The following is a 123,007-nucleotide window of genomic DNA, read 5'->3' on the forward strand; positions in this document are numbered from 1 at the left end:
CTTGCATTCTGTTTTTGAAATTTTGCGTAAGTTTAATATGAGATTGAACCCAAACAAGTGTGTATTCGGTGTGACCTCGGGCAAGTTCCTAGGATACATCGTTAACCGGCGCGACATTGAGGCCAACTCGGACAAAGTTAAGGCCATCTTAGATATGAGACCACCCCAGAAGTTGAAGGAGGTTCAGAGGGTGAATGGCCGCGTAGCCGCCCTGAGCCGCTTCATGTCCAAATCGGTGAACCGCTGTCTTTCGTTCTTTAAGGCAATCAAGAGCAAAGGGTTCGAATGGACTCAAGACTATCAGCTCGCATTTGACGAGCTCAAGAAATACCTCTCTAGTGTGCCAATCTTAACCCGTCCTGAAGAGGGCGATATTTTAGAGCTGTACCTCTCGGCAAGCGACGAAGTGGTCAGTTCGGTACTAATAAAAGAAGTAGATCGGGTCCAATGACCCATCTATTATGTTAGTAAAGTATTGCATGGAGCATAAATGAGATACCCGCAGATAGAGAAGCTAGCGTACGCACTGGTAATTGCTGCTCGAAAGCTCCACCCATACTTCCAGGCTCACACTGTTATCGTTCTCACCGACAAACCTTTGAGGCAAGTCTTAATTAAGCATGGGGTCTCTGGTCGGTTGACGAAGTGGGCCATTGAGCTCAGCGAGTACGACCTCCAGTACAAGCCGCGAACTGCCATTAAGGCCCAAGCCTTAGCAGATTTCATCGTCGAATGCACATTCAACCCCGAAGTCCCCAAGCCGGTTGAGCACGAGGCCCCCATCTCGGGTGAGCCCAAAGCTCCCAGGCCGATCGAGTCTAAGCACCGTGAGGTAGCAGTCAGTGTGGCATCTCTCCTAGTTCAGCCAAACGCGAGCTGGAATGAAGAGCCCCGGATCCTTCACGTAGATGGCTCCTCAAACCAACAGGGCAGTGGAGCCGGAATAGTTCTGCATGGCCCAAGTGGCACGAAACTGGAGTATGCGCTACGCTTCAAGTTCACGGCATCTAACAATGAAGCGGAGTACGAAGCGTTGATAGCTGGACTAGCTCTAGCTAGAGAAGTAAAAGCCAAACACATCGTTATCTGCAGCGACTCCCAGCTCGTGGTCAACCAGGTCATGGACGAGTACGAAGCTCGCGAGCCAACCATGATTGCCTACTTGACCAAAGTCAGAGAGACCCTGCTCAACTTCTAGTCACACTTCATCAGGCAAATCCCAAGGTCAGAGAACGCTGAGGTCAACTCCCTGTCTAGACTAGCCAGTGCCAGCGACATCACGATGAGAATCGTGTACATAGAGGACTTGCCCCAGCCTAGCATTCTCGGGGGGGCAGAGGAGGTTGCTCCCGTCATTCAAGCAGAGCCGAGCTGGATTGACCCACTCGCGAGCTTCCTGTTACACAGGACCCTCCCTGCAGATCGCAATGTAGCCAGAAGGGTGCAGCGCCAGGTAGCCAAATACGTCATGATGGACGAACGGCTGTACCGGAGATCCTACATGCTCCCCTATCTGCGTTGCTTGTGGCCTACCGAAGCTGAGCTCGTACTCCATGACACTCATGAGGGGTTGTGCGACGGGCACTTGGGGGGCAGGGCCCTTGCCCAGAAAGCACTTCAATAGGGGTATTATTGGCCAACAATGAAGGCAGATGCTATTGAGCTCATTAGAAAATGTGACAAATGCCAGAGACATGCCAATATCTATCACCAACACGCTGTTGACCTCAAGTATCTCACCAGCCCGTGGCCCTTTGCACAGTGGGGCATCAATCTACTCGGGCCATTCCCGCCAGCAACGGGTGGGAGGAAATTTTGAGTAGTAGCAGTGAATTACTTCACCAAGTGGGTAGAAACCGAACCCCTTGTAATGATCACAGCCCGAAATGTCCAAAACTTCTTTTGAAAGAATATCGTGTGCCGCTTCTGATTACCTCGGGAATTGATTTCTGGTAACGGCAAGCAGTTCGAGGATATCAAATTCCAAGATTGGTGCCAGGACATGGGAATCCGACAAAATTTTACTTCAATTGAACACCCTCAAGCAAATGGTCAGGCAGAAGTCACGAATAGAGCCATCCTCTGTGGACTAAAGGCACAACTGGACCGAGCTAAAGAATTGTGGGCAGATGAATTACCCAGTGTTCTATGGGCCTACCGGACCACGGAGAAGACCGCCCCAGGAGAAACACCCTTCAATCTCACCTACGACACCGAAGTAGTGATTCCCGCAGAGATCGAAGTACCTATGCTACGATTAGAAGCATATAGTGATCAGACAAACGAAGATGAGCTACATACCAACCTCGATCTACTCGACGAAGTAAGGGACCTCACGTACATCAGGGCCGCTGCCTACCAGTAGAGAGTAGCTCGGTACTATAACGCCAGGGTCAAGAAGCGGAACCTCCGCATTGGCGACCTGGTCCTTCATAAAGTTATGGTACCTGAGCCCGGCGCTGTCAAGCTCGGGTCCAACTGGGAAGGTCCTTACCGAGTGAAATGAGTGCTCGGGGAAGGAACGTACAAGCTCGAGACCCTCGAAGGGAAACAAGTACCTCGGACATGAAATATTGTCAACTTAAGACAATACTATCTATAAGAACTGAGTAGGCCACGAGCCACTCCCAAAGCCTAAGGGCCAGAATACCGAGCTAACATGACCTTGGCACAACAGGACCCAGTTGCCTCTATGGCATGGGCAGACCCCGAGAGTGGGCCATGAGCCACTCCCCCAGCCTAAGGGCTAAAACGCCGAGCTAATGACGAGACCTCGGCAGCATACAAGACTTAGTCTCCTCATCAGAATGAACAAAGTACTTGCAACGCCCAAGGTGCAGGCGGTTCGGGCGTGAACCTTATAACGAATAGCCCGCCCTAGCAGGCAACAAGTTGAACCCGTTAAGGACAATTGATGTCAACTTAACCCGAGTGCAGATAGGTCGGGCATGTACCCTACTATGTCACTCACCTCGGTGTGCCCTATCGCATCACCGTTGCTAAACATTAAGAGGCGGTTCGGGCTGATGGCAGTTGAGGAACACCCACTTCGAGAATTTAACTCGATAGGATAACAGCTTGGAGTGAGACAACCATTCCGGCAAAAAACAAATTGCACAAGCACTTGGCAAAAATATTCCTTCATTACATTACTTAAATATGTATGGTACAAAAGAGAAGGGGATCGAGCTCGCAGGCCCAAAATACAAGGAGCGCTTGATTATTTGGGAGGCTCGTTAGCCTTACTCTGGCTTTCTTTAGGGGTCTCCTCGGAGGAATCAGTCAGATCGGTGGTGTTAGCCTCCCCGTTGCCGCCATCATCTTCAGAGTCTGGATCATCCGCGGCCTGACGTGCCATGTCATCCGTAATGTTGAAAGAAGTGAAGGCGCTTATATCCAGGTTGGGGTAGGCACGCCTTATCCACCATCGGCCGAGCTTGAACCCCCTACTGTAGGCCTTTGACATTACATTGTCGAACCTCGAAGACTTGACGTAATCGATGATGGACTAAACCTTGGTCTGTTCCAGAGTGTCGTGAAAGATCTTCGTCTTCTCCTCAATATCGGCCTTGAGAGACTCCACCTCGCGCTCTAAGGCCTCCTTGGTTTCCTTGAGGACCTGCATCTCGAACTGCAAAGCCTTCTGGGCCATTTTGAGGCTTTCCACCATGAGCTTTAGGGCTTCTTGATCAACTCGAAGCCCGTTTACCTTAGCCTTCAGTCTGTCTCGTTCATGGGCCAGCGACTCCCTCTCTAGCGCTAAGGCGTCATTCAGGCTCCTCTGAGTGGCGGCAACACCCTCCAACTGATGGACCTTGTCATGTGCTGCCTTCAGCTCGGCATGAGCCACGCGAGACGACTCCTCGGCAGCCAAAGCGCGCCTCAGGTGTCTGTCAGATTGTAGAGTCAAAGCGTGAACAACAGTGTTCGCCTGACAGAAGGAGACTGGTCAGCAGAAAAATAAAATAAAATAAAATAATAAAACGAGAAGAAAGAAAGAGGGGGGGAGATAGAGTGTTGGCCCACAGAATGTGAACTTACCACCATGATGTGGGTTGCAGCGCGGCTCCCGAGCTGACCTAGGGAGAGTTCAGCCCAACTCATGACTTCTGCATTGATGACGCCCCCCTTACTTCGGTTGAGGCTGACCTCGGGATCCAAGATGGACTCCTCTCCGGTCCCCGAATTGGACACCGCCGCATCTGCAGCATGGTGAGCCGACTCTTCAGTGGCCTCAGCAGCCGCTCCGGCAGTGCTCGGAGCCTCAATGGCAGCCCCGACTGGCTCGTTCACCAAACCCTCCGCAGCCTTAGGCTTTTGGGGTGGAAAATCATCCTCTAGATCTATCACTGGAGGGGCATTGTTGAGCTCGGCCTCAGGGGCAGGAGCCCGGGAGTGATCGGGTTCAGGGGAGGGAGCCCTTGGTGACCCCACACGGGCCTTTTTGGCGGCCTTCTTGGCTGTTTGCTTCTTCCTCCTCTTCATTTGGTTGAGGAGCCTGGTGGTTGTGGTTCTCTCTTCCTCATCCATGGAGCCTACAACAAAGTTGGCGTCAGTAAATCCAAAGACAACAAGCGGGTAAAAGCGAAGCACCAAAAGACAAAAATAAACCTACCCAGGCTCAAACCGGCCTGAGCGAGCTTCTCTTCGGTGATGTATTCCCGATGATCGAGCTCAGCTTGAGCCCATGAATGGAAGGTCTCCCATGTCTGCTGGTTGAGGGCGATGCTGGTAGACTGAGTAACCACCCTCCAGCTGGTGAGGAAGGACCACCCTGTGCTGGCCCGAACCACAAACTAGTCTCACTTCCAAGCCGGGACCTTGCTCGGGAACTTATGTAGTAGCTTAAAGCCTGGGCGAGGAGACAAGTAGTAGACTTGCCCGTGCTCGGGGGGAGTGCTAGAGGCGCTCTTTTTTATCAGTAGTATGGAGCAGAGTATGTCCACATCCAAGGAGAACTGCTTTTCGTGGCAGAGGGAAATGGTTCCCACCAAATTCCGAATAGAATTGGGGTGGAGCTGATCAAGCGTGATACTAAAACGCCCCAACACCTCAGGAATAAGGGGGTGAAGAGGGAGGCGAAGCCCACCGACGAGCTGTTCTCTGAAGATCACGATCTCGTTCGGACCGCGCTCCCAGGGGAAATTGACGATGGGAATACTGTAGGAGTATTCAGAAGGGAGGTTGAACTGCTGGACGAGGTCTTGAAGCCTCTCTGGCGTCAGGGTAGAGGGACCGAACTGGTCCGGCACCCGACCTCGATGAGAGGTGGACGCCAACTTACCCGAGGCTGCCCGTGCCACGCAGGAAGGTCGAGCCGGGGAAGGGTCACCATGACCCGAGGTGCCCACCTCGGGCTCATCCGAAAAGCTACTCTCGCTAGACATAAGGGAGAACGGGCTGAGAAAAGAAGTAAGGAAAAAGAAAGAAGGAAAGACTCAGGGACTCACCGGAAATAGGTGAAACCAAGCTGAAAGACCCGAGCTGGAGACCTTAGACGCGAGCTCTAGGCGAAAAATGCTTAATAGCGAAGAGAATGCCTGAACCTCGATGTTTATAGATGCGGGGTCCGGAGACCAATGGTCGAGATTGGATCAATCCAACGGACCTCAAAGGGACCGGCTACGGGACTCTCAAGGCGAATTTAACTTAGCGCATTTTTTTGGCGTCCGCGCAGCATAAAGTGCCTGACGTCCGCGCGTGAGTTGCACGAGACGTGGGTTTTTCCCCTGTAAAAGAATCAAATACCCAGCCGGTTCAGCCGTTAAACCGACTAACGTTTCATTGTGAGTAACCGAGCCAAATCTGCCCGATGAACTGTGAACTCCTCGCACTGCGGCCCCGTCCCCAGCATGGGGAGTGGGGGGCAATTGAAGGAGGACGATTTGGCCCAACCCCATGAACCAAGAACACGTGCGCATGACCTGGCTTGGCGAACGGTCTAGCCTGGCAGCATGATCTCGACCCGACAGGAAGGAAGTGCCAAGTCAAAGACTAACAACTCACTGAGGACTAACACCTCGGTGAGACCGATTCCTGCCTAGCTCAGAGAGCCCGGGCTCCCCCAAAGGAACCCCAAGCTTTCCCCCACCTGAGAGGGAGCACCTCGGTGCTTCGAGGCAGGGACCGACCTACCTCGAAGCAGCCCGGTATGTGGTAGCTCGGCAAGCTGCATGAAGGAGGGCAGAAGGATCTCCTGCCCAACCACCGTACCCGACAACTCTGGTAACAGCAACCATGTCCCCCGTTAGGCAGCACCGTGCCTGCCACCTTTAGAGGGTGTCTTACACCTGACAAGCACGTACCCTACAGTGACGGCCCCGCGCGTGCCACCTCAGCCCTACCAGTAACGGCTGCGGCAGGTTGACAGTGGCGGGTATACCCACCTTGTCAGAGGCCAAGGGGCCAGGGGCAACCGATTTTTGCTATAAGAAGCTGATTTTCAAGGAACAAGGTATCTTCGAACCACCTGCGCAATCTACACTCTTAGCCTTCGTTTTCCCTTTGCTTCCAGCACAGAATTCTGACTTAATCATCGGAGTGTTCCCGCCAGGCAAACCCCCTGGGAGTTCTTCTTCTCCCTTCTCGTCTCAGGTACCTCTTAGGAGCCACATGAGTGCCAGTTAGGAGTGACCGGATCGCGCTACATCATTTGGCGCCGTCTGTGGGAAACGCTTCGAAAAGCCTTTCTCCAAACTTTCACATCTCTTTACTCTCCAGAAACCCAACACTCATGGCTTCCTCTAGTAACATCGGACGAAGCACGAAAATGGATAACTCCAGGGAACAACCCTAGCTTCCTACTGTTTGCATCGGATAGTTCCTCATCCCCCTCTCGGTGGACGGAATCCCTAGCTTGAATGTGCCTCTTGCAGTGGCACCCGTCGTCGCGCCACTCTCTGCTACAGTCAGAGCGACGTTCACCAAACCTTCGGTCGTGCCCCCAGCGGCCATCCCGAACCAACTGGAGGACTTAATGCAGTGCATGCGGGCCATGCAGGCCCAAATGCAACAGTTCCAACAATTTTAGCTCTATCAACATGTGTTGCATCAGGTCTCCCAGTATCAGTATCAGCAGTAGTTTCCCCAGTTACCTCAATCTCAGCTTCAGCAATCACAGCTTCCCCCTCGGCACCCAGTCTCACAGCGAGCTAGGTCTCACCGACAGGAGGAGCACACATCTCGCCAAGGAGAGGCCCCCCAGAACCCTCCAAGGAGCCAGGCCTCCACCCACGGCAGACAAGAAAGACCAACCGCCCCGACCTTGCCACAGGCAATCAGGTCAGGAGGACCTTAGCTCGCCAGGCTCACATCGCATCAGCCCTCAAGGCCTGGTACTCCATTCCTAGAAAACCGATTCAAAATCCTGGCCGTAGGTTCCAAGCGGGAGCCCTCTGTTCAAAGCCATTACCAGCAGCTTGAGCTACTCCTGGCACATACCATTCCTGACAGTACAAAAGTGAGCAGCACGAATGCCGAGCCCACCAGGAAGTAGAGACGCCGCCGTCGAGCTCACCGGTCTGCCACCGACGACCTACCCGAGCTCGGAGGCAAAGAAGAGGTAAGCTCGGGCAAGGTCAAGGCACCCATCCTCTCAGTTCAATCCCCCTATCTCCCGAGCTTCTAGCAGTCCCAATGCCCAAAGATTTCAAGCTCCCCCCTCTTGATAAGTACGACGGGTCGTTCAACCCAAATGAAAAGGAAAACTATCCTAAAGACAAAAGTAATTCCCATTTAACTAATGTTTTTTGATGGAGGATGATTTGGCCCAACCCCAAGGACCAAGAACACGTGCGCATGACCTGGCTTGGCGAACGGTCCAGCCTGGCAGCATGATCTCGACCCGACGGGAAGGAAGCGCCAAGTCAAAGACTGACAACCCACCGAGGACTAACACCTCGGTGAGACCGACTCCCACCTAGCTCGGAGAGCTCGGGCTCCCCCAAAGGAACTCCAAGCTTTCCCCCGCATGAGAGGGAGCACCTCGGTGCTTCGAGGCAGGGACCGACCTACTCCGAAGCAGCCCGGTATGTGGTAGCTCGACAAGCTGCATGAAGGAGGGCAGAAGGATCTCTTGCCCAACCACCGTACCCGACAACTCTGGTAACAGCAGCCATGTCCCCCGTCAGGCAACGTCGTGCCTGCCACCTTTAGAGGGTGCCTTACACCTGACAGGCACGTACCTTGCGGTGACGGCCCCACGCGTGCCACCTCAGCTTTGCCAGTAACGGCTGCGGCAGGTTGACAGTGGCGGTTATACCTGCCCTGACAGAGGCCAAGGGAACAGGGGCAACTGATTTCTATTATAAGAAGCTGATTCTCAAGGAACAAGGTATTTTCGAACCACCTGCGCAATCTGCACTCTTAGCCTTCATTTTCCCTTTGCTTCCCACACAGAATACTGACTTAATCATCGGAGTGTTCTCGCCGGGCAAACCCCCCAAGAGTTCTTCTTCTCCCTTCTCGTCTCAGGTACCTCTCAGGAGCCACGTGAGTGCCAGTTAGGAGTGACCTGATCGCGCTACATCATTCTTATTGTTCTTTAATGTTAAAAATAAGTAACTAACTAGAAAGAAAAAACTAGGATAGGGATTACCTATTTAGGGAAAGACTAGGAAATCAAAAACTAACTAACTTGGTTTGGTTCGGTTCAGTTTTGGTTTTCACACATGAAAACCGAAACCGAACTAACTTATCAATTTATCCCTCTTCACAACCTGAAACCCAATCGGTGGTGATAAAGAAAAACTGACCAAATCAGGTTGGGTCGGGCTACTTTGATCAATTTGGTCGGTTTGACATTGTTTGTGAACAGCCCTATTTTGAATAAGGGTTTATTTTTACACTCCCAAACATGGCCTACGCTCGTTTTATTCGTGGTATTGTGGGAATCAATAGAGGTCTGGAATCGGATCGAATGGAATCCACATTTAATCCAATTAATAACAGACCGAATTCGGATCCCAATGGAGTCGAATTCGAAATCCGTATTTGGACAATCGGATACCGTTGCAGCGCTAATCCGAATCCAAAGTTCCAAAGCGAAAGATTGGGAAGGGCCCACTCTGATCTGAACTAGAAGTCTAGGACTGGCCGAAAGAATAACAGATAATCCCTCCTAAAAATATCCGTTAGGTCCTCCATCCTCCCTGTCTCACTGTCTGAAATCTGAGCTGCATTTCAGCTTCTAGCCTTCTGGTGAAGAAACCCTAACCATGCAAAATCACGAAAACAAGTAAGGCTTTATTGCTTTGGGCATGGCTTATACAGTAGCTCTGGTCCTTGTAGCAACGCCTACGCGTACACATAGTTTAACCTACACGGAGGTACGTAGAGATATTACTTTGTCATCCTTGAATATCTCTTCTTCGTCTGCTACTTCTACTACTGCTGCTGCTGCTGCTTTAGAACCAACTAACACACAGAAATTTAGCTACAGTAGAGCTTCTCCATCTGTGAGATGGCCTCACCTGAAGCTCACGGAGAATGGAAAATCGAGTCAGACCCAATTGATCAACTGTCCTCCTCATTCAATCCAAATCTTCGAAGATGCCGATGGTGCGGATAAGACAGAAACTAATGATTACTTGAAAAAAGAGGAAGAAACCCAAATTGTAGAATCGTTTGATTCGAACGATGAATCTCTAGAAGTACTAGGCAGGCCTAGCAGGACTAGAGTGAAGAAAATGACCAAATTGGCATTGAAGAGGGCCAAAGATTGGCGAGAGAGAGTTCAGTTTCTAACTGATAGGATTCTTCAATTGCAACCGGATGAATTCGTGGCAGATGTTTTGGATGACCGGATTGTCCAGTTGACTCCCACGGATTTCTGTTTCGTCATGAAATGGGTAGGGCGATCGAGTTGGCAGCGAGCGTTGGAGGTGTATGAATGGTTGAATCTTCGGCATTGGTATTCTCCAAATGCACGAATGCTTGCCACAATTTTGGCTGTGCTTGGCAAGGCCAATCAAGAAAGCTTGGCTGTAGAGCTTTTCAACCGGGCAGAGCCTGCGGTAGGGAACACTGTTCAAGTTTACAATGCAATGATGAGTGTATATGCTCGGAATGGTAAGTTTCCTAAGGTCCAAGAACTACTTGACTTAATGAGGAAACGAGGATGTGAGCCTGACCTTGTGAGCTTTAATACTCTAATCAATGCCAGGGCAAAATCGGGTTCTATGTTGGCTGGGTCTGCAATTGAACTACTCAATGAGGTAAGGAGATCAGGTCTACGACCTGATATAATCACTTACAACACTCTCATAAGTGCTTGCTCCCGTGGGTCCAATTTGGAGGAGGCTATGAAGGTCTATGAAGATATGGAATCCCACAATTGCCAGGCAGATATTTGGACTTACAATGCCATGATATCAGTGTATGGTCGATGTGGGATGGCAAAAGATGCAGAGCGGCTTTTTAAGGAACTGGGGTCCAGAGGGTTTTCCCCAGATGCAGTTACATATAATTCTTTGGTATATGCATTTGCAAGAGAAGGGAGTGTTGAGAAGGTGAAAGAGATTTGTGAGGAGATGGTCAAAGCTGGGTTTGGAAGAGATGAAATGACATATAATACCATCATACATATGTATGGAAAGCAGGGCCAGCATGATTTAGCATCGCAGATCTACAAAGACATGAAGTCATCAGGACGCAGCCCCGATGCAGTTACCTTTACCGTTCTGATTGATTCACTTGGGAAAGCCAATATGGTAACTGAGGCTGCAAAGGTGATGTCTGAGATGTTGGATGCAGGGGTAAAACCCACCTTGCGGACTTTTAGTGCTTTGATATGTGGCTATGCAAAGGCAGGGATGAGGGTTGAAGCTGAAGAGACATTTAACTGCATGCTGAGGTCTGGGATCAAACCAGACCATCTGGCATACTCTGTTATGTTGGATATCTTGTTGCGATTCAATGAGACAAAGACAGCAATGACATTATACAGGGAGATGATTTGTGATGGTCTGACACCTGATCAAGGTATTTACCAAGTCATGCTTCATGTTCTTGTGAAGGAGAATAAAGAAGAAGATGTAGAAAGAGTGATTAAGGATATGGAGCTATCTGGTATGAGCCCTGAAATTATTTCTTCTGTTCTTGTCAGGGGGGAATGCTATTGCCATGCTGCTAATATGTTAAAATTGGCTGTTATTCAGGGGTCTGAGCCAGATCGTGATAACTTAATAGCTATTCTAAGTTCATATAAGTCATTAGGAAGGCACAAAGAAGCAGGTGCTTTGGTTGATTTTTTGCGGGAACATGCTCCAAGATCCGACCATTTGATAACAGAAGCACTAACCATCATACTTTGCAAGGATCACCAGTTTGAAGCTGCTATGGAAGAGTATGATAAACTAAGAACATTTGGCTTGTTTAATGGGAGTTCTGCCATGTATGACTCTCTGATAGAGTGCTGCAAAGAGACTGAGTCCTTTGCTAATGCCTCTCAATTATTTTCTGATATGAAATTCTTTGGTATAGAACCTTCTTGTAATATCTACCATAATATGGTTCTTGTATACTGCAAACTGGATTTCCCTGAAACAGCTCATTATTTGGTAGATCTGGCAGAAGAGTCAGGAATCTTCTTTGCTGAGTTTGTTTTTGTTGATTTAATTGTGGCATATGGGAAGTTGAAGCTGTTGCAGAAGGCAGAGAGTTTGGTGGGGAAACTTAGACTGCAGGGGTCTGTGGTTGACCGGAAAGTATGGAATGCTTTAATACATGCTTATGCTGCAAATGGTTGCTATGAGCAAGCAAGGGCTGTATTTGGTACAATGGTAAGAGATGGTCCTTCTCCTAATGTGGATTCCATTAATGGTCTTATGCAAGCTTTGATTGTTGATGGGAGATTAGATGAGCTCTATGTGGTCATTCAGGACGTGCAGGACATGGGTTTTAAAATTAGTAAAAGTTCTATCATTTTAATGCTAGATGCTTTTGTGAGAGCTAGAAACATATTTGAGGTGAAGAAAATTTATAATGGAATGAAGGCTGCTGGGTATTTTCCCACTATGCATCTGTACAGAAGTATGATAGAGTTGTTATCTCGAGGAAAAAGAGTCAGGGATGTTGAATCCATGGTCACAGAGATGGAGGAAGCGGGATTTAAGCCTGACCTTCTAGTTTACAACTCATTACTAAGATTGTACAGTGGAATTGGGGAATTTAGGAAGACAATTGAGGTGTATCAGCGTATTCAAAAGTCAGGATTTAGGCCAGATGAAGATACTTACAACACTTTAATATTGATGTATTGTAGAGATCATAGACCTGAAGAAGGTCTATCTCTGTTGCAAGAAATGGAAAAGATAGGATTGGATCCTAAGTTGGACACCTACAAGAGCCTAATTTCAGCATGTGGTAAGCAGAAATTATGGGAACAGGCTGAGAGTCTTTTTGAAGGTTTGCGGTCAAGAGGATTGAAATTGGATCGCTCTGTGTATCATATAATGATGAAAATGTTTAGGAATTCTGGGAACCATATAAAAGCCAACAATGTTTTTGCTATGATGAAAGAGGCAGGGTTGGAACCTTCTATTGCCACAATGCACATGCTTATAGTTTCATATGGCAGTGCAGGAGAACCAAAGGAAGCTGAAAATGTGCTCAATAATTTAAAGGCCTCTGGCCTAAACCTTACTACACTACCATATAGTTCTGTTATTGATGCATATCTCAAGAATGGGGACTATAACTTGGGAATTGAAAAGCTCTTGGAGATGAAGAAAGATGGTCTGGAGCCAGACCACAGGATATGGACTTGCTTTATCAGGGCTGCAAGTTTGTGCCAGCAAACAAGTGAAGCCATTTTCCTGCTAAATTCACTCCGAGATTCTGGATTTGATCTTCCAATCAGGTATACATTACTTGTTGATTTTATGCCTATGTACAAGAGGAACCATGACAATCCAAAAATTATCACCTATTTCCCTTTTTCTCTTCTTTGAATTTATTTTTAATCAAGTACATACTTCTGCAGGATTCTGACTGAAAAGTCTGAGTCACTTGTTAATGAGGTTGATCATTTACTTGAGCAATTAGAACCTTTGGAGGATAATGCAGCCTTTAACTTTGTCAATGCGTTGGAGGACCTATTGTGGGCATTTGAATGCCGGGCCACTGCTTCATGGGTTTTCCAACTAGCAATTAGGAGACACATTTATTGCCATGATGTGTTCAGGTAGCCACTGAATTGAGTTCCTTATATTTCCACTTATATATATATATATATATATATATATATATATATATATATATATATTCATAAATTGTTATTGTGGGAGTTCCAAGGATTGGATAACTAACTATAACATTGGAATGGAACTTTTGGGGAACTGAACAGATCCTTTCCAATGAGTCATAACTTTTGTTAGTCAACTGAAACTGATTAGTGGTAGGAAAGTTCAGGCATGAGAGTTGAGACACCATATGCATGGACATGCTAAGGAGACTTGATGCAGGCTGAACTGTAAGAAAATGGATTAAGGAACCCTGCATCTTTTGGGCTTGATCTCGGAATGGACCAGCATCTGGGTCTTTACTAGTCCATGTGGATCCAGCCATGCCATTGAGTTTACCCATCTCTCCTGCCACCAAGAGAAGTCCATGGATTACCTAATAGGGTCATTCTATTTATATGGTATTTTCCTACCACTAGTGTAGATTCAGTTTCTCATTTTAATTGAATTCTATATCTTGAAGATATTTATATGGTCATATGTGATTTAGTTATTATTATTTTTGTTTGTGTTTTTATTAGATCTTTATATTAAGATTTTATTTAGCTTGGAGTTCTGTACTTTATATCCACCATGAGTAGTTTTAATTGGCTTTCCTAATACTTTTTTTTTTTTTTTTATATCACTAACCATGAATTAAATTAAAGGAGAAAAAAATGTACAATTACAACAATCTATAAACAGTCAATGAGAGATAAAACCTCTTCTCTCTCCCCTATTTCTTCCCTCTTTTTCTTACAATTGCACCCCAAAGAGTTGATCTGTCCCCACCCCTTGTTTAGCTAGTGTACTGGCCATGTTATCAGCAGTCCTTTTAATCCATTGCAATCTCACTTCCATATTTTTTAGTCAATCATCTGATTTCTTTATCTTAGTCCTGCAATTCTACATCTTTGCCTTCCTGTCTTGTAACCATCGCATCACCAATTTAGAATCTCCTTATGTGATCATATTTTTTATGCTCAGATTCCTTGCCCTTAATAGTTCTTCCATCATCACCAAGACTTCAGCCCTTAAAGAGTCACCAACACCAATCAGGCCTGAGTGTAAAACAATTATATGGCCCTCTTCATCTCTAAAGTCTCCTACTCCTGACATCCTCGGGCTCCCTATGTTGCTACCATCAAAATTCAGCTTAATGAAGACTCTTTCCGGTGGCGACCAACAAGAGTGAATTTATATTTATGGATGTTCCTTTTACTTCCTTCCAAATTCTAATGATGTCATCCATTGACAATGGTGAGAAATTCTCCATTCAGCCAATGAGCCACCCTAATATATTTTTCATTCTAATAGTTACATTTTACTTTTGGGAAATGGGAGGCAATAAGGGACTACTGCTTGGTGCCATGGTAAAATGTGGAGCTGACAAGTGTGAAAATGAGGGTCTGAGTCTTGAGAGCAGCCATTTCAGCCAAAATGCTGGAGATTAGGTCTGTACTCAGTCTACCACTCCCAAGACTTCAGATAGCTGGAACCAACATTAGGTAATAGATAAGGAGAAGGGCATTAAAATAATTCCATGCCCTCTTTGCAAGGTGTTATAATTCGGCCTGCCTTTGAGTTCTGTTAGTCTGATAACAGTCAAGAAGAAAGAGGGAAGAAAGAGAGAGAGAAAGGAGGAGAAAAAAAGAGAGAAGAAAAGTCTGGTTCGAATTAGGGAAAAGTCACTCTTCCATTCGGCTAGACATGTTTTTTATATTATTAATATAATGGAAAAGACACATGTGCCCTTATTTAAGTGAGGGACACTAGTTCTAATATAACATTACAGATCAACAACCTCAACATAAGTATAAAGACAAAAATACCCCTATACTAACACTCCCCCTCAAGCTGGTGAGTATATATTATATAATTCCAGCTTGTTACATATGTAGTCCACTCTTCCCCGACTCAACCCTTTTGCAAATAAGTCTGCCCCTGGTTTCCTATATTAACGTATGCAGTGTCTATCACTCCATTCAACACCTTCTCTCTCACAAAGTGACAGTCAACCTCTATGTGCTTGGTTCTTTCATGAAACACCAGATTAGAAGAAATATGAACTGCAACCTGATTGTCACAATTGAGCTTCATTGGAGTATTAATGTTGTATCCTATCTCCTGTAGAAGGTTCCTCAGCCACACTAATTCACAAGCAGTATGTGCCATAGCTCTATATTCTGCCTCTGCACTGCTTCTTGCCATGACTTCTGCTTCTTACTTTTCCATGTCACCAGGTTACCCCCCAGAAAAGTGCAATAACCTATGGTAGACCGCCTATCAGACATAGAACTAGCCCAGTCAACATCAGTATACCCTTCTATTTCAAGTGTTCCACCACTTTTGTATATCAAACCACGACCAGGGGCCCCTTTTAAATACCTTACAATTCTTAGAACCGCATTCCAATGAGGAACCTGAGGTTTTTGCATGAACTGACTTACCACACTAACCGCAAATGAAATATCTGGCCGAGTAATGGTTAGGTAGTTTAGTTTTCCTACAAGTCGTCGGTATCTGCCAGGGTCTTCAAACACTTCACCCATATCACTGCTCAACTTAGTATTTGTTTCCATAGGTGTTTCACCTGGTTAGCACCTAACAAACCTGTTTCCTCCAGCAAATCAAGCACATATTTCCTCTGACACAAATTAATTCCGTGCTTAGACCTTGCTACTTCTATCCCCAATAAATATTTCAATTTACCAAGGTCCTTTGTTTGAAAATGTTCCTATAGAAAAGTCTTCAACCTGTCAATGCCCATTTTATCATTCCCGGTAATAACAATATCATCTACATACACCACCAATAGTATTTTTCCTGTCGGAGAGTCATGACCGAAGACGGAATGATCAACTTGGCACTGTTTCATACCAAACTTCTTTACCACCTCACTGAACCTACCAAACCATGCTCGAGGAGACTGTTTAAGCCCATATATAGCCTTCTTGAGTCAGCAGACCTTACCATCCTCCCCCTGAGCAACAAACCCTGGTGGTTGCTCCATGTAAACCTCCTCGAGCAAATCACCATGCAAAAAGGCATTCTTGATATCAAGTTGATATAGGGGCCAATCATACATAGCTGCAAGAGAGATCACAACACGAACCGACCCTATCTTAGCAACTGGGGAGAAGGTCTCTGTGTAGTCAATACCATAGGTTTGGGAGTACCCTTTTGCAACCAATCGAGCTTTCAGGCGCTCAACACTACCATCAGGCAAATACTTAACAGTATAAACCCACTTACAACCGACAGCCTGCTTCCTAGGAGGAAGAGCGGTGAGGTCCCAACTCCCAAGTATGATTATGAAGTAGTGATGAGAGCTCTTTTCCATTGCACGACACCACCCTAGAGAGCAAGGGCTTCCTGAACATCCTTAGGAATAACAACTGAGGATAACAAAGAGATAAACTGGCGATGGGAGGTGGAAAGGTGAGTGAGTGAAACATGATTAGAAATATGGTGAAGGGAGCAAGTGCGTTTACCTTTCCGAAAGGCAATGGGAAGATCAAGATCAGATACTGGGTTCGGGGCTGGTGTGGAGACAACTGCCGGATCTGTCGACGGTGTGTATACACTTGATGGATAGGTGGGCGTTCAACAGGTGGTGGCACTGGAGGCAAGACTTGGTCACGGTTGGAACAAGGGGAATAGAATCGGCAACTGGAAGTGGAAGAGGGGGAGGTAATGAGGAGGGAGAAGCATCACTGGACCCCAAGAAAAATTGAGTAGACTCAAAGAAGGTAACATCAACACACACAAAGGAACGCCGATAACTAGGATGGTAACACTTATACCCTTTCTAGATCCGAGAATAGCCAAGGAAGATGCACTTAAGGGATCGTGCATCTAACTTGTCGTTCCCGGGGCCCAGATTATGGATGAAACAGGCACACCCAAATACCCGGGGAGAAAGAGGAAACGGAGACAAGGTGGGAAACAAGGTAGTAAATGGGGAATGACCATCAAGGATAGACGTGGGCAATCCGATTAATCAAGAAGCAAGAAGTAAGCACCGCATCACTCCAAAAGGGTTTGGGAACATTCATGTGATGCATGAGGGATCGTGTTGTTTCCAAGAGATGACGATTCTTTCTCTCAGCCACCCCATTTTGTTGTGGGGTGTAGGTACATGAGGTCTGATGTATAATGCCATGTTGGTCCAAGTATTCTTGAAATGATGAAGATAAATATTCACGGCCATTATCAGAACGAAAAATTTTAATGTGAACACCAAATTGATTGCGAATCTCAGCATAGAATTTCTGGAAGATGGTAAACAATTCACTTCTTTCTTTCATTAAATAGAGCCACATCATCCTTGAAAAATCATCAACAAAAATGACAAAATATCTATATCCATTTTATGACATCACTTTATAAGGACCCCAAACATTCGAGTGAATTAAAGAAAAAAGACTCGACACACGGTTATCAACCCTAGAATTAAAGGAAACACGATGGTGTTTCCCAAACTGACATGACTCACAATCTAAAACAGAAAGTTGACTCAACGAAGGAACCAAAGATTTCAAAACTTTCAGCGAAGGATGACCAAATCGACAGTGCCACTAGAGAGGAGAGAGAGATGACTGGAGAGCTGTTGGTGTTCTTCTACCACCGTCAAGATAATACAATCCACCAGCTTCATGCCCTCCACCAATCTTCATCCCCGTCTTGAGATCCCAAAAAACACACATAGAAGGGTAAAAGGTAATGGAACAATTAAGTGACTTGGTCAGCTTACTAATAGATATAAGGTTAAACGGAAATTTAGGGACATACAAAACTGATGATAGGGATACAGGGTACAGGTCAACATTACCAACACCACAAATGGAGGATGTGGAACCATTAGCAAGGGTAAAAAATTGTGATGTTGAGCAATGAAAGAGGGAAGAAAACACACCTGGAGTTCCAGTCATGTGATCGGAGGCTCCAAAGTCAATAATCCAGGGATAGGGTGTGGATGCCAAACAAGCCATACCTGAGAGTGCAAAAGTAGCCGTGTTCTGCTGAGATGTGGATTGGACAAACCTCTCATACTCATCACGTGGAACACTCACCATCTCCTTCCTAGAACCATCTGTGGATGTAAGAGGCATCTAATCAGCTGAACGATTCTCCTGTCTGAAACTGGAACTGGTGCCACTAGTCATGGCATGATTGGCCCAGGTTGAGGGTGGACCATGCAAGTCATAGCAATAATTAATGGTATGTCCATCCATACCACAATGAGTACACCTCCTCGGACCTGAGCCACGTTCTCTACCACGGGTTCCCCCTGAATCTCTACCTCCAGTACGACCATCACCACAGTTATATGTAGGTCCACCCCCATCACTCCGGCCATATACCGGACCACTGCTACCACCATGGCCAGACTGAGCTCCTCGAGCTCCACCTCTAACACCACGACCCCTTGACACTGCAAAGGCTGATCTATCCGAGACATTAGAGTTCTCAGTAGATCCAATAGAAGTCCTCCGAAGTCGAGCAAACACCTCTTCTAAAGAAGGGAGAGCTGACCCTCCTAGTATTTGAGCCCATACTAGTTCATACTCAGATTTCAGCCCCACCAAAAATCGAGTCATGTCAAGCTGTTCACTCTGTTGTTGCTGAATTTTGACATCAGAAGTGAGGGGGTGATAAACATTCAACTCATTACGGATGTTTCTTATATTAGCATAGTACTCCTCAAGACTGATTGCCCTGTTGCAGATTAAAGTATTCTTGATACATCTGATATACTCTAGTTGTATTGTCTTGACCAGAATACAATTTCTTAGCATGGTCCCACACATCTTTGGCAGTGTCAAGAAACATGAAATTTACACTAATCTTGGGTTCCATACTATTCCATAACCACGTGATAATCTGTGCATCCTCTTGTTCCCAATCTTCATACTCATGAGAATCAGTGGAGGGTTTCTCCTCCCTTATGTGTTTCACCTTCTTCTTTGCCTTCAGAAAAACTTCTACAGGTTTAGCCCAAGGTACATAATTCTCTCCATTTAGTTTAATGGAGTTCATTTGAACATTCAGGTAGTCAGTAGGTATCATCACATTAGATTTGCTATCACTGTTATCTCTCATTACTGAATTCTGGTATCACTGGATTCAGCACACTGCACACTGTTTGATCATATTAATCACACTGGTTTCAACACTTGTTATTGCTGAAGATTGCACTCTTTACACCACAAACCCTACCCTACGACTACCTGAAATCTTACCACTATATGAGCACCACTCCTCCTTCGAATCACACAAAAAAACAGCATAAACCCTAGCACACTACAGTCTGAAATTTCATCATACGATCTGAAACATAATTCCTATTTGATTCATAACAGAAAATATGCACAGAAATCTCTTACCTCATCACTTGAAAGACAAATCACACGAGAAAAAAATCAGTCCACACAAGACACCCACTGCACCACACGAATCAGCCCTCTTCTCTTCATCGATTAGGGGAGGGCTTCTTAGAAACCACAGCAACCGACCACACAAGACACAACTGGAGGCATGGAAACCTCCAAGGGAAGAGGGCGACCACTCCTTTTCAGCCCTTTCCCTTATCTCCAATCGATGGCAAAGAAATCATGGGAAAACCCTAGATTGAGTGCGCAGAGAACAGAAATCTGGGCAGATCCGAGTTGCTTAGTTGAACTCTGTTACCATGTTATAATTCGGCCTGCCTTTGAGTTCTGTTAGTCTGGTAACAGTCAAGAAGAAAGCGGAAGAAAGAGAGAGAGAAAGGAGGAGAAAAAAAGAAAGAAGAAAAGTCTGGTTCGAATTAGGGAAAAGTCACTCTTCCATTTGGCCAGACATGTTTTTTATATTATTAATATAATGGAAAAGACACATGTGCCCTTATTTAAGTGAGGGACACTAGTTCTAATATAATATTACAGATCAGCAACCTCAACATAAGTATAAAGACAGAAATACCTCTACACTAACACAAGGCTTACCCTTAGTTGAATATCTTATTAGAAAATGTCTGGGTGTGTAAGATTGTTTGGCACTTAGTTGCTTTTCAAATAAAAGAAAAAGAAGGGAGCAAACAAGCTGCTATCCTTTCTATTTAAGTTTTGGTCCAATATGATAATAAAAAGGAAATTACATATGTACCCTTGCACCTAAGTACATTAGAAAGATAGTACATATGACAGGACTATTGTCTGCTGTCTTATGGTTCTTGTAGTGAATCCTGTTCTATCGGTTGAAAAGAAAAGGTAGTATAACCATCTGCCCTAGATTGGTGCTGTTTCCAAACCCTTTGAAGGTGCTATCTAACAACTGACTATGTAAGTACAAAGTTATAACTGGACTCCTAGGTCTGTCAGCATTATGGAATATTGGTTAGCAAAAACAAGGAGCAACTGGAAATCATTTATACCGTGGATTGATTTCCCAAGGTGGGGAACACGTAAAAATCAGAGGGTGGCTAGTCTAGGCACATTTGCTATGTGTATACTGTATACCATTCTTTATAAATATAATCAATAGTTTTTGATTGTTAATGATCAAAGAAACGAAAACACTCTGAACTTGCTACATGCTGACTCCTTGTAGAACCCTACTTGCTGATTTCTGGAATTTTCTTTTCCTATATTCTTTTTTCTATGACTTAGCATTACTTTTATTAATAATATATGTGCTAGTTCTAATATATATTGCAGTGAGACTTGTCATTCTTCCTTTAAATTTCTAGACTATGCCCCTATGGCTTGTGAACTTCTGCAGATTACATACATATATATATATATATATATATATATATATATATATATATATATATATATATATATAATCTACTTATGTGTGAATGCAGCTTATGATCTTTGTTGCAGGGTATCTGAGAAAGACTGGGGAGCTGATTTTAGAAAGCTATCCCCTGGTGCTGCTCTTGTTGGCTTGACTTTATGGCTTGATCATATGCAAGTAAGCTGATTTTTCTCTCTTTGTGTCTCTTTTTCATAATAAGCATTCTCTTTCTATATCTCTTACAAATTTTAATTCTTTTGAGTTTTGAAATGCCCAATTGAAACCTGTTATTCTGTTAAGTAGTGAAAGCAGCACATGCTCTTAGAACTTGTTTTACTCTATTGAAACATTTTGTATGGTTTTCTTCTGCATCCTGAATTAATTATTCAATGTAGTTTTCTTCTGAATCTTCAATGGCATTTGCATCTTTTAACAAATTCTTTAAGTCTGGATTTCAACATCATTTCGCCATAAACAAATTAAAGTAACTTTTGACTTTGCTTATATGTTGGCCAAGATTTTCTTTAAAAATGTTACTGAAGAATGTTTATGATGTTTTACTGGTAAGCATGTCTTCAGATGACCAGTCATTCAGATAGTACTGATTACTAAAGGTGTATGAGTAACAAAGTTTGCAGCCACTGCCAGCCTCAAGGAAAGCTTCTTTGAAGTGAAGGAAGGAGATGCCAAAGTCTATAGTGGGAGATTCTGCAGTCAGAAAGCTTCCTCAATGCCTAGAGTTGTTGGAAGCATGTTTGGTTGGTGGGTTTGTGGTGATCCTGATTCAGAGAAGGTATCGAGTTTGGCAACAGATGAATGGAGGATGGGGGATCTATAATACCTGGATACCTGTACAAGGGTACTGTGTGGTGTCAGATACTTTGATTTTTAGTGCAAATTTCGTATCCGATACCCTATCCAGCTGTGTCCTTGTTGTATCTGGGTAACATAGTGGGGGATCTGCACAGAGTGAGAAAACTCAATGCAGGACTTTTTTTTTTTTTAAATGTTTCATAGTAAAGAAGAGGTAGAGAGGGTAGTGGAATATGAAGGACAGAATAGGGTACCAAAACTATGAATGAGCAGATGGTGTCCACTAGCTGGAACAGTAAGGATGTGTGTTTGTAGGAGAATAGTGTGGGTGAAAGTGATTGGTATTCCGCTATGCACCTGGTGTTTTCAGATATTTGTAGTGATTGGGGGTTGTCTAGGGAGGTTTATAAAGATTGACCATAGAAATAGAATGTGGGATCAGATTAATATGGCTAGAATTTTGATTGAGGTGGTGGACATGCAGATATTTCCACCTCACATAGAACTGTTGTTTGCAGGAGAGAATTGTGAATTAAGGTTGATGGTGGACAGGGAGGTTCCAATGTGCATCAGAGCATGTGAGAATAGGTTGTAGAATGAACCAATGGGTGTGGACATTTGAAGCAAGGGATTGGACTACTGGAGTTCTACCAAACAATTCTGAGTGCAGAGGTGTTAAGGAAGACCAAGGGGTGGAAGGAGGAAGATGATGAACTAACAGTTACTGGGGCTATCAAGGTAATTTTTGAATGGGGCTTGGTAATGGAAGGAAGAAAAGGATGAGAAGCATGTGGAAGGAAGGTTCAAAATAGAGGAGACAGGGCAATGTAAGTTCAGTAATCAAGTTTGATGGTTAATAAGGAAGTGGGTTTATTGGTAAAGGAAAATAATTGGTGGCATCCGCTTTTTAAGAAGTATAATAAAGTTTGGACTGAAAGAAGAAAATGGGTATTGTTGATACTCGGCTTGGCCAAGGGCAACAAAGTAATTTCACTCCCAAGCTTCAAAGGAGGGGGCTGAAGACTTCGAAGGTCCGAAGAGGGAAAGCCAAAGCTGAGGACTACGTCTGAGGTGGAAGGTCTCTTCAAATACTGTAGAAGAGGGCTAGCGATGAGTGTGCCATGCGAGGGGTCCGAAGGAAACTTCGGTACGGATCCTGCAAGGAGTGAAGTGTTAGAGGCCTCGGGTGGTCACCTAAGGCGAGGACTCTGACGATCAAGTTAGTATATGCGCAAGGTAAGTGATGAGTCTGGAGCCGAGGGGTCCATATGAGGTCTCAGATAGCGCTAAGTCCTTAGTGGAGAGAGCGCTAGAGATCACAAGAATTTCGAGTCTAATCCCTTACCTTGTGGGGGGTGCCTTGCATTTATAGCCGGAGCTTCCAAGGGGTAGTTGGGCTTGGATGGTCCAGATGCGAGCCGTACTAGGGCCTGGCTAGATGTTTTGCCAGTGCCACGCAGCGCCCTGCGACTGGGTCCGCCTGGTCTACGTCAGGTAACCCTGAGCACCCTCATGGTAAGCCTATGCGGGTGTCCTCTATTCAACACGCGTCAGCCTTGTACAGGCCAGCCGAATGTGCCTACATCAGGTATCTTAAAGCAAGGATCAAAATGTCGACACCTGATACCCTCAAGTGGGTACCAATGTGTATTGATATGGGCAATACTCTTTTTTTTTATAGTTTTATAGGTATTAGAGGGATGCTGTTAAAGCCCCTAAAGTTTTAAAACCCCCAAACTTGTTCTATATTATATCGTTGTATCCATGCATTTTGGGGTCCATTGATATGGATATGATAAGTCCGATACAGTCCACTGATGTGTTTTGGGCATATCGTATTGATATTTTGAACCTTATCTTAAAGTATTAATGAAGAGTTAAAATGGAGTTTCCTTTGAGAGACAAGGGAAGGGGCAGGGGAATCGTCTAGAAGAGTTTAAAAAGCTTAACACTCAAAATAGAGTGGAAATCAGAAATAATGGTTGACAAGCAGATGATGAAAATGGGTATAAGTTGCTACAAGATTTGATTGGATGAAAATAAAGAAAAAGTAGAGGAGACTAATGACAAGACTTTTATTTTTATTTTTATTTTTTAATTTTTATTACAAAAAAAGGTTGTAAGGCAAGGCGTTAAGCATAGTTGTCAAGGCGACGCCTAGGTGCCAAGGTGCCCTTGGAGGCTCGCCTCACCTAAACGCCAAGCAGTTTTGTACCTTCTATTATAAAATACTTTTTTATTCTTTATTTTTTGAGATTATAATTATTAAACTAAAATATTCATTTTGTGTGTTTATATTACTAATCAACACATTTCCTTCTTCCACATCTTCTTCTTCTTCTTCTACTTTTTCTTCCATATTTTCCATATCTTCTTCTACTTTTTCTTTTCTTCTTTTCCTATAACAAAAATAAAAGGTTCAGCCCCTATATATTTTGAATTTTCTTTTCTTTCTTCTTTTTCTTCTCATGAATGTGTTGATTTTTCTGTACTTTAACATGAACTTTATACTTTTCTAATGAAAATTATGAATAATTACTAAGGAAATATGGTTATGGTACCTAGGGAACTACCCTAGGATCTATGTTTCTTACTTAAAAAAGTCCATCACCTAGGCAATGCCTAGGCGCCCACCTAGGCGACTATGTGACAAGGCACCCTCTTGTCTCCTAGCCTCGCCTTGGTGCCTTGAAAACTATGGTGTTGAGGGAGAGAGGAGAAAAAAAGAAGAAAGGAAACCAAGAGAGTGAGAAGAAAGAGAATTCATCGGCTTGACAAAGTGAAGTAGTGAATATGCAAAAAACTAGGAGAAGATGAAGCAAGTGAAAGGTATGTGTCTAGAGATTGATTGTTCTTAGCAAAAGGTAGCAATGGAGGGTCCAGTGTGGAGGATAGGAGAAGTTAGGTTAGAAGAAGAGGCTTTTGGTTCTACACTACAAAGGGAAATGGGTGAATTGAGCTAAGTAGAGTGAGAGGAAGAGATGGTAGACATGAAGATTTGGGGTGTGTATGTAATCTCACAATGAAATGTAGGTGAATATTTGGAAGTAAAAGAGAATGTTCAGGGTATTCAAAATAGCAAGGACAAAGATGGCCAGGAGAAAGAAGAGCATAGTGTTGAGGGGGAGAAGGAAACTCTTTAGCTAGTGAAGATGGATGGATATCAAATTGGTGGTGCTTAGTTCGGTGCATGGACTTGAGATAAGCTAGGTCTAGTGAGCCAATATAGTTCAGGTGTATAATAAAAGGAATAGGTACAGAACAAGATTGACAATAGAGAAGAATTGTGTTGAAGACAAAGAAACGGAGGTGAGGGAGGTGGCAAATGAAGATTACTCAGAAAGATGTATAGAAGTAGTGATGCTCCATTAGATGAAACTCACTTCACCAACTAAAGATGCAATTTAGAGTGGGTAGTGGTAAAAGTAGATCTGTGAAACAGAAAGTTGAGGGTAATTTCTTAAGAAATTTCACAAAATTCGTTGAGAACATATTTTTTGATCAGTAAAGAAGGATTTTATTTGGAATTAGATTTAAAATTTTACAACTTTGTGTATGGAATTCGAATTCCCACACTATTACCTATTTCTGTCCCTCTTTACATTGCAGCCCAAAACAATTGTTGCCTCAAAGCCCCTTGTTTAGCAAGATAATCAGCTAGCCCATTTGCACTCCTAACCCATTTGAATTCAGCCTCTACCTCCCTTGCGACCTTTTCCACTTCCCTTATCACTTGTTTGAAAGTCCATGGAGTAGTTCTATTGTTTTTAGCCCAAGAGATGATCACCTTGGAGTCCCCTTCAACCTCAGTATGCCTCATTCCTAGTTGCTTAGCTATCTTCAGTCCTTGTAGCATTGCCATTAACTCAGCTTTTAGAGAGTTTCCCATGCCAATAGGTCTAGAGAATAATGCTAATATTCTCCTATCAGAATTTCTGATTACTCCCCCAATACCTGACAGTCCCGGAATTTTCCATTTCATCCTTACTCTCTCTTTTACTCTTGAAGATTGTGCTACTTCTGTCCAGGATCTTATAATGTCCATAACTGAGAAATCTTGAAAGATATGCAAAGATCTTACCCAATGAGCTACTTTAACTTTAATTGTGTCGATTACCTCCTCAATTATTCTACTCTTGTCCACGAATATTCTGTTATTCCTTTCTTCCCAAATCACCCAACAAATAGCTTCCTTTGTAGCTTTCCACATAACCTTCCCTCTTTTCTTTGGTTGCCTCAAAAAATCTCTGTTGAAAAGTCCTGCCACATCTTAAAGGGAAACCCACCTGCAACCAAAGAGAAAACAAAAGAATTCCCAAATGTGATGCACAAAGGAACAAGATAATAATAGATGCATCAAGGTCTCACCACTTTCCTTACAAAGGGAGCACATGTGAGGAGAAAGGCAAGTAAAAGGCCACCTTCTCTGCAGCATATCACAAGTATTAACCTTGCCAAGGAAAATTTCCCAATAGAAAGCTTGAATTTTTGGGGGGATAGGCTTACTCCAAATTTCTTTTACAAGGAAGTCCCCATCCGGGTTGTTAGGTGTGGCAAGAACACTAAAAAAGGAGGAACAAGAGAAGAGACCATCTGAGGAGTCTTTCCATATTCTAGAATCTTCCAAGGATGGGTCCAAATGAACTTGTCCTATTAGATCCAGCAATTGAGCTAAAGAGGCACATTCATTTTTCCCTGAGGCCCCTTCTAAATCCTAGATTCCAATTGACCCCATTTGGGCCAGGATTACCCAAAATGTTTACTGTTTCCCTTTTGAAGTTTGACAGAGTGTATAGGTCAGGGAAGAGGTCTTTGAGTGGATTATCTCCCACCCGAAGGTCTTCCCAGAAACGAACTTTATTACCCTGGCCCACATCAAACCGAATGGAATTAAGGAATGTTGGGTAAATTTCATAAATTGCTTTCCAAGGAGAAGAATGAGGAAACATGAGGGGCAGCTTTTGCATCCCAATCATTTCCAACCAAACTGTTGTACAGGAAGAAGAGAGAAAGGGAGAGAGGAGAGGAGAGACAAGAGGACTGAGAGTCCAAAGAGATACTGCAGGCGGTGCAGTATGTTATATTTATACTAGGGTGGCAACAACTAAACATAAAGAAAAGGAAAAGTACAATAGTACCCCTGTGGTACTATACATATATAAAATAACATCTGTTAACACTCCCCCTCAAGTTGTTGCATAGATATCAATCATGCCCAACTTGTCACATAGATCATGATGTCTTGAGTGGTGTAGTCCTTTTGTAAAGATGTCTGCAAGTTGGTCCTTAGAACTGACATAGGGAGTACACACTTTGCCTGTGATGACTTTCTCTCTGATAAAATGCTTGTCGACTTCGATGTGTTTTTTTCTATCATGTATTACTGGGTTAGCAGCAATGTTTATGGTTGCGTTGTTATCACAGAATAGGGTCATAGGCCTGTCCACTAGAAAAACCCAACTCACTCAACAGATTCTTTATCCACATACTTTCAGCCACTCCATGAGCCATTGCTCGATATTCAGCTTCAGCACTGGATCTAGCCACCACACTTTGCTTTTTACTTCTCTAGGTAACTAGGTTTCCTACTATGAAGGTGCAGTAGCCACTAGTAGACTTTCTGTCATTTTGAGATCCAGCCCTATCTACATCAGTATACACTTCAACTTTCAAATGCCCGTGTCTTTGAAACAACAAGCCAGCACCTGGAAACCTTTTAAGATATCGGAGGATTCTTTCTGCTACTTCAAGATGAGTGGACATAGGTGCATGCATAAACTGGCTAAGGACACCAACAGCATAAGCAATGTCTGGGCGGGTCATAGAAAGATATAACAATCTCCCTACAAGTCTCTGAAACTGTTTCACATCCTTGATAGGTTCACCTTGGCTGTCACCTAATTTATGGTTGGGATCAATGGGAGAGTCAACTGACTCCCATTTTTCCAGTATCCTGGAGTAAATCTAGGACATACTTCCTTTGGGAAATGAAGATACCCCTTTTTGAGTGGGCAACTTCGATTCCAAGGAAGTATCTTGGAGGCCCTAGATCCTTTACTTCAAATTGTGTGGCAAGAAAACTCTTCAACCTCTGGATTTCATCCTTCCAGTCACCAGTGACAATTATATCATCGACATATACTATCAAAGCAGCAATTTTACTTTCTCCTCTTTTCACAAACAGTGTGTGATCAGATTGACATTGCTTGTATCCTTTCTGCTGAACCACAACATGGAATTTGCTGAACCAGGCTCTTGGTGATTGTTTCAGCCCGTATAAAGACTTCTTCAACTTGCACACCTTCTGTTCATTGCCTTGAGCCTGAAAACCAGGGGGTTGTATCATGTAAACTTCCTCTTCAAGGGCACCATTCAAGAATGCATTCTTGATATCAAGCTGATGTAGATCCCAGTCAAGGTTAGCAACAAGAGAGAATAGAACTCTAATGGAGTTCATCTTGGCAACAGGAGCAAAGGTCTCTGCATAATCAACTCCGTACACCTGAGTAAACCCCTTTGCCACTAAACGAGCTTTATACCTCTCCACCGTGCCATCAACCCTATGTTTGACTGTGAACACCCATTTACATCCAACTGGATCCTTTCCCTTACGAAGATCTACAAGTTCCCATGTGCCATTTTTATGAAGGGCATTAATTTCTTCCTTCATAGCATCTGTCCATTCAGGTACTAAAAGAGCTTTTGCCACATTCTTAGGGATAGGGACACTATCAATGGAAGTAAGAAATGCACGAAAAGAGGGAGAAATGTTCTCATAGGAAACAAAGTGGGAAATGGGGTGTTTAGTGGTGCACGATCTAACACCTTTCCTGTGAGCAATAGGGAGGTCAAGGTCATTAGCAATAGAGGTATCAATTGTAATGGGGTTAGGGACATCATTGGGAACCAAGGTACCTGAGTGAGTATGATCTGCCCCTGAGGAGTTTGATGGCACCGGAGGTACAACTTGTAGATTCTCCACAGTTCTTGAATTTGGTTGGCCTTTGCGACGACGGAAGAAGACACGAAAAGGTGGAGGATCAGGAAGAGGAGGGAGCTGAACCAGTTTCTCCTCATTCCTACACTCTCCCTGAGGTGAAACAGGGAAAAAAGGCTCATTCTCAAAGAAAAAGACATCCATGGAAACATAGAATTTCCGAGAAACAGGATCGAAACAACGGTATCCCTTCTGAGTGAAGGAGTACCCCAGGAATATGCGAGGAATAGCACGAGAATCCAATTTCCCACGAGTGGGAGACAGATTTTGGACAAAGCACTGACAGCCAAATACGCGAGGAGGAATGGGAAGAAGGGGGGCCTTAGGGAAGAGAAGCTGATGTGGGGCTTTGCACTCTAACCAACGAGAGGGAATACGGTTAATGAGGTAGGTAGAACAAAGGACAACCTCAAGCCAAAAACGTTTGGAGACATTCATATGGAGTAATAAACCTCGGGCCACTTCAAGGAGATGGCGGTTCTTTCGTTCAGCAACACCATTTTTGTTGTGGTGTTCGGACACAAGAGCTACGGTGAAGTGAACCACGCGAAGCAAAGAATTCTGTGAGATCACTATGAAAATACTCTTTCGCATTATCTGACTGAAAATTTTGGATTTCAGTTTGAAATTGAGTGAAGACCATCCGCTGAAAATCTTGGATAATTTTTGGTACTTCCTCCCTAGTTCGCATGGGATATACCCAAGTATATATAGAATAATCATCAATGATGGTGATAAAATACTTGTAACCACTCTCAGATGGTAAAGTAACAGGGCCCCACACATCAGAATGAACAATGTGAAAAGGAAATTCGGATTTACTATTTTTTGGAAGAAAATGAGTTCTACAATGTTTACTCAATTGACACGTTTGACAAGAGAAATCTGAAACGGACACTGAGTTAAACAGATCTGGAAACACCACTTTCAAGGACTCAAAAGATAAATGACCAAGGCGACAATGCTATAAATAAACTTGACTCTTATAGGACTGACTCTTAGACTCTGTAACATGAAGACCAACCTTATTCTCCAGCATGTAAAGTCCATCAACCATACGTCATCTACCAATCGTCCTCCCCAAGGCCAGATCCTGGATCACACAGTAAGAAGGGAAAAAAGTCACTGAGCAGTTTAAGGAATTAGTAACACTACTAACAGAGAACAAGGGGAAGAGAGACGGTTCCTTGACCAGCTATGGAAGCATATGATCCATTAGCTAGTCTCACCTTGTCTCTTCCAGAAAGAAGGTGATAGGTTTGAAAGTAAGGGGACGTACCAGTCATGTGTTTTGACACTCCAGAATCAATGATCCGTGGAGAGTTAAGGGTATGAGAAGCAACATGGAAAGCTGTGGTAGAGTTACCTGATGTAGATGCAAATGAGGTTGAGGGAGGAGCATCCATCTGATGAATTGCTCTACCATAGAGCTCTAAATGGTCACGGAAGGAATTCATAATATCTCCTCCCTTGGGTCAGATCCAGATGAATGTGTCTGAGTCACAATATGGATGGGGGGCTGATTCTCTCGAGTAGCCATGTTGGCCATAGTGTATTTCTTTGTACCTAGCTGTCCTGACCTTTTATTCACATATGAACTTTGCTTCTTATTCAGATCTTGAGCCCATTTCGGCCTTCCATGGAGATCCCAGCATGTATCTCGGGTGTGTCGGGGCTTCTGGCAATGAGTACACCACAATTTATCTTTGTCATCCATTTTTTTCTGAAGTTCTCCTTTTCTGGAAGAATTTCCTCCACTAGTAGTAACACTCCCTTTCGCGGCCAACACAACTGTATCGCCACCAGAACTGTTCATCAGATTCCTTCTGTTTTCTTCAGATTGTACAAGAGCATAAACTTTCTAGATTGATGGAAGATCCTTAGAGCCGAGGATCTGGACCCTAATAGACTCATATGTAGGGTTCAAACCATGTAAGAAAGCAAACACTCTCTGCTGGGAGATGAGTTTTTTGTACAGTTTTGCATCTTCATCACACTTCCATTCCACACTCTGATAATGATCCAACTCCTTCCAGACAGAAGTCAAGTCAGAGTAATATACAGATAGACACCTCTCCCCCTGTTTACAAGTAGACGATTCTGCCTGTAGTTGGTAGATTTTTGCATAGTGTCGCAATTCCGAATATGTTGATTTTGCTTGTTCCCAGATCTCATTTGCCATTTCAGCCCACATGAAATTCCTCCTTATTTGAGGTTGCATAGAGACTAAAAGCCAAGACATAACCATGCTGTTTTCCTGATTCCATCTATCATATTCAGCACTCCCAAAATGTGGTTCTTTTATTCTCCCATTAATATAACCTATCTTCCCCCTTGCAGTGCTCTACTACTTGATCCCTCTTGACCACTCTAAATAATTTAAACCATTAAGAGGGACAACAGCCATGGGAAAGGATAGGTCCACACCCCCACTCATTCCATTCAGCGTTGAGGAAACTCCGGATGTAGCAGAATCTTCACCACTCATGATTTCAGATTCAAAAACAACACCCAAAAGAGGAACACAGCCTTAAAAAAGTTGTTACAGAAGGTACCAGCCACTTCCAGACCTTCAGTCCACCAAAAAACTGCTGTTGCAACACATAAACAAGGTCCTTACGACCTACGGTTTCAACTTCCAGACCTTCAGTCCACCAAAAAGCTGCTGTTGCAACACATAAACAAGGTCCTTATGACCTACGGTTTCACAGGGATCAAACGACCCCACAAAAAAAGGAAAAGAAAGAGGTGCAGCTCACCTCACATCCAATCGGCAGACCTAGAACAGGTCCAACACAGGCACACGACCAGAAAGGAGAAGAGAGTAAACAAAAGGTACTTCAGTCGAATATCAGGACAGCCGAACAGCAGATGAGAACAAAGTAAAAGAAGGTTACTTCAGTCGAACATCAGGGCAGCCAAACAGCAGATGAACAGCAGATGATAACTTCTGAAAGTTTGTCACCCTCGAAACAAAGTCTTTTACATGCTGGAAGAGGAAAAGACAGACTGCTCGACTTCACCCTTCAGACCTGGACGTCCTGCTCTGATACCATGTTGTACAGGAAGAAGAGAGAAAGGGAGAGAGGAGAGGAGAGACAAGAGGACTAAGAGTCCAAAGAGATACTGCAGGCGGCGCAGTATGTTATATTTATACTAGGGCGACAACAACTAAACATAAAGAAAAGGAAAAGTACAATAGTACCCCTGCGGTACTATACATATATAAAATAACATTTGTTAACACAAACCATGAATACTCACAATGACTTTGTGCCACAGCCTGTCTCTCTCAAACAGGAATCTCCACAACCATTTTCCTAACAGAGCTGAATTCCTAAGTGAAATATTTCATATTCCCAAACCCCTTTATCCTTGGGCTTTCTAACTTGATCCCAATTAATTAGGTGAGTCTTCCTCTCCTCACCTGGGTCCCAAATGTAATCTCTCATGTGTTTTTCTTATCTCCTTTCTACTCTACAGGGTATTCTAAAGGTTGAGAGGAAGTAAATAGGGAGGTTTGCCAACGTGGCTCTAATCAGTGTTATCCTTCCACCTAGAGAGATATAATTTCTTCTCCACAGAGATAGCTTCCTAGCAAATCTTTCAATGATTGGCTTCCAAAAATCTTTTGACCTAGGGTTCCCACCTAAAGGTAAGTAGCTAATTGGCCAACTTCTAATCTCACACCCCAAAATCTCGGCAAATCTATTAAGTTCCCCTTCCTCCAGATTGATCCCTACAATGCCTGTTTTGGTCCAATTTATCCTTAAACCTGTCACCCCCACAAAGTTATCCAATAGCAACTTTAGGTTAACCACTCCTTGTTACCTCCCTCACAAAAGAAAATTGTGCCATCTGCAAATTGAAGGTGGGTAACAACCACTTGATTTCTACCTATCCTCAACCCTCTAAACAAACCTTGGAAATCGGCTTTAGCCACCATTCTGCTTAACACCTCAGCCACTAAAGTGAAAAGAAAAGGGGATAAGGGGTCTCCTTGCCTAATTCCTCTCTCAGCCGGAAAGAAATCCTTTGCTACTCCATTAATAAGAATTGAATAATGAACCAAACTTAAACATCCTCTAATCCAAGATCTCCATTTGGTTCCAAAACCCAACCTTTCTAAAATTTGAAGTAGCACTTCCCAATTACCATATCATATGCTTTCTCTAGGTCCACCTTACACACCAATCCTTTTCCTATACCCTTTCTTTTTTCTGCAACACACTCATTGGCTACTAAAATTTGATCCACAATCTGCCTACCTTCCACAAAAGCACCTTGGAATGGTGAAATGATCGATGGTAGCACTTTTTTTATCCTTTCTAAAAAAGAACCTTTGCAATAGTTTTATATACACTCCCAACAAGACTAATTGGCCAATAATCTTTAGGGGTTTTGGCCTCCCTCCTCTTCAGGATTAAAGTGTTAAAAGTGGCATTCACCCCTTGAGGCACCTCTCCTTTGTGAAAGGATTCATCGAACACTTCTAGAATATCAGTTTTCAACCAGTCCCAGTATTCTTGGTAAAAGGCCATTGAAAATCCACCTGGCCCAGGGGCTTTTGATCTTTCCATGGAGAAAATTGCATTCTTAATTTCTTCCAAAGTGAAGTTCCTCTCCAACACCTGAGATTGCTCTTCTGAGAGCCTATTCCCTTCCATTTTTGGTAGCCTTGTTGTCACCCCGCTTGAGCTTGTGAAGATTTCCTTGAAATGGTTAACAAAAGATTCTTGTGATCTTCTGACTCTCTCTAACTTCCTGACCCCCTCCTCTACACTATAAATTAAAATTTTCTTTCTCCTTTCATTTGCAATTGCATGGAAAAACTTAGTATTACCATCTCCTTCAACAATCCATTGACACCTTGACTTCTATCTCCAACATATTTCCTCCTTCCTTCGAATCTTTTCCAATTCTTGCTTGATTTTCCATTGAACCTCTCTCTCTCTTCTTTTGATAACCTTCTTATTGCCTCTTTCTTGTCTAGCTCCTCAATCTTCCTCACTATATTATCTTTTATTTCCTCTACCCTCCCAAAATGCTCTTTGTTCCATCTTTTATTTTCCTTTTTATCCTCTTTAATTTCCATGCAAAGCCTAACATTTTCATACTCCCCAAAGGTCTGAGTTCCTGCCACCAATCCTACAATCTGGTTTTAAACGAGTGATCCTCAAACCACATGTTTTTGAATCTGAATGGAATCGGGCCTCCCCCGGAATTTCCTTCTCAATGGAGATGGGGCAATGATCTGAGGTAACCCTAGGTAGCCCTTTTACTACTATTGAGCCCCATAATTCTTCCTAGTTGGGAGTAATGAGAAATCTATCTAGTTTGGAGCAGGTTGGGGGGATTGAAATTTGACCATGTATAGTCCACCCTTACCATTGGAGGTTCACTCAATTCAAGGGAATCGATCAAATTATTAAACTTCCTCATGCTGGTAGTGATTCCTTGGTTCGACTTGTTTGTTTCTCCCGAAAATCTGATAACATTGAAGTCACCTCCCACACACCATGGTCCCTCCCAAATTCCTCTAATAGCACATAACTCCTCCCAAAAAGCCTCCCTGTCTCTATAGGAGTTAGGACCATATACATTTGTTACCACCCATTCACACCCATCTGAGGATCTTCTAATTTTTAAGGAGACTGAGTATCTACCAATCAATTCCTTCACACATTCCATTTCCTCATTTCTCCAAATGGTCAAAATCCCTCCTAAGGCTCCCCATGATGGGGCATATGACCAGATTAGATCCCTGGCTCCCCAAATGCTTCTTATCCACCTTCTATTCAGCTCTGATAGTTTGGTTTCTTGAATCAAAACCAGATCTGGCCTTTCTTTTCTGAGAGTATTCCTGATTATCCTCCTCTTTTTGGCACTTCCAAGGCCACCTCTTACATTCCAACCGACTATCTTCATTTCAACCTACTTAAGACCCCTTATCAATGGCTGCCTATTGTTCCCCTCTTTTTCTTTTCAGGCTCCTCTCTTCCTTCTTCTCATAATTAATTCCGCACTTAAGCTTCTCTAGCTTACTTTGCTTTCCTTTCTTCCCTAAATATACCTTACTTCCTTCACTCTTCCTTCCCACTCTTCTGTTTCCTTCTGACTCTTCTTTATCCTCCTGATTCAGCCTCCTAGCATCCACCTGGCTCAAGGTTCAGGATACTAACTTTGGTTGGGTGGTGGGGTGGTTCATTCTATATTAATTCGTTGAGAACATTCTGTCTCAAATTTGATCTGAGTTCAAGAACTTAAAGGGTTTCCTGACCATCATGGCAGATTTAGGAATCCCTGTAGAAGGTGTAGCAACCGTTAAGGTTTTCATAGCATCTAACTTTGTTGTGGTCTTGGAGGTGGGAGTAAATAAAAGGGAAGATTTCCTCCATCAGTCCCCTGTCGCAAGGTTTTCAATCGTCACCTTGAGCTTGGAGAAGTGGAACGATGGGCTGAACAAATATGGAGAATCCAGTCAAGGCTGATCCCTCCAAAAGTACAAGCTTTCTTTTGGGAAGTGTTCCTAGGGAAGGTAAACACTTGTGATGTGCTACAGAAAAGGAGGCCAAACAATTGCCCCTCTCCTCATATGTGTGTCCTTTGTATGGGTTGTGGTGAAACCCTAACCCACTTATCCTGCTCTTTTGTTTCTGGTATTTGGAATGTTGTTTGTTCTCTCTTTGGATGCAGATGGGTTCCCCCACACCACAGGATGTGGTAAGTCTTTTCAGTCCCTCCTTCCTGAGACAACAGAAGAAAAGAGGAAAGTGCTTATGGAAGGCAGCAAGAGCAGCTACAGTATGGACTGTATGGGAGGAAAGAAACCTAAGAATTTTTTTCTGGAAAAAGCAAATCAAAGGAGGAAGTTATTGAAGCCATAAAAATCAGAACTGTACATTAGGTGAAGACCATGGAGTTATTCAAAAATTACACCACGAATGAGATTCTAAGAAGGTGGGCTGAAGTAGCACAAACAGATGCACCCAAAGTAATTGTGAGTGTGGAATGGAAGCCACTGGCACTTAACAAACTAAAACTAAACTTTGATGGGAGTTCTTTTGGCAACCCAGGAAGGGCAGGCATAGGGTGTGTGTTTAGAAATCATCTGGGTGTGGTGATGGCATTCTTCTCAGGACTAATAGGTATTGGTGACTCAATACAGGCTGAATCTCTAGCCCTACTTCAAGGTCTAAAGATGGCTGAGCAGATGGGTACAACAGACTTAGAAATAGAAGGATACTCACTACTGGTCATTTCTTGGGCTAAAAGCATCACATCAGTACCTTGGAAGCTCAAATTTATCTTCAGAGAAATTGACATACTTACAAGGAGGATCAGCTCTCAGTTTGGTTGGGTCAAACGGAATGCAAATGGGATGGCGGATACCCTAGCAAAACAAGGGGCAAATAGATCTTCTTTGTACTGGGCAGAATTGTAGTTGATTGCAAGTGGTTGTAGAGTAGATTAATGCTTCTCTGCAACCTTTAACTTTTGTGGTTGCTTTCTCTGTTTTAATTAAAAAAATTATCTTGCTGATAAAAAACAAGGCTTAGGGTCAGAAAACTCGAAGAAACAATTTCCTTCTCATCTTATCAACAGAGTTGGAGGCTTTGGGCACTCTTTATGTGCTCTCTTTTAGGATGGTTTTAGTTTTGGGGGAGTTGGGTGGAAATTGAATGTTTCCTTACTTCTCTCAGGTGACGCATTGGTGGGAGCCTCATGCAGTGGGATGCCCTATAAATTTTGATTATTACCAAAAACATTGTTTGATAACTGCAGGAAATACATTTTTATTTTTCGTGAAATAGTTTTAAGCCAATGCCATTTTCTTTTATGAATAGGATTTTGCTAGGTTTTACTACAACTGGTCTACATGTCATATAATAATCCATTAAAGTTACTGCAAGATTCTCTAAATTACCCAATTCTCAAATATGATTTTGGTGTTGGTTTTTCTTCCATGTTTGTTATTCCTTTTTATGAATGTAAATGATAGCATTTCTTCCATCTTATGTTATGACCCACATGTTCAAAAAATTAAGATTACATTTTTTTCTTCATACCATTTTTCAATTCATACCTTAAGGTACAACACAAAAGAAAATTACAAATTTTCATTTTGACAGGATGCATCTTTACAAGGTTCGCCCGAGTCTCCAAAATCAGTAGTTCTGATAACAGGGACAGCAGAATACAACATGGTTTCCCTTAATAAGACACTAAAAGCATACCTTTGGGAGATGGGATCACCCTTCTTGCCTTGTAAAACACGCACTGGGCTCCTCATAACAAAAGCTCATTCCCTCAGGATGTGGTTAAAGGACTCTCCATTTTGTTTGGACCTTGAGTTGAAGAATGCTCCATCTCTGCCTGAATCAAATTCAATGCAGCTTTATGAAGGGTATTTCATGAGAAGTGGCCTTGTTCCTGTCTTCAAGGAGATACATGATCAACTAGGACAAGTTACGCCAAAAAAATTTGCAAGATTGGCTTTACTACCAGATGACAAAAGAGATAAAGCCATTAGAGCTGACATAGAGGGGAGGAAGCAGAAACTGGAAAAGATGAAGAAAAAGGGTAGGCTTGTCAGACCAGGGAATAAGTTTAAAAAGAGGAAATTTATCAGAAGAGCAATACTATCTGACCATAGTAATGTTAGGTTAAGAGGACAGGCTTTTGGTCTGATTGCAAAATGAAAAGAAACTAACGTACCTTAATAATTTATAAGAAGCTACTCTCTTGTTCATGCTTCAAAGAGGAGTTAGTAAGTGGCACTTGGAGTTTGAGTTCCCCAAATTGTGGAGTTGCATTAGAGGAATCCAGTGGTACCAGTTGTCATGAAATTTACAAATTTTTTCAACTGCAACAGGAGAGCTGTAGAACTGCAATTATCCAGGTTTTGTGCACAGTCTTCCATGATTTATTATTCCTGCTGTCATGTTATTGTTGGGAACAGCCTGCTCTGAATCACTTATTATCAATTATTTAATATCTTTTCTTGGCCTGCTAAGTCTCTTTTAATCCTTCTTTCCAATTTCAAGCAAGTCAATAATTTCCAATTAGATATCCTTTTTTTGATTGCTTTATATTAACATTTTATGCAGTGCATTGTTTAAAGCTCAACCATGTTGAGCTAGTTGGATCTTGGGATGTAATTGTTCATTGGGCTCATCAGTTTCTCAGATACTTGAAGTTTTTTATTCTCAAGGGGAATTAGTAGAAGCACCTCAGATATGATAAAAGATTAACAGGTATGATATCAGTTTGTTAGCTTCTAAAAGTTAGCTTGAGAAAGTGGGATATTATTTTCATATTTGTAGAATATGAAAACTTGCATTTATCCATAGAATATGAAAACAGCATTGCATGCAAGGAAATAGTAATGGGGCTTTAATGGTCTTATATGCCTAAAGGGCCATTACCCAATGCTGGTCCTGGGCCTCCCAGCCATCAGGGGTCTTATGCCTCTAGGTCAAAAAGTTGTCATATTGCATCTAGTAATTTTGCCTGTTGTCCTTGGTCAGCTAGCCCAAATGATAAAACACGTCTCTTATAAAACAACTAATTATTTGATGCGTGCACTAGCCCTAGTAGTTTTGCCTATAAGAGGGTTCAGACCTGTTTAGTAAGAAAAGTAAACCAGAAATGAAGAGAAGAGAAGAGGAGAAGAGGAAGAGAGAATAGAAGAGAATGAGGGGTTCGGCTAGCTTGGTCTGCCACCCCAAGTGTTATTTAAAATAGGTCTTCAACATTAAGAGGTACAATGACAGGAATGCCCCTGTCACAAGAAACAATAGAAAAAAAAGGTCTAACAGTACTATATACAAGAAAGAACATGTGAGCAGGTGGGACCACAAGCTGGTCAACCATTTTCTCTACAATATTTCCATGCCAAAGCACACTTGAGTGCCTTTATTTTGTCAGTGGGGGGGGGGGGGGGAAGATCATGACTACCTATCCAAGGAGCTATGGTCATGAGATTTGGATGTGGTTTTGGAATTTGAAGAATTATAGGCAAAACAAAGACAACATATGTAGTTCTGATGAAATTCATTGTTTACAATTATTTTAGTCATCTTAGTTGGTTCCAAGTATTTAGAATATTATTTTCTTATTTATTTCTTCATTGTTAACTGAGTGCATAAGTAATGTGGCACTAGTTGGAGAATTTGAATAAGTTTTGAGTTTTAATGCAATCAATGGAAAAGAACAAACTACTTGTTTAGACATAAATACGAGGTTTTTCCATTTGGGATCTGGAGTTTATGTTGGCTTGTTTAATATGAGGTTTTTCCATATGAGTGCATAAGTAATGTGGCACTAGTTGGAGAATTTGAATAAGTTTTGAGTTTTAATGCAATCAATGGAAAAGAACAAAATACTTGTTTGAGACATAAATATGAGGTTTTTCCATTTGGGATCTGGAGTTTATGTTGGCTTTATCAACAAAATATATATACAACCTCTAAGATAGGGTTTATTAGATCTGAAATTTCAAGGTTAAACAAGGTAGAATTGGGGAAATAGGGTTAGATGTTGAATTTAGGAAAATGGCTTAATGCCTTGAATAGACTGTAAGTTCAACTTAACTCAACTAGGCCATATTGTATTTGTTGTTTTAGTTATTTGAGAAATTCAAAAACCAAAAGTGTTAAATCCTTTAAGCTTATTTTGTCTTTATAGTTTTTGTGTTGTCTTTTTTTGCCTTTCTTTGCCTTCTTGGTTTGCTTACCTCTAGTGGTTTGATTTCTAAGACCACTTTGACTTGAATTCCCTCCAAAACTACTTCAATGTCTTCTAAAGATGTCTTAAGCTCCAAGTTCCACATGGAATAGTCAAATAGTCATGAGTGTGCCAACTAGATGAGGCTTGCCTATAGAGCTTGGAGCTTTAGGATAAAAGTGAGACTAGGTAGGCTGGGGGAAGGGTTTGTGAGTGATTTTCTCATATGTGTTCATATGCATGCTGAGACAAGCTAATGTGCTGTGTGGCATGACGAGCAACTGCTTATCTTTGTTAGAAGTTATATTCCTTTTTATACATAAGCAATGACGGTTCTCAGTTTCTCTCTTTTTATTTCTTTATTACTTAAGTGGGTTATATTGTAATCTCATCCTTTGTTATAAACTTAATAAAAGAGGGTGGCAGTTGAGATCAGTTTGGTTCGACCTCTTTTGCTCTTCAGTGCTAGTTCTCTTCTCTTTCTCTCTTGTTCTTACTTATTCTTGGGATGGTTCTAGTTAGTTATTTTTCTTAATCATTTAAGAACTTATTAGGTCTAATCACATAGTATTAGAGCATCAGTGATCGACCTCGTCTGTTATTGATGCCATATGGTTCTGTTTCTATAGAGAACTCTCTCTATCCATTGAAGGAAGGAAAGAGGACTGAAAAGAACTGATTGCCCTCTAGGAAAGGAGGCTTCCATGCATCAGGTTACAGTGGTTGGTGAGTTGGTGGCGGTTTTCTAGATTCCCTCTAATTGGCAACTCAAAGAGGGACAGTTTGCAGATGGTACAGGTTTGTCGTTCTCTTCTACAAGTCTTCTGGTGAATGATGTGTGTGAATAGTGTGGTGACTAGTGAGATAAGATAATCATGTCCGTTTCATGTTCTTAAGGTTGGCTAGTTTTTTGGAGAAGTCTTTAGTGTTTTTCTTGAGGTGCGGGTAGTGTTTTTAGTGTTTCTGGACCATAAAAACCGTTGTTTGGTGTTTCTTTTTATTAGTGTGATTGGGCTTCTTGGTGGAAATTACTGAAGTAGCACATTAGAATTCTCTTTGGTGCATAGTTTTCAAGGTGATGAGGTGAGGCTAGGTAATAAGGGGCACCTTGTAGCCTAATCGCCTAAGTAACAGGATTTTTTTGAATAAAAATCATGAATCCTAGTTCTTAGGGTAATTCTCTAAGTTCCATAGCAAACAGAAACCATCTTTCACGATTAATTGTCTATAATCTTCATACAAAAAAAAAAACTTCATTTTAAAAATAGAAAATCAACATATTCATGAAAAGAATGAAGGAAAAGAAATTTCAAAAAAGAGGGACTAGTTCTTCCATGCTTATTAGCTCAGGTTTAAAAGTCTTTGAGGGTTCAAGAGAGTATACATCTTGGTTGAACCCTAACAAACAAGAAAAACAATAAAAAGAAACTAGTATTTGAACTCAAATTGAATAATTTAGTTTAGTTATGTCTCTTTTATTATTATAATCTAAAATCAAGAATATAAAAGTATCCAACAGCTCTGTGTGAAAAATATCTTGGCAATTAAGTTAGGAAACCCTCCATTTGTGCCTTATCGCCTAGGAGTGACTCTACATGTTAAGCTACCTTGGTGTAACTTGATTGTCATAGATTATCCTAGAGGTAGTCTCTATTTTATATGATAGTAGTGTAAGCTGAAATGTTGTAGTCAAAGTAGTAGAAGAGAGGAGGAGACCAAGAGGTGCTGAGAATGTCGAACTGCATAACCTAGTCGACAGTACTAACATTTATATTAGATTACAGTACAATGTTACAGGAAATGTCTGGAATGCCCCTGATTAGTGATGGGACACCCAGACTACTTAAAACACAAAATAAACTTAGGCCCATTAACACAGGCCTAGTACATAAACACAAATACAGGCTAATAAGAACACTTATTAGCCGAACAATCAATACATAAATGAAAGGAGGGAAAAATCCATCGTATGGACGCCAAGAAAGCAGCGGAATAGGTGGGCAAATTTCAAAAGTTTTTCTCCCTTCAATCAACTGGGAATCGCATTCCCTTATTTTAGAATCAAATATTCAAGGATCTACTCAAACCAAACCAGACCAGATCTGAACCAAAGATCAAGGGAAGGGTTATACTTGATACGAAGAATCAAAATCTCCCAACGTCGGTGTTCACGCCCAAAGAAAGATCCAAGATCTGCTCCCGCTGAAGATGACACAGCGATGGTGGGGCAGAACCAACAGTGTACGTCCCACGTACTGAACTCTTCGCAAGAATCTGTTGGAGGCTTAGAGCACCGAACCAAATCAGTCTTTCAGCAAAGACTGATCTCAAGAACCAGTTTCTTGAGCTTCCCTTCAGAGGAGTTCGAACCAAGTAGTAAGGTGGTGGTGACTGGAGGAGTTCCAAAGGCTGAAAGTGGCGTGGAAGCAGATTTTAGCTTAGGAAGATGAGATCCTATCTCAGATTGCAGAAGTTGTTACTACAAAACCCTAGGTCGAATTCTTGTAATTCTAGATTAGGGTTTCCTCCTTTCTTAGTGATTAAGAAATCTCCTAATCCTATTAGGAGTTATCCCAATCCAAATCTGTATTTGGATAGGGGATAATCTTAATCCTATCTACAGATTAGGTCAGCCCACTCCTGATCTTATCAAGAGGTTACCAGATTCAAATCACATTTGAATTTGGTCTCCAAGAGTGGATAGGGTTAAAACCTTAATCCTTTAGCTAACCCTAATCCCAGATACGCCCCTTAAGTGGGTGATCATATCAGCCCAGTTCGAAATGGGCTTTAGGCCCAATAAGTGATCAGTGCTCAATAAGTTTCCAAACTGCTGCTCAGTTGGGCTTCTTTGTATGGCGTGGGACCCAAGCATTGATCTACACATCAGCCACATGGGTTCAGCCTAGCCTTTGTTACAAGGCCTAGCCGAATTCACTGGAAACCCCAGTGAACCCCTTGAGTCCATCACATGAACTTTGTGGGCCCAACACTTACACTAAGTGGTCCCTGGGCCAAGCCATCTTATAAAAACCCAGGGACTGTGGGCAGATGCAAGATTAGCCCATCAGGTGCAACCCTAAATGGCCTTACACTTAACCTCTCAGCCCATAATGATCAAACACTGCCCGACAAGAGAGGACCTCTCCCTCGGTTGCAAGGAACAGTGTTGCACTCTCTGTTCACATGGATCCCGGGAATTAAAACCATTTGCAAACATTTTGAAACCGTATAAGTATATATATCATATATATAAAATTTGCAAAACAAAATTCCAACGATTGAAATCAACTGCCGACAGTTTGGTTTCCATCAGAGAGAGTGCATCCCTGATCATTACCTTTGTCCGACAAAGGGGCTGATCCTGTCACTATGATCACCCGCTCAGATGAATTCTCAGACTGTCCCAACATACCCAGGTTTTAACCCCCGCTAAGGATCTCATTGATTGGCATATCAAAGACAGCCCAATCCGACACCTAGTGCAGTATCATAATTGAGTCTAGGGGTCAAGTGTAACTTTCCAATTTTGCCCATCAATCTCCAAGGTCCAGGGCAATACTGAAAATCTGGTCCGGTTCAAGGATTCAAATAATCCTACACTGCATGTGCCTTGGGTCTCACCCTGGCGGCTGAGACAAGCCACCCCAACACTTGGCAGCACACTAGTGTCAGCCTTGGCAGGATAAATCTCCCTAGACTTATCCAACGGCTGTGAAGGTTCTAAACTAACACGAGTCTCATTAAGTGTCCAGTTTAAGGGTCTTACACAGAAATACACCACACAACATGAATCAAACATGTACTTTATTTATTTACACTAAATGTCAAAAGTACATCAAATCCGATTGGAGCTAAGGGCATACAAAACTATCTAACAATAAAATCCTTCAACCTAACACTCCCCCTCAAGCTAAGCATGGATGTCAATCATGTTTAGCTTGCCAAGAAGCTCCACGAATTTTGCTGCAGCCAACCCTTTAGTCAGTACATTTGCAATTTGCATATCAGATGGAGTATAAGGAATGCAGAGTTCTCCCGAGACTATTCTCTCTCTAACAGAATGTCGATCAATCTCAATATGTTTTTTCCTGTCATGTTGCACAGGGTTATTTGCAATGTTGATGGCAGCCTTGTTGTCACAATACAGTCTGAGAGGGCCCTCAACTTTAATGCCAAGCTCATTAAGAAGAGTCATGAGCCATAGGAGTTCAGCAACCCCGTGAGCCATAGCTCGATATTCAGCTTTGGCACTTGATCTAGCAACTACATTCTGCTTCTTACTGCGCCATGTAACCAGGTTCCCTCCCACAAATGTACAATATCCTGAAGTTGATTTTCTGTCCCCAACAGAACCAGCCCAATCCGCATCAATATAAGCTTCAATTTCAATTTTATTGTTTTTTCTGAATAGAATTCCCTTTCCTGAGCAAGTCTTCAAGTACCTGAGAATCCTTTCAACTGCTTTCATATGAGGAGACTTTGGAGAGTGCATGAACTGACTGAACATGCACAACATAAGCAATATCTGGTCGAGTGAGAGATAAATATATCAGCTTCCCTACCAATTTTTGGTATCTCTCTCTATCACAGTAGTCCTCCCCTATTGATTCCTGTAGGCCATGATTCTGTTCTATTGGAGTATTTGCTGGTCTGCACCCTATCATGCCTGTCTCCTCTAGGAGGTCAAGAACATACTTCCGCTGACATATGTAGATCCCCTCTCTTGACCTAGCAACTTCAATCCCAAGAAAATATCTCAAATGACCCAAGTCTTTGATCTCAAATTCAGAAGCTAAAAACTCCTTCAGTCTTTTGATCTCTTCCAAGTCATTCCCGGTAATCACCATATCATCCACATAAACAATGAGTGTTGTAAGTTTGCTATCCTGTCTCCTTATGAACAAGGTATGGTCTGCACCACTTTGAGTGTACCCCACTTTCTTCATAGCCCCACAAAGCCTCTCAAACCATGCACGAGGAGACTGCTTTAAACCATATAATGCTTTCCTTAGTTTACACACCTTTCTATCAGTCATAGCCTGGTGGAGGTTCCATAAATACCTCTTCATGAAAGTCACCATTTAGGAAGGCATTCGTCACATCCAGCTGATGAAGTTCCCATGAAAAATTTGCTGCCAATGACAATAGGACCCGAATTGTGTTGAACTTTGCTACTGGGGCAAAGGTTTCTTTGTAGTCAATTCCTTCTTTTTGAGTAAAACCCTTTGCCACAAGCCTGGCCTTGTACCTCTCAATGGACCCGTCCTCCCTATGCTTTACAGTAAACACCCACTTGCACCCAACAATGCTCTTCCCCTCTGGCAGATCCACTAATTCCCAAGTTCTTGCTTTCATTAGGGCTTTCATCTCTTCATTCATAGCTTCTTTCCACCTTGGGTCAGACACAGCCTCTGAGTACCTAGAAGGAACATGAATAGAGGAAAGAGCAGACACAAAGGAGTGATAGACTGGAGATAAATGTGAGTAAGAAACAAAATCAGCAATGGGATGCCGAGTGGTGCAAGAACGGATAGGCTTACGAAGAGCAATAGGAAGATCCAAATCAGAAGTATGTGTGTTGGAATTACCTTGGATGGCAAAGACAGATTGATCCGAGTCCAACTGGTTGCTGTCATGAGTTTGAGGGCCCTTTTTCCTTCTGTTGTAGGTGATTTGTATTTTTTTTTGTTCCCTACTGGAGCCTTCAGGGATATCTGCAGTATCAGGAGAGGTAATCAGCACAGTGGGAGCCTCACTAGATTGACTTGGGATGCCACAACTAGGAGATGGAAGGCCCGAGGTAGATAGGGGAACAAAAAGGAGGGAGAATGAGAATCCTCTTCCATCCCACAAGTCTCCCCCTGAAGAGGACTCTGAGAAGACTGAAAATAGGGTTGAGACTCAAAAAAGACCACATCTCTGGTGACATACTTTCTCTTGGAGACAGGATCATAACACTTGTAACCCTTTTGTGTAGGAGAATACCCCAAAAATATTCCTTTCGTAGCCCTAAGATCCAACTTGGACTTCTTTGGATCCTTCACATGTATAAAACATAAACAACCAAAGACCCGTGGAGGAAGAGGAAAGTCAGGAAGAGTAGGACACAGAACAGAGAAAGGGGTTTTCATACCCAACACCTTAGATGACATCCGATTTATCAGATATGATGCAGTAAGTACAGCTTGAGACCAGTATTGTTTGGGAACCTTGTGCTGGAACAGTAAGGCTCGAGCTGTCTCCAATAGATGTCTATTCTTGCGCTCAGCAACCCCACAGGATGATTGATGCAACATGCCAGCATCTTCCATGAATAAGTTCAAGGATTTTTCAAAATATTCAGTAGCATTATCTGACCAGAATTGCTTAATCCTCTTATCAAATTGTGTTTCAATCATTTTGCAAAATGCCATAGTTATCCGTGGCACTTCATCTCTTCCTTTTAACTGGTAGATCCATGTGCATCGAGAGTAGTGGTCAATAAAACTGATAAAGTAACGAAAGCCATCAATAGAAACAATAGGTGAAGGGCCCCAAACATCAGAATGAACCAAATCAAAAGGAACTCGAATTTCATTACTGCAAATTGGATAAACAATTCTACATTGTTTTGACATTTGACATACTTCACAGACTAAACTCTGACTTGAAATGCCCTTAAACAATTCGGGAAACAACATTTCTAATGAAGAGAAAGGTAAATGACCTAGCCTAGTATGCCACAGATGCAACCTAGCTATTGACTCTACACTCTCCGGACTACTAGCAGCATATGCTTGTAAGGCTGAACCGATGTTTGCATCAAAATAATAGAGGCCTCCATACTCATGACTGCTCCCAATCATTCTCCTCGTCAATCTGTCCTGAAAGACACAATGAGTAGGAAAAAAGGTTATACTATAGTTCAAATTTCTGGTAAGTTTTGAAACAGACAAAAGATTTGAGGTGAGACTGGGAACATGTAGAACTGATTTAAGAGAGAGGTCCTTGCTTAGGTCAACCACCCCTTTTCCAGAGATGGTGGAGAAAGACCCGTCAGCAACTCTCATCTTATCTTGACCAGACAACAATTGATATGAAGAGAATAAGGAGGACATATGTGTCATGTGGTCAGTTGCACCGGAATCAATAACCCAAGAAGTAGAGTCAATAGAACTAGTTGCACTAAAGGCAGAGACTATACCTGATCTGGCAAGAGAGGTGGAAGCAAAAGAATTACTCCTTAGACGGGCTAAAGCCCAACTAAGGACCTCTACCTCACTAGCAGTGAAGCCCAAGGCACCGGCTCCAGAGGAATCGGCAACCTGCCCCATGGGAGAAGAAGCCACTGTTGGAATACTCTGTGAGTTGTCACCATTGTTACTAGTGACAAGGTTCCCACTTGCTGCATGACCCTTTTGTTGCTTCTTGTCCTTTCTCAATGCAGCTGGCTTTAGGTGAGGATACAGGACCCAACACTTTTCTTTTATATGTCTCTCACCCCCACAATGAGTGCACTTAAGATGCTTCTTGTCTGGATGTCTGTTTCCCTTAGTGGAAATCAGGGCTGAATGTTCACCAAATTGTTCGGCTGGTTGAATCTGAGAGTCAACTTGCATCTCCTTTCTCCTGACTTCTTCATTCCTTACCAGATAATAAACATGATGTGACTCGGGCAGTTCATCTCTTCCTAGAATTTGTGACCTTATGCCCTCATACACTGGGTCCAGGCCAGTCAAGAACTTAAAGGCTCTGCTCTCTTCAATCTGCTTATCATGTCTCTCCTTGTCCCTGACATTTTCCCGGTCCAAAATCAAGTGATGGTCAAGTTCTTCCCAAAGTCCTTACAGGATTGCAAAATATGTTGCAACTATCATATCCCCTTGCCTTAAGGCAGCAATGTCTTGATTCAATCTGTAAATTCTAGCATTATTTTTCTTCTGTCCATAGGTTTTGGACACTTTTTCCCAAATCTTGGCTGTTGTGGGAAAGTGTTGAACAATCCTGGCAACTTGTGGAGTCATAGAGGCAAGCAGCCAGGACATAACTGTGGCATTCTCCTTGCGCCACACTGCATACTCCACAGTGCCAACTTCAGGTTCCTTCTTACTCCCATCTAAGTAGCATGTGAGATCACAAGAAGTAATAAAAAGCATTGCAGAAACGGACCACTCCCTGAATTTGTATTCATCCAGCAACACACTTGTAATCTGCAAGCTGTGCAGATTCGGGTTTTCCAGATTTGAAGACCTCCCACCAGGTCTGATATCCCTAGAAGAGACCTCTCCGGATATTGAAGGCATCTTGGCTGCAGACTTTGTGTAGATAACACTGTTTCAGACTAGCCGAAGTGTTCACAGTGCTGAAAAAAAGACTTGCCGAGACTGTCACAGTTCTGAAGTAGTTTAGTTACAGCAGCAAATAAGGTGTTCTGTGAGCTGGTAACCGACCTGAAGCTGAGAGCTCTCCACCACTGCACTATGCAGACTTCTCTTGGGCTTCGATTACTGCAACTGTAGAGAGTGTTCTGCAGCCGAATACTAGGACTGCTGAAATCAGTCCTTAATCTAGGTCTGTCCTATACAGACCTCTCTTAGCAGCCGAATGGCTACACACTGTTAGAAACAGTCTACTAGGACATCAACTTCTGGGTCTTACTTCCCTTGCGCCCTACAACCAAGGGAAACTGTTTTGAAATGGTAGAATACTGATATGTTTCATTCTATTGCCAATTGGCATATTTATACAGTAAGCTGCTGCAATAAATAGAAATAAAGAAAAATAGAAAGAAAGAAAAATAGAAAGAAAAGAAAATAGAAAGAAGAAAAAATAGAAAGAAGAGAAAATAGAAAGTACAAAAATAGAAAGAAAAACTTTCTAAATCAATCCTTCCACAATCCTAGGAATATATACAATTCTATTTTCAGATATGAACTAGTAACCCCACATTTTCCAACACTCCCCCTCAAGCTAGTGAATAGAGATCCTCCATTCCCAGCTTGGCTATAATTCTCCGAAAGTCTGTACTATTGAGCCCTTTAGTAAGTACATCGGCCAGTTGTCCTTTTGTAGACACATAGGGAGTGCAAATCAGCTTGCTGTCCAGTTTCTCTTTTATAAAGTGTCGGTCAATTTCGATGTGCTTCGTCCTGTCATGTTGAATAGGTTTGTGAGCAATATTGATGGCTGACTTGTTGTCACAATATAGTTTCATAGACTCTTCTCGTGGAATCTTCAGGTCTTCTAAAATTATCTTCAACCAGAGTAATTCACACACTCCTTGTGCCATAGCCCTGAATTCTGCCTCTGCACTTGACCGAGCCACTACATTTTGCTTCTTACTCCTCCAAGTGACGAAGTTTCCTCCTAAGAAGGTACAGTAACCAGAAGTGGACCGTCTATCTACTGGAGATCCTGCATAATCGGCATTTGTATATGCTTCAAGAGCCAGTCCTCCATTTCTTCTGAATAAAATTCCTTTTCCTGGATTGGCTTTCAAATAGTGCAGAATTCGATGAGCAGCCTGCAGATGAACTTCTTTAGGATTATGCATAAACTGACTTATTACACTTACAGCATATGCAATATCCGGTCGTGTATGTGCAAGATAAATGAGTTTTCCAACTAGTCTTTGGAACATCTCCTTGTCTACACTTGCATTCTCGTTGGCTTCTCCAAGTTTATGATTGGGATCTATAGGCGTGGAAGCTGGTTTACATGCCATATTTCCTGTTTCTCTCAAAAGATCAACAACATACTTTTGTTGAGAGATAAAGATGCCTTGTTTAGAATGTGCAACTTCAATTCCGAGAAAATACTTTAGTCTCCCCAAGTCTTTTATCTCAAATTCTCTGGCAAGGCAGTTTTTCAATGCTTCCTTCTCCTTTTTATCATTCACAGTAACGATTATATCATCCACATAGACTAATAGTGCAGTAACTCCCCCTGAGGCTGTGTGTTTGATAAACAATGTGTGGTCACCTTGACTTTGCTTGTAACCTGTACTCAGCATTACCTTTGTAAACCTTCCAAACCATGCTCTCGGAGATTGTTTGAGACCGTATAGTGCTTTCTTCAACCGACAAACTTTGTTCCCTTTAATGCCTTCTCCAAAACCCGGTGGAATGTCCATGTATATCTCCTCTTCTAGATCACCATGGAGAAATGCATTTTTTACATCAAACTGTTGCAAATCCCAATTATAGTTAGCAGCCAACGACAGCAACACCCTTACTGTATTCATTTTAGCTACTGGGGCAAAAGTCTCTTAATAATCTACCCCATAAGTTTGTGTATATCCCTTGGCTACCAGGCGTGCTTTGTACATTTCTAATGACCCATCAGATTTGTACTTAATTGTGAACACCCATTTACAACCTACCGTCTTCTTGTTTCTTGGTAGATCCACAACTTCCCATGTGTTATTTTTTTCTAATGCCTCCATTTCCACTCTCATGGCTTTTCTCCACTCCTTATTAGAAAGTGCCTCGGCTAGAGTATTAGGAATTGGAATGGTGTTAAGGCTGGCTAGAAAACTTTTATGGGATTTAGAGAATCTTTGGAATGATACATATTTGGCTAAAGGGTACAATGGGCGTTTGGTGCATTCTCTGGTTCCTTTTCTCAGTGCAATAGGTAGGTCATACTCATACTCAGACTGTGAAGGTGTAGGTTCAGGTTCTGAGCATCCCTCAGTTCTAGGATTAGGAGTTGAATCTTGGACTTGCACAGGTTGAGGATCTGGATTTTTCCTCCTAGAGTAAACTTGCATATATCTCACATTATCATGCACATCATTCGTGGGGTTAACAGTGTCCGAATTTGGTTCAATGGTCGGGTTGTTTGACTCTTGTTGAGACTCAGGAATGTGGGGCTCAAAGGAATGTGACTCAGAGGGATGTGATTCTTGACGATTGAATGTCTGTGGGGAGGGTAATACATCTAGGGAGAGTAGATCCGAGGCCTTATCTTCCATTAATGAGGGCTCCCTCTGAAGATAAGGTTGAGTGAAAAAAGATTTTCCTTCCTCAAATGTGACATCGTTGGAGGTGTAGAATTTTCTGGTGGCTGGATGATAACATTTATAACCTTTCTGAGTTGGGGAATATCCCAAGAAGACACACTTGATTGCTCGTGGGTCTAATTTTCCCTTATTATGAACAAAGGCAGTGCAGCCAAAAATTCTTGGTGTGAGATTATTTGAGGCTCGAATATCAGGGTAAATTTGAGAAATGACTTGTATTGGGCTTCGGTTGTCAAGAACTTTAGATGGTAGTCTATTTATGGTGTAGGCAGCAGTAAGGACAGCTTCCCCTCAATATTGTTTTGGCACCTGATTTTGAAAGAGAAAGGCTCGGGTGGTTTGCAAAAGATGGCCATTTTTTCTCTCAGCTACCCCATTCTGTTGGGGAGTGTTAACACAGGAGGATTCATGCACAATGCCTTCTTTCTAAAAAAATGGGGACAAATTCTGATTAAAATAATCTATAGCATTATCAGATCAAAACCTTTTAATTCTCACACCAAACTGAGTTTGGACCATGTTATGAAAGTTGGGAAGAATCGTACCCACATCAGATTTAGACTTAAGAAGAAAAATCCATGTGACCCTAGTGCAATCATCAATAAAGGTGATGAACCATCTGGAACCAGTAATGTTGGGAATTTGAGAAGGGCCCCATATATCCGAATGAATCAAATAAAAAGGAGTTGAAGATCTTTTATTGCTGATTGGGAAAGAAACCCTTTTGTGCTTAGCAAGTTCACAAACATCACAATGAAAGGTTTCAACATCAATTCCTTTAAACAAGGAAGGAAGCATTGTTTTTAAAATAGGAAATGAAGGATGACCAAAACGGAAATGATGACGCCAAATTAAATCTTTATTGGAGGTAGATAAGAATGACTCGTGTGTGATTATGGGCCTGTTGAACTCCTTTTGAAACTCCTCGATTTCCCCATTCCTTGCTGGATGTGGGAGGTTTCCCATGAAGTTTCCAGCACCGATCTTTCGTGTGTCTGGGCTTCTTGCAATAGGTTCAGCAGAGGTTATCGTTAGAGTCACGGGTGGTTGTGTCACGAGCCAAGTTGTGATTGTTCTCACCCTTTGAACCACTGTAACTTCCTCCCCTTGCCACCATGGCTGAGCCTTCGGGATCTTTAGGCTCAAGCATGATTCCACGACGGCTTTCCTCAACTCTGACAAGGGCTATGACTTCATTCAATGGAGGCACTTCTTCTTTGCCAAGAATTTGTATTCGGACCTGATCAAATTCAGCATTCAATCCGACCAAAAAATCATACACCCTATCTCTTTCAATAAAATTCTTCAAGATCACAGCATCATCTGCGCACTGTCTCAAGAACCCGATAATGATCAAGCTCATGCCATAAATTTTGCAGCAGATTTGCATACTCTGTAACACTCCTGCTCCCTTGTTTGGCCACCACAGTCTTCACTTTGACCTCATAGACACGAGCAGCGTCATGGGCTTTGGAATAGGTTTGTCGGACAGCATCCCAAATAGCCTTTACAGAGGGAAGAAACATACAAGTATCACTGATCTCGGGTGTCATTGAACTCCACAACCATGACATAATCATGGAGTCCTCTTCGTCCCAAGCATCAAAATTTGGCTCGCCCAACCTTGGTCCTGTTCCAAGAAGGTGACTAATTTTTCCTTTTTCCTTCAAATAGGTACACACTAGTTGTGACCACTTCAAGTAATTCTGGCCATTCAGTCTATATGTTGCCTGAATATTCTGCAAATCACCAGTGTGAGGATGAGAATTTGTTGCTCCTTCATCGGTTTGGACGGGAGCACTTGTTGCAATCATGTCGGACATTGTTAATGGAGGAAAAATAAGGCCGGCAGGAAAGGAGAATAAAGGAACACTTCTGGTTACAGATCAACACTGAAGGCCAGAAGAGAAAAACACAAAAAGCTGGCAATGAAGGCCGAAAAAAATCTCAAGGTTGACAAACCTAGAGCTCCGATACCATGTTTTGAAATGGTAGAATACTGATATGTTTCATTCTATTGCCAATTGGCATATTTATACAGTAAGCTGCTGCAATAAATAGAAAGAAAGAAAAATAGAAAGAAAAGAAAATAGAAAGAAGAAAAAATAGAAAGAAGAGAAAATAGAAAGTACAAAAATAGAAAGAAAAACTTTCTAAATCAATCCTTCCACAATCCTAGGAATATATACAATTCTATTTTCAGATCTGAACCAGTAACCCCACGTTTTCCAACAGAAACCCTAGGTTCGAACCTTGTACTGTTCTCCTGCAACCCTAGGGTTTCACCGCAGCAACCAAGATAAAAAAAAAAAAAAAAAGAGAGAAAGACAGCAAGAGAGAGGAGATGGCATTGGCTGTAACCAGGAACTTGCTTAATGCTCTGATACCATGTAAGCTGAAATGTTGTTGTCGAAGTAGTAGAAGAGAGGAGGAGACCAAGAGGTGCTGAGAATGTCGAACTGCATAACCCAGTCGACAGTACTAACATTTATATTAGGTTACAGTACAATGTTACAGGAAATGTCTGGAATGCCCCTGATTAGTGATGGGACACCCAGACTACTTAAAACACAAAATAAACTTAGGCCCATTAACACAGGCCCAGTACATAACAACTTAAACACAAATACAGGCTAATAAGAACACTTATCAGCCGAACAATCAATACATAAAACCCTTCAACCTAACAAGTAGGTTGTTGTTGTATCATTTGGTTGGGACTCAGGCCCTGGTCGATCCCCAAAAGGTTGTGCTCTGTGGAGAAATATGGCTTCTATTCTTCTTGATTTCTTGAAGGGCATCAGGTGTCAGGTAAAGATAATCGCTTCAAATTCTGCCATGATCGGTGGTGTGGAACCTGGCTCTACAGGAAAGGTTTCCTTCTCTTTTTGATATTGCACACAATAAGGACGCTGTGGTTGAAGACTGCTTTGATTCTGTGAATGGGGAGGTTGTTTGGGGTCCCACTTTTCGAAGGAACCTCAATGATTGGGAAATCGGCCCACTGACTGAACTGTTAAGTCTTGTTCAAAGCTTTTTGCCTAATCCTCGAACTGATGATGGAAGAATCTGGTCTTGGAGCTCTTCAGACAAGTTTTCCTCTTAGTCCTTCTGCAGCAACTTGGTGTCTTGTGAGGACAGTGATTTCCCTTGGGCTTTGATCTGGAATTCCCATGCCCCATCCAAGGTTGCCTCCCTGGTTTGGACTGTGGTGCTTGGTAAATGCCTTACCACTGATTGGCTGCTCAGAAGGGGGATGCATCTTCCTAATATCTTGGGCCCCTTGTGCAATGAGACTTCTGAATCCTCCATTCACCTTTTTATCCATTGCAGTTTTTCTTCCCAACTGTGGGAAATGGCTTTGTCATGCTTTGGTGTTCAGTCCTGCCTATCTGAATCAGTCCTCCAACTTCTGCAAGGGTGGTTCTAACCCTCAAGGGTTTGAGTGCTAGGGGCAAACTGCTTTAGAGGAGTTTTCCATCTGCCATCCTGTGCCATGTGGGCTCTCTGGAAGGAAAGCAACAGCCAAATCTTTGATAACAATTGTTCTGATGTAGCTTTAGTTAAAAACAAGGTTATAGGCTTTTTATGTTCCTGGGTAAGTGTACAAAGGGCTTTCAAGGGTGTCCAGCTTTTTTCATTTTTGCATTGAATCTTTTTGTAAATTCCCAATGTACAGGCTCTCATTGTACATGGGCTGTTGTTATTGGTTTTTACTCATATCTCATTACAATACAATACTTTACCTGTTCCGAAAAAAAGAGACATGCCTTTGCCAGGTTATTTGTTGCTTCATTTGATTGATAGCAACATGTTTGCGTTTTATTGGTGGTTGCAAAAATTGTGATTGTGAACTCATGAAAGCCAAATCACCCAGGCATGCAAGGCATGCACTTACTGGGTAATTTGATTTATGCATGACTGGTTTTTTTATAGGCCACAAGTGTGTTTTGGATATGTGAATTTAACGTTCCACATGTTAGGCTACCTTTGTATTTCTTGATATTCTTAGTAAGGTAGTTTATGCATCACTTGGGGTAGCACCAAAAAGCATGCAATCACTAGGTAATTTCGTCTTTCATCTGATTCACTGAATGTCTATCAGTCTATGTTTTATTTGAGGGTTCAAAAAAAGTGTTGTGACCATGTGGACTACAAATCAAATCATCTAGGTATTCACTCACAAGGTGATTTGGTTTAAAATTTGATCATTAGCATGTTTGTGACTTATTGAAGAGTCACAAGAAAGTGTTGTAACCATGCTTTTTGGTAGTCTTAGTAAGGTAGTGGATTCTAGAGGTAGTCTCCATTTTATTATATGATAGCGAGTAGTTCATGAATCACTTCAGGTAACACTAAAAAGCATGCAATCACTAGGTAACTTTATCTTTCATTTGATTTACAGGATGTCTATGTTTTATTTGAGGGTTGCAAAAAAGTGCTGTGACCATGTGGACTAATCAAAATCAAATCATATAGGCATTCACTCACAAGGTGATTTGGTTTAAAATTTGATTATTAGCTGTTTGTGACTTTATTGAAGGGTCACAAGAAAATGTTGTATCCTTGTAAACTCATCGAAATCAAATCACACAAGCATGCACTCACTGGGTTATTTGGTTGATAGCATGTTAATGTTTTATTGGAAGACCACAAGAAAGTATTGTGACCATGTGAACACATCACAACATATGTTACGGTACCTTGGCATATCATGATCGTCATAGTAAGGTAGTTGACCTTAGAGACATTCTCTATGTTTTCATATGTTAGTGGGTTGTTTTTATATGATTTGAGGTGGGAAAAAGGCATGCACTCATTGAGTGATATGATTTTTCATTTGATTGCTAGCATGTTTATGTTTAATTGTAGTCTTACAAGAAAGTATTGTGAACATGTAAACTGATTGAAACCAAATCACCCAAGCATACACTCATTTAGTGATTTAGTTTTTCTTTTGATTGATAACATGCTTGTTCATTGGAGGGTCAAATGAAAGTGTCCTGGTCGTGTGAATAATAAGGTAGTAGACCATGGAGGCAATTTTTATTTTTTCATATGTTAGTGGGTTAGTGTGTCATTTGAGGTAACAACAGCAAGGATGCACTCACCGGACATGGAAGAGGAGGGTGAATTTCGAGTTTTCTGAGGCTGTGCTGTTGCAGCTATGTAGTTATAATGGTAGTGCCAACAGGCAGTGATTTAGTTTGATAAGATCTTTTACATATTCATTCACATGGCTTAAGAAAGTAAAAGAGTCAAGAGAGGGCCTTGATTTCTCTTCAAAACCTATGGTTCAGTTTCAAGAAACATGATTAGAGTGGGCAAGGTCTTTAAGGGAAGAATCAATTTTTTCTTTAGATTCCCATACTAAGGAATTTTAAATTATTTGAATATTTTAGTTTCAGTCTTGGAAGGTTTACTCCTATTTTTGATACACCTACTTGTCCTTTCTACAGACTAAAACAGGCTCTGAAAGTCTCCCTTAACATGGAGAAACCAAGAGAAGAAAAGAGAAGAGACCTCTACTTGACAAGAATTAGGGGAAAGCCATTTCTTGTGAAGAAAAGCTCTTTGGAAGAAATGGTGTTTCATCATATTTGTAGCTGAAGTATTAAAAGTGTTCTAAAAGGCACGCACGCCTAGCTTGCACCTCGATTGAACCTAGAAGTGCCACTTTCAAAAGGCATGATATAATTTTGCTTTTAAAGTGTTTTTTTTTTTTTTTTTTTTTGTATATTCTTATGTTTCACACCTTTGTAGTTGTCTTTAACTTCTAATAACATTTAATGCTCTTGTAATAGTGACAATCTATTTAGAAAGAGAAATAAAGACATTTTAAATGCCTGAAGCCCTAACTGTTGCAGATAGGATTTCAAATTAGCAAAGTTTCCATTAAAGAAGCAACAACAATCTAATTGATCATAAGCCATAATTCTAAACCAAAATTAATTGTGACCAAAATAAAAAAAACCAGCCCCCTTAAATATACGGGCAAAAAATGTGGGCCGGGGGTGTGGGTCTGTTAAGACTCGCCTTAACCAGCATCACTGATCATCACCCCTCTGCCTCGATAAAGATCCCAACCTCCTAAGATTAGAAATGCGAGATATCTAACATGACACTAGCTATCTGATGATGCAACTAGTTGACAACAGACATGTTTGAAAGTTTCATGGGCTAAATTGTTGAATGCTTGATGCATCTTGATAGTTGCAAGTTGAAAGGACTAGAAAGGTTAGGGGTAAATCAAAAAGGACATGGGTTGAAATAGTAAGAGATGATTTAAATGTTCATAGTTTAACAATGGATATAAAGTTAAACAGAATGCAATGGTGAAATCGAATTCATGCTAACACCCCATATAGTTGTGATAAGGCTTTGGATGATGATGATGATTGAAGCACCTTGATACAATTCACATCTATAACACGCATATAATTTTCTTTCTTTTTTTTTTTTCTTTCACTGAAATAAAGGTCCATTGAAACAAGGACTTTGCTCTCTCTCTCTCTCTCTCTCTCGGCTTCTACTTCTATTCCTCCTCTAAGATTTACTTATTTTATGGTTTTATGAAATTTTAAACTTTGATTTGGCCTTCTTAATGTGTTCATGGATATCAAAGCCAATTTTTATTTATAATATAAATATTTTCATCATTTTTGGTTTAATTTATCAATGCTATTCAACGTCATAATGTTCTATTATATATATATATATATATATATATATATATATATATATATATAATTTAGATGCAGGTATATCCAATTGGATTCGATATGTTTTCCACAAATCCGGATTTTGTCCTCACACTATTTTCACAACACTTCAAGTTGTGCATTGGGAACATCTTCCCATGAACAAAAACATACAAGTATGGATATGCTCCCAATGCATGGCTGCGATTGTTATGAGGATGGTGTGAACAAATTTTGTGAGGATTGTATCCAATCTCGTTTTCTGCCCTAGAAATAACTCTACTGATGTAATCGTTGGTCCATTGAGTAGTACGTAAGGATGTTTTTAATAACTGTAGTGATTTGTAAAAAGTTATATAAGAACAGAATTAATGTAACTAAAATTGATGTAAGAACACCCTTTTAGCCCGAAAAGTAAAAAAAAAAACCAAACTTTTGGGTCTAAACCCAACCCAAAGACCAAAAATCCAAAGTCTAGTCCATGTAAAATTATGAATTGGATTAGTTTGGGCTCTCGTTGGGCCCATTCAAATTGCTCCCCTAGACCCTAGTGCAGAGTATTTTCTGTCCTTCCTGCTAATGAAATTTTAACAGATGTAGTTCTTTGAATGGCACGTCAAAGTTTGGGATATCTGCAACTTTTCATAGTTCGAATATAAAGTGACATTAACGCATCTTAGTAGTTTGGGGTAGGGGAGATCATGGGATGGGTCGGGCCTAATTTAGATATGAGATTTTATATATAATGTGTATAGAAATTATTTTATACATTATGTAATAAAAACATTATATATAATCGCTCTATATTACATTATACGTATCATATTATAATATTTATATATATATAATAAAATAATTCGCACATGTATGTATAATTAAGTAAGCAAAATATGAACCATTTAGCAAACTGGTCTCTTGGACTGTAGCAGCTAAGGGTCTGTAGGTCAGGGTGCTGGGCACCCGGTTGAGGTCTACTAGTCTCTCCGAAAGCTTTCAACCCGAACCGGAAAGAAATTTGCAGATGCGAGCTTGGACCTAGGACTGGGCAAGGCCTAATTACAAAACCTATGTCAAGCCCTGACTTATTGGATGGGCTAAAAATGATCACACCTACTTTGCGTGTTTTGGGATAAGTAGATTGTACTCTCCTTAGAAATCTGAAATTACAGTCACCACCTATTAAGGGTGATTATTTCAGTTTGGCCCAGTTCGGGTTCATATTAGGCCTGTAAATTTTAGGGCTGGGCTTGTGCTTAATACTTCAAGTCCGACCCGGGCTCGACCTGGCCCACATATATTTAAATTTACACATTTTGTGTATTATGTATATATATGTATACAAGATATTTTACATTATATTATATATTTTATATATAAATATTATAATCTAACATGTATAATTTATATTATATGTAATATTTTATATTATATAATGTATAAAATAAGTTTATATGCATGTTATGTCATTTTATATAAAATATTATAGATATGTAATGTTTTATATATATGAAAGACATTGGCCCAGAATCAGGCCCGGCCTGGCCCGAGCCCATACAGGCCTGAGCTAGGGCTTATGTTTCAGGCCCGCAACCCTGGGTCGGGCCAGGCCCGGGCCTAAGCTATAACCTTTATCATAAGTGCAAAAGCCCGGCCTGGCCCATGATCACCCCTACCTCCTAGTCTACTAGTAGCCCCCTATAAACTGCATCCTACCCCGTGATTTTGGTATCAATCCACGATCAGGATTCATTCCACCCCTAGGGTGGAGCTAAGATTTCTAGGGGTGGACTAAACAGTTAAAACTTAAAACCCTAGGTGTTTTTGGAGTTTACCCAATAAATCTATTAGGCCAATTTGCTTTGTGGGATGAGAAGGGAAAATACGAAATACTCTCAAATATTTTTCCTTTCACATGTTTGGTTTGTGGGATGTCATGAGGCCTATAGGAAAAACGTGGGATTATACATCTCAACTTTTGGGATGTAGGATGTGGGAAAGGAGAGGGAGCTTGTTAACAGGAAAAAACACCTTCCTTGTAATGTTTTTAAGAGTTAATATTAGATCTATGAACCATTAATAAATTATTAATTATTTAACAACACAATAATAAAATAATTTAATTATAATTAACTAATAAATATGAAGGAATATAATAAAATAATAAATAATAAATAATAAACAAAATTATTAGTTAAATAATAAATAACAAAAAATAGTTAATAGTTAAGTAATTAAGTAATTATTTTATTATTAATTTACTTAAATAGTTAAGTAATAAAAATTTTAGCTAATTAAAAAGAACTAGTAATACAAAATAAAAATTATTAATTAATTCATAATAGATATTAACTAATTATCATTATTCATTCATTAACTAATTAATTATAAAATTAATGAATAAAAATATTTAATAATTAATTAATAATAAAAATCAACTAATTACCAAATTATTAATAAAAAATAAAATATTAATTAATTAAAATAATTAATATATAATTATTAATGAATAGTAAAATACCAAATAATTAAATGTATTATTTATTAGTTAATAATTAACACAAAAGTAGTTAATTATTAATTAGTTAAGTAATTATACAATAATTTAATAATTACTATATTTATAATTTACATAATAAATAAATAAATAATAAAAATTTTGAATAATTAAAAATAATTAACGATACAAAACATAAGTTATTAATTAATTCATAGTAAATATTAATTAGTTAATAATTAATTAATTAAGTATTAATAAAAATAGGATAAAATAGAAAAACCTCCCCTGAAGTTTCTAACAATCATAAAAACCTCCCTTTTAGTTTCACTTTAGCAAAAGCCTCCCTTAGATTTTTAAAGAACTCAACAAAAGCCTCCCTTCTGCCATTGATCCAAACGTTTAACAAATAAAGTTACAAAATTGTCCCTAACTAATCATTAGGGCATCATTAAAAATAGGGAAAACTCCCGATTAGTACCCTGTACCCTGTACTCCCGAACGGTTGGATCGTTCGACCCGGGAACCGGTCCCCTGACCGGTTTGTTCTCCAAGTTGGTTTTAAAAACCTTGCTTTTAAAAGTGCTTTCGTAAAAGTACTTTTATAAAAGTGCTTTTACAAAAGTACTTTCGTAGAAGTGCTTTTACAAAAGTACTTTCATAAAACTGCTTTTGTAAAAGTGCTTTCATAAAAGTTCTTTCTTAAAAGTGCTTTTGTAAAAGTGCTTATATAGAAGTATTTCCATAAAAGTGCTTTCATAAAAGTGCTTATATAGTACTTCCATAAAAGTGCTTTTGTAAAAGTGTTTTATAAAAGTGCTTTTGTAAAAGTACTTCCGTAAAAGTGCTTTCGTAAAAGTGATTTTATAAAAGTACTGTAAAATTTCTTTTGTAAAAGTGATTTCATTAAAGTGCTTTCGAAAAAGTACTTTTCATAAAATTACTTTTACAAAAGTGCTTTTGTAAGTGTTTTTATAAAAGTGCTTCCATAAAATCAAAAGTGATTTTATGCCGATTTCAATTTTGATCGATTTCAAATTGGACAAGGTTTTGACCTCATGATCGGATTATTGAAAATTAGGTTTAGGTCCAATTCAGACCAATAAGAACATCGACCATTTTATTTTGGATTGGCCCAATCCAATAAATATAATGGGCTGTCCAAATCCAATTTGATAAGGTTTGGATCATATTAGATCCAACCCAAAACTAGTCTATTGACACCCCCTACCCACTGCAGATGACCAGCTTTCAACTGCCCACAATGTTGATTGCAGGGATACCAGCTATAGCCCATGTCTTTTTATGGTTGTCGGTAGCAAAATAAGCAGCAGTAGATTTCTCATCATCACGCAACATGGAATGAGCATCCGTGTAGTTAACCCAACCAAGTAGTCCTCCTCATCACTCTCAGTCTCAGTGGAACCCACGACCGGCTCAACCGAGGAGTTGAGAGCCAATGGAGATCCACAACATGCAAAGGCGTTGGGGAACTCAAAAGGAAAGAAAGGCCCAGTCTCAAAGGCAAAGCCCTTGTTACTGTTATTATAGTTGGTCTTATTATCCATGAGTATGTCGTTGTCATTGAGAAACTGAGAAGGAAGTCAGAACTTGCTGTCGTCCAAGTCCTTTGCCATCATAGAAGGACTGAAAGTAGGGCTGATCATTTCTAACCCAGTCCGCATAAGTCGGGCCCGGGCCCGGACTCATATCAGGCCCACAAATTTTAGGGTTGAGCTTGGGCTTAATACTTCAAGTCCGGGCTGGCCCGCATGTATTTAAATTTATACATTTTGTGTATAATGTATACATGCGTATACATGTTATTTTACATTATATTATATGTTTTATATATAAATATTATAACATAACATATATAATTTATATTATATGTAATATTTTATATTATATAATGTATAAAATAAGTTTATATGCATGTTATGTCATTTAATATATAGATATGTAATGTTTTATATATGAGTGACATTGGCCCGGAATTAGGCCCAACCCGGCCTGGGCCGGTATAGACCTGGGCTAGGACTTATGTTTTAGGCATGGAACCCTGGGCTAGGTTAGGCCTGGGCCTATTCTATAGCCCTTATCATAAGTACAAAGCCTGGCCCGGCCCATGATCACCCCTACCTGAAAGGGAGGAGATAGAGATTGAAAATCACAAAAAAGTCGAGATAGGTTTTGATGGCATGAGTGATGGTGGTTGATGTGTCGAAGATTTAGGTGGTGTTTGGAACCATGGGCATTTATTGAATAAATGTTGCCATATAGGCACCACTTCAACATTTCCCTCATTATGTGGATCCATATGCATAGAGACTTGCAAAAGCAAGCATTGATTTATGTGTGTGCCTATCGTTTGGGGAAGCTTCATTTTAGCACTTCTCCCAACGGGTAGGCGTTTATTCACTATTTTGCTGATGTGGTGCCTAATGGTGCCTAAGTGTCAATAAATGAATTCATTATTGTTTTCCTCGATTTTGTAGACAAATCAAATAAAATGTTTAGTGAATAAACACCCGTGGTTCTAACACATACTTAATAATAACCAAGTTGGGTTTGTTGGGTTTTGTATGCCTAGGGCCCCACTTCAAAAGAGAGGGAAAAAATACAAGTAAAAGGAAAGGTGTGTGCGTGCGTGCATGCACGCGCACGTGAGAGAGAGAGAGAGAGAGAGAGTAGGCCAGAGCCGAACCACCACACTCACCATAGAGAATGGAGATGGTAGAAGACAAATAACTGTGGGCCCGTTTGGCAAGTCTTTTTGAGAAGATCTTCTCGTAGCTCTAACAGTCAATAGACGCATTGAGCTTTTGACATAAGATCTAGGTAGCCCGAAGACCATTTGGTAGATGCACGTTTTTCCGTGCGCTGTTCCAAGTCTTTCCGCACGAGATTAAAACGTGAAAGACGTGAAAAACTTCATTTGGAGCTTCCCGAAATCAACCCAAAATGGGCTTCGTACGTCTTTTCGGTGCTGCGTCTTTTGGTGGCTAGATCTTTCATGTGCCAAATGGGAATAGACTGATTTTCGGTCTTCCCAGCTTGTAAACAGTTGAAAGACTGCACAAAAAAACACGCCAAACAATGCATATGTTAAGGATTCCAAAGTCTTCTAAAGGGGAGGGGATAGTTTGGACTTTGGATTTCGTAAAAAAGATGAGACTTGAAAGAGAGAGAAGGGAGAGTTAATTATGTTTTAATTGTAGTTTTAGCTTAAACAATTTAACTCTAACAAAGCATAAAAGAGAGATTAATCGAATAAAGGTAATTTTGACATTTTAAAATAGTTTTAGTGATGCCCTGACAATTAGTTAGGGGCAATTTCGTAACTTTATGTGTTTACCATTTGAGTCAGTGATAAAAGGGAGGTCAGAGGTTGAGAGTAAAGGAGAGAGATTTTTATGATTGTTAAAAACTTTAGGAAAGGTTTTTGTATCGTACCCTATAAAATAATAAAAACGATTACTAAATACCTAATTAATTAATTAATAATGTTATTGAGGTTGGTTTTCCCATTATTTTCGCTTTTGAGGTTGGTACCCTATAAAATAAGATTTTCACCCTTTTTTTCGAGCTTGCATCCTGTGAACCCATGGGTTCATGGGAAGCGTGGACCCTCCAATAAGTGGCATACACGTCACATCATTAGTATTAATTAATAACAAACTATTGGGGTTTTGCCGTTGGCATTCATTTGGTTGGTTGAACCGGCCACTATCAGACAAAAAAGCCAAAACCCCTTACATTCGGCTGGTTGAAGCTTCTAAGACAATTTTGAATTTTCCCTTCCCTTTCACATTCGGATTCACCTCCCACAGTCCCACCCTCTCTCATCCGAACCTTATCCCATTACCAGATCACCGGCGACTAACATCAACCGACATCCGATGGCAAGAAATCAACCGACGTTTGATGATAAATTCCTTTAATTTCTTCTTCTTCTTCTTTCTCTTTCCTCCTCCTCTTCTTCTTGTGTTCTCATTATTCTTTTTTATTTTTATGTTCTCTCAGTGATTACGTTGGGCTTTGTGTTTTATGTGCTCTCCATGATCACGTTGAGCACTGTTTGGCATCCATCATTTGGACGGATTATCTCACCCTCAAAATTAGTGGAGAATTCAAGTTGTATCCTCTTCAATTGTTCCTTACGATTTTCCTGAGATTGCATTTTCTCTTTATTCCCCACTGGGCTTTAAGCCAGCTTTAGCTCGATATTCTTCACCTGGAGTATTATGAACATGACCATTAACTTCAATTTTAGGTGATGAGTGTTTCATAGGAGTTTGTTCTTGCTCAAGAGGCCTACATTCTATTCTTTGCAAGGAAGGGTTCACCCTGGTTTTCAAGTTTAATGGAAACACTGAAGTCATGCATGGACACAAACAGTCCTACCTCCCCAAAGTCTGTTCTAGATGACTAGATGTAGAGAGGTTGTGTATTCCACTTCTTCTCAAGGAAAATAATTGTGGAGAGGCCAATGAAAATGGTTTGCACAAATGATCCCATTCCACTTCCTCTCAAGGAAAACAATGAAATTGATTTGCACAAATTATTAGAATCATGGTGGTAACTGATGGCATTTCTTAGAGTGTGGCATGACTAAGTTGAAACTGTGAGAAAGAAGATACGAGATTGATCTACCCTGATTAATTAACAAAGGGATGATTTAAAAGCTCCAAAATTTCTTGAAGGAAGTCTATGTTGATGATCGCATTTGCAAATTTGCAACATAACACTAAATTCTGGGCCGTTTTTGTTGTGTGCAATCTCATCTAGTAATTCACAAGGCAAAACAAGTTTAGAGCAAATCTACGAGAATGGGAAATTGGGATCTGATTCCTAAGCCTTCGGCTTACAAAGTAAAAGTGCACAGAATACTCTGATAAAATAGGATAAAAGAACACTGTAACACTATTCCCAATGCCCATGTTTGTTTATCAGTCATAAATTTAGAATTATCAGAATGCATCCACCACAAAGACGGTATAGGAATTGTTCAGCGACCCTTGCGCTCAATTCTACAATATAAATAATAAAACTAAGGCGCAAGTCTAAACTCTAAAGCATTATATTATAGCGGAGGAATGCCAGGAAATTTGAATGAACTCGATCCATATAACACAAGACTGATTATCTCAAAAACACCTTACTAGTCTAACATAAATAAAGGCAATACCTGTCTCGTGCCAAAATGGGATGGAACAAGATGCAAACTGTAAGAGATTGCATTTCCCCATTTTAAATACAAACTAGTAACATATAAGAGCGGAAAGGTTTTTGTATTTCACTTAAAATAACAACCCACAAGGCAGACAAATTAAAATCTTATTTTTCTCTCTGAAAGAATTTCCACTCTTTTAACATTCACTACATTTTGATACTTGTAACAAGTTTTTCGAACATTCCTGAACTTGCTCATGCTAGTATCTTAATGATGATGATGGCAATAACAATTACAACTCATTCATTATAGGATTCTATCTAGAATATCTGATATAAAGCTAGAAGCCAAAGAAGTGAGCTTCGTCCTTGTCTCTCCTGCAATATTAACCAATTAGGCAACAACTTGCCTTACTCAAGTTGAAGGTGTCCCACCTGGCGATCTAGGCGCGACCTGGCGGTCTGGCACAGGCGCCGACCTGGCAACCTGCGAGACGTGCTCGTCGACAAATTTGTCATGCATATTCTAACACTCTCACGATCCTTGGAAGTTGGCCCACGTGTTGAACGATTCGGAAGGTGGTCAACGTGCATGGCAGTTACCTTAGGGAATCTCGGACCACTTAGACGACTTTTCAGAAATCTCGAATATGGTGCATGAAGCCCATGCTAAACAATGCCTATATAAAGGCACCAACCCCAATGACATGAGGGGGCAAGTAAGCATATTCTAGCTCTCATACTTTGTGATTTTTATCTCGTAGTCTACTATGAGAGTACTGACTTAAGCATCGGAGCAACCTCACCGAGTTAGCCACCCCAGGTCCTCTGACATTGATTCCTTGCAGGTCTCTAAAGAACTATGAAGCTCAACAATCAATCCAGCTCGGCCCTCTGGTCAGCTCAACAACTAATAGGCAGCTCGACCCTTTGGTAAGCTCGGCAACTAATAGACAACTCGACCTTCTGGTCTACTCGGCACCTAATCTGCCCCCAACTCGGCCTGGTCAGCTCGACATCCAGGTCCTCATCCAACAAAAGTTCACTTCGGCCTCTGAGTCATCGACCACTTGGAAGAAGACCAAATGACGAGGTACTTAGCACAAAAAATTGATTCATCAATTGGCGCCATCTGTGGGAAACACTACAAAAAGCTAAGTTCTCATCATCTGAAAGACTAAATCCTCCTCTTCCAAAAAGCTAAGTTCTCACATTTTAGAAACTAAAAGCTCTCACTTTCTAGTTTTCATTTTTTATGAACTCAAAGACTATGCAGGAAGTTGATGGCCAACAAACTAAGCAGCTCTACCAACTTTATTTCAACTCGGATAAAGCCTCATCAGTCCTCTTCGTGAGGTACCCTCTACAAAGATGAGCTCTTCGTGGCTTTCGCGGGAATAGGCAGCCAACAGACTGCATGGATGCCCCTTCCGGTTGAACGTTCCAAGGCTCCCGTGCGAGCTGGTGACCTAAAGTCAGTAGTGTTGCCATCGTAGGTCGAGCTCCTAGTAGCTTCTTGTAGAAGTGGGTAACTGACGTCACTAACGAGGCTGATGTAGCGTAGCTATAGCTCTAAGGTGCCGAGCTGATAAAAGACCTCGACACCACATAAGACCCAGTCGCCTCTTCGGCATGGACAAAATCAAAGATCAAGGAGAGTGGACTACGAGTCGCTCCCAGAGCCTAAGGGCTAAAGTGTCGAACTGGCAAAGACTTCGGCACCACATAAGACCCAGTCGCCTCTTTGGCATGGGCAAAATCAAGGGTAAGGTAAGGAGAGTAGACTGCGAGTCTCTCCTAGAGCTTAAGGAATTGAATTGACGCTTATGAGCTCATCGAATTACTCATTTTAGGCCAAAAAGAACAATCTACTCCCTTTGCCGAGTTACTTTCAGCTCGGGAGTGGGGGGCAAATGATGAGGGCGGATTTGGCCCTCCAATGATATTGTGACACATGGCACATCGGAACAACTAGGTGACACTTAGAACCAATTAGGCAACAACTTGCCTTAGCCAAGTTGAAGGTGTCCCACCTGGCGGTCTGGCCCAGGCGTGAACTGGCGGCCTAGCACAGGTGCCGACCTGGCGGCCTGGCACAGGCGCCGACCTGGCGACCTGCGAGACGTGCTCGTCGAAAAATTCGGCATGCATATCCTAACACTCCCACGATCCTTGGAAGTTGGCTCACATGCCGAACGATCCGGAGGGTGGTCAACGTGCATGGCGGTTACCTTAGGGAATCTTGGACCACTTAGACGACTTCTCAGAAATCTCGGATATGGTGCGTGAAGCCCACGCTAAACAATGCCTATATAAAGGCACCAACCCCAATGACATGAGGGGGCAAGTAAGCATATTCTAGCTCTCATACTTAGTGATTTTTAGCTCGTAGTCTACTATGAGAGTATTGACTTAAGCATCAGAGCGACCTCGCTGGGTTAGCCACCCCGGGTCCTCTGACATTGATTCTTTGCAGGTCTCTAAAGAACTACGTAACTCAACAATCAATCTAACTCATCACCAGGCAGCTCGGCTCTCTGGTCAGTTCGACAACTAATAGGCAGTTCAGCCCTCTAGTAAGCTCAACAACTAATAGGCAGCTCAACCTTCTGGTCAACTCGACACCTAATCTACCCCCAGTTCGGCCTAGTCAGATCGGCATCCAGGTCCTCATCCAGCAAAAGTTCACTTCGGCCTCTGAATCATCGGCCACTTAAAAGCAAACCAAATGATGAGATACTTAACACAAAAAAATTGATTCATCAGTTTGTTCAATAACCGACCTACAATGAACTCTAAGTGAACCCATGGGTTCACAGGATGCGAGCTCTTTTTTTTCCTCATCTCATCTTTTTCCCATCCTTCCAAAATCTATCCTAAAACCAAACGCAGCCTTAATTTGGCATCCCTACTCCGAACCCGAACTCCTCGTATTCTGCCGAAAAGGCGAAGGCTCGGTAATGTCTAACGTCTAGCATGTAACTCGAAGACTGGACTCTGGGACTGCTGCGGTGCTGCAGGCGCAATCCAAATCCGAAACGAAGAAGGTAAACTGCCACCTCCCGGCGACCGGTTACACCCAAGGAACAGGTGAGTCCTTCTTCTTCTACTTCTTCGCAAGGGTTCATATTTTTTCTTTCTGTGGAGAGATTCGTTCTTCATTTTTCAAATAATTTTTAATCAAGTTACAGTATTTTATCGCTTAAAGGTTCATATTTTGCTGACTTTTACATAGAATTAGGCATTTAGCTACGCTAATTATATTATATATAATCCAAAATAGAAAAAAATTATCCTTTCAGTTCACAAAACGGTTTGAGAAGTACGCTAAATCTAACTGGACTGCAAATACCAAGTCGAGTGGCTAGTTGAGTTTGTCCCTGTGGAACTTCTTTCATGGATTTCAGTAGGAAATAGAAATATGGGTTAATTCGAATACCAAGTCCAAAATATTGGTTAGTTTTTTAAATCAACAGAATACGATGTCAAAAGACGATCAATTTGAGCCTGATATCGTACATTTTCTGAGCATCTACGTTGACATTATAGTTTCAATGTACAGTTACAAGTTGCAAATCAATTTTAATAAACCCAATTTTGTTAACCAAAAAGGGAAAGTAATAAACCCTATTTGGGAGATCGATAAGAGCGCAAAATGGGGGAACAGAACGGCATCAGGTTAGTCTTGTTCTATCAAGTTCATACTTCTGATTAGAGCCACTTACTGAAATTTTGAAATTCCATTTTTGTAGCTCACCTCATTTCCTCATTTATTCGGTTTTTTTTTTTTTGTGCTTTGATTTAATGGTCTATGTCTGCAACTGAAGTCTGAGCTATAGAGGTTGGCATATGATCCTGTCTGAGTTTTCATAAATTGACTTAAACATGCCCTAAGTTTTTGAAAAAGACTTATATACCTTGTGACTTTTTTATCCTCGATTATCTTTCAAATTTTCAAAATATGTCCTTAAATTTTCAAACTCATGTAATGTGGCAGTGCTGGCTGAAATTTTGTTCATTTCTCTATCCATGACTTCATCTTATCTCTAACTCAGAGAGGGCGAAGAAACATGCTAGTGTTAGTATCTTACATTGTAAGATGCATTCTTCTGGGCAAGAGGGATGGGGCTTGAAAGTTGAAACAATCCCTTCTCTTTCAACCCATCAAATCCAGAATATCAAATGGAACGAATTCACTTTTCAATTTCCCTCCCCCCCCGCTCTCTATCTCTCTCTCTCTCTTCTCTCTTATTTCTTCACCAGTATTTAGTGTTGTTTCCTGCCCAAAAGGGAAAAATAGGATTTTAGGAATTTTAAATAAGTCCACATGCGAAGTTTCATTGAAGGAGGGTCTCTTTAAGCCCCTTGGGTCAGCCCACAATGTATATTTAAGTTCTTTTGGAAAAACTAAGGGTACGTTTAAGTCAATTTATGAAAACTTAAGGTATGTTGTCTTTAATCCTTTTTTTCTTTTGGTTCAAAATAGTTTCTTGCAAACATATAATGGAGTTTTTTCCTGCTTTTTTAACAGGCTTTCAAAAGGCCTGTTTTGATTTTTGTAATGATTTGTGGAGAGTGGGAAAAAGAGAGAGAGAGAGAAAGAGAAGAAAAAGAGAGGTACGATTGAGAGAAAAAGCATACTACTAGCTGCCGCCAGTCTTCTATTTATATTAACTTAATAAAGGAATAGAAATTATAAGTATGCCTCTGGCAGCACACCCTAGAACAAAAAATAATAAGAAAAAAAAGACAAGTAACTAACTGACAGTATCCTAAGAAGTCAGCTTACTAACAACAACTATAAAGTAACAATTAAATAAGCCTTACAACACTCCCCCTCAAGTTGGGCTGAATATGTCTATCATGCCCAACTTGTCACATAACTCATTGTGCCGTGAGCATGGAAGCCCCTTTGTGAGAACATCAACAAGTTGTTCCTTGGAGTTGACATAGGGAATGCAAATTTCCCTTTTTTCCAATTTTTCCCTTATAAAGTGTTTGTCCACCTCAATGTGCTTGGTCCTCTCATGTAGGACAGGGTTGCTGGCGATGTGTATTGCAGTTTTGTTGTCACAGTACATAGGACTATGAATAACAACTCCAAGCTCCCCTAGAAGATTCTTTAGCCAAAGGACTTCAGTCACCCCATGTGCCATAGCTCTATATTAAGCTTCAGCGCTTGACCTTGCTACCACACTTAGTTTCTTGCTTTTCCAGGTCACCAGATTTTCTCTCACAAATGTGCAATACTCACTAGTGGACTTTCTGTCATCCACAACTCCTGCCCAATCAGCATCTGTAAAGACTTTCACCTTTAGGTGATTGTGTTTACTGAATAGTAGGCCTGTTCCGGGATATTTTTTCAAGTATCTAAGAACTCTCTCTGTTGCCTCCATGTGTGGTTTCTTAGGAGAGTGCATGAACTGGCTTAGGACCCCAACGGAATAGGCAATGTCTGGACGGGTCATGGACAAATAAATCAACTTTCCCACTAACATTTGGAACTGTTTCACATCTTTCAGAGGTTCACCAACAGAGTCACCTAACTTGTGGTCTACATCCATAGGAGTATCTGCCGGCCTTGCACCTAATTTGCCTGTATCCTGTAATAGATCAATGGTGTATTTCCTTTGAGAGACAAAAATACCATTTTCTGAGCGAGTAACTTCAATCCCAAGGAAATACTTCAGGGGGCCTAGATCTTTCACTTCAAATTTAGATGCAAGGAATTGTTTCAAGTTCTATATCTCTGAGCTCCAACTTCCTGTAATGATGATATCATCCACATATACTATCAATACAACAACCTGTTCTTGACATCTCTTCACAAAGAGTGTATGATCATACTGACATTGTTTGAAACCCATCTGTTGAACTGCCATAAAGAGACTTTCGCAGTTTGCACACCTTATTTTCACTCCCCTTGGCACAAAATCCAGGGGGTTGAACCATGTATACTTCCTCCTCTAAGTCACCATTCAGAAAAGCATTCTTTATGTCTAGTTGATGCAATTCCCAGTCAAGATTAGCAGCTAAGGACAGGAGAACCCTAATTGAGTTCATCTTAGCCACTGGGGCAAAAGTCTCATCATAGTCAACCCCGTATACTTGTGTGTATCCTTTGGCTACTAATCTTGCTTTGTACCTTTCAACTGTTCCATCCGCCTTGTACTTAACCGTGAACACCCATTTACACCCCATAGGGTCTTTCCCCTTTGGAAAATCCACCAACTCCCAAGTCTGATTTTTGTGAAGAGCATTAATCTCTTCCTTCATGGCATCAGTCTATTTAGGGCATTTTAAGGCTTCTGCAACATTTCTGGGAACAGGGATGCAATCAACTGCAGATAGGAAGGCTCGATATGAGGGGGAAATGTGATCATAGGAGACAAAATGGGTAATGAGGTGTTTGGTAGTGCATGACCTGACTCCCTTTTGTTGGGCAATAGGAATGTCAAGGTCATCCACAATAGGAGCAGGGTTAGGGGGTGGACTTACCTCCTGGGAGTCTAATGGTGTCGGTTGCTCAGTGTTTGGCTGCTCCATATCTCTACCACACCACTGATCTCTACGACGTGTACGTTGGAAGACACGGAAGGGAGTAAGGTCCAGAATAGAAGGAAGAGATACCTGAACCTGCTTCTCTTCTTCCACACTACGACTCTCCCCCTGAGGAGGAGAAGGGAAGAATGGCTTAGACTCAAAGGACACATCCATAGATACAAAAACCTTACGACTAATTGGATCAAAGCACCAATACCCTTTTTGAGAGGAGGGATACCCCAGAAAGACACAAGGAGTGGACCGAGGGTCTAACTTACCTCGGGATGGAGACAAATCATTGACAAAGGCACAGGAACCAAAGACTCTCATGGGGATGGAAAATAAAGGAGACTGAGGGTACAATAACTGATGAGGGGTCATGTAGTTCAGCACTTTGGAGGGCATGCGATTGATGACATAAGCAGTTGCAAGTATAGCATCCACCCAAAACCTTTTTGGAACATTCATGTGTAACATTATCCCGCGAGTTACCTCAAGGAGGTGTCTGTTTTTCCTTTCTGCAACACCATTTTGTTGTGGTGTTCTGGCACATGAGCTCCTATGAATAGATCCATGGGAGGCAAAGAACTCATTGAGCTCCCCATGGAAGTATTCCTTTGCATTATCGGATTGGAAGATCTGTATTTCAACATGGAACTACGTAAACACCATCCTCTGGAAGTCTTTCACTATCTTTGAAACTTCGTCTCTACTACGCATAGGAATTACCTATGTATAGCGAATCATTGATCAATGTGATAAAGTACTTATATCCGCCCTCAGAGATTACATTGGTAGGCCTCCATACATCAGAATACACAACATGAAAAGGAACATTTGATCTTTTATTACTTGAGTGAAAAGTTGTTCTACATTGTTTGCTCAACTAACACGTTTGACACATGAACTCTGACACTGAACATGACTTAAATAAAACTGGAAACAAATATTTTATTATTTCGAAAGAAGCATGACCTAAACGACTATGCCACAAAAAAATTGACTCTTATTTGACTGACTATGTGACTCTGAGGATGACACCGAGAGACCAGCTTTGTTGTCGAGAATGTAGAGACCATCCACTAGGCTTCCTCTACCAATCGTCCTCCTAGAAGTTAGGTCTTGAAAAACACATGAGTCAGCAAAAAAGGTTACACTACAGTTCAAGGAGCTTGGAATGCTATTAATTGAAAGCAAATTTATAGGAAGTTGAGGGACACGCAATACACAATTCAGGTTAAGGCCATGGGGAAGAGATATTGATCATTGGCCTGCAATGGAGGAAAAAGAACCATCTGCAAGTCTCACTCTATCCCTTTCTGACAAAAGGCTATAAGACTGAAACAAGTTTGACTTACCGGTCATGTGGTTGGAGGCCCCTGAGTCAATGATCCAAGGGGAATCCATAGGAGTGACATGGAATGTAGAAGCCATATTACCTGAAGTAGATGCAAATGAAGTAGAGGGAGTACCAGTGACTGAGCTGTCCATTTGTCGCAAAGCCCTACTATAAGATTCCAGGTGCTCTCTGAAGGAATTCATTATATCTTCCTTGGGGTCAGAATTATTAGGGTGGTCCTGGGTACTACCGGCAACCTGAGTATCTTGGGTTGCCACATGTGTTGTGTTCATTTTCTTTTGACCTTGATCTTTACCCTGTTCTTGATTCTTTGCTGCCCACTTGAGTTTCCCGTGGATGTTCCAACAAGTGTCACGTGTATGTCGTGAACGCCGACAGTGGGTACAGAACAACTTATCTTTATCATCAGTCTTCTTAGTGTCACTTTTCTTTCCCGTGGAGTTATTATTCATTGCAGCCAAAGCAACTTGTTGCTCCCTCTCAGCTGTAACCATTACATTCCGCCTGCTTTCTTCCGATTGAAAAGGGAGTATACCTCGTGAATCGTAGGCAACTCTTTGCTTCCTAGGATCTGTACCCTCAATGGTTCATATGCAGGGTTCAGTCCCAACAAGAAAGCAAACACACGTTGTTGAGAGACCAGCTTCCTGTAGGCCTTAGCATCATCATCATGTTTCCACTCTATAGCCTGATAATGATCCAATTCTTTCCATATGGAGGTAAGGGCTGAATAGTATGAAGACAAACTACGGTTTCCCTGTTTACATGTTAAAGATTCAGCTTGTAACTGGTAAACCTTGGCATATTGCCTTTGCTCAGAATAGGTAGTTCTGGCTTGTTCCCAGATCTCACTAGCGGTGTCTGCCCACATAAAGTTCTTCTTCACATAAGGTTCCATGACTGCGATGAGCCAAGACATCACCATACTGTTTTCTTGGTCCCACCTATCATGTTCAGCCGTCTCACCCTTGGTTCTTTCACCCTTCCATTAATGTAACCAGCTTTACCCCTTGCTGTTACATAGAGTTTTACGCTCTTAGTCCACTCCAGGTAGTTCAGACCATTTAAAGGGGTAATTGGCATGGGAAAAACCATGTTTTCACCTCCCATGTCCGCTGTGTTGTGGGTTGGTGTAGCCCCCGATGAATTTGATTCATAATTTGCCATCGGATACTACTGAAAAACAATCCAAACACCACCCAACTACACAACAGCCACAATCAGAATACCAACCCTCAAGGAATTTACTTCTAGGATGTGAGCAAGAGAACAAAAAACACTGCTGAGAACAACTCTGAGAAGGTTCAGTCAACACAACCAGTCATTAAACGAGCCCGGTAATCAGTTCAACACCACCAAGACAAACATTACTATCAGTCTGACTGTAGTTCATACAATCTAACCATCCAACATCCAAACAAATACCTATATAACCAAGGAATGAGCCCTACACACCATCGGCCAAAGAAGACTGAAACAAAAAACACACCTGTTCAGCACTTGTACAAAGGTGCTAACCTGAACTTGACTTCACAGCATCGAACAGAGGAGGAAGGGAGTCTGTACCAGCATCGTCCTTCTCTGACTAGGGTTTTCTTGGTATTACGACCAAGGAAAAAACCACAGAAACTGCCGCTAGAAAACTGCTAGGGTTTCCACAGAATCTGCCGCCAGAAAACTGCTAGGGTTTCCCTATCTTCCACGTCCAAAACTTTTAAAGAAGGAAACCTTGCTCAAAACAGGAGGGATCATAGGTCTTTTACAGCCCAGAAAACCTGCTCTGATACCATGTAATGATGTGGAGAGTGGGAGAGAGAGAAAGAGAAGAAAAAGAGAGGTACGATTGAGAGAAAAAGCATACTACTGGCTGCCACCAGTCTTCTATTTATATTAACTTAATAAAGGAATGGAAATTACAAGTATGCCCCTGGTGGCACACCCTAGAACAAAAAATAATTAGAAAAAAAGACAAGTAACTAACTGACAGTATCCTAAGAAGTCAGCCTACTAACAGCAGCTATAAAGTAACAATTAAATAAGCCTTACAACAATTTTTTTTTGCAAAACCATTTTTCTGACCAGATTTTGGTTTCTCCAACGTGAAAAGTACAGAAAGCCCATTAGAAGCACTTCTAAAGTCCCAAGTAAAGATCAAGTGGGATTTGCACTCATGACCAACTCCACATACCACATTCCACATTCTGTTCTCCATAAGTCCATATTTGGATTCTGTTGGTGTTGGTGATTCTGCTTCTCTAGTTCACGGATGAAAAGGAACTTTTAGATTTAAAAGACTTTCCTCCCATAACTTATTAATGAAAGAAGGCAAGAGGATAGCATGTGGCAGTTTATTAATGAAAGAAGGTAGTTCAAATGGCTACTCCAGGTAATGGAAGTCAGATTAAAATGGGCCAAAAGAAGTGCAAATTCCTTTGCAGATGTATTGGTCCAGCAGGGAGCGGTAAGAGCTCAAATGTTCTGGGCTACCTTGTAATTTTTTCTGTTTTATTTTGGGGGAGAGTTAAGAGAGTTTACCTCTTCCTGCTCCTTTAACTATTTCACTTTCTTCTCATTAATATATTGATTTCTGTTTTTGATGAAAAAAAACATGCAAGTGTGATAGAGAATAGATGAGGTTCAAAGGAAATATGGATCTCTTTTATTGGCATTGGTGCATTCTCTTAGTTGCTATGCGTACTGCTCCTGCCACTTTTTTTTTTTTTTATGTTTTTAATTATCTTGGGAGTTGGGGTGGTAGGTTATAAATACTACCATTTTTTCCAGGAAAATTTCTATTGGGGAATCTTCATACTTAGACATTTGTGGTTTGAAAGGCAGTGTAGGACAAGGATGAGACTTATTCAAGTTTTTTTTTTTTTTTTTGAGAGAGATGTATAAAATGTATTAACTGAGAAACATGTATACAAGTATGGTCCTCTATACAGTAGTATTTTATACAAAAAAACTCCTTTAACGACCCCCAAAAAATTTACATTCAAAACAGAGGACGAGAAATCATCAGGACTGAAGCATGAAAGAATTGGCATCCAAGTTCTCAACATGCCAACCGCCGAGTTGATAACCGCCTCCTCTGTACTCGATTTCTGTTCAAAAATTCTACTATTCCTTTCAGACCAAATTGCCCACAGCACAGCTAAAGGAACCACCTCCCAGCAAGCTTTCCCTCTCTTGGACATTCCTTAAATCCTCCACCCAGCTAACAGGATCTTCACAGAGATTGGCAAGCACCCAATTGCTGGAACAGAATTTCTGAAATGGTTCCAGACTGTATAAGAAAAGCTACAATGAAGGAAGAGATGATCCACTGTTTCCTAATGGGCTTGACAAAGGGAACAATTCAAGTTTGCTAGGTTAGCTCCTTTTCTGACCAGCAGATCCTTGGTTAAGCATTCCCAGGCCACAACCCAAGCAAAAAATTTCACCTTTGAGGGAGCTGCATTTCCCCAAATTTCTTTATAAGGAAATAAATGCATTATCCTCCTCATTCACCAAAGTATAACAAAAAGAACTGATTTGAGAACTCCCCTGATTTGCTCCATCTTCACTGCCTTGGGTCTTGATCATGCACCTTGACTTGTTGACTGTTCGAAAGAGATATCAGCTCTGCAACAGACTGAACCTCCCAGTCAAAAAAATTCCTTCTAAAAGCCAGATTCCAAGCACTGGAAGATTCATCAGCGTGATAGCACTCAGCCACTGTAATTTCTTTGTTACCAGACAAAACAAACAAATCAGGGAATTTGTCCTTCAATGCCAGCTCATCATACCACGAGTCAAGCCAGATCTTATTCTCGTTCCATTGCCTAAGAGAAGATTTATCCCTTTTGAGAAGGCTGGGAATGCTTTACAGATTCCCCTCCACAGTGCACTTCCAAAGGGCATGATGGAATCCCTTGCATCCCAGCCATTATCATTCAAGCCACATATCTCTGCTATCACCTCCCTCCATAACTCATTAGGATTTGAGCCAAATCTCCAGATCATCTACCTAGAAGAGCCTAGTTGAACCTTTTAACTTATTCCAAGCCCTTCATTTTCCATTGGCCTGCATATTAGATCCCAGCTCACCATATGAGACTTATTCAAGTATTTTGATAAGTCTTCTTCTGGTCAATGAAAATGGTGAGTTTTCTAAATGAATATGATCTGAATAAACTCTGTTTGGTGTCTTTTGGACTTATGGGGGTTCAAAGTTTTGGAGGGGGACTTGTATGGATGTTTTTGTACATTGTACCTTGATGTATCCCATGGCCATATATCCATCAATTTTGAAAAGTGAGACAAACTTATTAGAAAGCAAAGCCAGGGATATCTATAAATCTGGGACAAAATCCCAGAGTTACTTCATGTTACACCATGACATGGAACTCAAGTTTCACAATATAAGAGACTGAAAAGTTGCGGTTATGCAAATGATATACATCATTGTAATTAAGAAATTACCATCAAGACATAAAACATGGGCTAGTGCCTAGATCTATTGCATGGCTGACAATGGATTTAAGGTGCATCGGCTTCTTGTTAAGATGGGATGGAAGAGCAAAATAAATATCATCTAAATGAACTAGATAGTATTCTGGGTTGCAGATTTGGTTAATGAAGTCCTAGGTTTCTGTTTGGAAATTCTCAAGGCTATACCCCTGGATGGTGATGATCCCATTCATTTCCTTTTGCAAATCCAATATCTGCATAATGAAGCTTTGCGAAGTTACCTTACATGCTAACTTATTGCTACGAGAAGACAAACATGTTCCTTCCCCATGTTGAAATGGTAGACAAACTTTGTGTTAAGAAAGCAATCAAGAATCCATGACACTGTAGCTGCTAATCTTATGGTATGTAGAATATGCTATCTGTATTTTGTTTCTTTTTTATTTTTTTTATTCAAGTGTGCAATGTGCAATGTATACTGTGTTTATATGCCATTCTTTGTTGTTTCCTTCTTACCAGTAATGGAAATTCATATGCCATTTATTAAAAAAGTAAATAACACTCCCCACATTCTATAACCAGTATCTTCATTTGCTGACCTTGGGATCCACCTGAACAAGCAGTTCAAGTTGGAATCCAGGTACCTCACTTCACAAATGAGATGTCTTAGGGGCCAAGGGCCTTCCAGCCTTTGATAGAAACAAGACAATAAACATTGTTTCTTTCGGGGGGGGGGGTTGGAATTCCTTTTTTTTTTATTTTTATGATAAATGATGAAATTTTGTTAAGACTGAAAAAACATTACATCAAAATATTACAAGACAATCATCCCAACAGAGGTGCGGTCATGTCTCTAACCATTGGACAATTATTGTCATGACTCTAACCAGCCATTTGAATCTTTTCATAGATTCCCTGTACTTCCAAATTACTGTTTCCAGTTCCTTCAGCCACCCTACTATCAATTTAGAGTCACCTTCAATTAACAGTCTGTCATAATTTAGATCTCTAGCAATCTGTACTCCTTGCAAGACTGCTTGGAACCCAGCAAAACTGAATCCCCTATTCCAACAAGACCTGAGAATACAGCAGCAATATGCCCTTCGTTATTTCTGAACACTTCTCCTATGCCAGCCAGACTTGGGTTTCCTAGACTGCTACAATCAAAATTCAGTTTGATAAAAGCTGATAAAAAAAAAACCAGTTTGATAAAACCTTCTTCTGGGGGTTTCCAAGCTACAACCTGTTTGTCACTTACAGTAGAACTCCACATCATCAAAGGAGAAGTCTGGGTTCCCTAGACTTTGTTTTTGCTTTCAATTTCTGTTTATCAATTGAAAAAAAAATCAATCAACATTTGATAATCACCTTGGATCAATAGTACTCTTCAACCTGAGGAATAGGCTGGTCTAAAACCCTGTATAAGACTACAAGTGCAAGAAGTTTAACCCTCAAAGATGTTCCTTCTACTGGGATACAATAGCTGAGTCATTATGTTTATTATTAAGAGGAATTCCTTCCCCACTCCATTGCCTCACCAAAAAAAAAAAAAAAGGAAAAAGAAAGAAAGAAAGAAAGAAAGAAAGGAAAAACTAGTTCTTTGGGGTAGAGAATATAGTGCTATTTCAAGGGCTCAAATTATGTATTGTTTGGGCAATAAAGGTGAGGAAGGATTCTTTGGTTGCCATTGGCTTATCATGAGATGATTCTGACATTCCTTGGATTTTGAGAAACCTCCGGTAGAGTGAGTGGTATTGGGGAATTCCCAATTCCCATCTCTGAGTAGTTATTTTTTTATTGGTTCCTTTCTGGTTTTGAGTTGTTGCTGACAGGAGAGAGCAAGAGAGAAGACATCAATTTCTGTTTTAGGGAGAATGAATTCATTGTATTCACAATAGTGATTGGAAAAAGCTTGTTCAGTGATTCTATCATGATATTTTCAACTAGGTGATTGTCATGTATATAGTCAGGATGACATCTGATCATGTTCTGCCATTGAAGCTAAGCATGGTGGTGGATTTTTGCTATTCCATCCTTTTGGCTTTTGCTGCAATATCTGAACATTGTTTGACTTGGTCTCGTTAATTGGCATGTATTGTTTTCCTCCAGGTCATCAAGGGATACAGTGTCATGATGATTGAAATTCTTGAACCAGTTAACAAAACACAGTAGTTGTTAGTAATGGTATTGGTGCCTCAGCAAGAGCAGAAGGACCTATCTCATATTTTGGTTCCTGATGGTTTAGGTCAAGGTTTAAAGTATTGATACTTATCGTCTCTCTCTTGCGTTCTCACGTGCTCACGTGCTCACTTGCTTATTTTCTGTTTCTTCAATGGCGGAAGCTCCACAAGGCCTTCGAATTCTTCTACACCAACATCAGAAAGAGCGAGCACCTGTTCACATTTCCAGTCATGCTGAGAGGGATCGAGTTCTTGAAATATTCAGAAGTGCAATACTTCAACCTGGACCACCTGCAAATTTTGCTCTCCAAACAGTGCAAGATGCTATAAAACCTCAGAGGCAAACAGTTTTAGTCCAAGAAGAGAATCAATCATTGGAAAATGCTATCCGGACTTTACTTCAAGAACTGGTGTCTTCTGCAGTTCAGTCAGGGGAACGAATAATGCAGTATGGGCAATCAATGGATATGGAGGAGACACAGGGTCAGATACCAAGGCTTCTTGACGTTGTGCTGTATCTTTGTGAGAGAGGCCATGTTGAAGGTGGTATGATATTCCAGCTGTTAGAAGATCTGACAGAAATGTCAACAATGAGAGATTGCAAAGAAGTATTTGGTTATATAGAAAGTAAACAAGACATCTTGGGGAAGCAAGAGCTATTCGGTCGGGGGAAGCTTGTGATGCTGAGGACATGCAATCAGCTTCTTCGTCGTCTTTCAAAGGCAAACGATGTGGTGTTTTGTGGACGAATTCTTATGTTTTTGGCTCATTTCTTCCCATTATCAGAACGTTCAGCTGTCAATATAAAGGGAGTTTTTAATACCTCAAATGAAACCAAATATGAAAAGGATGCTCCTGATGGCACTTCTATTGATTTCAATTTTTACAAGACCTTTTGGAGTTTACAGGAGCATTTTTGTAACCCTGCTGCCACAACTCTAGCTCCTACCAAGTGGCAGAAATTTGTGTCCAACTTAATGGTTGTATTGGATACATTTGAGGGTCAGCCTTTGAGTGATGATGATGGAAACACAAACAATCTTGAAGAACAAGAATCATCAAATTTCAGCATAAAGTATCTTACAAGCAGTAAATTGATGGGTTTAGAGTTGAAAGATCCAAGTTTCCGACGCCACATTCTCCTTCAATGCCTTATATTGTTTGACTACTTAAAGGCCCCTGGGAAAAATGATAAGGATGTGCCATCTGAAAGCATGAAAGAGGAGATCAAGTCTTGTGAAGAGCGTGTTAAGAAGCTTCTTGAATTGATTCCTCCTAAAGGGAAGGAGTTTCTATACTGCATTGAGCATATATTAGAACGAGAAAAGAATTGGTTTTGGTGGAAACGTGATGGTTGCCCCCCATTTGAAAAGCAACCGGCAGAAAAAAAAATGGGCCAAGATGGATTGAGAAAACGTAGGCCACGGTGGAGGTTGGGAAATAAAGAACTCCATCACTTGTGGAAGTGGGCAGAAACGAACCCAGATGCTCTGACTGATTCTCAACGTGTTCGGATCCCGCCAGTTATGGAATATTGGAAACATTTGGCTGAAGATATGGATATATCTGCTGGTATTGAAGCTGAATATCACCACAAGAACAACCGGGTCTATTGCTGGAAAGGCCTCCGATTTTCTGCTCGACAAGACCTTGAAGGATTTTCCCGATTTACTGAATATGGCATTGAAGGGGTTGTGCCCCCAGAACTTCTTCCACCAGAAGTTCGCTCCAAGTATCACACCAAACCTAATGAAAGGTCTAAACGTGCTAAAAAGGAAGAAGAGATGAAAGGTGCTGCTCAACAAGTGGAAGATAATCAGATCACAACCCCTGCAACTGATATCGATGGTGGAGTTGGAACTGAATTTGAGGATGCAGCAGCACCAATGGAAACTGATGCGACTGTTATCAATATCCCTAACAGCGGAGCAGCAACACCAGATGAGAATCAGAAGCAGAGCCCTGACACAGATGTAGTTCCGGAGGCAGGACATTTGGAAGTAGAAGTGGAAGCAGAGGCTGAGACAGGGATAGCAGATGGAGAGACAGATGCAGAGGCTGATTGACTTGTTTTTTCTTATTCCTCTGTTCCTTCTATTTTGGTTTTTCCTTATTCTGATGATTAACTTGTTTTACTTTCATTCTGATGATTGACATGTTTGTATTTTCATCAACCATCTTGTTGTTCCTTTTCTTTACAAATATGTAAAGTTAAAGGATTTTTGATACGTTATTTGTCTTGGTTGTGTTAAGCTGAAATTTCTTTTCTAGAGCTTTAGTTGCTATCTGGCTTTTCCCTATGGTTTTTGTTATGGGCCCATGGAAATAGGATCTTGTCACGGGTCGGTCCACGAGGAAAACCTCTTGTTTTCCCTTATTCCTCCCTGCTCTTGATGAACTTATCTTGGCACCCTAATGGTGATTTGTCCAAGAGATCATCTAACTCTCCTTGCTCTTTTTCTTGACTGAAATTTTCGATATCTTTATTGAATAATATCAGCTCCTTAAATAGGAGATTACAAGAGGTAGAATCATACTTTTAGGAGGATTCCTTGCTAATCTACTACTCTATCCTGTTAAACTGATAAGATAAGACTGAACTGATAAGATAAGATAAGACTTCCTTAATCTATCCTATTGAACTGATAAGATAAGATAAGAACTGTAATTAAATAAGATAAGACTCCCTACTAATCCATACTACTGAACTGATAAGATAAGATAAGAACTGTAATTAAATAAGATAAGACTCCCTACTAATCCATACTACTGAACTGATAAGATAAGAACACTGAATAGATAAGACTCCTACTAATCCTTACTACTGAAAGCAGATAAGGCAAGAATACTGAATAGATAAGATAGGATGAAAACACTAAATTACTGCTACTACTGCACTAAATTACTGCGTTGCTGCCGGCGTCCACATCAGTTTTTCTATCCTGTCCACCCTTGTTGGAATGAGTTTGGGCTCTTTTCTGAGTTGAAAGTTAGTGTTAGTAATCTAAAGTAACATGTGGGGTGTCCATTGTGAAACCTATATCATGGTTTAGTTTAGTGCACTCTCTCAGTTGCTACGGCTACTGCTCCTGCCTTCTTTTCTGATGCTTTTAATTATTTTGGAGAGTTGGGGTGGTAGGCTATAAATACTACTTTTTTTCCTAGGAAAATCTCTATTGGGGATCTTCCTACTTGGACATTTGTAGTTTGAAAGGCAGTGTAGAACGAGACTTGTTTAGGTTCGAAAGTACTTGGATAACTCTTTATCTGGACGGTGAAAATAGTGAGTTTGCTAACTTATTGCTATGAGAAGACAAACATGTTCCCTTTCCACATTGAAATGATAGACAAACTTTGTGTTATCAAATTACTAAAAAAATAAAAGAAAAATAGCCCAAGAGCTGTGATGGATTTTGGGTCTAATAAAAGGAAGCCTCATATGGCTTCTAATTCAAGGCCTCTTCCCAAAAATAGAGTTAACAGACATTTTTTTTTAATTTAAAAGAAAAGTATGTGCATTACATTAAAGGGGAAAATTACTCGAGTGTCTAAACTATGGCGCTTTAATAATATTTTAGAAAAGTAAAAGAGTTTTGAGAAAGTCCCCCCCACCCCCCCCCCCAAAAAAAAAAAAAAGAAAAAGCAAAGTTTATCATTTGAAAATTAATGGTAAATTGTTGAAACCTTCTTTGAAGTTTCTGGTTATTGCTGAAGTCTCCCCTAAAGTTTGGTAATTGCAAATACCTCCCCTAAAAAGTAAGAGTTTTGAGAAAATTCCCCCCCCCAAAAAAAAAGAAAAGCAAAGTTTATCATTTGAAAATTAATGGTAAATTGTTGAAACCTTCTCTAAAGTTTTTGGTTGTTGCTGAAATCTCCCCTAAAGTTTGGTAATTTCTAACACCTCCCCTGAAACCACCCCTAAAGTTTGACCTTCATATCAATTGCTTAAAGTAAAGCTGCAATTTTAAATTTTTTTTTTTTATAAAGTTTGTATTTTTGTATGTAGAAACTAATTCAATAGTAACTGCATGGGTATTTTAGACATTTTTATGACTCCTTTTAGAGGATTCCTGTTTTACTTGCAACTGTATAAAAAGTTCAGGGGAGGTTTTAGCAACAGTCCAAAACTTAAGGTATTTACTCAAAAATTAATATAACATCAAATGCATTCTTGTGACTCAGAGAGAAAACTTCAGGCCTAGTCTCAATCAATATGTGATTGAGCTGGAAATGCTATCCCAAAGCTTCAAGTGAGAAACGCCCAAAATATACTAAACAATATTAGTAGAAACAAATGACAAGAACAAAGTGAACCTGAATCACCCTTCAAGGTAGCGAAAAGTTTCTTATTAGGGGTGCAACTTGGGCCTATAATCAAAAAATCAATGCGACAATGTTACTACGTTAGCTTGGGTGGGTTGAAGGTTGATTTATGGCAAGGGTTGAAAAATATGAACTCACTTAACCAGGTTAAAGGTCGAAGCGTCAGGTAATTGTAAGAAAAAAAAAAAAAAGAGAATATGGACCAGAACCAATAATATGTTTGAAGGTAGGGGTGTCAATTGGACCGGATTTGGTCCAATCCAATATGAGTCCATTACAAATGGATCAGGTCCAATTCATCAGATAGATACTTTGAACAATTTTAGACCACTCCTGGACCATTTAATCTGTTCAAATTGGTTTTAATTTAGATTTGTTCCAATCCAAACCATCACACCTGCGTTATTATATATTGGTTAAATATTCAGGTCGAATCTAATCCAATAAATACTTTGGACCTCTACTTGATGGTCCAGTGGCTGAGACCTTAACTTTGGCTGGGGCTGAGGCTGATGAAGGAAGAAAGAAAGGGGAGAAAATTGGTCTGATCGATTTCTAAAGCATTGATGTTAGATGGTTTGATGGAAATAAGAAGAGAAGAGCATACCTTGGCAACCGCCGGGGAGATACGGAATATTCCCTTCGTAACCTTTGTTGTAACTGCAGCGATATCCAGGACTTTCGTCTGAGTCGACGTCATAACAGTAACTATTCTCTCGGCAGGCGAAGGTCGACAAGTTTCTTCGAGCTTCTTCACAGGTCTGGTTCACTATAACCCAATCAAGAACCACAGGGATATCGGTACTTCTAGCAGCGAAGCTGGTGCCTGCAGCTAGGTCGGATGCCTTGAACCTATAACGCTCTTGCTCAGCCAGATGACACAGTTGAGTGGTTGCTCATGCTGCCGGCAATTATGGCGAACCTCTGTAGGCCCTTCGGAATGGTGGTCTGACAACAACCCTCCCCTGAGCATGCCCCGTCGATCAAGTCCCCTCTTTCTTGGCAGACTGACATGCACCCGCTCGTGAAGCCTCCCATGGACCCTCGGATTAAGCCATAGGCGTCACACTCAATTACTATTAACCTATTTGCAGTGTGTGAGATGGTGTAAGGGGTGCCCTCCAAATCGGTTCTATGAGCACCTGAGACTGGTGCTTCATCATAACAGTTGAAAGCTAGAACCTTATTTACGCGGACATGATTCAGTGATATTTCCAGGACCTCATTGTCAGTGGTGCCCAAGAAGGGTTTAGGGGGATCATAGGAAGTGTTGCAGTTGATGTGGTGTAATGGGCTAATGGAACAACCCTCTCCCATGCCGAATGGGTAGGGAATGCTTATGTTGCCACATTGGGCTTGGCATCCAAGCTTTGTCTCTGCTGATGCTGCCCAGACCAGTGTGAGGCATGAGAGATGGAGCAGGAGATGGGGCACCATGGTTTTCTCTCCTTGCTGGTGTTTTGTTTGGGTTCACAAGTCTCCACCCAGAAAGAGCTCAAATTTAAAAGTGGGTGGGTGGGTGGTTTGACTTTCCCAGAGGAAGTACTTTTTCAGTTTAGAGTTTAGACTCGAGTGAATGAGGGCTCCCCATCAAACATGTATCCTAAAATATTCTCATTTGGCTCTTCCAGGAAGTCAGAAATATTTTCATAACTTGGCATATCCTAAAATGTTGAAAAGGACAGTTAGATCAAGCATGATTTAGCTGGGGATGGTCTATGCTCTAGACTAGTCGTTTAATTCCTCCATTTCATTGAAAATTAATCAGAAGATGAGTTCTTGGATTACATTGAATGTCAAACAAGGATTGTTTCATTGGTTATTTTAGAAAATCAAGTCATCAACTTGATAGAGTTGCTTATTGACATTATTTTTCCGGTTTTCCCCACTGTCCATCTCATATATAATTGATTCTTTCTCTCAAACTGTTCTTTGCAGTATAAATCTGAACCGGATACAAATTTGCTTCTATTTATTAGTAACTATGATTTACACTCCTACAATGTCTACCTTCCCAGTATCTGATCAATAACCTTTTTCCTACCTTCATTTTCTATATATAAAGTCGGAATCGCTTCATTTTACTTCTCACTAACAATTAGTAAGATACAGTCAAATTTTAAGCAAAATTAAACCAGAATTTGCAGTCATCCTTTTTCCACTGCCATGCATTCACATTATCAATGCAAATGAAATCTGCACTGCAGGGGAAAAAAGGTTGAAAACATTGTGGTACCTGAACCGCCGCCTTAGGTGTTGGGTGTGGCTAAACTGGTGATTGCTTGACCACCGGCTTAGATCTTTCTTTTTTTTCATTTTTATTTATACCAGGTCGATAGCTAAACCGGCGGACATGACCGCCGGCATAAACCATATACCCAATACAGCAAAACCATTTGATAAAAATCAATTTAAAACGAAATCTATTAATTCAAAGATTATATATTAAAATATCCAAAAGACATTGTTCAAATACAATAGCTAATTGACATATAAATAGTACAAGAACTTAAAAAATAATCAAATTCTCTAATAATGCAGCACATCCTCCAATGCAAATCCACTTAACATATTGGTTGAACCTGCAAATCAAAACATATAAATATTAGAATGATACTCAAGTATTTTAACTATAAAGATAGGAATAGTATAATCTTCCCCCAGCTCTTTTCAGCCATGTAAGAAGGGCTGGGGAATAGTATAATCTTGGATATTTCTTCAAACTACATGTAATGTAAGAAGGGCAAACAACATCAAAGGTGGGCAGATTCAGTCCTCGCAAAACTGTGTTCACACCGTTCACACAGCCCTTTTCAGCCATGAATTGGGAACATCTCCATATTTTTATCTTTTTATTTATGGGGAGATATTTCTAATACACAGATGAAAATGGTTGTAAGAACGAGTGTGAGCACCAAATCCAATTTCACATCAAAGATGGACTCAAAGCATTTGGGTCACTGGACTAGCTTCTTATGATCCTTGGTTTTCTTTAGTTGTGGCATGAAGTAGGTGGTTGGCCACCTGGAGTTAAAATCAGTGTTTTGAGCATAGGATTTTATCTGTAAAGCACTAGCAGCAAATCCCAGTGAATCCCAACCGGCGGTTTGTCTCTGACGGTCATGTCCAACCCTTTATCAACCTATTAGAATGATATGTTGGACCTTTATGGACTCTCTCTTGTAAATACTTTATCAACCCGCTATGTTCTTTCTCTTCTCTCTTCTGCTTTATTCTTTTTTTCTTTATTATCTGCACAGTTAGAGAGCCTAAGTCATTGAGCATAGCCTCTCATTGATCTTTGCACAATTAATTACAGGTTCATAACACAACATTGAAAATAAAATAACACTTGTATGATCTTTCATCTAAAAAATCTATTGGAATTGATATTTTCATTTAATTTACTGTAAAGTTATGAAAATGAATGAGAATTTACATAGAAAATTAGGAGCCAAAACCTGCGAGTCACATCTTTGGCCCCATTCCCAGCAAAAGCAACTACATATCTCAGAGACCTTATGCAGGCAGTTACTGCAGCTTCTGCTTTGTGCTCACTATCAAGAAGTGCATTGGTAGAACCAATATGCACCCACTTCCCTGTCAAGTTTTCTCCATTACAATAGACTTCTGCCCAATGCAGTGGAGGTCCTACTTTTCTTGACCCAAGTGCAGTAGAGACTCCTTGGGAAGAAACTATGGGATCTTCAATTTTAATTCTTTTCATCCTTCTCAATGAAAGAAAACCTGATGTAGTATGCAGCTCTTTTAAATCTGGGGCGGCATCACTCTCACAAATACCTTCTACAGTGGCAGAAAGAGCCATTTCCGATTGTAGCTCAAACTCTAGATCGCCTTTCCTCTTTGAGCCTTCAGCTTTTTTGGTAGGACATGATTCAATATTATCATTGCTTGCCTTTGAATCTAAAAATCCAGTTATGTCATTCAACTATTCAGGAAGGGAAATATCACTAGATCCATTGGTCTTGCATGTTTAGTTTCTTTCTGTGATTTCACATTTACCTTTATGAGAAGATTCATGGGAAATCCCTCATTTGGGCATTGTTGTGTCTAATGATAACTGAATGGGAGAGCGAGACACTGCAGCCTGATTCATCCTGGAAACCATCAATGTGGAAGAATTAAAAATCCCCATCTCCTTCCTAGTTGCATCTTGGTTTGAACAGCCAGGCATGTCAACTTCTAGTTTGAGAGAGGCCACATCCAGCACAGGCACGAACTTGAAATATATTCGCAATTGCAATTGTTGTACTTTTTTTTTGCTAAATTACAATATGTACTTCAGATTACCTTTATTTATTTATGAGTTAAAAAGAAAGTCGGCAGACAATATTCTAGATTCCCAAGTTCTAATTACTATTAAGCATGGTATTCAGGTACCACACACATATTGACATTTTTTAACAAAGCAAACCAAATTTTGAACTTTTTTAAAAACACAAAAAGAATACATGGATTATTCGGGAAACTATAATAATACAGATTTGCAGAGTTTGGGAGACTCTTTGGTATCACTTCAAATTTTCAGGTTGAATCAGTGCTCCCCAGAAAACTACTTCTCTTTTTGGTCCAGCATTGAAGGGGCTCAGCAAATGCAGTAGTATCTTGTAGTCTATGCTGCCTTTTGTGATTATATGGACGATGTGGTTGGGGTGGAACTGGCATACTTTTGAACACAAATTGGTTTGAATCCCTCTATCATAGCTCAGCATCCTGTACACACTAACATCATTAGCTGGTTTACATGGTTGAGTACAACACTGGGAAAACAACAAGCTATAATAAGTCTCAACAGATTTGCCTTGATAATCTATCATATATGGGAAGCAAGGAATAAGAAACTATTTGAGAATATCAATCCAGATCCTATGCAAGTGGTTAAACTAGCACTAAAATTCCAGCTGGAGTACCCAACAAATAGGACCATGCCACTTCATCATCAACCATTACCTCCAAATAATATTCCCTCTTTATTTACTGATGAATCTTTTGATCCAAATTCAGGTGCTGCAGGACGAGGGTTAGTCCAACATTTCAGTGAAAGATAGACCATTGCAGAAAGTGGACCTTCATGGGTTCTCACAAACTATGATGCTGAAATTTGAGCCTTGTTAAGAGGATTACAAGTGACTCTTTCTAATGGCATCACACATCTTTTGGTACATACAGATAATGCTGTCTTAGCAGAATTTGCAAATTCAGATCGAGTAACCCACTGGATTGAACTGCTACACAGATGTCATTTGAGATGACTAATAGCCTCTTTTGATTATATATATTTTGTACATATTTTAAGACAACATGACTAGGCAGCCCATCTTTTTGCTTACTTTTCATGTAAGGGGCAAATCAAGGTGCACTATAATTCCAGACAATCCCCTCATGTAACCTTTTCTATATGAATATCCTTTTCATTTTTTGCTTTAAAAAAAAAAGAAAAAAAAAACTTTGGGCAATTTTTAAAGGGATTCTCTACGCAAAACAGTTCAATACAGAGAGTGTTTTAATTGCCTCTGACTCTATGCGGGTGCTTGGAGCGCTTCAAGAGAAAGCTTCTATCCACTGGTCTTACCGATGACTTTTGCAAAAGACCAGCCTTCTGCTAAAATCTTTTAGGCCTTGCAAAACAGAAAGCACTTTAATCTTAAGACTCCTCATTGAAGCTTTTGTCAAAAAATGGCCAAAGTTTTGAATTGATGTTTTCTATACAAAATTGATCTGAACCATCATTTCAAATTTGATTAAGCTATAAGCCATCTATGAAACTTTAGTAGGTTGAGCTATATATCCAAATTGATTACGAATCATTATTTCAAATTTCTAAGGTGCGTATGTTCCTTAACCTACTTCCAAATTTGATTAACCTACTTGTTTACACATATTCCTCCATAGAAAAACAGAGCAGAATATTTAGAATTAAAATAGATGAAATGAGATATATTAGGAAGGACATGAAAACAAGGTTTATCTTCTATATCATTCCACGAAGGATATTTTTCCAACCATTAATTCCACTTTACGGGCATGTAATCAAGTCATATGTCATCTTGAACATAAAATTTCCAGGTTTAATACAATTCTTGGTACGTATCCTTCACTATAGTGCTCGAAGCCTCAAAGGGATGCTAGTGACTTTCATTGAATGAGTCAAAATATTTTCATGAAAACACAAGTAAAAAATAGGGTAAATTGTTGAAACCTCCCTTGGAGTTTGATAATTGCAATCACCTCTTGAACTTTTTGACATGGTTGCTAGTAGATTCCCTCTAAAAAAGGCATGAAAATGTCCAAAATACCCATGTAATTACTTTTAATAAAAATGTTTATTTTCCAAATTTTCTCTTCATATGATTCACTACCCCAAACCTTTCCAATCTCTTTTCTAAAATTGATTTATTTTTCAAATTTGCCTTTCATATCAAGGTAAAGCTGCGACTTTAAATTTTCTTTGTTTTGGTGTTCATAAGATTTTGTATTTTTTTCCCATAAGACCAGATTCAATAGTAGTTACATGGGTATTTTGGACATTTTATGCCTTTTTTTAAGAAGATTCTACCGGAGAGGATCTACTTGCAACTGTATTAGAAAGTTCAAGGGAGGTGATTGCAATTATTAAACTTTAGGGAAGGTTTCATCAATTTGCCCCAAAAATTATGCATATAAAAGAAAGTTTAAAACTGGAGAAGCATTAAACTTACCATATATGGATAGCTAGAGAGGAAAAATAAAAGATTGATTAAGGGAGTTACCAATGAAGTAAAGGCTCAACTGAACTGAATGAAATTTGTCCTTGGTTTGGAAAGAGAACAAATACAAATATATAAAGTGCAAAATCTTGTATTTTGTATTATTTTGTATGCGTTTTTACAGTATTTGTACTCTTTTCAAACTGAACCTAAGGTTGAGTTTGGAAGGAGTACAAATGCAAATATGTAGAGTGCAAAACCTTATATTTTGTATTATTTTGTATGCATTTATGTTGTATATACTTGCATTTGTACTGTTTCCAAGCTGAGTCTAAGGAAGTTGTGGGTTTCCATTTTTACAAAAAAAGATAAAAGTAAATGAGTCTTTCGTTCAGATCAAGTAATTCAATCATTATTAAATGGGTCCTAGATTTGAAAGTCTCTCGACCTAATTGATTGCATGCAATGATTGAAAACAAACTAGTGATTCAAATACCAAAATGGTACAAACTTTTTCATTAGCCTGTGTTTGGTTGCAGTGCAAATAAATTTATATTGATGCAAAACTATGACGGTGCAAATGATTTGAATGTAAATTCTGACCTATTTTTGTTTCAAACTTTAGCTTATTTTGTTTGACTGCAATACAAATGAAGTAAATTAAGACATAAAACAAAATAAAGTAAAAGCCGAAACAAAATTAAACAAGAATTTGTATTTTTTTTCATTTGCATTCTCATGCATTTGTACTCGTGCAAATAAAATTGCACTGCCACCAAACACAACCTTAAGCTCAGTTTGGAAAGACTATAAATACAAATACATATAAAATAACACAAAATGCAAGATTTTGCACTCTATATTTGTATTTGTACTTGATGAAGGGTGATTTGGCCCGACCTCGTAATAGGGGGACACGTGGGCGCGGCCTGACTAATAGATGACAGCTTAGCATGACCAGCCCGCAGTAGAATAATCTCGGATACCCATCTACCCTAGGCTAAAGTAACCTCGAGACAAGGTCACCTCGAAATGAGATCGCCTCGGTACAGATTGCAATAGGAACACCTCGATGCCAAGGCACTTCGACACTCAGTCCAGTTCGGGACTTAAAGGCGTCAGCTCGAGGATACCGACGTGCCACTATGAGGATCCCGAAAATCCCTCCAACGGTTCCTGGACTACACAGGATCACACCACGTAACAGCTAGCGTTATCTCCCTCGACTGATTCGGGGGGACTCGATAAACCCTATCAGTTATCCCCCATTATCGCAAAAACGGATCCTATCGTGACGATGATCCCAGAACCGATCCATAAAACCCGCGAGGACTCCATTATATAAAAGCTCCACCCCCGATGGGTCCAGGTATGCATGATTTTCCTGCTCTCAAGCTCTCTACTTTCAAAAGCAATTTTAGCTCGCTACTACCCTACTGACTTAAGCATCGGAGTGACCTCGACGGGTTAGCATCCCTAGGTTCTCTAATATCCTTGCAGGTTCAGTCCGCCGTCCGCCTAGAAACCAGATCACCTCCATCTGGGAATAGCTAGATCGCGCTACATCAGTACTCCTTCCAAATTGAGCCTTAGGCTGTGTTTGGTTGCAGCGTAAATTTATTTGCACTTGTACAAATGCATAGGAGTGCAAATGAAGAAAATGCAAATTCCCATTTAATTTTGTTTTAGATTTTAATTTATTCTAATTCATGTCTTAATTTACTTAATTTTCACTACAATAAAAAAAAATTATATTCGAAACAAAAACAGTTCAGAATTTACAATCAAACCATTTGCAGTTTTGCATCAATGCAAAATTATTTGCATTGCAACCAAACACAACATCAAGGTAAATGACAAGAGAATTAATTAAAACTTACATTATATTAATCAAGTTTGTCAACGGATCAGATTTGGTACTGGTTTGCCTTCACCTTTATCTAAGCCCTCTGGTGCTTCCACCCACACTTAACCCAGCTTGACTTAACATGGAATTTCTGAACCTACCCCAACCTTTTATGTTTTAGTCCAATACCAACCTCAATTGACCAAAGTCTTTCAATTATATTTTATAACACATTCTAAAAGCCCAAGAGAAATTAATTTAAGTTAGAATTTAGTTATGGGTTCCAATGTGTCATTGAACTGATAGTACCGATTTTTAAAAAACCGGTAACCAAAATTAAATTGAAGCTAATTGATTAACAGGTTAATCGGTTCGGTTAATTATCAGTTTTTTAGTTTTTTTTTTATTTTTGTAATATATTATAAATAAACATATAATAAAAATTATAAATATATATAAAATATTATATTATAAATATATATAATACATATATCGGTTTAATATATAAATATGTAAATATATATTTATATATCTATTTAATATATAAGTATATATATATACACGGTTTGGTTAACCACTCGTTTTTATATTGGTTAATTGAATCGAACCAATCAATTCGGTTCGGTTTTTCGATTTTTCATGATCCAACCAGCGACCGCTTTATCAACTTCGAAGTGTTGGATTGAAAATGGATGATGGATCCACCCTATCCAATCAGATATAATACGATTAAATCCATATTCGAAACCGATGTGTGTTAGTAAAAGAATGTTACAACAGTTTTTACTTTTAACCCTATTTTATATCGGATCGCATTCCAAATTCGATTCGAATCCAAATGGAAACGTATCAAATATGGATTTACCTTGCATCCGATCCGTTCGCAGCTTACGCTAAGTCGGTAACGAAATTCCCGAAAGGGAATGGAGTCAGAAGAGGCGGTTACATCGTTTAATCTCAGTCGTCCATCTAATTTCCTCGTGCCTATAAATACTTATCCCCTTCTAACTGCTTTATGGATTGCTTCCCCGCGTCCGCGTTCCGCTCAAGCGGGCTCCGCTTCTTCCCCATCTCTCCTGGTTTTTGGTCGGTGGCTATTACTGCTTTACCATAATGTCCTGGAGTTCTATGAGCCTTTCCTTTCCTCTCGAGTTTTGGCGATTATTTTCTTGATCATGCAGGATTTTGTCAGGCTTTTGAATTTCTCAGTTAATTTGACCCATCGTGGTTGCACGGAGTGCTATTTTGAGTTGGTTTGATCAGTCTTTTGTTGGATTTTTGGGAATTGTTTGTCTGTTCAACAACACCGTTTCTCTCTTTGATTCAAGACCTGTTTGATTTTGATTTTTGGATTATCTATTGGCAGTGATATGATTATTCTCCTGCAGATGTGCTTATTTGGTGAATTGTTTTAGAGGGTCCTGAGATGGATGGGTTTGCATTAGACTAGAGTTGGATTCTTCTCTGATTTAGCGATCTTTAAATTTGTATTGAGGATTAGTTTTGGTTCTCTCTGATTTAGCGGTTTTTAAATCAGCGTTGAATCTTGTGGTGGTTTTCTTGTTCATCAGGTAGATTGAGTATTCCTTGGCTGCATATATTGGGTGATGGATCATCAATTTGACGAAGAATAAGTTCTCCTCATCTTTTAGCCTTTTCTGTTCCTGAATTTCTCAAGTGTTCTTTTTTTTATACGGATACATACATGCAAGTTTGTCATGAATTTACAGGATTCAGAAGGTCAATTTGAACTGGACATGTCTATTTAGATGCTTATTTCATAAGGGGGTGTTTCTCGGCTATACAAGTTCATATTTAAGTTTATAAGCATGATGATAATTCAGAAGTTCTACATAGGATCCTAATCCAGTTATCATTCTTTTTTAGGGCGATGTGAATTGGGTACCGGGATTGTTGAGGTTGGATAGAGGTTTGAAGATTTTGTTACACCACTTCCTTTTTTGTAATTAGTGGATTTAACTGTAAGCAATCATGCAGTCGTTTATTCATGTCCCTAGTACCTTCTGCCGTAAAGTTTGTATAAGCTACATTTTGATCCTACAGATTGGCATGCTATTCTTTTTTCATTCACTTTAGTTAATCTTTTATGATTTTAGTTCATTTGGTGGGAGGTTGAATCGGAGGTTGTATTTCCTGTGCAATACAGTGGGGATATGAACAAAGCCTTTGTTGTGGATGTTCTCTTTGGTTTCTCACAAAAGAATTTCTGTGACCGATCAAAAAAAAAAAATTTATGTGCTTACCAATTAAAAATTTTTCTCTATTGAGGGGCTAGAATATTATCTTTTCAATGTATTTTTGGTTTCTTATGCTTAGGTTGTTTGTGACTTTTTATAAAGAAAAAAGGATTGACAACCCAATAGTAACAAATTTATGCATTTAATGAGGTTTCATAAGAACAACTATGTAATGCTAGAGCTTTAAGGAGCATGCGAAGTGCTTTGGGTCTGTGATTTTCAGATCTTGTGTTTGTGAGGAGCTTTTGTCATCCAGATTTTTATTTTCTGAAGCCTTTCTAATTGGCATTAATTATTTATTAAAAGATAGCTCAATATGTAATTGGATTGGGTTTATATTATTGAATCTAATTGGATACTAGTTTGATGTCCTAACCATTTGATTTTTTTTTTCTTTGTTGTTTAAGACAGGTCTGTCCCTGTAATAGAACTTCTAGTTTTCATCTATACTTTCCACCTTTTATCCTCTTCATATCTGATGGATCATTTTGTACATTGAATGGACTATGGTGAAGTCTGTCTTGAACATTCAGGACTTGGATTGGCAGTTATTTTTTAGCGAAATTTAACAAGGTTTTATTGGGAATACCATAGAATCCTAGTTAATGAGAAAATGTCATAACTCATTGTGAATGGTCTTGGTTGGCTTTCAGTTGCTGTTCCCGTCCCTTATTTGAGGAACTATTTTTGGTGTTCTCACTGTTGGAGACTTTGAATTGCAACTTAATCTTACAATAAATCAATTGGCTAGAGGCCTATGAAAATGCGTTTTTTTGTGACATCAGAAGTTTTAAGATGCAATATTTGTGATCTTCATGTAATAATGAAGAGTATACAGATGATAGCTATTGCAGAAGAAGGTTTTCATGGCTATACAGATCTCTAATTGGTATGAGGGTCTTTCAGTGGCTATATGATTCATCAAATTTTCAGGGCTATACATAAGAGGGTTTTCGTTGCTATACAGATAATGACTATTGCAAAAGAGGGTTTTCATGGCTTATACAGATTATGACTATTTGCAAAAGAGGGTTTTCGTGGCTTATACATATAATGATTATAGCTGAAAATGGCTTTTGTGGATATACAGATAATGGCCATGAAAGAGGAGGGTTTTCATGGCTGTATATATCTCTTACTAAATTGGCAACATGACTTTGGGTCCTTCCACAGTGCATAAGACTTCTTGATGCCAAGTGTAAGTTCTTGGTAGTTGTTGCATCTTAGTTCTGTTTTCTTTGGATTAAATGGTTCTGATGGAGAGATTCTTTCAAGATGTTGAAACTTGTTAGTACTTATGGTTTATGAGTTTTGTGGAAGATTTTAGCTTTTATTGGTACATTATAATTTATGGTTCCAATCTATTGTGTAGAGGCTTTAATTCTAGTTTGGCCTTTTCAGCCTCTCCTCTTCCATTCGCCTTTAGAAATTGGTACATGTATTAGGTAGATTATAATTTCCATTATCTTGTCATTCATGGGCTTTTTAAAGTTCCTGCAATGTTCATGTGTTGCTGGATTGTGATTGCATTAGGACTCAGTCAGCCTATGGCATATTTTAGGTGATTTGATCCATGTTGGTTCATGAATCTGCTGCCTTGCTTGGATTCGATTTGATCTGTCATTTTGGGGTTTTGACAACTTGTTTTTTTTTTTGTTATTTCTTTGGAAGATTGACTCAAGAGATTCCTGGTTTTATTTGGACGAGAGATGGAATGGTATCTGTTCTAAAACTCATGAGTGTGGGTTCTTCTTTTATTATGTACAATTCATGAGCTTTTAGTCCTAGTTTTATTCTTCTTAGGCAGTGCTTTGAATAATCATTTTGGTTTTGTTGTTCTGCAGGGATATTGGGAATTTCTCTATTTATGCTTTGGTCTATCTTACAAATATTGATCAAGAGATCCTGTTATTAGAAAATATCTGTGCTCAAAATGAGTTTATCATTCCCCCCCCGTATATTCTCCTTGGCCCTTCAATTTCCTGATGACTGGTTCCATGGGAATGTTTATGTTGTGGGCTTTTTTTTAATAGTAAAATAAGATTGATTAAAAGAAAAAGGAAAGAACATGATAAGGTGACAAGAAATCGCCCAAAAGAGAGAGTAAAACCACTCAATAACAAAAACTCACCTCTACTCGTACTAATAAAATATCCAACACACCCACAATCTTCAACAACCTTATCTACCCTCAATCTTCAACTCCAACCTTTCACTCACCTGACATACAGTGGCTTCCCAAAATCATTAACCCCTATCCATCTCTCATACAACTAAGACACCCTACTGATGAAAACTAGACTCCATATTGGTTCCACTCGTATTTGTGTCCACTAGGTGTCCTGCTTTATTGGATCGATTAGAATCCAACACAATTCTTCTCTTATTAAGCTTCTTATGTTGTTGTGGATTATAAAGCCATTTGAAATTTGACATGAGAGATTGGAGTTCCCATCAAATCTCAGCACTCGTTTTGTGCTGATTCTCATTTAATAAATCAACATCAAATTATTGAATAGCCATGTTTGGTCCTTCGGGAAAGTGCCATTAAATTGAGTTTTTCCATTCTCATACGATTCTCACTTGGTTTATCATATAGTTCTCCTAATTACTACTTTACATACTCATGGTATTGAAGTGATGAAAGGTGACTTGCCTTGAAGGACAAGTAAACAAGATGTAAAAGTCATCCATACTTTGGATATCTTTAGAGTATGCTTATTCTGACCAAGTTTTTACTGAAAAAGAACCTACTTCCATGATATAAAAACTAGCCTTTGTACTAGAGTTGTAAACAGATGATGGAGAATTGTAATTGGATATATGAAAATGTGGAAACATGTTTCTCTCATGACATGAAGATTGATTTCTGTTGGACATAGGAATATGGATATCTTCACCTTGGCATCCCTAGCTCTATTAGTTATATTTTAACGAAGATGAACTAAATTAATTTGGCAATTATTTTTCAATGGTGTGTCTTTGAACTTTTGGCTATGTACTAATCCGATGTGTTATATAAGAACTATGCTTTGCAAGTATATCGTGTTGTTTTAGGTGAATTACCTTGTTCTTGTCAGTATAAAAAGGCCATTAATCAATTTTTTCCTGACTATTTGTGGTTTTGATAAGGTTGGACTGAATGCAGACCTAAGTTATTGAATTTTGGTATGAAGTGGCTCCTCCTGGACTGAAACCTGTATTCTCATGATTTGTTAGACCAAGAATTTACTATCATGATTCGTAATTCTCATCTGGGACAATGTAGTTATTATAGTTATATAAAATAGGGCAACATAGTCATGGAAAAGCTCTAGATGGACATGTTATCGGAGGAGAAGTCTTGCTGCGCTCTGTCCTGATTTCAAATGCAATGCAAAATTAACATTGTCATTTCACTCTGTCCAATTTCAAGGAAAGTTATTGTATGGGATGAAAATGATGTGGTTATTAAGCAATTGCATTGCTTGACCAACCTAGTCATTCTTCCACAGCTTGTTCACTTGCAATCAGTCTCACCATCTAATCTCAATCTCAATGGTCCAAGTGAATAAATACTAGAAGGCAATGGCTTTCAACTCCCTTGTTGTGTTGCACTTGTCTTTAGTTAGTTTTGGGAATCTCTTTTGATCAGGATTATTAGTTATTTTCATGATTGCATCAAAATAAGGACCTTTACTCCATCCATTTTTATCGACCGCAGAAGGGTTATTGTTTTATAGATGATATGGTGAGTTGGTACATGGGTATTGAGAGTGCTGATATAGATGAATAAATTCTTTTCATTATATTGTATCATCATCAAGACATGTTCTATTTATGTTTTGATAGGCAGTGGAATAAGTATTGCTCTGCACATTTGTGGAGTTGCATGGTTTCTGAGGATTCTCCGATATAGTAGACTTTTAGTTTGTGGAATTTTTTTACTAATTTGATCTTAAGTCAGTTTGAAGTTTAGTCTTGATTTCTCTTGGATTAAGAGGGTTTAACATCAGTGTTGGATCCTTGAGTTGGGTTGCCTGCTATTGATTGAGATTTCTGGAAGAATTTACTGGTTTAGTATTTCGGATTCAGAAAGTTGATTTGAATTTGACATGTGTTATAGATGTTTTATTCATAAGGTTTTCTCATGTCTATTCGGGGATCTTTCAAGTTTAATGCATAATAGATGTGAAAATTTACATAGTATCTCAAACTATTTATTGATTTTTCTGGTGGAATGGACAATTTTTGGTACAAGACCTTTCAGGTTGATTAGAGGTTTTGAAGTACATTTTTTGTCATTTTCTTTTTGTTACTTGGATCAACTTTAATGATAATGAAGACTATACAGATAATGACTATTGTAGAAGGGGGTTTATATGGCTACACGAATCTCTAACTAATTGATACAATGATCTTCGGGTATTCTTCCATTCATCGAATTTTCATGGCTATACAGAAGAGGGTTTTCATGGGTATACAGATACTGATATTGCAGAAGATTTTTGTGGCTACAGAGATGATGATTATTACAGAAGAGAGTTTTCGTGGTTATACAGATCCTTAACTAAATTGGTATTATGATCCTTGGGTGATTCCTCCATTCATCAATTTTGCAGGTTCGGTCGTCCTTGCTGCTGATGTTTTGTGCTGAAAGTCTCTATACAGATAATGACTATTGCAGAAGAGGGTTTTCATGGTTTTACAGATTGTTTTGTGTTGGTAGAGAATTTAAATGCAATTGGCAGACATTTATTCAAACCATGCCTCTCAAGTGTGTTATTTCATTTTTGAGACTGGATGGATATATAAAGTTGGATTTTATTTGACATTTCTGCTTTGATAAGTCATACTACTTGAGGCAGTTTACTTGAACATACAGATTCTAGCATTTTTGTTTTTTTTTTTCTGTATTATTGATTATAATTGTTTTATAGGATATCAGTATGTTGTTTAATTGTTTTATAGGAAAGTGCAGAAGTCTTCTTGATGCCAAGAGCTGGTTCTTGGTAGTTGCTTCTTCTTAGTGCTGTTTACATTGGATTAAAATGATTCTAATGGATGCCTCTAAATGGTGGAGATTCATTAAATGTGATGTAGAAACTCATTCATACTCCTCATGCTTTCTATCATTTTTGTTGGATTTTTTCTGCTTTTGCTGGTCACATTATCGCTTGTGGTTCCAGTTTGTTCTGCAAAGGTTTAACTTTGACTCTAGTTTGGATCTTTCAGTTCCTTCCATGTTCATGTATTGCTGGGTTGGGGTTGTATCAGAACTCCAACTTGTGCCATATCTTAGTTGATTTGGTCCATTTTGATTCATTAATCTTCCATTTGCTTGGATTTGATTCGATATGTCATTTGGTGGCTTTGAAAATTTGCCTAATTATTTTTTTTTGTCTTAGATTGAATCAAGACATGGTTTTAATTTTGACATGAGATAGACTGGTTCTAAAACTGATGATGTCGAGGCTGGTTTCCTAAGGTCCTGATTGTGGGGGACTTCCATGTCTTATGAGTATTGATTCTTCTCTTATTATATACAATTCATGAGTCAGCATTTGGTCCTAGTTATGGTATCATTTTATTGGTCAGTTTTGTATCAGCTTTGAATAACTGTTTTGGTTTTGTTGTTCTACAGGGATACTTGGGAATTTCTATTTTTATGCTTTAATCTTTTTTGGCATAAGGTGGCTGCTCACAGACGTGAAACATGCATTCTCATGCTTGTCAGCCCAAGATTTTACTATCATGATTGGTAATTCTCATCAAGGGCAATGTAGTTATGATAGGATATAAAGTAGTCAAAGTGGTCAAATAGTCATGGAAAAGCTATAATTCCACATGTTATCAGAGAAGTCTTGCAGCCCTCTGTCATATTTGCATGCTGTCCAATTGCAAAGGAAGTTCTTGTATGTGATGAACTTGACACGGCTTATATATGCCTAATTCATAAGGTGGTTCTCATGGCTGTTCAGATTCCTATTTAAATTTTATGCATGATGATTGAGAACTACATACATATAAATCCATTAGTTGACTTTTCAGACGGAGTGGGTTTTTTTTCTGGGCACAAGACATTTCAGGTTTGTTGGAGGTTTTGGAGTATTTTTTCCAATTAAAGTGGATTTAATTTGAAGCAATCACAGTCATTGCAGTAAATTGGGTGGTAAGGATTGGCTATTATCTGAGTGTCTGCTTGTCTGAGCCCTCTAGTTATATCTTTGGTTTATTCCTGAACTTGTTCAGAAGGTTTATTTGATCTGGACATGGATATATAGATGCTAGATGCAAAAGTGGGTTTTTGTAGCTTCAGATTCTATTAAGTTTTGTGCATGATAATTCAGAATTTCCATATGGTACCTCAAGTCTGTTTACCTACTCAGTAGGTTATAGTGGTCTGTTGTAGATTATGTAGGATGCAGAAGGTTTACTTGACCCATTGAGCACAAAAAAGACTATACAGATAGTGGTATTGGAGAAGAGTGCTTTTACGGCCTTACAGATATCTAATTAAATTGTTATCATGATCTTTGTGTGGTTCTTTTAGCCTCTTATTCATCAAATTTTCAGGTTGGTTATCACTATTTCAAGATTTTTAATGGATTTGTACAGACTTATATTTGACATGGTTGTTAAATTAGCCTAATCACTAGGATGGTCTAATCTGATGAATAAGGGGACTGTAAGGTGGTTTTGAGCTGGCTAGAGGACAAAAATGCGGGTCCCTGGATGCTTCAACAGCGGATCAAAGAATCCATTACATTTCCATCTAATCTGAACTGCTTGTTCAGATGGACACCTTGACCAACTACCTCAATATCTGATCTTTGGCTTAAGACTTACTTGACTAGGTAATGATTTTATGGGGCATTCTTGGTCTAGGCACAAATGTAAATCTGAGTTAATACTAACAGATTTCATTGAATCGTCAGTTTAATGCTTCTTGTACGGTTTCCTTGTAAGCTTCTGGATATAGAGTTCTGAATTAATACAAATTTATCGTTATTCAGGATAATGTAATTATTGTGGCATATAAAGTTAGACCAAAGTAATCATAGAATATCTCTTCTAGATGCATACTTTATTGGAGGAAATATCTTGTATCAGCTCTATCCCGACAGCCACTTGGAAGCAACTTAAGCCTCATAATTGCATGTTGTCCAGGTACAATAGAAGTTCTTATATGGAATGAAAAGTGACGTGGCTATCTAATCTCAGTTGTCCATCCATTCATCCTCTGCCTATTCACTTGCCAGTCAGTTTCACTACCTATTCTCAATATTTCCAAGTGCAACAAAATTCTAGGAAGGCAATGGCTTGCAACCCTTTTACTGTGGGTTTGATCCATCTTTTGTCAGTTTTGAACTCAAGAGAGGTTCTTGTTCCTTTTTGATTGGCAGCAGAAAATTATTATTACTCTACATATACAATGAGATGGTACATGGTCTTTTACTTTTGAGAATGTTGATATTTCTCTTCTCATTTTGATTACGAGTGTATTGATTACTGCTCTGTAGATCTGATGAGTCAGTACTTGGTTTTTGAGGGTGATGAGATATCAGTGTTTTCCCTATGTATTTAGTTTGGATTACTCTCTAGTATAATGATCTTCAAGCTAGTGTTGGGACTTGTTTTGATTTCTTCTTCTTTAGCAGCTTTTAAATCAGCATTACATCTCTGAATTGGTTTGCTTATTATTCCAGGAGATTTGTGGATACTTTTTCTGTTTATCCCTTGTTCTTATTCTTATCTTCTTTTCTTTCCTGAAATTATCCACTCATGGTGCTATTGAGTTTAGTCATGTTTTGTACATGATTGAGAAGATCTGGGGTTTTTGAATCCATTTATCAAAGTTGTCAGTGGACTGGGCAAATTTGGTAGAGTGTGTGTTGGTTTGGTGACATTCTGAGTTGTTTTTTTTTTTTTGTACAATTTGCCTTTTGCTAATTTTAGCAGATTTAAGTTCCACCAATCTCTATCATTTATTTGTGTTTGTAGATTGGATATTGAGTTTCTGCAATCTTCTTGTCTGCTGGTTAAACATCTGTGGTTACAGTTTTTGTTGGAGGGAGGTTGAATTTGAGCTTGATGTTTGTAGCATCAATGATCATCTTTTCCTGTTACCGATACTATCTTATATTATTTTATGTAACTATTCCCAATTTTCCCATCTGAGGGTGCTCAGATGGTTGGGTTTGCATTAGACTTCTCTTTGGATTCTTATCTGATTTAAAGAAATTTTAATCAGTTTTCGATGTCACTTCCTAAATTTATTAATGCTTTATTCCTTTATGTGGGGATTGTACATTTTTCAGGATTCCTACGTTGATTTAAACTATAGATGGATATAATGAATAAGTGAGTTCTTGTGGCCATTCAGATTCCTATTTAAGTCCTGTCTGATTGGGTGTCACATTGTTTTTAAACTTGCATGGAGCTTGCTATCTTGTATCAAATATTTATGAAAAAATGATATATAGAGGTTGAATAAAAAAGGAAGTATTATTATCTTATTTCCTTATTCCCATATGAATTGGCTTGTCTTTATTCTTGGTGTGGCAATTATTTTTATTGGTAATTGTCTTCTTCTTTAATATATTGCTAGTGTTACATACAAAGGTGTCCCCATGGAAGGTTGCCTCAGCAAGCAACCCAAATATATCTTTTGTATTGACTAAAACTAGAAGCTAGATTCCCCATTAGTCAACCCCAAATACAATCGAGTATTTTTTTCACCCCTTGTTTGTGGCTAATGCATCTGCTGAAGTTTTCATTTCTTGCTGTAGAATTAAGACGCCATTATGTGGCCTATATATACGAAAGAAGGGAATGGATACGAAGGGACGGAAATAGTAAATATACAGGTGGGTTAGTCGCAAAGGAAATAAAAAAAATGTTGAAAGAGCAATCCTTATTCTGGTCACAATTTACATGTTAGAGAGGAGTGATGCTTTATTCCTGCATTAATAGAATAGAGATCCATTCCCTTGTTTCTTATATGCTTTATGTTCTACATAAAGAATTTATGATTTCTTTAATCTACTTCTTTTGTTGAGTTGTGCCTTGAATTCCAGTTTGCAGCCTGCTCCATGATTCAACTCATAGCTTGTGGGGAAGAACTCAAATGAAAATTTTCATTAAGGTCCGTGGTAGATTCCAATCCGCTTTGTATATGGGTCCTATATATTATGTAGTTTTTTGTTTTTTGGCAGTGGATTTACTTTGCATCTGCCACACTGAGATCTTTGGGTTTGAGATGTTATTCAACTCTGTGCTCCAACTTTTATCTAGTGGATTTCTACCTTCTCCTCCGTGGACGTAGGCCAAAGGCCGAACCACGTAAACTTGTGTGTTGTGTTATATATAAATTCTCATCATCTTGTTTTTGCTTTGTTTTGTGCCATCACGAATCATCATACCAGCTGTCACGCTCAATTAATGCAAGCCGGACCACCCCTTGAGAAGCTTTAGTAAAATGCTTAATTAATTGGCAACACAATGTAGATTTTGTTCTGCTCCGTTTGCGGTGTAAATCTAATATGGATACAAATTTTGCACTTGATTCAGCATTTGTTCATAACTGGATCTAATATCAATTAGGACCACTTATTGATTCAGCATAAAAAGTCATATTTTTACAAAATAACTAAAATAAGATTACTTTTTCAGAAAAATATCAAAAAAAGGGCAGGAATACTGTTCATCTTCTCTGCCTCTTCATGCGAAGAAATGTCTGTGATGGTTCCACTCTACTTTTCCATGTTGGTGGCGTATGGTTCGGTGAAGTAGTGGAAGATATTTACGCCGGAGGAATGCTCCGGCATCAATCGGTTGGTTGTCATGTTTGCTGTTCCGGTGCTATCATTCCACTTCATATCTCAGAACAACCCACAACAGATGGGCACCGAGTTCATACTGGCCGATACTGTTTCTAAGATCTTGGTGCTTGTTTTGCTCTCCCTCGGCCAGGAGGATTAGATTGCTTAATCACTCTCTACGTACCAAGTCAGAAGTTTCGCCACATTCAGTAAACACTCCAGCCCCACCTCGCGAGTTCAACCATAGCAACAATGAGCTTTCTGCAATGCCGATTTGGCATTCGGCTACCGGTCGGCAGCCAGCCCCCGGCTATCCGGGTATGCCGCATCATCCGACGCCTACTCCCTCTAGCCAACGCCACGCACATCGAATTTCAATGTATTGGATACAACGACGGTGACAACATTAAATACACCGACGTGGATCAGATCTCCCGCAGTTGGGAGAGTTTTCCGGCAGACGTCGCCAGCATTCTCCGGCATGAAAATGGTGTGGGAGTCACTGGGGAAGGGTCAAGTTCGGGGGGACAAACAAGGGTGCAAAGATGTTGAACTCTGAGGTACGTGGTAGAGTAGGCAGGTCTGCTCTGTCGTATGAATAGAGAGGCAGCTCAGCTCCGATCAACACCATCAACTCGGCTGCGCTACAAGCCTACAACTACTATGACGCCACCCTGTCGGCCAGACCCACCTTCCGGCGGCCTAACTCGTTCATCTGCATCAGATGTTGTTGGGCGGTCCAGCAATGAATGCCGGCAAGTAGGGAACGACGAGTGTGACACCAGCCATGTGTCTATGCACTTGACGTGGAACCCATGACTGCATTTAGGCAAGATGCATATCTTATCACCGTCCACAAACTCTCCCAGACAAATTGGGCACTCGGTGGGCTGAATACTCTTCCCCGATCCCGATCCATACACTGCTACCGGAATCTGGCGCGATGCTTTCTTCTTAAGCCTAATTGCAGCTAAACGTGCAACTCGGCAAAAGAATTGGGGTTTGAGGATAATTTCCTTTATTACGAACCGATTGATGCCGGAGCATTGCTCCGGTGTAAATATCTTCCACCACTTCACCAAACCATATGCAGTGGAACCATCGCACACATTTTTTCGCATGAATACAGAGGCAGAGAAGACGATGAACAGTATTTTTGTCTTTTTTTAATATTTTTCTAAAAATGTTATTTTATTTTAATAATTTTATAAAAATATTAGTTTTTATTGATATTCAGGGCAAAAAGTTGCCCTTGCAAATAACCCAATTGATGCAAAATTTGCATCACCTTCTCCTATTTTATTTCGGGCAAATAAATAATCAGAGTTACGTATTATGCAAGGGGAGATGTTCTTAATGCATAGAGGTATCAGGTAGTGTTTGGTGGGTATGTGTCAATAGAGTTGTGGGTACGAGATCCAGAGCCGTCTCCCGTACTACTGATAAAAGTTCTGCCGCACAAAGCTCTAATAGAAGTATAGAACAAGTCACAACTCTTTATTAAATACCGCATTTCGTTGAGAAAGAGAAGGTAAATAACTTTTGAATAAATCTGGCAGCTGGTGAAATAGGTAGAGGCTAAGGCCGTTAAAGAATTGATTGGATGTACACCAACCACAACTTAAGTTCCAACGAGATATGCATGGCTTATAAATTATGAAAGCACAATGGACCGCAATGATCCAAAAGAAGACTTTCATCGATAGCACAAGCTGATAAGGTAACTGGAATTAGCAAAATTACGTAATAATAGTATTATTTATAATTTTATGAATTATAAAATTTAATAAATAAGTAATATTGAAATAACTAAATTTTAAAATTATAAATAATTAATTTTAAATTTTTAGATATTAAATAATTAATAATTAAATCATATTTTAAATATTATTTAAAAACAAGGGAAATTGTCTAAAACTCATCATGAGTTTTCAACATTTCTTTTAAACTCATCACAATTTTTCAAAGTGTCTAAAACTCACCATGACAGTAAGTTTTTTTTTTTTTTTTTTGCATTTTTAGTGTTTTGTTATAATTTTCAATGTTTTTTATAATTTTTATTTTTACAATCTATAAATTTTCCTGTATTTTTTTGTTATTAATTTCTGTGTTTTTCTATAATTTCTAGTGTCTTTTCTACGATTTTTTTTCTGATTTTGTTTTTCAATTTCTATAGTTTCTATAATTTGAAAATAATTTTTATTTTATTTGCAATTTCTTTAATTTTTTATATTTTTGTAATTTTTATTATTTTTTATATTTTTTGTAATTTCTATGTTTTTATGTATTTTACATTTGAGATTATTTTTTGAACTTTTTCCTTTTTTCATGTCCAAAATATTAAAATGGTAATATATTAACACCCATTAATTTATTTTGCATATATTTTATATTTTTCTATGAAGGTTAAAATGGTAATATATTAACACCCGTTAATTTGTTTAACGTCAAGTTAGTGACATAATGAGTTTTAGACATTTTGAAAAGTTGTGGTGAGTTTAAGAGAAATGGTGAAAACTCATGGTGAGTTTTAGAAAATTTCCCTAAAAATAAATCAGATAGATTAAATAAAGAAATTATGTAATAATCTTAAATATTTTATAAAAAACACAAAATAATTATAATAGATTTAATATTATTTGATAATAATAATATAATATATAAACAATTTAAATATTATTGAAATAATAAAAAATATATTAAATAATTTAGAGGTATTGAACCTTTCAAATAACAAAAATAAGTAATAACTTTCAAAAAAAGTTTTTAGTAGATATTAAAAAATAGAATAATAATTGCAATTATTAATGTACTAATAATAAAAACATTATTTAACTTATATCAATTAATAATGGACCACAATGAGCCAAAAGAAGAGTTTCATTGATAGCACAAGCTATAAGGCAACTGGAATTAGCAAATGTTGAATTTTAATCTCATTAGAGATTAAATCCAGTGGAGCTTGATTGATTAATTACATGAAACAAAAACACACCTACACATATATCTTGGAAAATAGTTTTTTTTATATTAGAACTAGTTTTCAACTTGTCACACATTGAAAAATTACTAAACATTTTGAGTTTTTAAATAGGATTTTGTTTACATTCCTTATAAGAGGATAGTATGGAGGCTTGTGTGTGTGTGTGCAGCACACTGAAGCGCTTAGAGGCGCACTTTGCTCGCACTTCGTACGCACCCGCATGGCTCACGTAAAGGGGCTTTGACTTTTGGTGTGAGGCTAACCGTTGATGTTTCAATGGTCACGATTTGATCGAGTGTGATTAAGAAGCATTATTTAAATTTAACACTTAACAATCATTAACTATTAACTACCTTTTAACACTCACAAGGTTTGAAATTGTAACTGTTCAAAGAGCCTTTTCTAAATCAGCACCTTCCTCTTTTCTATGACTCTTTAGAAATTATATAAGGAGTGTGAATTAAGCAAATGAACACAAGTTTTCGAAAATCATTCTTGTCTCTCTCAGTTTGATCTACTATTGTCTCACAGAACATTTCTTCGAAGACTATTTCACTTTGCTAGTTGTAGATTTTTGCCCAATGATTTGTTGTATCCTATGAATGAATTTGCCTATATCCCAACAACAAACTCAGTAAAACTAAAGTGGGGCAAATAGCATTCTAAATATAGTGTCTTTATACATGCCTTAGAGCTTCTCCTCCAAGTTTCTATGACCCAAATTTCCAACAACAAATACAGATTTCCCTGCCAAAATGAAATCCATAATCCCTACTAGGAACGTAACTGATTTTCCACGTCAAGCAATTCTTCCATACACATTTCTTGCATAGGATAATGGTGGAATTGTGGTGATGGGATGCAGAGCCCTTTGTCCTACAATAGAAATCAGTATCATCCAAAATGGCATATATAGGAAGTCCATGCTCACAAAAATTAAAAAAAAAAAAAAAAGTGGAGATAAAAAATCTCAAAGAACAATATACTCTATAATTAAAATTCCAAGTAGCATGGGAGGTAACCTGTGTTTGGTTTGAAGAAAAAGTAGGGAAAGAAAGGGAAAGGTGAGGAAACCGATACAAAGTTTGTATAAATTCCCCTACCTTTCCCTTTTCTTTCCCGTCCTTTTCCTTCAAATGAAACATAGTTAAAGAGTAAGAAAGTACCCCAATTTGTGCCATGGATAAATGGTACGAACTTTTGATGTTGTATAATATCCCGAACAAATATACTTTTAACCAATAAAACAAATATATTGAAAATAAGTTGTATGAAACTTGAACCAATGGCTCTAGTATTTCAGCACATTGTCTTGGCGATTGACATTATGTAACTTCATGAAATATTCTTTTAAATATTTCTAACTCCTAACCCTTCTGATATTCTGCAAGACCATTTTGTCCTTTTAGCTTAGCTTAGCTTTTCTAAGGGGCAAAGTGATGGAACCTATGAGCTCGAGGAGGGGAGGGGAGGGGGTGTTCTTTTGTAATGAAAAACGAAAAGTTGAGGGATCTTTGTAATTTAAGTTTTATACTTGAGTGCATGGTTGAGGTTCAGTGTTATGAACCTATGGTCAAACCAAATGGTCAGACTAGTTGACCTATCACCAAGCAAGATTTTTGGGTCCATTTAATTCATGAGTCGCTTGTGAAAAAGTGATGGTTCAGCCAATGATTCGATGACCTGCTGTTTTTATCTATTTTTCATCATTAATAATGATAATAACATTTTTCATTTATCACACTTACTTTTTTCTAGTATGATGAAGACAAAATATTATAGACGTGTCCAATTTTTTATAATTCTTTTGTAATTTTTATTTTTTTCAAATTTTATATATTTTTATTTTTTTATCAAAGGTCGACCCATTTGACCTAGATGGTTGAACTCTTAATTTGTCATCCTAACAAAAAAGTGGTTCCATTTTCAGGTTAGTTTTGAAAAATGTAACATTGGTTTAAAATTGTGTTATGCATCAATACTCCATGTAGAGTTTCCTAAGGTAGCGTTTGACAAATTTGAAATCTGAAAAGTTAAAAAGATATTATTTGTGTCTGAAATTTGAAAAGAAGCATAGATGTTTTTCTATTTTTTAGAAAATCTGAATAGATAAATTTATTTGTATTAGATAAACCTTCAACATCTGAAATTCCCTGACTTTACTATTCTACCCCTATAACATATTATTTGATAAAAATAAAAAAATAATAAAAATAATTTATTAAAATCAAAATAATATTGAAAAATATGAATAACTTCCAAGGACTCCCACCTCCTCTTCATTCCTAACTCCATGGTCAATGAATAAATTCCTGAACTTCACTCTTGCATCCCTCAACATTGTGGCACAGTGGGTCATTAGTTGGGGTTGGTGCTTATTACGTCATCTAATCTTGGATGGAATTCATTGGAAGCTTTTCTTCTAAGAGGGAAGGAGGCATTGACAGATAATGCGGAGAAGATTGAGCCCTGGCTCGTTTCCGTTCTTAAGCACAAAGAGGAGAAGCTGGTTATCTCGAGCATCAACAGATCACGTTGGATGCAGCGGTGACTAGAGAGGAAGCTTGCTACTGGAGAGAATGAGGAAATAGATTGCTGCCGCTGAGAGTTGCAGCGACAATCGAAAATGAAAAAGTAGAGGAGGCGGAAGCCATGGGACCAAAGAGGAGGAGGAAGACGACGACGACGATGACAACAACAAAGAAGAAGAAGAAGAAGAAGAAGAAGAAGAAGAAACTCACCGCCAGAGAGGAGAAAATAGATTGTCGTTGCTGAGAGTTGCAGCGACAATCGAAAACGGAAAAGTGAAGAAGGCGGAAGCCACAGGACCAGAGAAGAAGAAGAACGATGACCAAAAAGATGAACGGTGCCCACCAGAGGAGGAAGCTCATCGCCACTGCATCAAGTGGAGAAGATGAACGGTGCCCGAGAAACACATATGTTTAGTTCAGATTGTTTTAAGGATATTTTGGACTTTTGATCAGGTCTGAAAATCATCTAACTGCATTAAGTGCTTGGCCTATGTCTTATTAGTTTAGATCTAAAAATTCATTTTAGATCCAAATTCAGATATACTTCCAAGCAACTCTGACGTTTAAAAAGTAAAGTTTTCAAACTCAAGACATCTGAAAAGTATTATCAAACACCACCTAAGTTTATGAATTTCAATGTTTTAAAAAATCAATTCGAGGCTGACCTATTTTTCTTCTATGTGGCGGGCCTGTGCATGGTTTGACTATCTAGGTTAAGTAGGTTAACCCATAATATTTTAAATAAAATTATAAAATAAGAAAAATATGTAATCATATGTGTAGAGAAATATTAATTGCATCAAAATTTATATTGGACAATTAGACATAGCTCTAATGTCTCAAATTTGACCAAAAAAATGGAGAAGTCTCAATTTTGCAAAACTAGATAAAAACTACTTGATTCAAAAACCAAACATGGACTCTACCCCTCCTCTTAACCCCCAATTTTCACCAGTCCTGACATGGAAAGGAGTGTAAAATAATTGAACACATACTCAGCTTAGTTGCATATATATAAACAAAACTCTCATACTAGAGAACCTATTCCTTAAACAAGTGACATCTTTTTTTCTCAAGAAAGAGTCTCCCAAAAATAGTTAATTCCACTAAAAAAGGATTATGTGTCAAACAAAATTGATCAGAATACATAAATAAAAAGAAAATCAGAATATTGGCCCGTACTTAGTAAGGGGAATCATTCTCTAGTACAAATATAAAGACATATCAATTAATGATTGCCCAACGTCTCAACCTTAATCTTAACAAACACAAACCTCAACCCTACTTACCCCCACCCATCCACTAAAAGCTTTTTTTTTTTTTGAGTAAAACTGTAAAAAGGATGAAAATTCATTAAAACACTGGGGCTAAGATGCTAATTACAAGAGTTAAAATCAGGGAAAAAACTGACCTAGAAAAAAGGAGGGGTGTAAATGGATCGAATTCGAATCGAATAAGACAATACCCAAATTCGAATCCGATTAGAAAATCCGATATTCGATGGATATTGAAAATTAATATTCAAATTTGATGAGGGGTAAGTTGGTCCGACCTAGCAACCGATGTACAAGTGGACGTGATTAGTCATTAGGATGACAACTCAGCAAGGGAGTCTCGTCAACAGCTTGGGAGCTCAGGAGCTTGAACACCTTGGCATAAAGTCATCTGGCCATAAAGGCACCTCAGCACCCAATTTATTTCGGGGCCAAAGAACCGAAGCGCTATATAATCGATTCCAGAAGCTTCTCCAATGGACTCTGAATTCACCGGGATCACGACGTTTATTGACAAGGCTCATCCTCACTCCGCCCGAATTGGAGGGAATTGATAAACCTTATAAACTGGCGCATTGCTCTCCTTCGGAAATGGAATGGATCTTATCTATGCAGCCTGGAAATCCCAGAGCCTTTTCGTAAGATTCACGACTACTCAACTATATAAGGGCATCGATCCTCAAAGTGAAGGACCACGCGATTATTTGCTCATAGCACTCCAGCACTCAAGTATTCATCTCGCATCCACAATACAATACTGACTTAAGCATCGGAGCGGCCTCACCGGGTTAGCCACCCCGAGTTCTCTGATCCTTTATCTTGCAGCTTGGTCCAGTTCGCCACGCGACTAGGGTCCAAGTCATCTTCCACCTAGGAGTATCTAGATCGCGCAATATCAATTGGCATCGTCTATGGGAACTGATCAAAAGGTCATCCCAATCTCAGTTGCAGTTTTAGCTTTCGATCTATCTCAATGGATTCTTCCAGCAAAACTGGGAAAAGCATCAAGATGAACATCACCGGGGGGGCAAGACCAGCAATCAACCTTCCCCCAAGGCTCCATGGTATGCACCAGCCAGTTTACTATTCCTCTCACGGCTTCAAGGGTCCCGTCACTGAGCCATCCGTGGTCCCCCTAGAATCGAGCACTCCCAATTCCATGACCTCGTTCAGTGCGTCTGGACGATATAGATCCAAATGTAGCAGGTCCAACAACTTCAACAATATCAACAGTACTACCTATACTAGTAGTATCAGCAACAATTCCTACCACTGCAGCCGAACCAGCAGCCAATTCCACCTCGACACCTAGGGTTGCACCAGGGCCAGAACCAGAACCGGCCTGCAACTAGCCAGAATGTCCGTCGATCCCCCCATCGGGGTGAGGGGACCTTGTAGGTGTTGGTCTCTCCTAGAGGCCAAGCTTTACCTCATGGGAGGAGAGACGGTCAGACACCCCTCTAGTCTCACAAGGAAACTTTAGAAATAGGCCCGAGGATAGTCAGCTCAATAGGGCCAACCCAGCGTAGCACTCCCAGTAGGAAAATGACAAGTCATTTAACCCCAATGATCACATGGATTCCTTCCAATCTCAGATGCACTTGGCTGGGGTTGACAAATCCTACATGTGTGTGGCCTTCTCCACCACGTTCAGGGGGGTAGTCCGAACCTGGTATAGGAACCTCGTGTCGGGCTCCATCAAAAGCTGGGCATAGTTTACCGACATGTTCACTATGCATTTCATTACCAGCAAGAAATGCCCGAAGTCGCAAGAAAGCCTTCTGAATGTGGTTCAGAGGGAAGGAGAATCAATCATAAGCTCCATCAAGCGCTTCAACGATACTTGCCTGCAGATACCGGACCTCAATCCATCAGTGCGATTCACTACAACAAAGAAAGGAATCACTCGCAAAGAATTCAAGTGGCATGTGGTAGCAAACAAACCAAAAGATATAACCAAGTTCCTTAAGTTGGCAGACTAACAAGGGGATCATTATGGGGACCAAAAGAGGAATGCTCCCGAGACTAGTAGGCAGAATGAGCAGCCACCTCGGCAGCTGCCAGAGGAGAGGCTAGTTTGCGGAGTGATCAATATGATCAACGGCGGGTCCATCATTGCAGGATGTATATCAACAGCTGGGAGGACCTCGATCTACAAATTGAAGAATGAAAGCGAAAACCCGCCAAAGCGACCTCGGCTCGAAGAACCGATCTACTTCATAGAGGACGACGCATGCGGAATCCAGTACCCACATGATGATGCTTTAGTAGTGAAGCTAATGATCAACGACTTCGAGGTGAAACACATCTTAGTAGACTCAGGCAGTTTAGCAGACATACTCTTCAAGGAGACATTCGACAAATTATAGTTACAACAGAGCGACCTGAAACCGGTAGATACACCCTTGATAGGGTTCAGCAGTGAAGAGGTTAGGCCTCTTGGTTGAGTCGCAATACTCATGGAGGCGGGCACGTGGCCAAACATTGTATGATTTGAGCACACATTCTTGGTGGTCATGACTCCCTCCCCCTACAATGCGATAGTAGGTCGGCCTATCATGCATGTTTTGCGTGCTATAGTGTCCACTTACTACTTAGCGATGAAGTTCCCAACTGATTACGAAGTGGGGGTCGTGCGAGGTGACCAGCTCGAATCCCGCAAGTGTTATGTGGTCGCTTTGAAAGGAAAAGCAGAGCCAGCGGAGTACACCGACGAACGAGCTACCCCGAAAGAAGAAACAATTCACATACCAGTCTTTGTCTCTGAACCAGCCAGAACTCTTCAGATTGGTGCCTCAATTAGTGAACCACTTTGAACTCAGCTAGTAAGTTTTTTACTTAAAAATTTAGATATTTTTGCTTGGTCCATGGCAGAGATGCCCGGGATTGACCCAAAAATTATAACTCACAAGATTAGTGCCGACCCTTTAGTAAGGCCAGTAAGACAAAAGAAACACAACCTCGCCCTAGAACGTTGGAGGGTAGTCGATGAGGAGGCCGGGAAGTTCCTCGTGAAAAACTTTATCAGGGAAGTCCATTACCTAAGCTGGGTGGCCAACCTAGTTCTGGTGAAGAAGGCCAATGGCAAGTGGCGCATGTGCGTCGGCTACACCGACCTGAACAGAGCCTGCCCAAAAGACTGCTTCCCACTGCCCAAGATTGACCACCTAGTGGACACAACCTCCGGGCACGAGTTGTTGAGTTTTTCGGACGCATATTCTGCTTACAACTAGATAGGATGGATCATGCTAACGAAGACAAGACCGCTTTCATAACTGAGCTCGGGCTATACTGTTATAAGGTCATGCCCTTTGGATTGAAAAATGCTGGGGCAACATTCCAAGGCCTTGTAAATAAAGTTGTTAAGCCGTTGATCGGCAATAAAGTAGAATGTTATGTTAATGACATGGTCATGAATACCCAATTTTTGAACTCTTTGTTGAATGATTTAAATGATGTTTTTCAAATTTTAAGAAAATATAATATGAAATAAAATCCGAATAAATGTGTCTTTGGAGTCACTTCGGGTAAATTCCTAGGCTATATAGTCAACTGACGTGGCATCGAGGCCAACCTAGAAAAAATAAAGGCAATCCTAGATATGAGACCACTCCAGAAAATAAAAGAAGTCCAGAGGCTGACTGGTCAGATAGCTGCCCAAAGCCGATTCATGTCTAAATTGGCGGACCGATGCCTACCCTTTTTTAAAGCTATAAAAAAGAGCAAGAACTTCGAATGGACCGAAGAGTGTCAGTTCACCTTTGACGAGCTGAAAAGGTACTTAAGTACCGCACTAGTTTTAACTCGATCTGAAGAAGGGGGCGAGTTAAAACTATACCTCTCCGTGAGCGATGAAGTAGTTAGTTCGATACTGATCAAAGAAGCAGATCGGGTCCAACAACCCATCTACTATGTTAGTAAAGTTTTGTAGGATGCAGAGACTAGGTATCCGGAGATCGAGAAACTTGCATACGTGTTGGTCATAGCAGCCCGGAAACTACGCCCATACTTCCAGGCCCACACTATCGTTGTTCTCACCAACATACCCCTGAGGCAGATTCTGCTTAAGCCTGAGGTATCTATGAGATTAACAAAGTCGTCCATCGAGCTGAGCGAATACGATACCTGGTTCGAGCCACGACTAGAAATCAAAGCCTAAGTCTTGACAAACTTCGTAGCAGAGTACACGTTCCGCGTAACGACCCCTGAATGGACTGAGCTTGCTCACACGTCGAAGGCATCAACCAGTGCGGCACCAGACCTAGTCAGAGTGGTACCAATCTGGGACGAGGAGCCTTGGATCCTCCACGTTGATGGCTCATCCAACCAGCGGGGAAGCGGTGCAGGACTGATACTGTACGGCCCAAGTGAGGTAAAGCTGGAGTATGCTCTCCGGTTCGGATTCGAGGCATCAAACAATGAGGTAGAGTATGAAGCGCTGATTGCCGGGCTGAACTTAACAAAGGAAATGAAAGTCACTGGCGATTACGAACAATCGTAATCGTATAACGATTCACAACTGGTGGTCGACCAAGCCACTGGCGATTACGAAGCCCATGACCCAACTATGGCAGCTTATCTGGCCAAAGTCAGAGAGATCCTACATAGCTTCATCTCCTGCTTTATCAGGCAAATTTCAAAGTCCAAGAACGCTGAGGCCAATGCCTTATCACGTCTAGCAAGCACGAGCAACAACACTATGCGAACTGTGTGCATAGAGGACTTACCTCAGCCCAGCATTCTCAGGGGGGCAGAAAATGTCGCAATTAGGCTCAAGGATAGAGCATCAGTCAGCCAAGTACGTCATCATAGACAAAAAGCTATACAGGAGATCCTTCACGCTCCCCTACCTGCGCTACTTGCGACCCTCAAAAGCTGAGTTCGTACTTCACGACACCCATGAAGGCTTGTACGGTGGACACTTGGAGGGCAAAGCCTCGCACAGAAAGTGTTAAGGTAGGGCTATTATTGGCCTACAATGAAGGTGGATGCACTTGATCTCGTCAAGAAGTGCGCCAAATGTCAGAGGCATGCCAATATCCACCATCAACCTACTGCTGATTTGAAATACCTTACCAGTCCGTGGCCCTTCGCGTAGTGGGGAATCCACATCCTCGGTCCTTTCCCGCTAGCAATAGAGAAAAGGAGGTTCTTGGTTGTAGCAGTAGATTATTTTACGAAGTGGGTGGAATTCGAACTCCTAGTAACCATCACAACTTGTAACATATAGAATTTCTTCTAGAGAAGCATAGTATGTTGCTTCAGACTACCCCAGGTGTTGATATCTGACAATGGGAAGTGGTTTGAAGATATTAAGTTTCAAAACTAGTGTGCCAAGATGGGGATTCAGCAAAAATTCACCTTGGTGGCACACCCTTAGGTGAACGGACAAGCAGAAGTAACTAACAGGGCGATACTTCACAGATTGAAAGCTCACCTAGCTTGAGCAAAGGGATTGTGGGTGAACGAGCTGCCCAGTGTCCTTTGGGCCTACTGAACTACTATCAAGACTACGATGGGTGAGACCCCCTTCAACCTCACGTATGGTACAGAGGCAGTGATCCCAGCAGAGGTCGAGGTACCCACATTGCGATTTGAGGCCTATGATGAGGAAACAAATGACGATGAGCTCCGTACCAACCTGGACCTAGTAGAGGAGGTGCTAGACCTGGCCTACATTTGGACTACGGCCTACCAATAGAGAGTAGCTCAGTACTATAACACACGGGGTCAAGAAGCGGCAGTTTCATGTTGGCAACCTAGATCTCCGAAAAGTTATGGTACCTGAATTCGGCACAAGTAAGCTCAGACTGAACTGGGAAGGTTTGTACCGAGTAAGGCGGGTGTTCGAGGAAGGCACATATGAGCTCAAGACTTTGGAAGGGAAGAAGGTACCTCGAGCATGGAACATTGATAACCTAAGAAGGTACTACTTATGAGTCCACCACTCCAAGATAAAATTCCTCTAAGACCATGAGACCGTCGAACTGGTAAAAAAGATGACGAGTTGGAGAGAGGACTTTGAATCACTCCCAGAAGCCTAAGGGCCATGGTGCTGAGCTGACAGAAGATCATGGCACTACAACAAGTCTTAGTCGCCTCTTCAGCATGGGCAGATAAGTCCTAATCACCTCTTCGACATAGGTACACAAGTACCAGTCGCCTCTTCGGCATGGGCTGATAAGTCCTAAACGCCTCATCGACATAAGCACAACAAGTCCCAATCGCTTCATTGGCTTGGGCAAGTGAGTAGCTCATGCATAGACAAGTCGGGTACATACCCTACAGTGTCCATCCACCTAGGCATACAACAATACTGGGTTATTCTTGCTCGAAGTCTAGCTCGTTAGCTTGACACTTCGGGATAACTAACACTTAGAAAAATTCTTTCACACAAAAGGTCCTGTGAATCACTATGCTTCATTAACAAAAAGTTTTGAGTACATGGCAAAAAAAAAAAGAACAACTACAATGAGCTCGGAGGCCTGGGACATACACTATGTACGGGGGGTCCAAGAAAAGAGGCAAGAGGTATCAATCATTCTGGGGCTTTTCGTCCCTAGTAGCAGCGTAGGTGGGCTGATCAGTCTCCATGAGATTGTTGGTGGCATCGGCGGCATCACCTCCCTCATCCCCTTCCACAATCTCTTCACCGAAGAGGTCATTGTTCTCCTCATCTTTGGAGTCGGGGTCCTTAGCTGCCTTGAAGGCCATCTCCTCAGTGATCTTTGATGTTGTGATGGCACTGAGATCGAGGCGAGGAAAATCACGTCGAGTCAACCACCTAATAAGCTTGAAGCCTTTGCGGTAGCCCGTCGTTTCGGTCTCGAAAAGCAGCTCACGTTGTTCTGCCGAAGACTTATACTCCTCGACAACCTTAATCTTCGCTTTCTCCATCGAGCGAAGTAGGATGTCAGTCCGCTCCTTCACCAGCTCCTCAATGTTTTGGACCTCTCTCTTAAGGATTGCCTCGCGCTCCTTCAACTCCTCCTTCTCCTCCATCAAAACGGTCAATAATTCTTTCTAAGCTCGTGCATCCCTCAATAATTTGTTGTTTTTGCTACGAGCCAGGTTCAGATCAGAGTAAGCCTTGCGAGATGATTCATTGGCTTCGAGAGCCCGCTTCAGGTTCATCTCGGACAGGTAGACCAGGGCGTGGATCGAAGAAGTCACCTGACAAGAGGAGAAATGAGACATAAGTAATGGGAAAAAATCTAAGTACAGAAAGGTTGAAGGTTGGTTACATACCACCATGCAGTGTGTCGCCACTCTTCCTCCGAGTAACCTCTTCAGAGAAGACCACATCTTTGCTCTTGAGGAGACCAAGCTTCGGGCTCAAGACGCTCCGAGCTGGGACATCGCTGCTTGATGGGATGGCCTCCTAAGACTGTTGGGCCTCGGAGGGTATAGTTTCCTTGAGCAATTGGCATGGGGAAGCCCTATCCTGGTCCTCCTCGACCAGGTCGATTACCGAGGGCTATTCAGTGTCAGCTGGGGGTTCGGAGGAGGTGGCACCAATGCCCGAAGTGGGAACCTCCTCTTGAATATGGGCCTTCTTGGAGGCCCTCTTCTTCTTCTTTCCCTTCTGCATGCCTTTGAAGAGCTCATCGGCAGAGAAGTCAGCCATGATAACTGCAAGAAAGCAACGAATAGAGTCAGGTGCAATATCATCGAAGCAAAACAAAATAAGAGAAAGAGCACAATAGTTAGCGACCTACCAGGAGGACTTAGGCCGGCCTATGCGAGCTTCTCTTCGGTCACGAAGTTCTCGAACTTCAAGCCTAGCTTTGCCCAAGCCCAGACTTCCACCCGCACTTTTTTTATCTAGCCTAATGCCAAGGTCATGGATGGCAGGTCTCGGGTTGGAAAAGGCCACCCTTCTGCATTACGAACTATGAAGTACCTCTTCCAGGCCGGGATTTTGTTAGGGAGCTCGTGTAACAACTTGTACTCGGGGTGTGGAGACATGTAATAACTATGCCTGTGCTCGAGTGGAACATAGGCATAATTCTTTTGATGGAAAGGATCGAGGGAAAAATGTCAAGGTCAAAAGGTCGATTATAGTCATGAAAAAGGGAGCTGGTCTATAGCGATGTCAAAAAATTTGACGATCTCAACTATGAAAGGGTGGAGCAAAAAATAAAGGTCAGCTACGAGTTGTTCCTCAAAGACTACGATCTCGTCGTGACCGTGATCCCAATGAAATTGTCCTAAGGGGATACTATAAACGAGATCGTTAGGAAGTCTATAGCGATCAACCAAGGATAGGAGCCTATCCTCTGTCATTGTAGACGAGCCAAAGCTGTCTGGCAAGCGACCTCAGTGTGAGGAGGAGGCCAATTTGCTAGAAGCTTCTCGCTCTCGCCGAGGTGAGTCTACCTTGGACTGATTGGGGTCCTCGTCCTATGCCGAAGTGCCCACCTCAATAGGATGAAGCTCCACAGTCCGTGCCAAGGCACCCACCTCGGCTCCAACAGACTTACCGCTCCCATCTAGAAGGCTATCTAAACTAAGGGCAGACATAATGAATAAAAAGAGAACAACCGAACTCGAAGTGATTAGAGGTGGAACAAGGCGAACTCACCGAAAGACGAAAGAGGAAGCGAACTACCACAGATACAAGACGCGAGCTGAAGAACGGATGCGCGACCTCAACTCTTGAATGCACTTTGAAGGATGAAGGAAAGGGGACCTAGGTCCCCCCTATTTATAGCCACCATATCCGGGAACTGATGGCTCAGATCGATGCGATCCTATGGCTCTCATGAAAACCAGCTGCACTCCCTTCGAGGAAAGATTTCGATTAAGCGCGGTTTTTGGCATCCGCAGAGTTTATAAACTACGTCGAGTATGCGCGTCCCCAACACGTGATCTGTTTCTTTCCACTGAGCCACATGGGTTACATCGGTTCGACCAAAAAATCGGGAGGTGAACCAAGAAGAAGTCAGGCCAACCTACTTGCACTGACCGTGAACTCCCCGCACCGGGGTTGCGACCCTTGGCACAGGGAGTGGGGGGCAATTGATGAGGGGTAAGTTGGCCCGACTTAGCAACTGAGTTACACATGGATGTGATCAGTCACTAGGATGACAACTCAGCAACGGAGCCTTGCTAGCAGCTCGGGAGCTCTGGAGCTTGAACACCTCGGCATAAAGGCACCTCAGCAACCAATTTAGTTCGGGGCCAAAGAACTGAAGTTCCACGTAATTGATTCCAAAAGCTTCTCCAACGGACTCCGAATTCCCTGGGATCACGACAGAAGTATTCAGCTTGCATCCACAATACAATACTGACTTAAACATCGGAGCGGCCTCGTCGGGTTAACCACCCCGGGTTTTCTAATCCTTTATCTTGCAGCTTGGTCCAGCTCACCACGCGACTAGGGTCCAGGTCATCTTCCATCTAGGAGTATACAGATCACGCACTATCAGAATTTGAATTTGATTAAATATTCGAATATTCAATTTGATTCAAATTCGACCAATTAATTATTAAAGGTAATTGATAAATATATAAAATAAATATTTTACTTATATAAAGTGTATAAATATATAAATTATTTATGTAATTTAATAATTTTATATATAAATTATATAAAGCATTTAAATATTTTATATATTATATGTAAGAATTAAATAATCGATTGAATTCAGATATTTATTGAATCGAATCAATTCATATCCGAATTTGAATCCGATTAACTATTCAATTTGAATAGGATATCTGAATTCGACCAATTAAATATTCAAATTAACTGAATTCGATTTGATTATATTGAATTTCAAATTCAAAACCGGATTTCCAAATATCGTTGACACCCCTAGGTGTACGTGTACCCAAAACCCAACCCATGTTGCATCCTATGTATAGTAATTCCATAAAAAAAATGGGATTATAGTCTAAAGATTAGGTGGTGCTACCTCATGAATATCGTGTGTTCAGTTAATCACCCCATGTGATGATGCATCCAATCAACAATGGGCCTATGATGCACCGAATCCACCCGGTTGTTCTCTAGTTATTGGTTACCAGCTAGGTAATACTAGTTAGATTGGTGAAGGGGACAAAACTAGGGGTGTTCACAGCTTGGTTAACTGAATCATGGGCCTATTTTGCAAATTGAATTGGTAATACCAGTTTTTGGGAAAGCGGTAAAGTCGAAACCGAGCCAAAGTCAATCGGTTAACCAATTGATTCGATTAATCGCTAGTTCAACTCATCAGTTTTTTATTTTTATATTATATATCATAAATAAATATATAATATTATATTATAAATAATAAATAATATATTATATATTGTACATATCTATATTTATATATAATGTATATATTCATTTATAATATATAAAATATATATAAATATATAAATAATCTATATTATATATAAAAGTGAGGATGAAGAGTGAAAGTGTTTTTAGACTAAAATCACTCTCTATTTCTTTAGAAAAAGGGTATAAAAGATATCCCACGGGAGGGATATTTTTTATTGCATGTCTACAACCCTTGAACAACACTATCGTTTAGACAAAAATTTCTGTCACTGGTCTCACTTACCATTTCATCAAACTTTTTTTTTAGATATTTCAAAACTGATGGAGTCCAGATTTAACGCCAGTCTAGACTCAAACTTCTTTTTCATTTTCGTTTAGGTGCCCAACCCCTTCCCCCTCCATTCCATTCTTTTCATTTTCATTTTTATTTCTCTCCTCTACGGTCTCTCCCTTTCTCTCTCTCGTTCAATCGAATAGGCTACAAACCACCCATTCTCCGCTTAGCCTTGAATCAGTGTGGTCCATGAAACCAAATCTCGATGACAATTTTCATCGAGCAATTTCTAAGCAGTGCCAGTTACCCCACAGATAGTGTACATTCTCATTAGTGTTCTTTACATAAACATATGATACCAGTCCATTCTTAGGCTGTGTTTGGTTTCGTGGGCATGAAAAAACACCACCACATCAGTGCCACATAGGCATTGATATTTATTGCATATAAAGCAAAATGAAATAACTGTTTGGTTTCACTATTGATCAAATAAATGATAGAAACTGAAATGCTTTGGTTTTTGTGTATGGGGCATTTGTGAAAACGTCAAATTCTTGTTTCCCCCAACACCCTAGCGTTTCTTGAAACCAAATGCTTATGTGGCACACTTTAATGGGTATTAATCTGAAGTAAAGAGCAAAAAATGTTTAAAGTGAAGCCCAACCAAATAACAAAAACAGGAAACACTTAAAGTAAAAAAGTATAAATAAACATTTAAAATGAAAAAATACAAATAAATGGCCTATCAATAAACGCTCGCGGAACCAAACACATCAAGTATGCGTTTAATACTGTTTACGTTTTTTCATTCAAATTTTATATTTTATTTTCTTTCAAAACCGAAAAATGTAATAATTACAACCGTTTATGACAAGTAGGTGCCACTAGGCGTCACTAGACTCCACATCAGTATAACTGTGAAAAAACACCTAACCGTTTGTGGAAGTTTTAAAAAATAAATTCCCCAAATGGTAGACGTGCACAAAAACCGAAATCCACTTTTATCATTCTCAATGCATACGGAAGAGCAAGAGAGGGAAACTGCTGAACCGGCACCTATGTGGTAGCGTTTATTGAATAAACGCCCACAAAACTAAACACCTTGCAATAATCCCTTCCCCATCTCTCAATGACTGAAATTTTGTGCATTACTTGAGAAGAAGAAAAGGGATCCTGAAATTGTCAGGATAGAATCCTTTCTCCAACATTTCCCAATAAAACAATAGTTACTCCATTGGGGGCGTTCTTTTTTTGGATTTTGAGAGCAGGAAAGTTGGACAAC

At 40.2% G+C, this 123,007-nt stretch overlaps 3 protein-coding genes across 17 annotated transcripts; all 3 read left to right on the forward strand.

Moving 5' to 3' along the window:
- The first annotated feature begins 9,112 nt into the window (after positions 1–9,112).
- EMB1270 (Pentatricopeptide repeat (PPR) superfamily protein) lies at positions 9,113–56,399 on the forward strand. Of its 6 annotated transcripts, none has more exons than XM_088974638.1 (7): positions 9,113–12,859; positions 12,983–13,183; positions 21,092–21,182; positions 36,948–37,717; positions 37,926–38,072; positions 54,954–55,042; positions 56,008–56,399. In XM_088974638.1, exons 1-4 carry the CDS (start codon positions 9,258–9,260, stop codon positions 37,515–37,517), a joined length of 4,464 nt encoding a protein of 1,487 aa, XP_088830764.1. In that variant the 5' UTR covers positions 9,113–9,257; the 3' UTR covers positions 37,518–37,717; positions 37,926–38,072; positions 54,954–55,042; positions 56,008–56,399. The 6 variants fall into 6 exon arrangements, with proteins under 6 accessions (XP_088830764.1, XP_088830763.1, XP_088830766.1 ...); XM_088974639.1 differs by lacking the exon at positions 54,954–55,042 and having other exon boundaries at positions 9,146–9,326; positions 9,440–12,859; XM_088974637.1 differs by lacking the exon at positions 54,954–55,042.
- Positions 56,400–67,717: 11,318 nt separating this feature from the next.
- On the forward strand, positions 67,718–81,738 carry LOC148864552 (THO complex subunit 1-like). Its single transcript, XM_088977115.1, has 2 exons — positions 67,718–68,008; positions 79,383–81,738. The coding sequence occupies exon 2, from the start codon at positions 79,606–79,608 to the stop codon at positions 81,517–81,519; it is 1,914 nt and encodes a 637-aa protein (XP_088833241.1). The 5' UTR covers positions 67,718–68,008; positions 79,383–79,605; the 3' UTR covers positions 81,520–81,738.
- Positions 81,739–93,344: 11,606 nt separating this feature from the next.
- LOC148864553 (uncharacterized) lies at positions 93,345–104,506 on the forward strand. Of its 10 annotated transcripts, none has more exons than XR_016110778.1 (7): positions 93,835–94,259; positions 99,975–100,087; positions 100,211–100,327; positions 101,737–102,009; positions 102,888–102,930; positions 103,359–103,436; positions 103,647–103,975. XR_016110778.1 is itself a non-coding variant. In XM_088981102.1 (5 exons), exons 1-5 carry the CDS (start codon positions 100,084–100,086, stop codon positions 104,359–104,361), a joined length of 387 nt encoding a protein of 128 aa, XP_088837228.1. In that variant the 5' UTR covers positions 99,056–100,083; the 3' UTR covers positions 104,362–104,506. The 10 variants fall into 10 exon arrangements, 2 of the variants coding, with proteins under 2 accessions (XP_088837228.1, XP_088837229.1); XR_016110774.1 differs by lacking the exon at positions 93,835–94,259 and adding an exon at positions 95,646–95,785; XR_016110773.1 differs by lacking the exons at positions 93,835–94,259; positions 102,888–102,930 and adding exons at positions 95,662–95,785; positions 99,087–99,188 and having other exon boundaries at positions 100,211–100,526.
- The last annotated feature ends 18,501 nt before the right edge of the window (positions 104,507–123,007 follow it).

This window comes from Nelumbo lutea, chromosome 3 (assembly GCF_056320005.1).
Source record: "Nelumbo lutea isolate HS-2025 chromosome 3, American lotus-T2T, whole genome shotgun sequence".
NCBI lineage: Eukaryota > Viridiplantae > Streptophyta > Magnoliopsida > Proteales > Nelumbonaceae > Nelumbo > Nelumbo lutea.

Bases quoted from the DNA above. Each gene is read 5' to 3' on its own strand.
- EMB1270 (XM_088974638.1), top strand. From the start codon at position 9,258: ATGGCTTATACAGTAGCTCTGGTCCTTGTAGCAACGCCTACGCGTACA. The intron at 12,860-12,982 runs GTATACATTACT...ATACTTCTGCAG, and splicing joins GGATTTGATCTTCCAATCAG to GATTCTGACTGAAAAGTCTG. The intron at 21,183-36,947 runs GTAAGCTGATTT...TCATTTTGACAG, and splicing joins TATGGCTTGATCATATGCAA to GATGCATCTTTACAAGGTTC.
- LOC148864553 (XM_088981102.1), top strand. The intron at 100,328-103,358 runs GTAATTCTCATC...TTCTTGCTGTAG, and splicing joins AGATTTTACTATCATGATTG to AATTAAGACGCCATTATGTG. The intron at 103,437-103,646 runs GTGGGTTAGTCG...CTTGAATTCCAG, and splicing joins CGGAAATAGTAAATATACAG to TTTGCAGCCTGCTCCATGAT.
- LOC148864552 (XM_088977115.1), top strand. From the start codon at position 79,606: ATGGCGGAAGCTCCACAAGGCCTTCGAATTCTTCTACACCAACATCAG.